This window comes from Corylus avellana, chromosome 6 (genome assembly GCF_965113065.1).
Source record: "Corylus avellana chromosome 6, dhCorAvel1.hap1.2, whole genome shotgun sequence".
In the NCBI taxonomy this organism is placed as follows: Eukaryota; Viridiplantae; Streptophyta; class Magnoliopsida; order Fagales; family Betulaceae; genus Corylus; species Corylus avellana.
Genome location: NC_142495.1, coordinates 18,625,200 through 18,769,378, shown reverse-complemented (window position 1 = coordinate 18,769,378; position 144,179 = coordinate 18,625,200). Strand labels below are relative to the sequence as shown.

At 37.5% G+C, this 144,179-nt stretch overlaps 8 protein-coding genes, 1 long non-coding RNA gene, 1 other non-coding gene and 2 pseudogenes across 12 annotated transcripts; 8 read left to right on the top strand and 4 right to left on the bottom strand.

Annotated features, from left to right (window-relative positions):
• Positions 1–9,625: 9,625 nt before the first annotated feature.
• On the bottom strand, positions 9,626–23,301 carry LOC148584983 (protein FAR1-RELATED SEQUENCE 5-like; annotated as a pseudogene).
• On the bottom strand, positions 20,841–21,945 carry LOC148584984 (uncharacterized; annotated as a pseudogene).
• Positions 23,302–27,859: 4,558 nt separating the features above from the next.
• On the top strand, positions 27,860–55,499 carry LOC132188463 (RAD3-like DNA-binding helicase protein). 3 transcript variants are annotated; one of them, XM_059602917.2, is made up of 26 exons: positions 27,860–27,913; positions 28,455–28,649; positions 29,556–29,781; positions 30,985–31,241; positions 31,541–31,689; positions 32,475–32,556; positions 32,777–32,924; positions 33,347–33,503; positions 33,796–34,079; positions 34,220–34,265; positions 34,573–34,714; positions 34,790–34,944; positions 36,286–36,377; positions 36,459–36,557; positions 36,661–36,729; positions 40,714–40,800; positions 43,009–43,068; positions 43,176–43,291; positions 44,547–44,604; positions 44,676–44,781; positions 52,764–52,816; positions 52,911–53,534; positions 54,046–54,191; positions 54,604–54,700; positions 54,784–54,864; positions 54,946–55,499. In XM_059602917.2, the coding sequence occupies exons 3-25, from the start codon at positions 29,680–29,682 to the stop codon at positions 54,808–54,810; spliced, it is 3,156 nt and encodes a 1,051-aa protein (XP_059458900.2). In that variant the 5' UTR covers positions 27,860–27,913; positions 28,455–28,649; positions 29,556–29,679; the 3' UTR covers positions 54,811–54,864; positions 54,946–55,499. The 3 variants fall into 3 exon arrangements, with proteins under 3 accessions (XP_059458900.2, XP_088373241.1, XP_088373242.1); XM_088517115.1 differs by having other exon boundaries at positions 54,604–54,864; XM_088517116.1 differs by lacking the exon at positions 28,455–28,649 and having other exon boundaries at positions 27,861–27,913; positions 54,604–54,864.
• Positions 55,500–66,356: 10,857 nt separating this feature from the next.
• On the top strand, positions 66,357–70,883 carry LOC148584982 (uncharacterized). Its single transcript, XM_088517624.1, has 3 exons — positions 66,357–67,062; positions 67,487–68,433; positions 70,428–70,883. The coding sequence occupies exons 1-3, from the start codon at positions 66,357–66,359 to the stop codon at positions 70,881–70,883; spliced, it is 2,109 nt and encodes a 702-aa protein (XP_088373750.1).
• Positions 70,884–89,402: 18,519 nt separating this feature from the next.
• On the top strand, positions 89,403–89,933 carry LOC148584981 (uncharacterized). Its single transcript, XM_088517623.1, has one exon. It carries the CDS (start codon positions 89,403–89,405, stop codon positions 89,931–89,933), a length of 531 nt encoding a protein of 176 aa, XP_088373749.1.
• Positions 89,934–90,095: 162 nt separating this feature from the next.
• Positions 90,096–91,947, top strand: LOC148584980 (uncharacterized). The gene is made up of 3 exons (XM_088517622.1): positions 90,096–90,287; positions 90,527–90,991; positions 91,201–91,947. Exons 1-3 carry the CDS (start codon positions 90,096–90,098, stop codon positions 91,945–91,947), a joined length of 1,404 nt encoding a protein of 467 aa, XP_088373748.1.
• Positions 91,948–92,253: 306 nt separating this feature from the next.
• Positions 92,254–92,796, top strand: LOC148584979 (uncharacterized). Its single transcript, XM_088517620.1, has one exon. The coding sequence runs from the start codon at positions 92,254–92,256 to the stop codon at positions 92,794–92,796; it is 543 nt and encodes a 180-aa protein (XP_088373746.1).
• A 12,131-nt stretch (positions 92,797–104,927) lies between these two features.
• LOC132187466 (uncharacterized) lies at positions 104,928–107,996 on the bottom strand. The gene is made up of 2 exons (XM_059601785.2): positions 107,807–107,996; positions 104,928–105,637 (listed from the first exon to the last, which is right to left on the bottom strand). Exons 1-2 carry the CDS (start codon positions 107,952–107,954, stop codon positions 105,045–105,047), a joined length of 741 nt encoding a protein of 246 aa, XP_059457768.2. The 5' UTR covers positions 107,955–107,996; the 3' UTR covers positions 104,928–105,044.
• Positions 107,997–108,217: 221 nt separating this feature from the next.
• Positions 108,218–108,301, bottom strand: TRNAL-CAA (transfer RNA leucine (anticodon CAA)). The gene has a single exon. It is a non-coding gene; the product is annotated as a tRNA-Leu (tRNA).
• Positions 108,302–110,596: 2,295 nt separating this feature from the next.
• On the top strand, positions 110,597–111,478 carry OFP14 (ovate family protein 14). The gene has a single exon (XM_059602382.2). It carries the CDS (start codon positions 110,597–110,599, stop codon positions 111,476–111,478), a length of 882 nt encoding a protein of 293 aa, XP_059458365.2.
• A 4,184-nt stretch (positions 111,479–115,662) lies between these two features.
• LOC148584978 (protein FAR1-RELATED SEQUENCE 5-like) lies at positions 115,663–121,004 on the top strand. The gene is made up of 4 exons (XM_088517619.1): positions 115,663–115,963; positions 116,316–116,800; positions 120,712–120,783; positions 120,882–121,004. Exons 1-4 carry the CDS (start codon positions 115,663–115,665, stop codon positions 121,002–121,004), a joined length of 981 nt encoding a protein of 326 aa, XP_088373745.1.
• A 17,182-nt stretch (positions 121,005–138,186) lies between these two features.
• On the top strand, positions 138,187–139,796 carry LOC132188589 (uncharacterized). The gene is made up of 4 exons (XR_009440897.2): positions 138,187–139,075; positions 139,182–139,332; positions 139,424–139,489; positions 139,604–139,796. It is a non-coding gene; the product is annotated as an uncharacterized LOC132188589 (long non-coding RNA).
• The last annotated feature ends 4,383 nt before the right edge of the window (positions 139,797–144,179 follow it).

The window sequence follows — 144,179 nt, the reverse complement described above, 5'->3', positions numbered from 1 at the left end:
TCTTGCCTCATTAAGTAGTGAGTGTTTGCGTCAAAAAGTGAAATTTTTGGATTGATTAATAAAATGGCTAGCTTAGCTTCGTAGCCTTTTTGACTCGAGTTAATAAGTCCTTAGGGGTGTCTTTACACCTAATGCCCTAAAGCCATTTGGTTTGGGAGACATTGGCCTAACACTCGATACATGGGTCAACTAGAAAGCTTAAAAGAGCTAAGCATTGCAAAGCCTACAAAAAAAAAAAAAAAAAATTATGCCTTGGTTGTTTCATTTGATATGAAGCCCAATAAATTCTGAGATGTTGATTCATTCATATTGGAATTATTTTGAAGCCTCATGATTATGTGTTAGTTCACTTTGCACTAATTGAAATTTGTGTATCTCAATCTGCCATTTGTAAGTGATTTGACTTGTAAATTCTTTGGAATTTTGAAGATGGGGTTTATAATTTTAAGCTTGCTAATGAACGCGAACGATTATTTTTGTAATGCTTTATCCTTTTGAATGACATAATGATGACAATGTTTGTGGGTATCATTCCTAGAAAACCCTCACGAAACTTCACTCGTCCTCTAGGGAATGCCTAGGGGTTTAAAAAGCTTGTTGCATATGCTAAATGCAATCGTACATCCCACGAAAGATGGATTTATCTTTTTGTTTTTTAGTTTATATTATGTTTTGTATTGCTAAGGGACTAGCAATATGTAAGTTTGAGGGTGTGATAAGCGCTGAATGTTGCACATTCAAGCCCCTTAATTTGCATATGTTAATTCTTTAGCGTTGTTATTTGTTTGATTTTGTTTTATTTTTGTGTTTTCAGGTTATAAATAAAGATGCAATTAATTCCATTGATTTTGGGCTTAAAAGCACACTTTGAGATGATTAAGCGTAGCCAATCATAACAAAGGACTTATATGTTGTGGTTAAGTTTAATCAAATAAAGGAAGGGATTAATTCGGAATTTCTCAAATTAGAGTCAAAATCGGATTGGATTCAAATTTGGATTCTACATATGTCTTGGTATTTTGGCCATAACTTTCAGCTCAAATATCAGATTGAGGTGATTCAAGCGGCACTGGAAAGCTAACTCAAATTTCTACAAATCATTGGTAAATATAATTTTTGTAATTCGGAGCGCCGCAATGCCAAAATCGCCCCGTAAGATAGGAACGCAATTCTGGGCGAATCCTATTCCGATTTGGACTTAAGTTTTCCTTATCCTAATTGGACTTGGACTTAAATCTCCAAAATTTATAGGATTACTAGGGCTTCTAGGACTCTCCTAAGCCCTATAAATAGGCCTCTATGCATTGAGAAAAAAGGACACCGCTTCCTAGAGCTAGAAATCAGAAATTTGTCTTTGGAGCTTAGAAGAACATGAGCAGCTAAACCCCTTCGTGGGGTGTTGATGTAACCCTATCCAAGCACAATGGTTTGATTGTATTTAATTTCTAGATTTTCAATTTATGCATGTTGATTGTATAACTATGAGAATTGCTATATTTTGATTATGTTCTTAATTATTAAATGCAATTGTTCTTAAATTCTAAAATCAATATTTGTGAAATTCTTCTCTTGTCTTAGAAAGTATTTTACTTTTATTGATCTCAAATCATTATTATTTTCTGTGATTATGAGAATGATGGTTATACAATGGGTTTAATTGACATATGATCAATAGGATTTGATAGGCCATGCCTAGAGAAGACGAATTGTACTACATCCTAGTTTAGTGTAATTTAGGTAGACAATTCGTGCCAACCGAAGATGGGTTACACTTATTCATTGATTATATGTATCCTATTAAAGAATTTGATAATTTATACCTAGGGAAGACGAGTCGTGCCGCATTTTAGTGGTTAGGTGGACGATCCGTGCCAACCGAAGATAGATTATGCTTATTATTTGATAAGGTAGTTTCTTGTTTATTTATAACATGCATATAATGAATTTCTGAGATTAATTATGATTAGCCATTGTTGTGCGGATTGAGGTGAAGTCAATACCCTACACTCTCTCTTATTTTAAATCTCTTTTATTTTCATGCACTTTAAGTTTTAAAGAAAATCAAATCAATTCTCTTTTTAATTAAGTTAATCTTGATCTTTCAAATTTGATAATAAAACCCTTGCAGTCCTTGAGGTTCGACACCCTCAATATAGCCCTATCCTACATGATTCGTACTATTGCGAGTGGTTATTTTTATTATTGATATTTTTTGACACAAAAATACCACATCAAGGTAGATTACTCTGGTTTGAAAGTATTTGATTGTCCAACCTATGTGCACATACCTAGTGAAGAATGATTGAAGCTTGATCCAAGGTCTAAATAATGTGTCTTTCTTGGATACAAGAAATAGAGGAAAGGGGTTAAAGATTACAAGTTTTGGGATCCGAAGGCAAACAAGGCGGTGATTAGTAGAGACGTGGTATTTGATAAAAATTTCATGTTGAAGAGTACTCAGGTTAAAGAGCAACAAGTGCCAAAAAGCAGTAGCAGTGATAAGCAGGTGGTACAGGTGGAATTAAAGACTCTTGTATAGGAGAACACTTTTTAGGGTACAAAGACCTCTACTTCAGGAGTTAAAGAGCATCACACTATAGCCACTGACATGCCTAGACACACTATCAGGCCACCAACCAGGTACGGTTTTGAAAATATGATTTCTTATGCTCTTATCATCAACAGCGGAGATCCTACTGCTTTTCAAGAAGCTGTCAATAGCCAAGAGATGAGCAAATGGGTGGGTGCTATGGCGGAAGAGATGGAGTCTCTGCATAAAAACCAGACATGGGATTTGGTGGAGCTTCGAGAGAGGAAGAGGGTGATAGGGTGTAAATGGGTGTTCAAGAAAAAGGAAGCTGTATCAGAAAAAGGGGAGGAAAAGTTCAAGGCTCGCCTAATAGCAAAGGGTTACTCACAGTACAAAGGGATTGATTATGAGGAAATATTTTCCCCAGTGGTCAGGCATACTTCCATTAGAGCGGTATTGGCATTGGTAGCACATTATGACATGGCATTGGAGCAGATGGATGTGAAGACGACTTTTCTCCATGGTGATTTGGAAGAGCAGATTTACATGGAGCAGCCAGAAGGGTTTAGTCAACTTGGACAAGAGCATTTGGTCTGTAAATTGAAGAAGTTACTTTATGGGCTGAAGTAGTCTTCAAGGTAGTGGTATAAGCGGTTTGACTCCTATATGATCAGAATTAGCTACAGGAGATGTGAATATGATTGTTGTGTTTATGTGAGGAGCCTTGATGATGGCTCATTTATTTTTCTGTTACTGTATGTGGATGATATGCTTATTGCAACTAAGAGTATAGCGGAAGTCAACAAATTGAAGGTTTTGTTGAGTAGAGAATTTGACATAAAGGATTTGGGCATAGCCAAGAAGATTCTTGAGATGGAGATTCGCAGGGACAGGGATGCCAAGAGATTGTGGCTATCTCAAGCCGACTATGTGAATAAGGTGTTGGAGGTTTAGAGCATGGAGAATGCGAAATTGGTGAGTACACATTTGGTGAATCATTTCTGTTTGTCTACCTTACAGTGTCCAAAGACAGTTAAAGAAACTGAAGACATGTTTAAGGTCCCATATGCAAGTGCAGTGGGGTGTCTGATGTATGTTATGATATGTACCAGGCCAAATTTGGCTCATGCAGTCAATATGGTGAGCAAGTACATGGAGAATTCAAGGAGATAGCACTAGGATGTAGTCAAATGGATTTTCAGATACTTGAAAGGTACTAGAGAGTATGGCATCACTTTTGTCAAACAGAAAAATGATTTGTCAGTCGTCGGGTATGTAGATGCAGATTATATAGGATTATATAATGGATTTGGATGACAGGAGGTCGACCACAGGTTATATGTTCACTCTTGCAGGAAGGCCCATATGTTGGAGGTTTATGATCCAGTCCATGGTTGCGATGTCCACGACTGAGGCGGAGTACATGGTCGCGGCTGAGGCTACAAAGGAAGCTTTGTGGCTTACAAGGTTAGTCAGGGAGCTGGGTACTCAACAAGGTGGAGTTCCATTGCATTGTGACAGCCAGAGTGCCATTTATTTGGCAAAGAACCAAGTGTATCAGGCGAGAACCAAGCACATCGATGTGAGGTTTCACAAGATCAGGGAATTGGTTGCTACAGGTGAATTGTTACTTGAAAAGATTCTCACTTCTAAAAATGCAGCGAACATGTTGATGAAGCCTGTTACCATAGACAAGTTCAAGCATTGCTTGGACTTGACAAATGTCTCCAGGTGCTAGAAAGAAGAGGAAAGGAGGTGGCATTCCCAAATCTATTAGTTCCAGATGGAGGCCCAATACTTGATTATCTTCAAAGAGGTGAATACTCACCAAGGTGGAAATTGTTGGAACAAATGGCTCATATTCTACTACTGACTCATTGGGTATAAGTTTATGTGGGTCTAGGGACAAATAAGTTGTGAGGGGGAATTTTGAGGTTTTCCAAAATACTTAGAATTAGGTTTTTCCTATAAATATGTTATGTTGTAACCCTAAATCATTGAATAGTAAAATATAGCCACACTCTCTCCTGTGAACGTAGGCACATTGTCGAACCACGTAAATGTGTGTCTCGACTCTCTCTCTTTTTGATTCCATATTATTCAGCATTGTTGTGCACGGTAACAACAAAATCTATAAATCATCTTTCATCTCTCTCATCATTCTCAATCCTATGTGGTTGTGACATTTTGGGGACCAAAACCACATAAGATTGAGGAGGATAAAAGGAGAATAGGGAAATGACATGTAGACTTACTCTACAGATAGCATAGCCTGTTTTAGGCTATACATTTAAGGAAAATCAAGTATTATACATGGTTTTAGAAAACAATAACGGTTATATTTGTTAAAAAAAATTTATATATATATATTTAAGAATTAATCAACAATATAAAACAGTTTTCACTTATTAAAATATTTTTTTTTTCAATTAAAAAAAATTCTTCCAAAATACGTTAACAAACATACATGTTACGTTCTTTTGTCTCCATAATTTATGTTACATAAGAGAACTATGTATTATCAGTATTTGCAAGTAAATACATGTCACTTATTTTTACTTCCATTTTTGCATTCTTAATCTTACAATTTTTTAACCGACTTTTAAAATTGTTATTAAATTGACATGGCATGTTATAAGAATTGGAACAAATCTTTATTGAATTTTGATCCTAAAAGCCGCATCAAATAATGCAAAATTAAGAAGTTTAATAAAGTGACATATGTCTCTTACCATGTGAGAAACACTTTTTTTTAATAACATTAATAAAAAAAAACATGTGTTTCTCACATGCTTTAAGAATACATATCATTTTATTAGACTGGTTTGTATGAATGTCCAAATAAAAATATGTGTAGCATTACTCAAATGACAGGAATTTTCTCCAAGCCAGTTTGGAGGAAATATCCTCTAACCCATGTAAAATAGTGACAAGTGTCTATAAATATTTAAAATACACATTAAATTATTCTTAACCTCATTAATAGCAGTTTACTAACTTAAACTAAATTTAATGTTTATTTTAAATGTTTATAGACACTTAACACTATTTTATATGAATTTGAGGATATTTCCTCCAGATTGGTTTGGAGGAAATTTATGTCCTTACTCAAATATGGACAGAAATTTCCTACAAACTAGTTTGGAGGAAATAACCTTCAACCCATATAAAATAGTGCCAAGTATCTAAGCATTTATTGTGCACATTAAAGTTTGAAGGTTATTAATAGCAGTTGATATAACTAAGGTTAACTTTTTTTTTTTTTTTCTCTCTCTCTCTCTCTCTTGGTTAAACATTAGACTAACGGTTTTTTAAGAAAAGTTAGAACTAATGTTAAATAAGGAAGACCTAATGTCTACTTAGAAACAAAAAGTTTAACTAGAAGACCTAACGTCAGCTTAGGAAAAAAAAAAGAGGCCCATGGTTGTTCTTTTTTCTTTCTTTCTCTTTTTTCTTAAAATTGATATGTTTTTGAGTTGGAGACCAAGTATGAAGTATGTGTAGTAAAGAGATCTAAAAAAGGCCCCTACTTGTTCTTTTTTCCTTCTTTCTTTCTACATTCTCTGTTTGGGGCCTTGATTTCCTTGGTTTTGTTTTTTGCAGATTTTGCTGCAGTAGGTTTTGATGCTAAGTTTGGTGTTCTGTAGCTCGTTTGGGGTTGCTTGTTTTATGCCTTTGTGAGGTTTTGTTTTAGCCTCTTGATAGGCTTGTAATATGAGCTTTTGTACTCTTTTGAGTTTTGGTTTATAAAGCTTCGTATTCATAAAAAATAAGAAAAAAAAAAAAAAAAACGAAGAAGTGACTTTTTTCTTCTTAATATGGTCTATACCAAAATGAGTAGGTTGGCGATTGGGTAAGAGTTAAAGCTTCAGTACCCTCTCCAAAATATGGGTGGGAAGATGTCACAAAGACCAGTATATGAATAATTCATAGCTTGGAGGAGAATGGATATGGGTATTGCATTATGTTGACTTTCTCTTGCTCCATGACAGACATAGAGAAGGTGTCATCTTTTGTAGTGGGACAAGAGATTCAAGTAATGCCATCTATCAATGAGTCGTTACTTGGATGGTCAAATGAAGCTCCATCTACCTTGGGATAGATATTCAAACGGATTCTAATCCTATCATGAATCAAATAGATAGAGATAAAAAAATGTATAATTGATTTACTCTATCTCAAATACATAGCCAACTACAACACTTAGAAGTAGTAGTTATCAAACTCTATTTGTAATACACTTTCTTCTTATACTTCTCAAATATCCCTCTTAATTGTTGAGCTTGTTAAACCTTTGATAACCATAGCTTAGCTAATCAAACTTGGTAGACCAAGAATGTCATTTTCTGTCTTGCAAACTTTTTTTTATTGCACCAAAAATTTGTTTAAAGCACAACTCGAGCAAATTGCATTTGTGCTACATGAGAATATGACTTGAAACACTTTTGGCCGAATCTGTAGCTAAAGACAAACTGACTTATTAAGATGGTCCAAAGTACATTGTTGCCAATAATGAGAGTAAGAAATTGAATTTTTTTAATACAAAAACAAATAACACCGCTCAAAAAATGGGAAAATGACAATCTTGCATTGCATATCATACATTTTTAGTGGTCTATAGGTGCCTTTGGTCACTTGCAACAAATCCAATATAATTTCTCTTTATGTTTCATCATATCTATTTAAGGATTCCTTTTGGCACTTCTTGAGGCTCCCTTTGGATCTTGCAGATATAAGGAAGCAAAAAAAAAAAAAAAAACTAAATCATGCTGCAAAAATAAATCTTTGAATCATCATTTAACTGTCATATAAAATACAAAAAATTCATGAAACTCAATACTAAAGTAATCCAATAATATTGTAAATTATCCATTAATACCTGATCAGTCAAGTTATCCAACAATTGAAAGTCTTGTTTGACATTACCATCCTCTAGTTGAAGAAAATTTATATACATAGCTGAATCCTATATATAATAGTATGTAATTATTAACATGAACCAAAATACATTAATGGAGTCATAAATTGATTTTTGTATTTTAAGACAAGGTAACATATCTTGATACTTGATGTGTGCCAAATATTGCATATTTGGACCTCTTAATTTACTTGTGTTAATCATTTAGCTGTGTTATTATCTGATGTTCTGTGTTAGTTTTGTGTTTTTAATATTTTGTAGGTCATTGAAGAAAAACTACTTTTCGGAAGAAAACATACTTTAAGAAGACCTAGATGATGTCATTAAGTTTAACCAAATTTAAGAAATGGTTAAATCTGATTAAAGATCAGATTGGATTAAAGTTCAGATGGGATAAAATTTAGGATTGGATTCAAATTCAGATTCTGCACACGTCTCAGTATTTTGACCATAATTTTCTGCTCAAATATTGGATTGAAGTAATTCAAGAGGCATTCGAAAGCTAACTCAAAATACTACAGTTCATTATGAAATATGACTTTCCTAATTCGACGGTTACTATGCCAAAATTTTCCCGCAATAAAAGGACACAAATTTGGACTAATCCTATTCCGATTTCAGACTTCTATTTTGACCGGGAGACAGACTCCGAATTATCTAGGTTTACTCGGGCTTCTAGGACTTCTCTAAGCCTATAAATAAACTTCTTTGCATTCAAGAAAAGATATAGAATTCTAGATACTAGTTTTGGGATACAATTTTGGATACAAAATGTAATCCACAGCTTTTCTTTTAGTGTAGTTTTTCTTTAGTTTAGGTTTTATTTTTATGTGGAGCTAAACCTTCAACTAAGGTTGAAGATGAAGCGTCACTTATGATTAGCAACTTTGTTTCATGTATGTAATATTTCCTAATTTAATGGTTTAATTACTCTATTGTTTTACTTCTAATCAATTGGATTGAATAATTCTTGGATATATTTTGTAATTCAAGGATGCACTTGATGATTTAAGATTATTCAATACAATTGATTGCTTGGTTTTCTTTGTTAAAAATTGAATTTCCCCTGTGATTTATTCTCTGGATACAATTGATATTTTGATAAAGATTAGATATTTTCTTGTGATTTAGGGATACAGTTAATGATTTGATCGAATATTGGATTTCTTTTGTGATTCGGGTTATGAATGGATACATGCGATCTTTTGATTAATTCTTTGAAGCAATAGCAAAACAAACTTAAGATTTATATGTGAGAACTTTGGGGAATATTATAGATCATGAAATTATGTTGTTATAAATTTGTGAGTGCGGATTCCGAAACCTTAGTACTTCGTCATAAGATTTCAATCACTTTAAATTGCTTATGTTTTTACTTTTTCATTCAAACAAAAAAAATTCTCTCAAAAATTTGGAACTAGATTAGGGTTTAATTAATTTAGATTTAAAATTTCTTTCAAAAATACAATTTCATGTGGGTTCGACCTCGCAATTGCAATCCATTATATTGCAAATGATTCGTGCACTTGCGAGTATTAAAATTTGCACAACAATACTAAATTGCTAGAATTATACCTAAGTGATGTTATCCAAAAATTGAAATTCTTGTTCGACATTACTATGCTCTTGTTCGATGAAATTTATGTCCCTAAAGGAATCTTGTAGACGACACTATGTAATTATTGACATGAGCTAAAATACATTAATGGGGTCATAAATTAATTATTCTATTTTAAAACAAGGTAACATATCTTAATAGTCCATTGCTAGAATTATACCTGAGTGATGTTATCCAAAAATTAGAGTTCTTGTCGGACATTACCATGCCCTTGTTGGAGGAAATTTATGTCTACAAAAGAATCCTGTATATAACATTAAGTAATTATTAACATGAGTTAAATACCTTTTTGGAGTTATAAATTATTGTATTTTAAAACAAAGTAAAATATCTTACTTTAATTAAATATTCAAGTGATTGGGCTTGTCTTGTACCACGAGCCTACTGGTGCAAGTCACTAACACAACTAGAAGCCAATGTTGTTACGGTTTGAGATTGAACACTTTTTCGCTTTTCTAGTGCACCTTTCAACCTTCTTTTTGGATGTCCAATTGTAGATTTTGTTTTAATCCCATGTATGTCTTGCGAAGTTATATCTTCATTGGGCTCAAACATATTATCAGTCACCTTGGACCACTAAATGACCCCCCACACCACTAAAATGACATCTTTTTCTCATTTCTTGCACTTATTTCAATATATTTTTAGAGCATCTATCAACATATTCATAAATCATCTTAATCTTTGCTGAAAGTGTGGAAATTTCACGAAAGTTGTGACACAAGTGGGAGTAGCACTTTCTTATTAACTCTTGAGAATTATCTTTAATATCAGTGCCATGATAGTCCTTGATAACACCAACATTTGCATCTTTTGTCCATCTTTTCAATAGATAATGGGTTGGAAGCCTTTTGATTTTTTGATTTTTTGATTTTTTTTTTTTTGTCAAGAACTTTCAAAGCATGGGTGCATAGGATTCCTTCAAAGTTAAACTTCATTCAATTACATTGGACAGTAGTTGTTGAGACCTCAAATTTAACCAAGTGTTCTTGAGTTCTTTGCCTATATTTAACTTTGTACTCCGTGATAGTAGCATATTTACTAGCCTTAGAAATAGTACAATCCCCCATTTTCATGTATTCATTCTGGAACATTTGAAACATTTCTGGGGTGTACAACTTTACAATATGTCTCAACATCTCTACATCAACTTTTAAAACATGCATTCTTTGACTCATCTTGAACTTTGCTTGTAGTTCCTAATGTCGCTTATCATGCAATACTCTAGAGTAATGTTCCAAAAACTGCAAAAGATTATGTTGCGGTTTCAAATACCCTTTCAAAACATTGTTCATGGACTCACTGCGTTGGGTAGTTTTCATATCAGTAGTAAAACATATGTCAACCATATACCATAGCCCCTTTCTCTTTTACATCAAATATTCCATCCAACCATTTATTGTTAGTAAGACTATACTTCTTAAGCATATTATCCCATGCACGTAGCCATTCTTCTTCATCTTCATAATTATATACTCAATTACCAAAATCATTTGTAAATTGCTTTGATGAGTGAAATGCATGACTCAGATTCTTGGCAGCATTTTGATAAATATGCCATACACATAAACGATGATGTGAGTTGGGAAATACCTCGCTTATTGCTTTGGCCATTGCAGTAGATTGATCTATAAGTACAGTTGTTGACTACTTCCCTAACATTGCACTTAGAAAAGTTTTAAATACCCACTAAAAAAGTTTTAAATAACCACTTGAATGAATCTATAGTTTCATCATAAAGTAATGCCGCACCAAATATAACTGTTTGTTTATGGTGATTAAATCCAATAAATGGTGCAAAAGGCTGGTCCAACGCATTTGTACGGTAAGTAGTGTCAAAGCATATCACATCACCGAAGTGTCCATAATCAACCATTTATTTAGCATCTGCCCAAAAAATGTTCATGATAAGATCATCATCATCAAGTTCTATTGAATAAAAATAAGATGGATCTTCTAATTGCTTATTATGAAAATACTCCATCACAACACGACCATCTACTTTCTTCAAAGATGTTCTCTTCTTAGACTATACATAATTTCTATAGTCAACATCCAAAAAACCAAGATTTTCACGACTACCAGCTTGCATGCTCAACAAATCTATAGATTGTTTGATTGATATTCCAAATTTCTCAACATCATCTGCAATAGCTTTTTGAGCAGGTGTAATTTGTTGTAATTTGTCTTGTTGATCTTTGTTGATGCAGTTTCCGGCACGGTGAATCCAAGGGGATCTGAATCTTTGAGATGTACCTCTCGTGAGTAATCTTTTTTGTAAGTCGTGTGCCAAATCTGCAAAATGAAGCACACGTTAAGAGGTTGCGCCGAGTGTTGGCCGGTGGTTCCTCCTCCGATGCTTAAGTTAGTATGTGTATAAGTTTAGCATGCCAATTCGTGGTCCTTCATACCTTCGAAATGAGGCCTTTTATAGTTGAGCATGTGGAAGTGGCTATGATGGCCAGGCGGAAGATTCAGGATCTAGTCATAACGGCATGAAGGGTTAATGCTTGCGCTCCTTCTCTTTATGACTGATAGGAGGCCGTTACGTAAGTTGATCCGAGGATTGCCTATACTTGCGAGGCAGCTTTAAGAGCAGGATGATGACCGTCCCGACTATTTTGCTAAGCGCGGGTTGCCTATGTATACAGACGTTAAGTGTGGGAGGTTCATAGTGATCCTATGCTTAGGTTTTGGCTACCCGGGAGCACATGGGACGACGTCGTATTCACTATTTTGCATCGGGTGCCTTGGGTGGGCCCATTTGGCAGGCTTTCTTAGGCACATTGGCCCTTGGCTCATGGGTTTGGGATGACCCGTGGGCTTCAGGCGCCGGGCTTATGTTTAACAGTTAACCCCCGAATTCCTTCTACCGAGACTTCGGGAGGAGAGAATTTAAACCTTTGATCTTCTGTTGGTTGGACCATTCAAGTGTCTTTCCATGCCTGATTCCTTGTAGCCGTTTTTCTTGGCGTTTTAACCGTTTATGGAACCTGACATTCGCATGTCCCGGATATTCCGAGATTTGTTGCATTCTTTACGGTTTTCAAATCTTTTGTCCTTATTCACGTAAATGCACCGTTGCTTGTCCACGTGTTCCACTAGATGTGATTCAAAAGCTGACGAAACGAATTCCGATGTGCGAATCAGTGCTTATGGTTGCATTTTTCGAAGGGAGAGTTGGCTCGAGTCTCTTTAGTTCAAGTGTGACTGCAGGCTCAATCATGATGTTCTTGAATTAAATGCCTTGCACCTTGTCCGAGTTTTCCTCCCTATAAAGGTTTCGCCACCAATCTTTGTCATTCAAGCCTTCTAGATTTCCCTCTGTTTCCCAAATCTTAGAACCTTTGATTTTTCTAGTTGTCATGTTTTCTCAGAAGCTTCCAATTCAAGTTGACGAAATCACCGATGAGCAACCATCGGAGATTCCCTTGGTTCATCATTTGGGTAGCTCTTCAGCCAGGGTGCATCCGATTGGCGAAGGGTCTCCTTCATCTTTGCGTTTAGATTTTGTGCACCAGCAAAGATCCTACTTCTTGGTGGAGGATGAGAGGGTGCTTCGTCATAACTATGATATACCCTCATCAGTTTCGCTGCATTTTTCGGACGGCTCAACTGGAATGGTCGGAGGTCCCGGGCAAATCTGTGTTCATGAATGTATGTTCATTGCGGGAGTTCGTCTGCCCTTCTCTCCTTTAGTGAGAGAAATATTGTCCTTCTTGGGGGTAGCTCCTGCACAACTTATGCCGAACAGCTGGCTCTATTTCATGGCAACCCTTCTGTTGTGGCCTTCTGTGTTCCCGAGAAAGACCTTGTCGATCCCCGAATTTTTTAATATATTTGGGCCCCATTTTTATCCTACTTTCGAGACGGTCACCTTTATGGTTCGCGAGAAGAACCAGTTTATCGAGCTCGGGAAAACTTTCTCCAACAATAAGTAGTGGGCGGAGCAGGTTTTTTTTACATATTCGGGGCTTGGGAGGTGTCGGCATCCGAGGTTTTACCCGTTCAACATTCTGTTCCCCGGGAGTGGAGAATTTTTCGAGAAAGCTGTAAGTGTTTTTAGTTCTTCCTCTTTTTCCTTTATCCTTCCTCATACGTTCTTACTTCCCTTTCTACCACAGGGAAATAGTGTCCTGTATTGAGCTCGGAGCAGCAAGGCTAGGTTAACCACATCTTGGAGTTCTCTTAGCTCCCTGAGAATGCAGATCAGATGCTTTTTGGTAGCATTGTTAATGATTCTGCTCATCGGAAGTGTTTGGGGTACCAGATTTCGAAGGGTAAAGTTGTCTGGGATTGTCAGGGGAACCATAACAGATCCAACCCAGTTGGTGACAAGGCGGTTTCGAAGTCGCCTGCTCGAGCTTTGAGCAAAAATAGTTGAGCGCACAAGAATGTCTCCTCTTTGGGGAAGCCGTTTGCGAATATGACATCTACTTTGAAGGAATCGCGTCCAACCTCCAAGCTGTCGGGTTCCCATGGTCAGGGCTAGGTTTCATCGGATCCCGAGCTTGCGACAAACCCGCCAATATTGAAAAGGAAGGTTGATAGGGGTAAGGCACCCCTGGAACCGCTTTCGAAGAAAAGATGGGTGGGACCTCCTGGATGTATTGTCCTCCATTCAGTCTGATTCTGTGCTGATAACTTTGGTCCTCCCCGTGGTTCGAGCAAGGCGTTCGAGCCTATTCCTACATTGGAGGTTGCTCCCCTCCATATAGTGCCTTTGGAAGTGCGACCTCAAGAATTGGTGGAACCAGTGGCCACTCATCATGAGGCTCGTACTACTTCCCCTTCCGAGGATAAGCCGGTTGACCCACCGATCGGGCCTTCCGATCAGCCTCCTGTATACCGAGGGCAGCCGATCAAGGGACATTCTGGGAGGAGTTCTCCGATTATTAGGTCTTTTTCCTCGGGTTTGGTAGGAAATCCTTTGTCGGCAGTTACCAGGTTGCTTCCAACAAATTATACTAGGGGGAGGGAGCTTACTCCAGAGATGTTCGTGGACAAGTTGTTCCATTGTCACTATGCGGTAAGTTTTTTTTTTTTTTTTTTTTTTTTTTAAATGTCTTTACTGTTTCCGACACGATTTCTCTTCCTGTAGAGCTCTACTCTTATTGCGAGTTAGTACAAGGAGTTTCAAGAGGGTCAGCGAGAGTACGCTGACAAAAGGGTTGAGTTGTGGGTCTTAGTTCAAAAGCTAAGCCAGAAGCAAGGGGCCTCTAGCTCTCAAGACCCCAGTTCCGAGGTGGAGAATCTCCGTCGTCTGCTAGCAAGGAAGGAGGACGAGCTTTTAGAGACCCAACATGGGCTTAGTGAATCGAAGTTGGCTAACGCTCATCTTCAGATGCGCTTTGCTGTTGCCAAGCAGGATGGTTGGAGCTGGCGACCCGGGTTACGGAGGTAGAGTCTACTGCTGCCAGTTGGTTGCAGAGAATGCGAAGATCACTGAGGAGCTTTTCTGAGGTTTGGGTTTCCGAGGAGGGTTTTCAAAAACTTTTCGAGACGCTTGAGGCTCAAATATCTCAATTGGAATATGCTTATGAGAAGCTTATAAATGAGGTGGAGGCGTCTCGATCCAGGTGCGATCGATTTTGCCAAGGGTACCGCTATTGGAAAGCTAAAGCGGTTCGTTATCTTGTGGATTTGTATTTGTTCCTTGGCTCTGGGACCTGTTGTGGGCCCGCGGATTCCATTGGAGTTTTAAGAATCATCAGTACCTCACTATCCGCATAGATCATTTTGGCATCGACCCTGCTACAGTGGAGTCGAATTTCATAGAGGTGTCAGCCGCCACTGTTGACGAAATGGTTGACGCAGGCCGGGAGGTTATTCTTGATGCCCCGGAAGTTAATGTGCATGGGTTCCGCCCGGAAGCGAATCTACCCCCTGAGCCTTTTGGTCCCGAGATTCTTATAGATGACGATACCGATGAATCCCATACTTACACACTTTGTTTTGTATAAGGATTTTTGTTTCTATTTTTTAAACTGCTGTTGGTCTTCTTAGCATTTTTTGTTGGACATTTTTTGCATGCTTTGAATGCATGTCTGGATTTCTTTTGATCTTCTGATTCCATGTACCCTTTAATGCCTTTGTTGTTTCATTTGGTGGTCGGGTCCTACCCCCCATGGCTGAGAATTGGAATTTATTGCTATTCTCAGTCATTAAATATTCCACTAATCTGTTGGTATCCGTCGTTTCAGGTTTCGAAGCTCATCATTACTATAGGCACGGTCTCCGATGGCGAGACACATGGTGTGTCACTGTTTGAGTTTCCTAGGCGACTCTACGTGGGATGTCTCCTCGCATTTAAAGGTGACCTTTCGTTTTTTCAAGGTTTATGCACTATAAATATCCCATAGGGTTGAAAGAATTCTTCATTTGATTGACAGTGCTTTTTTTTACTTCTTTCTTCATGGCTTCTGTTCACTCATCTGGGAGTTTGGCTGAGACAGTCATCGGTTGCTTCTGCCTCCCCTTTGCTTCCTGGAGGCGTGTCGTCTTCATCCCGCCCATCGACTGAACAGCCTATTTCTCGCGCTCCTGATGATTTCGTGGCAGATATTGCCGAACTACACTTACTGTTGGAGGCACGGGAGCAGTGTTTGGTGGATCGTTCCAACCAGTTGGCTAAGTTGACGGCCGACATCGAAGTGAAAGATTAACAGATAGCCTGGAAAGACAGGCAACTAGAGTCACGAGATCAACAGATTACATATCTTGAGGCTTTTCTCGTTAATATTCACGAGAAAAGATGGGAAAAAGCCTACAGTCTTTATTCTGCCACCCAACTATTTTTGAAGGAGGAGGAGAAGTGCTGGAGACTTCGCAGGAAATACCGACTCTGGAAGGCTAGGGCTCTTGAGAAAGACGGCTCACATAATGAGGGTCACCGTCAGTAACCTTTGATATGAACGGCAATTGCCCTTCTAGGGCTTTAATTTTTTTGTTCATCATATTCCTGGGCGATTGCTCAAATGTGATTTGTACAACGTCGCTTTGGATGTAGAGTACCAGATCAAGCCCAGATGTGATACCTTTGGCATAGTCAGATAAACAAATGAAATTTCATGTAATTTCATCTGTTGTAACTTGACATTTCATGTAATTGATCTGACTTGATCCGTTGTAACTGAATCTTCTTGTGATGTAAAGTTTTAAATGAAATGGTTGTCTTTGACTCCTTTGTTGTGCTATGTCTTCTGGCCTTATTTGTTTGTTTTGTCGTGCTTGAAAATTTCATGTTTGATGAATCCTTGGTAGGAGGCCCAGTTGGGTTGAGGGCTTACCCCCCGGTTCCTAGAAATGGGAGATTTTTTTTTTTGTTGAAGGTTTACTCCCTAGTTCCCGAGATGAGAGATTTGTTTTGCTGAGGGTTTACTCCCTAGTTACCGAGATAGGAGATTTTTTTGCTGAGGGTTTACTCCCTAGCTCCCAAGATGGGAGATTTTTTTTTTTTTTTTTAAACGGTTCTCTCTCTTGTTTCGACGCGAGGAGATTTTTGTTAAGGGTTCTCTCCCTTGTTCCGAGGCGACTGCAAGATAGGGAATGTATTATCGTGCCCAATGGTCCTTTTGACCAAGGGTTCTCCGACGCTCAAATGAGTCGCCATAAATTGATTTTTATAAATAATTTAGAATTACAAAGAAAAAATGAGTGTAATGGAAAAAAAAAATGAAAAGAATATGGAAAATTACTGATAATATCTTTTTAGGTGCTCAGCATTCCAAGGTCTTGGTAGTGGCTTTCCTTCTACATCCTGTAGATGATAGGCTCCTTGTCTATGGCTTCGAACAACTTTGTATGGCCCCTCCTAGGTTGGTCGGAGTTTTCTTGCTGCTGGATCCCGGGTGGCTATGCTGACCTTTCGAAGGACCCAGTCCCCAATCTTGAACTGTCTCGGTTGAACTTTTTTATTGAAGTATCTGGCTGTCCTTTGTTGATAGGCTACCATCATTGTCTGAGCATCATCCCTGTTTTCCTGGAGCAAATTCAGGCTTAGCTTTATTCCTTCTTCGTTCATCTTGGGGTTGTAATGCTTTACTCGAAAACTGATTTATCCGATTTCGACTGGGATTACTGCCTCAGATCTGAATGCCAATGAGAAAGGGGTTTCTCCGGTTGGTGTTCAGAAGGTTGTTTGATATGACCACAGCACCTTTGGAAGAATTTCTACCCATGCTCCTTTCTTGTCCTCGAGTTTCATCTTCAGAGTTTTCATTAAAGTCTTATTTGTTGCTTCTACCTGACCGTTGGCCTGAGGATGCCTGGGAGATGAGAAATAATTTTTGATATGGAGCTCGGCACACGAACTTCGGAAAGGTTTGCAATCGAATTGCTTTCCATTGTTGATTACAAAAGTATGTGGGATACCGTACCAACATATGATTGCTTTCCAGAGGAAGTTCATTATATTTCCAGTGGTTATTGAAGCCAATGCTTCTGCTTCTGCTTCTGCCCACTTAGTGAAGTAGTCAATAGCAACCACGACAAACCGATATCCTCCTTTTTACGTTGGAAGTAGGCCCACCAGGTCAACCCCCCATTGCCTAAAGGGCATGGGGCCTAAACATGGCTTAATTCTTCAGGTGGAGTGGCCACCATCCTGTCAAAGCGTTGGCATTTGTCACAATGCCTTATAACTTCATGGGAGTCCCGGTTCATTCCTAGCCAATAATATCTTGCTCTGATGGCTTTATGGGCGAGCATTCTTCCTCCCGAGTGGCTGCCGCATACCCCCTCATGAATTTCTTTGAGTACGTATGCGGCCTCATCTTTGGATAAGCATTTGAGTAGAGGGAGGGTGTAACCCCTTCGATACATAACGCCATCGACTAACGTGTATCGTGCTGCTTGGATGCGAATCTTCCGAGCTAGTTTATTGTTGGATGGCAGCTTGCCTTCCTTGAGGAATTGTAGGATGTCGCGGCCCCAACCTAGAGATTGGTCTTTCCTCTTGATGCATGCCACTTGGCTTGTCTGGCTAATTGAAGGTTCGGCTAGTTCCTGGATCGGGTGACCAACCATTATGATTTCTTCTTCGGTTGCGGAGCCCATACTCTAGGACGTCTACTTGCGAGTTTTCTTCTCTAGGAACCTTCATAAATATTATCTTGTCGAAAAATTCCATGATCTCTTTCACCTTCGCCAGATATTTCTTCATTTTACTTCCCCGAGCCTCATATTCGCCCCGAACGTGTCCAACCACTACTTGGGAGTCACTTTTGACCTCCAACTTTTTGACTCCCATTTTTCTTGCCATGTTCATGCCGTGGATTATGGCCTCATATTCAGCCTCGTTGGTGGTGGTGTTGAACTTCAATTGTACGGCTGCTTCACATTTTTTACCGTTGGGTCCTTCAAGCACAACTCTGATCCCGTTGCATTTTCGAGTTGAGGACACGTCTACAGAGGCTACCCACGTCTCTTCCGAATGGGCTTCTTCTTCCCCGGGGGTGTCATAAAATTCGGCCAAGAAATTGGCCAACGCTAGTCCTTTTAGAGACGTTCTCGGATGGAATTCTATATTGAATTCTCCAATTTCTATGGCCCAATTGACTAATCTCCCTGACAATTGTGGCTTTTGCAGGATTTTTTGTAAAGGATACTTGGTCAATACCTTGATTGTATGCGCCTAAAAGTATAGCCTCAATCTCCGGGCGGTTGTGACCAAGGCGAATGCTAACTTCTCGATCCATAGGTATCGTTCTTCGGCACCGTGCAGGGCTTTGCTGACAAAATAGACAGGCTTCTGTACCCCTTGTTCTTCTTGGATTAGGACTGAGCTTATAGCTTATGGCGACACCGCCAAATACAGGTATAGAGCTTCCCCTTCGACCGGTTGGCTCAGTAGTGGTGGGTTGACCAAGTATTCTTTCAATTCCTGGAAAGCTTTGTCGCATTATGGACTCTAGGAGAAGGCTTTTTTCACGACTTTGAAGAAGGGAAGACACTTGTTGGTCGAGTGAGAGACGAACCAATTTAGTGCTGCTATCCGGCCCGTCAGTTGCTAATGCTACTTTGTGCTTTAGGGTGCTTGCATATCCAGAATTGCCTTAATTTTCTCAGGGTTGGCTTCAATTCCTCTTCGGGAGACGATGAATCCGGGAAACTTGCCTGAGGCTACTCCGAATGCACACTTGGATGGATTGAGCTTCATCCCATAATCCCTTAACGTATCGAACGCCTCGGCTAGGTCTGCTACGTGATTGACCGCATGTATGCTTTTCACCAGCATATCGTCTATATATACCTCTATGTTTCGCCCAATCTGCTTTCGAAACATCTTGTTGACTAATCATTGGTATGTAGCTCCAGCATTTTTCAATCCGAACGGCATGACTCGGTAGCAATACAGATCTGTGTCGGTCATGAAAGCCGTTTTCTCTTGGTCGAACTCATGCATGGAAATCTGGTTGTACCAGGGGAATGCATCCATAAAGCTTAACAGTTCATGTCCCGAAGTTGAGTCCAAAAGTTAGTCGATTCAAAGCAAGGGATAGTTGTCTTTGGGACATGCTTTGTTGAGATCTATGAAATCAACACACATTCTCCATTTTCCGTTCGACTTCTTTACCAGTACCACATTTTCCAACCAAGTGGTGTATTGAATTTCCTTGATGAATCCGGCATCTTGCAATTTCTCAACTTCTTCCGCGACTGCTTTACTTTTTTCAGCTGAGTATCCCCTTCGCTTCTGCTGTACCGGTTTGAAACTGGGGTCGGCATTTAGCTTGTGTACCATGACAGAGGGTGCTATTCCAGGCATGTCGTCATGGCTCTAGGCGAATGCATCGCAGTTATTGGTGATGCATTCGCCGACCGAATTTTGATAACTCTGTCAGGTTCGCCGACCAAAATTCCTCAAGATCTTCGACCGGTTCACTGCCCTTTAATTGCTATCTTTCCTCCTTGCTGACGTTCCTCGGGGCTGGGGCTTTCGGACATTCCTTCATAGAAATGTTATAGCATTGTCAGGCTGCCTGTTGATCACCCCTGATTTCCCCGACTCCGTGCTCTGTTGGGAACTTCACCTTGAGATGTGGGGTTGAGGTGATGGCTCTTAGTTCGTTGAGAGCCATCCTCCCGATAATGGCATTGTAGGCTAAAGGTCAGTCGACCAACAAGAAACGTACCATTATAGTTGCCTGCCTCGGATACAACCCGGCTGTGACCGGTAACTGAATCGATCCCACATGCTGTACTTGTTCCCCTATGAATCCCATCAAGAGGCAGTTCGTTGGGATGATTTTTTCCTGTCCCAGATGCAGTTTTTTCAATGTAGACCAGTACAGGATGTCTGCCGAGCTTCCATTGTCTACTAGGATGCGATGGACGCTATCATTTGCCACCGTTAGGGTGATAGCCAAGTCGTCTATGTGTGGGTGTGAGATACCCAAATAGTCCGCATCCGAAAACCCAATTATCTTTTCGCTTCTTCAGGATTGTTTCATGGCCCTCCTGATGGTGTAGATCTCATGAAAGCCTTCCAGTTGTCGGGCATAAGCCTTCCTTGCTCTCCCCGATTCTCTTCCCTCGGTGAATCCCCCAATTATGGTGCACATCTCCGGGAGGTTAGCTTGAGGTTGGGGCTCACGGGTTGGGCGCGCTAGCCTTCCTCGGTACTCTTCTTGCCTTATTCTCTCCTCCCGAGGATACCTGTCCTAGTTTCGACGGTTAGAACTACTGCTTCAATACCGTTCTTGTGGATGCTGATTCCTGGGAGGATGATACTGAATTTCTCGGACGTAGTTCTCTCGAGGTGGAGCCGCCCTCTATTGTTCTCCCAAAAATCGTACAAGCTTACCATTTTGGATAAACTTCTCACTGAGGTGCCTCAAGGCAATGCAGCCTCTGTGTAGTGCCCGTTGACCTCTTGGAATTCACAGTATTGGTCTAAGGTCTGATTTTGCGGGGCCCCGGGAGGCCTTCGGTGTTCCGGATCCTTTTTAATTTCCATCAGGACCTCGGAAATGTTGGTGTTAGGTGGAGTGAAGTTATGATTGCTAAACTTCTTTTTGAAATGTTTTGGGGCTTCAAACCGCAATTGATCTTTCCTCTTCTTCTCTTGCTGCGTTTTAGGAGTCTTCCGAGTTGACCTCATTGCCTTCAAGGTCTCTGCTTCATTAATAAACTCCTCTACTTTGTCCAGTAGCTCCTGGAGGGTGTTTGGTTGGTTCCTTGCAATCTTCCTTGCCACGGGCTCATCGGGTGAGATTCCGTTATAGACGGCGGAGAAGATTACACCATCTATCGGATCTTCCACCTTCAATTTTTCGGTGTTAAACCGAATCATGAATTCCTTTAAACGCTCCCCCTCGCGTTAGTGTAGCGTCAATAAGTACCCGGATGGTTTCTTCCTTTCTCTGGATCCCAAAAAATGGATGAGAAAAATTTGAGCTAGGTCCTCGAAGGTTGCCACGGAATTTAGAGCTAAGATTCGGAACCATTCGCTGGCGTTTCCTAAGAAAGTAGTCGGGAAGGCTTTGCATGCTATTTCGTCGGGGATAGCATGTAGCGTCAGATGCATCCGATAGTTCTCCAAATGCTCGGTTGGATCTCTAACCCCAGTATAGCTCGGAATTTGTGGTGCTTTGAACTTGTGGGGGAGCGGATGATCAATCACCTGCTTGGTGAACGGTGTCTCTGTCCTAGCGAAGAGTCTACTCACCACTGTAATTTTGTACTTCTCTTTCTTCTCTATGACTTTCAGCTTAGTTTTAAGCTCTGCCAATGCTTTATCCACCTCCCCTTGTGGAGCCGTGATTGGTAGCGATTCCGCTGCTTTGCGGGAGTTTTTAGCTTTGCAGGTATGACTGCGTGGGGGAGGACGGCTCTAGCCCTTATGGCTCTGACAATCGGAGTGGAGGTTCTGGTCATCAGAGTGATGATCGTGGTTTCTTAGTCCATCTGACTCTTCAGCCTGATTGACTTGGGATGGAGACGAAAGTCGGAGCCACAGCTCCTCATTTTGCTTGATCAGGAGCGCCATTTGTGCTTCTAGTAAAGCAATACGTTCTTTGTCGTCGGCATTCTGATGTGCCGGTGGAGGCCTCTGATTATCTTGCACCAGTTGTTCTTCAATGAGAGCTCGGCTTCTTGACCTGGTGTTCACCATTGCTGTGGATATTTTGTTTTTGTAAGAACGAACAGTCGTTCCCACAGACGGCACCAAACTGTTGATACAGTTTCTGGCATGGTGAATCCAAGGGGATCTGAATATTCGAACTATACCTCTCATGAGCAATCTTTCTGTAAGTCGTGTGGCAAATCTGCAAAACGAAGCACATGTTAAGAGGTTGCGCCGAGTGTTGGCCGGTGGTTCCTCCTCCAATGCTTAAGTTAGTATGTGTATAAGTTTAGTATGCCAATTCGTGGTCCTTCATACCTTCGGAATGAGGCCTTTTATAGTTGAGCATGCGGAGGTGGTTATGATGGCCGGGCGGAAGATCCGGGATCTGGTTATAACGGCAGGAAGGGTTAATGCTTGTGCTCCTTCTCTTTATGACTGATAGGAGGCCATTACGTACATTGATCCGAGGATTGCCTGTACCTGCGAGGCAGCTTTAAGAGCAGGATGATAATCGTCCCGACTATTTTGCCAGGCGCAGGTTGCCTATGTATCTGGACATTAAGTGCAGGAGGTTTATAGTGATCCTATGCTTGGGTTTTGGCTGCCCTGGAGCGCATGGGACGACGTTGTATTCACTGTTTTGCATCAGGCGCCTTTGGTGGGCCCATTTGGATGTACCCGGCTTTCTTAGGCTCATAGGCCCTTGGCTCGTGGGTTTGGGATAACCCATGGGCTTCAGGCGCCGGGTTTATGTGTAACAATCTTAACATGTTTTTCATTGGGGAAGATGCAAATTCATGATTATGTTGCTCATGAATGAAACAACTTCTAGCATACCATTAGTTTGAATTTGACAAGTCATTTATGCTAAACACCTTACACGTCAAAATTGCATGATGAAAATGTATTTCTTCTTGTTGTTTGTCAATAATTCGTTTACCCTCTTTCAAGTAGCAAAATGTCCTCCTTTTAACAAGTCCTGATTTTGTTCGCTTCACAAATTGTTTCCTTACACTAAAGCCTATTTGATGAGCATATTCTTTGTGAAACTCATATGCACTATCATCACAATTAAATTTCATACCAAGTTTTGGTACTTCAGTAAATCTCATGTTTTGTCTACATGGAGTGTTTGATTTACTTTGGCTTTCATGAGTTGACATTTTTCCATTTGATTTATTGTCCAATACACATCTCTCACCAATATCCAACATCTACAATAATGTTTATATGGCATTCAATTTTCGGTACAAATATTTGTAATGAAAGTAAGTGTGTGTGTATATATATATATATATATATATATATATATATATATAAAGGAATAACAAAGTTGCATTCTAAGGACCCACACGTGACACATTGAAAGTACTAAGTGGAATAATTTAAGTGGGATGTAGGAAGTCAACATCCATTAAAAATAGAAGTGATGAAAAAACAAGAAAAATCGAAGTGAAAAAAAAAAAATACAACAAACATTAGATAACTCTCTGTTAATGGGATAACTGAATAGAGATCAAAATTAATCAAATTATTATCCAAAAGACGAAGACTCAATTGTTAAAATATCAAGAAGAGTACCTTAATATGATAGCAATTTTCACGTATGTGCCAAAAAATCCCAATCACATATGTCTTCTTCTCCTAAATCAACAGTCTTCCAGCCGCATGTGCATAGAACTTGAGAAACAGAGAATGGAAAAAGAAAGAAAGAAAAAAGAACAAGCAGGGGCCTTTTTTCAGATCTTTTTACTAGACATACTTCATACTTGGTCTTCAACACAAAAACATATCAATTTTAAGAAAAAATAGAAAGAAAAAAAAACAAGCAGGGGCTTTTTTTTTTCTTTTTTTTTCTAAGCCGATGTTATGTCTTCTAGTTAAACTTTAGTTCTAACCTTTTTTTTTTTTTTTTTTTTTTTCTACGTATACGTTAGGTCTTCCTTATTTAACGTTAGTTCTAAATTTTCTTAAAAAACCGTTAGTCTAACGTTTAAACAAGAGAAAAAAAAAAGAAAAAAAAAAAAAGAAAGAAGAAGTTAACCTTAGTTATATCAATTACTATCAATGACTCTCAAACTTTAATGTACACAATAAATGCTTAAACACTCGACATCATTTTATATGGGATGAAGGTTATTTCCTCCAGACCGGTTTGAAAGAAATTTATGTCCCTCAAATATTATACATACGAGTAAATCTATAAATCATCCCTCATCTCTTTGTCATCCTTTCTCAATCCTATGTGGTTGTGGTCCCCATAACATCACAGCCACATAGGATTGAGGAGGATAAAAGGGGATGACGTATAGACTTATTCTATATATAGTATACCTTGTTTTGGGCTATACATTTAAGGAAAATCAAGTATTATACATAGCTTTAGAAAACAATAACCGTTATATTTGTTAAAAAATTTGTTTATGTTGTTTTTAAAGAATTAATCAACAATACCAAACACAAAATATTTTAAAAAATATAAAACAGTTTTCACTTTTATTTTATATTAAAATAATTTTTTAAATTAATAATAATAAAAAAAAAAACGACTTCTAAAATACACTAACAAACATACTTGTTACATTCTTTTGTCTCGACAATTTATGTTACAGAAGAGATGAGTCACTATGTATCATCAGTATTTGTAAATAAATAATACAATTATATAGAATATTAGAAAGTGTAGGTCTTGGATATCAGTATTTGCAAATAACTTCACAAAACTCGAATGTACAAATATCAAAACAAATCCAATATAATAACATGAAACTTTCAAACACATGAATTCTACAAAATCTGTAAATCTACCATAAAAATAAAAACAACCTATATTACATAGTGTAAAGAATAAGCGAAAGTATAAAAATATGCTTTCAATCATCTCAGAAAATTAACAAGTCAATTACAAGAAATATAACACTTTCTCAACTACTTTGTTAAAAAGAAAATGCTGCAAAAACATAAATTACAGTACATCTTTTTGTATCGAAATTGAATATGGTAATGTTGTTTCCAGCACCTTAACTCCTAAGCCTCCAATATATTCTTCTCTCAATAGTGAAGCATGCTACTAAAGCAATACCCACATGCCCACAATCTAAATGGCTCCACACTCACATGAGAAAGAAAGGGAGAGAGGGAGCTAATTGATGTTATTTTTACACACATACTTGGTGTAGCAAGTTGTTCTACAAGCAATGTCAATTTCTCCCATGCTTTCAAAACAGTTTTCACATGGTGTTTCCACATACCATTTAGCATGTGACTGTTGGTATTTAGTAGGGGTGTCAAAAATTATTGGGAAACCGGAACCGGAACCAGGAAACCGGGGACCCGATTCCGGTTCCGATTTGAAAAATCCAAAAACTTGGTACCCCGGTTCCGGTACTCGGTTTTTGGTACCCGGTTTTTACCGGGAAACCGAGAACCGGGTTTCCATTTTATATATATATATATATATATATATATATATATATATATATATATATATATATATTTTGACATGTCCGCACAAGAGGGGAGAGAGAATTCGAACTAGTGACCTCCACTTCATTAATCCAATGGTTGATTTTTATTGCCACATCACCATAGTTGTATGGTAGTAGTGTGACAGTCTACTAAATAACACTTTTCGTATAGACAGAGAAGGGGGAAGAGTCTTCTGAGAAACTGGAGTTGAGAGAGAGAGCCTCTAGAGAAATAGAATGTTGGGATTTGAAAATTTGAAAATTTGAAAGTGACGGGTTTAGCTTTGTTGTTAGTGTGGAACGACCATAATGAGTTCCCTAGCAATTCAAACAACATCAAGGACGACTTAACGTGCAATTGGACAGTGGATTGTGAGAAATAACGATTTTTTATTTTTTATTTTATTTTTTATTTTTTTTTATAAAAAAATACATTTTACCTCCCGAAGTATCCATGCATTTGTGTTTTGATGCCTAATGTTTACAAATAGACGAAAGACCCCCACAATGTATCTGACATTGGCAAAAGAACTAGTAGTCCATCAAATCCGTATATTTGGACGGAAACTAAGTCACGTGCGTGGCACAGGAGTTGAGACATTTTTCAACAAAAACTTTTGAAAATGCCTCCGAGGGTGTAAACATAAACATAAACATACCAAAAAAAAAAAAAAAAAAAAACTTAAAACAAAAAGTTTATGTTCAAAATAAAAAATAAAAATGAACAATAAAAAAAAAAAAACAAAAACTAAACCTAAATTAAACTAAAAACAAAAAGTATATATACAAAATAAAAAGGGTAAAGTCCACATATACCTCTCAAATTACCACCCAATTGACAATGTCCCCCCCAAACTTTTTACCACCCAATTGACAATGTCCCCCCCCAAACTTTTAATTGTGGCAATGTCTCTCCAAACTACCAAAACATTGTCAATGTTTCCCCTAAGGCTTGCAAAAAGATAAAAATGCCCTTATATATATATAAGACAAAAATACTCCTATAAATTAAAATAATAATAATTTTTAATTTTTTAAAAAATGAATTTTAATTTAAAAAAGAAAGTGTTTTTTTTTTTATGAAAATTTTATTTTTTAACTGAATTTTTTTTTAATTTTTTTAAAACAGAAATCTTTATTTAAAAAAATTATAATTAAAAAACCGAAAATTGTCAATTTTTATAAAAAAGAAATCGAAAATTTGTAATTTTTTTCTTATAAAAATGATTTTTTTTTTTAATTTTAAATTTTGCCACCCTTTGGATTTTATTTTATTTTATTTTTTAGTTTTAGTATTTTTGTTTTTATTTTACTAAGGGTAGTTTCGTTATTGCGGAGATATTGACAATATTTTGGTAGTTTGGGGAAACATTGTGGCAATTGAAAATTTAAGGGAGACATTGTCAATTAGGTGGTAGTTTGAGAGAGTATGTGGACTTTCTCCAAATAAAAAATAATTAAAAAAAAAAACTAAACCTAAAACTTACACACAAAAAAAAAAAAGAAAAAAAAATTGTTGAGGGTGGTTCGGCCCTCTCAATTTGGACATGGGGTGGCTTGGCTACCCTCATTCTGTCGGTATGAGGTACCGAACCACTCATTTATCCCTTGGCCATAGGTGGTCGAGCTACCAACATTCTGTTGGTCTAGGGGCGGTTTGGCCAAAGAGGATGGCTTGGTCATCGCCATTTATTATTATTATTATTTTTTATTTTGTATATAAACTTTTGTTTTAAGTTTTAGGTTTAGATTATTTTAGTTTCTCTCTCTTTTTTTTTTTTTTTTTTTTTTTTTTTTTTAATTTTTTGATTTTTTCTTTTAATTTTAATTGTTTAATTTTAATTTTAATTATAATTTTTGTTTTTTTTTTATATAAACCTTTGTCTTAAATGTTTTTTCTAGTAATTGGGTGTTAACAGCTTTATTTTTTCTCACATTTCAATTCGTATGATAGATGATATCTATGTTATCAATAAAAATAAAATTATTATCTCTATCATCATTTCGTCAAAAAAACTAATGGATCGTCACTTAGCTTAATCAAACAATGACACGTGTATTACGTTCAAATAAAAAAATAAATAATTTTTTTTAAACAATGACAGGTGTACTACGTTCAAATAAAAAAATAAATAATTTTTTTTAAACAATGACACGTGTCTACGTTTAAATAAATAATTTTTTTTTTTTTTTTTAAAATTAAAAATAAATAAAACTTAAAATAAAAATAAAAATTGTGTTAAGCCACTCCACTACAAGCCTCCAACGAAGTTGTCTTCTCCGTCACTCTCTATCTCATTCGATCAAGGTAACCTTCTCTTCACTCTCTTTTTTTTGTTAAATGTATTTCGTTGGACCAGAGAGTACCCTCCCCTGTTTCCCCTCTGTTTCCCCTTCTTCCAAATCCATCCCCTTTCCATTTCGTTTCCTTCACCAGACGAGACCGAGAGAGAAATCTCTGAGATTTGGTACTTTGTTGTCTGTGTGTGGTACGACTGGATTTGGGTTTTCTCTCTGGGTCATTGTCTTAGAATTAAGCATGAGCAGAAGTGGGAGCTTTGGCTCCGGGCAAAGTTCCTTTGGCTACCTCTTTGGCTCCAATGAGAAACCAAGCTCTGCTCCTCCCCCAAGAACAGTCAACCCTCCTCCAGTGAAAGAAAAAAGTTTCAAACAACTACCACCGACCTTGACGCTGGTTGAGCCACCCCAATGGCCAAAATGGGGTGACGGCTACCCCATTGAACCCTAATTTTTTGTTTTTAATAAAATTTTTAGTTTATTTTTTTAATTATTTTTAATGATTTTTAATTTTTTCTGAATTTTATTTTTAATTTTTTAATTTTTATTAGAACATAAGACGCTTGTCGTTTGATTGGGTTGACGGGGCGATCTGGTAGAACATGAAGGGAACATAAGACACTTGTCAATTCGTATCAATCAGGAAGGGGACATGTAACTTTCTGTCCAACCTGTCCGGACACACCAATGACCAGTTCGGACACGCATGAAATTAAGAATTATTGGTGATTCATGCTTGGACACCAGTATGCAAATTAGTTTCTCATAAATCTTATAAGTATTCTTTCACTTTCATTACCCCAATAATTCACTTGATTAATATAATTTTGCGTTAGCCATTTTAAATAGGCCGAAGTTAGGCCCAAAACACCAAAATACATTAATATGTAATGCGGTTTTGAGTTTCAATAACTGGTAACCGTCTAAGGTGGTGTAGTTATAATTATTAAAATTTATTAACCGTCTAAGATGGTGGTTGCAGTAAAAGACACTAATCACTAAGAGCATTCCCAATGGAAGAGCCAAATGTTACTTTTATCTAGAATAGCTCTTCAAATGTTCAAAAAACCTCCCACATTGGATGAGCCAAAAATATATGTAAAATAGATATTTGATTAAAAGAGCTAAAAAAAAAGTTAAATGTAGCAGCACTTTTTAAGGGAGCTATTTTATTTTTTAGTGTTTCTCTCTCCTGCTTTATCTTTTTCTCAAATCTTTTCCCACATTTTTTTTAGAAATATAGCTAATCGGATGTGTAGACACTTAAAAATTGTTTAGCTAAATTAGATAAAAGTGAATTTTGAAGAGCCATTTTACATAAAAATATGGCTCTTCCATTGGGAATGCTCTAACTGTAATCGATTATATATCTTCCCCAACTTTATTTTATTTTTTTTAATACCCATGTAACTCTTTTAAAACCAAATTGTTACCTCCAAAATTTGTATATTTTTTTAGTTTTACTATCAAACCTAAAATTTTAATTCTGTGCCTTTGTATATTTATTTGTTTCTCATCAAAATTTCACTAAAAATGCATATTTTATTTGCATTAACATTGCACAGAGAGTCGACTAACTTTTTTTTTTTTTTTTTTCCTATTCAATTGACGTGTTCTATTTTTGCCTTTCCTCTGTACCACAAATCTGGCAGGAAAACACATACTCTATTTACAAGTTCTGAGCTACTCATGGTCTAGGATTTGCGTCCAAACCCAACGCCTCATTTTCTCGAGAAAATTTCTTGATTTTGTCGGAGTCGAAGAGAAAGTTAAGAAATGCCGGCGTACAACATCAGGGGCATCAATGTAGACTTCCCATTCGAGGCCTACGATTGCCAGCTCGTTTACATGGAAAAAGTCATTCAATCTCTCCAAGAAGTAAGCCTTCCAAAACGTGATCATTTTGACCCAAAATATCTGTTTACAATCTGTGTTTTGTAATAGCAATTTGGAAGGATTTTTTAAATGCAGGATTGTTTACCGAAGAAGAAACTGAAATTTCTTATTTTTAAGCTAGGGAAGACTCGCTTTGTGCTTTCTCACATACAAGTTGGCATTTTTATATAATGTGGTTGTGATTAAGAAGCTTGAAAGCATATATTTGGACTAAATTGGTATTAATTGGTTAGGAGGTGGTTGTTTGGTGTGTGTGTATATATATATATATACACACATGTATAATAGATAATTTGTTGGTAAGTTACACACACACTGGTGGGATATGAAACCACATCGTCACCCTCCACCTTACTACGAAGGGAGGAAGTACCATTTGAGCTGGTGTTGCTTGGTGTATTGATAGAACGATATTGCTCTATTTGGTGCATTTGATACATATTTTGGGATAGGATATGAGGCATTTGAATTTAGATTTCGTATACTCTGGAAATTCCTGAATCTACTTGTCGTCGAACAACTGGGTTTAACTATCCCAATGGTTTCCTGAATCTTCTCTGGAAATGTCTGGTGTTTTATCACTCTATGAGCTGGATAGTTTCACTCACAGCATATGCTTATTGACCATCTATTCCTACATTGTGAGGTTGCAAATGAGGTGTGGAGTGTTTTGTTTCAACTCTTTGGAGTGAGTTGGGCTATGCCGCGAAAGGTGAGTGATATCTTCGAAATTTGGAAGGGTCAATTGGGTAATAGGCATGCTTTGCGTATGTGGAGGCTCGTCCCATTATGTGTGATGTGGTGTTTATGGCGTGAATGGAATGCACGCAGCTTTGAGGATAAGGAGAGCGGCATGATTGAGTTGAGGAAGTTGGCGTTACATACTTTGTTTTCTTGGAGCGGGACTTGGTTGAACTCGTATGAGTCCACATTTTCTGATTTCTTAGAGCTTTGTAAATATTTTTCTAGTTAATAGGGGTTACCTTTTATACCTCTTGTATACATGGGTTGCGCCCCTCTGTACGTTTTGATCATATACTTATTACTTATAAAAAAATATATATATATGAATTTTGTCAAGACTAATAATACAGCATTGTCATCATTTCTTGTCATTGTTGATGTTAACATCGCTTTTTACTTGCCGAACATCCAATGTGCTTGTACACAATTATGATGTGGCAGAGATGCAATGCACTGTTGGAGAGCCCTACTGGAACTGGGAAAACATTGTGTCTTCTCTGTGCCACGCTGGCTTGGAGGAAGAGCTTGGGAGGTTTCTCGACTGGTACGAGTGTAAGGAGCAGTCAAAATGAAGGGAGTGAATCAGATGTTTCACTGTCACAGTCTGTGCGTTCTAATCTTCCCACCATAATTTATACTTCGCGCACTCACAGCCAGATCCGGCAAGTAATTCAAGAATTAAAGAGAACCAGTTACAGGTCAGTGTTGATTTACGGGTTGACCTCTTTTTCAGTAAAGATTTTGGATTTTGGAAAGACCACAGATGTTTTTCCTCTAGACCTATTGCTTGCATTCTGTGACACCTGTTGATGATTAATAAATCATCCTTTCAAGGTTAGAGCTTGTGTTATTACTGGTTTAGGTGATTTTCAACATTTGTTACCTGAACTTGCTAATATCTGATTTATGGAGGCCCAAAATGGTAGTATTAGGATATCAATAGCAATTGTGCATTCATTATGACGTGCGTTTACTGGCTAATATTTGATATATGCAGGCCAAAAATGGTGGTATTAGGATCTCGAGAGCAGTTGTGCATTCATGATGAAGTGAGTTTACTTCGTGGAAAAGCACAAACAAATGCCTGCCATTTGCTGTGCAGAAAGCGTGAAAAGCGTAATTGTGTTCATTATTCTCGTGTTGCAGGTAATTCTGTTTTACCCTTGAGCATGTATTTGTCCACGTGTCCATAAAGACTAAAGTAAGGGAATTTAACAGCGAGGTCTATTACCTCAACAATGAGAGATATATAAAACTAAGTCATATCATGTAGGGGGAAAGAAGAAAAAAGAGAGTCCTGCTCCTAAAATTATGGGTTACTTGGCAAGTTGTACTTTTAAAGAAAAATTATTCATTGGAAATATGGCCAATAACGTTTGGGTTATCTTACATCCTTATATTGCATACTATATCTCCATAGTTCAAATTTAGTGTTCAGTCCCAATCGGGTTTGTTGACTAACAAGATGTTTCATCTTGAGAAGATCTAGTAATTTTGTGAGTAAAATGTAAAAAAGATATGTTGTATTTACACATATAATGCACCACAAGGCCTCATCTTAGGAAGATCTAGTAAGTTCATCCATAAACAATTTACTGAGATTAATACTTAATGCTGGTTGTCGATGTTACCTAATTGAAAATTTGCTTGTGATTCTTCCTCTAGTTTTGAAACTAATTACCACTCCATTATTTGTATTTCTGATGACATCAGTATACATGGGTGGAACTCATTTGTTTTTTAAACGCACCAAATTATCTCTTAAGGTATCATATAATAGGTTTTTACTGATGTTTTTGTCCAACTAATATGAGTCTTGCTGAACATTTGTCCAACTAATCTCTATTTGTTGATTATCTTTCTTTTTGATGTTTTGATGCAATAAGCATTTCAAACAAATCTAACTTCCATGCTCCATACCTCTATTGTAGACTACATGAAGAAAAATCCTCATCTAGGAGATGAGCCTATTGACATCGAGGATTTGGTCAATGTCGGAAGAAGATTTGGACCGTAGGTTCTTTTAGTAGTGTTCGTTCTGTCCACTAAAATGTTAATACACATTTTACTTTCTAAATACTTTTTTCTTTTTTATTGAAGAAATTATCATAGTTGGTTATAAGAACTTAGTTATGGGTTCAAGATTCATTGGGTGTGGGTGTAACTTTCTAATAAAATAATGTCAATTATATGGATTTTGCCCCCCTATTTAGTTGCTACTTCTTTCTTGTAGGTGTCCTTATTATGTATCAAGAGAGCTCCACAAGACTGCTGATATATTATTTGCACCTTATAACTATCTTATTGACCGGGGATATAGAAAATTTTTAAGCCTTGATTGGAACAACAGCATACTCATATTTGATGAAGCTCACAATTTGGTAAGAGGAGCGGATTGACGGTTGTGACAAAGGAAATTCTAGTTCGCTGTTGAACTTTGAAATTATATATGATGGTTTTTGAATGTTCTCTCTTCTGTCCATACACTCTTAAAATCTTATTGGTTCTTGAAAACAAAAATTTTGTTGATATTTTTTTTGGTAAGTAAATTGTATATATCAAAAAAAGTACAATGTGCCTCTAAGTACACAAGAAAGTATACATAGGTAGCCCAATTTAAACCCAAAGACAAAACCCAAGAATACCCAACCCAAAAAACCCAACTAATAACCACAACCAAATGGTAAACAAAAGAAAGAACCCAAAAAACCCAAAGACTGAAGCCCACAATTCATGCAGAGTTAGTAACTTACAGCATGTATTAGATGAGATTAGCTGCCTAAGTAATATAAATATAATGCAGGAAAGCTTATGCGCAGATGCAGCCTCTTTTGACTTGCCTTCTTGGCTTCTAAATGCTTGCATTTCTGAAGCAAAAAATTGTATTGAACTTTCTACGGCAAGGAGGGAAGAAGCAAATGACAAATCACGGAATCCAGATAGTTTTGCTATCCTTAGAGGTAAACTTGATTTATAGATATTCATCAAGTAATCAATATTCCTCAACATTTCTTTTTGATCAATAGTATCATAGTGCATATTGTCACTATTATGGTAATATTATCGAGACAACTTGGCCGATCTAATAATCCTGTTTGTACTTGGTAGTGAGGGTTTCATTGTTTTATGCAGTTTAAGCTAGGCTTGCATTATAATTTTTTTTTCAGTCATTTTGCTGGATGCTCTGGTGTTCATCTTTATTGTACTTTACATAGTCATGTTTCTTTTGTGCTAATAATACATATCTTGCAGCTCTTCTTTTGAAGCTTGAGAAACAGATTGCTGAAGTCCCTATCCAGACCAAGGAACTGGGATTTACTAGGCCTGGGCCTTACATATATGAATTACTTGCTGATCTAAATATCACCCATGAAACTGCCTCTAAGCTCATTAATATAATTGATGATGCTGCTGTGCTTCTTGAGGAAGATAGCCAGCACAAGGCGGCTCGCACTGTTTGCAGGCTGGAAAGCATTCGTGACATTCTTAATATAATTTTCAGAGATAAGGGCAATGCTCATGCAAACTTCTATCGTGTAAGTGAATTGTAGGAATACAGTAAGAGCTCGATTGCAAATCTTGTTTGGCTTGTTGCTTTGAAGTGGGTGTTGTTTCTGTATCTTATCTTTATTGTGTTAACTAGGTATCTGAATTGAAACTTTTTGGTTCATTTTAGGTTCATGTGCAGGAAGTTGAAGCAAGTGCTGCAGATGGCTTAAAAGGTAATCTGGAGATATTTGCTTATGTTTTGGGATAGATCTTGTTTTATTTCTTGTATAATATTATATCTTTTTCCATCATGATCCGATCTTTTCTTTTTTGGCTTTGGGATCCATAATATCTTATTTGCACGGTCAAATTTTTAAATTTAATATTCCCAGGTGTCATTTAAAATTTACAGATGAGTAGGTGAAACATATGTCCAATAGTGGTGATTGGACATATCCCGTGCTCTGGAAAAGGAAAAAAAGAACATATATCATCCTATTATAGTGTAATTTACACATCTTATATATTTTGATTCTGCAGGTAAGGTATCGAGGACACTCAGCTGGTGGTGTTTCAACCCTGGAATAGCCCTGGAAGCGTTCCCCAGGTTGGGTGTGGGCTCAGTTATATTGACATCTGGCACATTATCTCCCATGGCTTCATTTGCACAGGAACTGAAATTGTAAGTGACTGTTTTACCAATTAGGTCATGTCATGACTTTCACAGTTTCTAAATAGAGATTGTTATTCTACTCAGAGAATTTCCTGTTCGGTTGGAAAATCCTCATGTCATCAACCCAAGTCAGATATGGGCTGGAGTTGTACCAACTGGTCCTTCTGGTTACTCTTTCAATTCCTCTTACCGGACCCGTGAATGTATAGAATACAAGCAAGAGCTTGGAAATGCTATTGGTATGAAACATAACCACTGCTAGTGCTGATTTTGATAAGGTTAAAGATATTTTTGTTGTTATGATTCTTTCTTTGAATCCCCTCTTGCTGTCAAAATAGCATTTCTTGGTTTACAGTTCAATCTTGTTATTTCAATGAAGGGCAATTTTAGAATTCATAGTCATTGACTAAGAGGTGGGATTTTACATTCATCGAACACATCTTGTGGTATGTATGTTAATAGCTATTGGAATGTTGATCACTTCCAGTTGTTGTATGAATAATTTATTGGCAGTGTAGTGAGGTTTTAGTACTTGGTGCTTGCTATAACTTGAAGAGGAAGGTTGTGGACAGTTGGATACACGAGCTAGGTTAATCTTCTGGCTTGCTCGATTAAGCAGAGTGAGAGACAGAGGTGAAAAGAGAATGCGAAGAAGTTGGGGATTTGGAGAAAGTAGAATAGAACACGCAAAGAATTTCATGTTCCTATATTCTGGAGGGTGACATAATTTTCTTCCCTAAAAATGCAACTGGTCCAATTGAGAAAAAACAAGATTGAATTCCAAAAGATTCTTATGTTGTGGACTAGTTTTGATCTGTGGCCTAATTGGCAACCTTTGAGGTTGTTTTAGTTACTAATAAGTCTGTCTTGAATGTTTCTTTTAATTAGAAAGTTGCTGGTTCAGTTTTAAATGAATTTTATAATTGCTTTTAAGTTTTGTAGTCCTTTTTTATTTTGTTTTCGTAGTTTCCTATTTGGTGTAGAAGTTCTTTTAATTACTTATATATGTGTTTTAGGTGACAATCTTCCTGGGGAAATGATTAGCATTAGCCTAAAGAAAGGCCTTTATGTAATCTGTCAAAATTCACAGTATGATTGAATAACATTCCAGCAGCTTTCTCAAAACTTTGAGGGTGTGATTGCCTTCTCTCTCCTAGGTGTTATTGCTCGGGAAACCTTGGTGTGATTGTCTACGGTTAATTTTTATTCTTATTCAATTTTTCAATCTCTGTTTCAAATACCGAACAGCACACAAATTTCATCATGATTCAACCTTTCCCAACCAAACTATTCCTAAAATCCTTTAACATCAAATCCCATCGAAGAAACCATCAAGAACCTATCAGGATATTTAATCTACTGCTGAGTTTCGTGAAGTCATGCATCATATTTAGTATTAGAACCTATTACAACTTCTGTCGTGCACAGGTGATTTATTGTAAAAAACTCAAGGCGTTGTACTGAATTTTAAACTGAAGTATCTTCCTTTTTCAGAATATGAAGGGTGTCCAAATAGTGGCCTGATAATTGTTGTTAGTCTATTGAGTGAAAGTTGTAATTCTTGAACTTTTGTGTTCCAGTCAACTTTGCTCGAATTGTACCTGATGGGCTGCTTGTGTTTTTTCCATCTTACTACATTTTGGACCAATGCATCGGGTGCTGGAAGAATATGGTAGGGGCTTCGAACACAATTAGTGAAGGCGTGAAACTGTTTGCTTCTATCTCCTGACAATGTATGTTCAATTTTTTGTAGAGCCATGCAAATTCAACAACTATATGGGAAAGAATCTGCAAACATAAGAAACCTGTGGTAGAACCTAGACAATCTTCACTGTTTGCTACGTCAATTGAGGTAACTAACATGACCTATATATTGGCTTAGCTTTGTCCCAGCTTTATACGTGGACTCCTCTTTTCAGTCCTAAGGTAATCCATCTGCTTTGGTTTTTGGGCAGGACTATATGGCTACACTGAAGGACACCTCAGCTTCTGGTGCAGTATTTTTTGCTGTTTGTCGGGGTAAGGTATGTCTTTATCCCAGTTTTTAAGAAAAAAACTTCTGTTATATTCTAGCAGACTTTTGAAACTTTATGTTGACCGGTAAGATTCAAAGAGATTTGCTTTGTATGTATATATTTTTTAATAAGTAATTCAATCTCATTAGAAAGCTGGAGGGGTGCAACCCCAAGTACACAAAATATACAAGAGAGACCCTCTATTAGGGAGAAAAAGAAGAAAAATCCAAAAATTAAAAAAAAAAAACTAGAAAAGTGCTGACTATTATATGATGCTATCCAAGTATAAAGAGATTTGAACAAAGCGGTCTTAAGATCCCACCGAAGTCTCACAATGTTCAATGCTCATTGCGTTTCTCTCTCTTCAAATGGTCCATGTTATACACAGAGGTACAAGACTAATAAAATGTTACGGTGTCCCTCCTGACCTCTCCAACTAATCAACAATTCTATCACCCTTCTAGCCATGACCCACTCTACACCAAATAGATAGAAAATCGAAATCCATAAATTTCTTGCCACTTCATAGTGAAGCATAAGATGATCATAGACTCCTCACTCCTCTTAGGGCCCGTTTAGGAGTGCGATTTCAATAAGTGCGATTTTAAAAATTGCGTTTATAAAATCGTTACTTTTTAAAATCGCACAGGCGTTTGGTAAAACATGCTAAAAAATACTTTTTTTATTAATTGAGTGTTTGGATAACATTAGCATATAATTGCGGTTTCATGACCAAATTACCAATAAGGACATTTCTTTATAATAGTAAAATAACTAATATTGTCTATAAGCCTCCATTTTTAACACCTATGCAAACAAAACTATGACTTATAATTTGACATTAACTTTGAGTTTTCTGCTTAGGCAATTATATATTGCTATATTACTTGTTTCTATATGTGCACTGCACAATAAAAAAAATTAAAATAAAAAAAAAATCACAAATTATCACTGTTTATTACCCATTATATATATATAATCACAAACTGTTACAGTGCAATACCCATTAAAAAATAAAAATAAAAATCCATCACAAATTGTTAATGTACAGTACCTTTAAAAAAAAAAAAGCCATAAAAATCGTCACTGTGCACATCACTATGTAGTGAACAGTGATCTGAGAAAAATCATCATCTTGGTCACTGTACAGTATTTTTTTTTAAAAAGAAAAAGCCTCACACGGTTACTGTACACGCACTATCACATTACTATGCGGGTACAGTGATTTATCACTGCATACTATGATAGATTGCAGATCACTATGCATGCACGGTAATCTAAATAAAATTTTGAAAAAAAAAAAAATCACAATTTTACTCTGTAGAAATGGTCGAAGAACATAAACACACACACACACACACACACACATATATATATATATATATATATATATATAAAGGCACAGTAATCATACAAACCATATAAAATAACACAAAACACCAAACAATGGAAAGTTTTACAAAAGCAAATGAGTTATATTGAGAGAAAAAAAATATTAAGGTGAAATTATTACTTGGTAAAGGGGCGGAGAGATGGACAACAGCAACGCACACTGCTACATGACGGAGAAAGGATGAACGAAACAGAGAGGATAAAGAAAAAAAAAAAAAAAAGAGAAAAGAAGGGTTTTAATATATTTTAGGTGGGTATTCTTGGTATTTTTTTCATTCTTGCTCAAAAAAAGGTAACTATTGCGCCAAATATCTTTTAATAGAAATCGTGATTTTGTTTTAAATTCGCACTTTTTCAAATAAGCACCATCTAATCAGCTTATGAAAATCGCAGATTTTTTTGCGATTTTAAAATTTGCGTTTTTAAAATCGCAATCTCAAACATCCTAAAATTGCGATTTGGTTTAAAATCACAGATTATTTTTTTAAAAACGCACCCTTACACATATAACACCAATCCACCACGATGGCGTTTCTCTTCCTTAGAGAATCTAAAGTCAAGACCTTCCCTAGTGCCACCATCCATACAAAGAACGCCACTCTCGAACGAACCTTAACTCTCCAAATGCTCTTCCAAGGAAATAGGAAATTAGCAGGAAAGGACAGCACATGATAAAGGAACCTTACTTCATACTTCTGTCTTTTGGAAGGGATCCAACATATTTTATCCTCACCAACTTAATTCAATCTAATAAGAGTACAAAATATCAACGTAATAAGTAACCAAATCCACCTCCCAATCATGCATTTGGTTTGGAAAATGATATATTCCATTGAATATTTTCGTTAATGAACTACGTATGATCCGCCACCCATTGCGCAATATGAAACAATTCCGGAAAAGTTTCCTTTAGGGGTTGATCCCCACACCACAAAGCATGCCAAAACCTAATCTTGGACTCATCTCCCACCCTGTATCTTACAAAACTCGAGAAAACTCTCCACCCCTCCCTAATATGGTTCCACACTACCACTCCAAAAGGCCCCACCTTGTGTCTTATGTCCCCATCAAAGCCTTTTCAAATTTATGGTATTGCTTGTGCATAGGATGCTTCAGTAGCGGCTTACTTGGGGTTTTCTAGTTGCTCCAATTATTACAACGTAAGCTTTATTAGAGTGGCTCATAATTGGGAGGTAGATGTCTTTGCCTTGTTCTTTAAATTGTTGTATTCAGTTAGAGTGAGACGGGATAGTGAAGACAAGCTTTGGTGGTTCCCCCTCCAAAAGAAGGTTGCTCGTTGTTAGCTCCTTCTTTAGTGTCCTTTCTTGTAATGATGGCAATCCTTTTTCTTGGAAGAGTATTTGGCAGACTAAAGTTATTTTGAGAGTGACCTTTTTGGCTTGGTCGGCGGCCTTAGGGAAGATCCTTATCATGGACAACCTTAAGAAGAGGGATATCATTGCGTTCATAGATGCTGTTTGTGCAAGAGGAGTGGGGAGTCCATGGACCATCTTCTCCTCAATTGTGAGGTTGCTAGTACCTTATGGAATGCCTTTTTCTGTCGGTCTGGGGTGTCTTGGGTGATGACTAGTAGAGTAGTTGACTTACTTGCATGTTGGTGGACTAGTGGTAGCACTAGGAGTGCTATTGTATGGAAGATGGTACTTTCTAGACTTTTGTGGTGTCTTTGGAGGAAAAGAAATGAACTGAAGTTTTGAGGACCACGAGAACACATTGGCAGAGCTTTAATCTTTTTATTTATTTATTTTTTTAATTTTTTAATTTTTTAATTTTTTATCTTTGGACAGCTGCGTTTGTACCTCCTTTGGCATTTAGTTTTCATGATTTCCTTTTTCGTTTTCTCATTCTAGGTAGGTGTTTCTTCTATATACTCCCTGTGTACCTGAGTAATTTTTTTTCGCTTTTAATGATATTTCAATTACTTAGGATAAATCAACATTGTAAAATACAAATTTTGTATTAGTTGGAAATGCTGGTTTAAGAGATTTGTCATGTTGTATACACAAGGAAGTGCTGTTGCATCGTGTTCCACTGTAACAGTCATCAGATCAACTATTGTATTAGTTGGAAATGCTGGTTTAAGAGATTTGTCATGTTGTACACACAAGGAAGTGCTGTTGCATTGTGTTCCACTCTAACAGTCATCAGCGAGTTGATCTAATGAGTCCTGTATTTCGACCATCTGCCACCTTGAACATTTTGTAAAAAGGCTCTTATATTTGAAAAACTTCATCTTGAAATGTGTTATTAAGTGGATTTCTTTGGTCATAAGGTTTTGCTTACATGCTTGCTGAGTGTCCTGATATTGTGAACTGCACTGCTAGTAATTATAAATCCTGGGGGGTTGACAATCTAGCAAGTAGTTTTAATGCTTAATTGCAGCAGTTTTCCCAAATAATTTAGCATTTCCAATGTTGTAAAATAAATTATATCAATTTTTTGTTGGCTTATAGTTCTTCTCTTGATGCAGATTTTCTGTTTGGATGCCTAATAACGCTCTTAAATTGTGAAGTTTATATTTCTACTCTCTGTCTTCTTTAGGTTCTAGCCTATCGTGGTTGATTGTTATTCTTTTTTCAGGTGAGTGAAGGATTAGATTTTGCTGACCATGCTGGAAGGGCCGTAATCGTAACTGGTATGCCATTTGCAACAACGACTGATCCTAAGGTTTGATTTTCTTTTTGACATTTTTGTTTTCTTGAGACTTTGTTTGTCCTTGTAATTTTGTATATCCTGCAAGTTCTTAGCTATTTCAAGCCTTAAAGAACTTGCAGTGGGAACCCTATCAATTGTGCAAGGCACTATAAATCTTAATTTTGCAGATTTGACTTGATATAATGTTGATCATATGTGACTAGTTGAATTATTAGAGAGGGCTGCTGCTAGCATTTCGATCACAATTTGTGGACATAAAGCTAGTTTTTAATGGTTATAGAGATATATAAGGTGCTTAACTGTACCTGAACCTACCATTCATTTGTGATGGTAACATTAGTAGAACAATTGATGTTTAAAACTTTAGATAGATATCTTCTGCTCAAGTGGTTGGCTGCACCGATATATTTTTGATTTGAGTTACCTGAGCCTTTATCTTTTAATTATTTTAAAAAATATTTATCGTTCATTTTTATGTAGCTATGATTAATTTGACAAGCAAGAGAATTTCTTTCTTTCGTTTTCTTTTTTACATGGAAATCCATACTCGATGGATATCCAACAACATATATCTACATATTTATCCAAGTAGATTCATAGATTTGCATATTAATTTTATGATAGGTTCCATCTTTATCTAATCAATTTCACAACATTTCAATTTATTATTTTTAGGGAAATTTTAAATATAATCCCTGGATCTTCATGTGATTTCAATTGTATGCATAAATTTCTAATCTCATTAAATAATGGAGTTTGCCTGATTTTCCAATTGATCATTCTGTCACTTTTACGTCTAAATTTTTAATAGAATTATAATGGCGTGAACACAAAACCATGTTAGAGGTGCCATCTCACTGCGACTTGGCTAACCTACTTACATCAGATTTATTAGAAACTTAATTTTTTTTTATTATGTCCATTAAAAAGAAAAAAATGACAAAAATGGACCAAAAGGAAAAGAAGAAGAAGAGATCATTGGGGGTGGAGGTCATGGAAAGTGTATCTGCAATCCACCCTCATGGAGTGGGTGGATGTAATGTAGATGGGCTTTGCGACCCAGCCGCTTGCAGAATGGGTGGCGAAGAGACACCCACCTCCACCACTCAATAAAACAAAAAATAAGAAAAGATGGGGTTGAGGTCGTGGAGATGGCCTCACAACCTTCACTACCTTCGCATCATGGAGGCAACCTTTGCAATGTCCAACCCTGTTAGAAGGGGTAGAAGGATATGGGCACCTTTCCTCCACCCATTTTGCTATGGGTTGGTCCACAAATCTAACGACTCAGGAATAACGTTAGCCATATTTGGGCTATCACTTCAAAATGATTAGTTAAGTTACAATTGGAGCTTTATAAAATCACTTATAAAGTCTAGTATCTCTTAATAAGGAACCAATGTAGGAGTTGGTACTCATGAATACCTTTAGAATCCACCCACCCAATGTGGGCAATTCACCCACCCAATGTGGAGTAACTTTTTGGTATATCACAACAGAGGTTGCCTCCATGATATCCACCCCATTTGCAAAAGGACGGAAAGGGTGGGTACCTCCCCTCCACCCTCTCCAGGTCACAGCAACCCCTCTACAACCTCCACCCCAACTATCTTTTTCTTCATCTTTTTCATTTTTTCCCCTTTTTGTGTTTTCTTCTTCTTCTTTTAAATTTGTAATAAAAAAAAAATAAAGTTTTCCAAATTTGACATGGTTGGTTGGTCACCTTGGAGTGAGGTGGCTTTAACATGATTATTTGCATACATGCCAAATTTCCATGGAAAAATTTAGACGGAAAGTGATAGAAGGATTAATTTGAAATTGGGCAAACCTCATGTGGTTAATTGATGAAATTAGAACCCATGCATCAAATTGAAATCGTGTGAAACATCAGGAATTAAAATTATAAAATTTCTTTATGTTTATTGTTTGGAGACATCTTTAGGTTTTTGCTTTCTCGTGTACTTAATTTCTTTAAGGAAATATCCTTAGTTGCTGGCCATGAAAGTTGGTTCCCATGTTTGCTCTAATGTACTAGTGTTTCCCACAGAAGATGCTTAGTGTGCCCTTGTGCTGGAACCAGGAATATGTTCAGCATATTGCACAAACATATGTCTCGATTGGGTCTTGTTTTTGGATGTGTTTCCTTAAATAGTTCTGGCATTAAATCTTATGCATATTTTCATATATTAATTTGCTCACCTGATATGAGAAATAAACCAGGTTCGTCTAAAACGTGAGTACTTGGATCAAGAGGGGCGATCCCAAAGCAAAGTGTGTAAGGTAATTTCATTATTGCTTGACATGGGATGTCACTTTAAAGTAATATATGCATTTCCAAATTGATTTTGACAACTTTCTTACCAATTTTATTGGACTATAATTTTCAGGTTCTAACAGGAGAAGATTGGTATAATCAACAAGCATTACGAGCTGTGAATCAAGCTGTTGGACGTGTAATCCGTCATCGCCATGATTATGGAGCGATTATTTTCTGTGATGAAAGGTTTTTCTCTCTGTTTGTTCTGCCACTTTAGTCAGAATTTCACCAAAATGTCCAAGCATGTTGAGTTGGAAAGAAAAAATATGTTGAGATGATAATTTTCTTTCTTGTTTGTCTCGATTTGTTCCAGTTCTTATTGAAGCATTAACATTGTCTTATTTCTCTTTGTTTATATTATCTTCGGTGTACATAATATCATCAAATCACGAGCTTAGCAGATGTTTTAGAATTAATGATGTGGTCAATGTAATATGAACTTTTCCTGGTCATCAGCCATTTTTTAATTGTTTTAGAATGTAATAACTTCTTCATTGCCCCTTCCTCTGGCAGAAAGAAATTGAAAAGAAAAAACAAAGAAAGATAGAACTTTTAAACTATCGTTCCAATTCTTGGGTTTTGACATTTAACTACTGTTTTTCCCCCAAAACCCTTGTATGGCAGATTCTAAAATCACCAAATTTTATAAATTTTTTTGAGCTGATTTTCCTGTATGATTCTCAACTAATTTGAAGTTTAAAATCTCAGTTGGAGTATAATAAAAAGGAAAAAATGTTTCAGGGGTCTCTATGACTTTATCAAATCACTCCCTCATGTTTAAATTTGTTGATTTACTCCCTTATGTTTCAATTGTTATCAAATAAATCATTTTGTCTACCTTCCGTTAAATTTCTAATGGTGCTGCCACATCATACCCAATCAGTAGGCCACACTTGTCCCATTTAATAAAAAAATTAAAATAATAAATGGGACCTCTAAAGCATTGTTAGAAATTTAATGGAAGATAGATGAAAGGATTTGTTTGATAACAATTAAAACCTTGGTGAATAAATCAACAAAATTAAAACCTTAGTGAGTGATTTGATAGAAAGTCATACCTTAGGGACCTCTGAAGCATTTTTCCCTAATAAAAGAGCCATATCAGATATTTTGGGTTTGATATATTCTAATTTTCTCAATAGTGTTTTCTTTTGTTTTTTTTGTTGATATATTTCCACTTGGTTTTAAAAATTGTAATTCTTAAATGGTTTGCTTGTTAATATGTTCATTGTTCACCATTGTTTACGGTTATTGACGTGTCACATGGTTATCAAAATTCATCTTGGACTTTGCCTTGCAACCAGAAACTAAACCTCTTTTACTACATTTCTTTATTATTTTTTTTCTCTCTCATTGATATAAGCATGTTCATATTTACCCTTGACAAGTATTAGTGTATTTTTTGTTAATTATGTTTTATTTTCTGATGAGTTATCAACAGGTTTGCACAGCCATATCGTCAGTCCCAAATATCGCTATGGATACAGCCTCACGTCAAGGTAATTTTTCCTTTTAAAATAACATTTCTGTTCTTTGAAGCTTTAGTACCAACTCATTTCTGCTCTTGCAGTGTTACTCCAAATTCGGGGATGTAGTTTTTACATTGACCCGGTTTTTTCGGGATGGAGGAGCTAGGGTTTCTACAGATCTGAGGCCTGTACAAACTGAAAACAGGGGTATCTTCCAGCATAAGAACATTACCAATTTCATTTTTCTTATCATTTTTATATCTCTCTGTTTAATTCCACTAGAATTGTCTGGAAATTACGTATTCTGGTCCTAATGTTTACTTTTCTTTGAGATCTGAAACTCTTATGGAGGCAATATGGGTCACATCGTTCCACAAATGTTTCTAGAATGGGGCACTTTCTACACACACACACACACACACACACACACACATCTGTATATATATGCTGTTAAACTCCACTTTGCTAGCAGTACAGTAAAGAAGAGAAGTAATACAAAACCCTGAATAGAATGTAAATGATAAGTTACACATTTCTAATTGGAAAATAGCAAAGAGACTCAACCTTTGTCTCTCTTGTCTCCACCACCATCTTCACATTCCTCCCACCATTTCCATTCTGTCCTCTTCCTTTTGTCTTTTTTGGTGGTTTTATTACCTTTGGACTCTGGGTTTCCTTTGGTTCTAGGATTGGTTTGGCCATGGTGTTTTGGGAGTTTGTAGTTGAAGTTGTTGCGGGGTGGTTGATGCTTGCTTGCTTGCCACCCAGAGATTGCTAGTGTATTGAAGGCATCATGGGAAGATTCTTCTTTGTTGAATCAAAATCTTTTGAGTTTATTATCGACTTAGGGGGCAAATCACTTTGTATATGTGTTATCGAGGGGGGAAGGGCTAACTTCAGTCGGTTAAGAGGTGTTTTTTTTTGGTTTCTATTGATGGTGGATTAGGTGGCTCAGCTGGACAACAATGTGGGGTTTATTCGAAAAATTAGAGACTCACAAAGTCATTCCTACTAGAGAAGCTGCAATTCTTATGGTATCTATATGTCCATTGAGGAGTTTAGTGGCGGCGGGGTGTCATTCTCCCACCCAAAGGTAAGTAGAAGTGGGGATGGTGTGGCTTTGTAGAGATGCTGCGTTTTCTGCTGTCACCATTCATCACCGTGAACCATGATTGGGAGGAGGCGGCTTTAGCCTCCCTTCTCTCGCTCTTGTATTCACTCTCGTTGCGGGGGGAAGGGGAGGATCATATGTGGTGGATTCCCTCTAGAAAAGGGAAGTTTGAGGTTCGCTCCTTTTACAGGAAGATTGTTCTTAAAGAGCCCAACCATTTCCCTTGGAAAAGTATTTGGCGCACTAAGGTTCCTTCGAGAGTGACATTTTTTGCTTGGTCGGCTGTCCTTGGGAAATCCCTTACTTTAGACAATGTTAGGAAGAGGGGCATCGTGGTGATTAATCGATGTTGTATGTGTGAATCGGAAGGGGAGTCTGTGGATCATCTCTTTCTTCACTGTGGGGTTGCGCGCTTTTTGTGGAATGCTATCTTCTCTCGGTTCAACATGTGCTGGATTATGCCTAGAAGCGTCAAGGAGATGTTAGCTAGTTGGTGGTCAGGTGGTAAATCCCGAAGCGCGGTGGTGTGGAAGATGGTTTCCCTGTGTCTCATGTGGTGCTTATGGAAGGAAAGGAATGCTAGATGTTTTGAGGATTTGTCGAAAAACCTTGAGGACATTGTACATTTCTTTTTGTATACGCTCTATATGTGGACTGCAGGATGGCTTGCTCCCATAGAGATCAATTTCCCTGATTTTCTTTTTATGTTCTCTTCTTCTTTCTCTTCTACTTAGTCGCTCTCTTGTATACTTCTTGTGTACTTGGGTTGCGCTCTTTAATGCATCATTACTTATCAAAAAAATGTTCCTCTGGCTGCTGCTCCACATCTTGGCACAACTCGGTGCTTTCGTGGGCCGATCGTTCGTTCATGTAGTCTCTCAAGTAAGAGTTATGGCCAACTCAGAATCACACAGTACACTCAAGGTCCCTATGCTTTGTTCAGCTCATCTCCATCTCCCATTACGGTAGCAAAATCGTATAGAGGAGACGTAGTTGTCCTTCCTAACGAATGTAAAGGTACAACATGAGGTGGGTGCACTCTTTTTCCCTTCGTCGAAGATACAAAATTCCAACAAAGTTAGCTGTGTTAGCATTCGTTGAACAAACTAAAAGTTGGTATTTGTAAACTCCCGAGTATTTGCATGGACGAGAGGGGATATAGACACTTGGACCTTGTTTGGTAAACAACATGAACTCTACAAGGCATTGTTCATGTTTGATGAGGAAAAAAATGAGTGTAATAATTAGTATAGAAAAGTGAAAAAATAGTATTGAAAAGTGAAAAAGTTTTGTTTTGTAGTGATTTTTTTTTAATTTAAATAGTTGTAAAAAGTAAATGATGTGATATAAAAAGTGAGAATGTTTTGATGTTGATTTTTTTGAAAAATGAGATGAATAGTGTGGTGGTGTTTGGTGTTGTTTGCCAAACACCACCTTGGAATGGGGGAAATCCTATGAGGTCCAAATCTAGATGCCAAGATTGAACTCGTCGAAAGCCCTTGTGCAGATTGGGCTTGGCTGTGCTATAGGCCCAATGGATATTTTTAGTCCATGCCAGCAAGGGATAGTAATTTCAGGCCCCCTAACTGCTGTGGTCCAGATCTTATAGGTCATATCCTTCGGTCTTCTTCCCAGGCACAATCTATTTATGGGCTTCTCTTGTTTGCTTTCTGAAGACCCAAGTTCCTACGGGTTTGAACCCGTTTTTGGTAATGGGCATATGGCCTGAGCTGCATTTCCCTTGGGAAAGTATTTGGAAGGTTAAGGCCCCTTCTCGCATTGCTTTCTTTTTGTGGACAGCAGCAAAGGGTAGAATCTTCACTCTGGATAACCTTAGAAGGCGGGGTTTCTCTCTAGCTAACTGGTGTTGCCTATGCAAAAGAATGAGGAAACTATTAATCACCTTCTCATCCGTTGCGAGTATACTATTGATCTCTGGCACTTGGTTCTTAACATATTCGGGTTTTCTTGGGTAATGCCTAGTAACATCCTAGAGCTACTTCATTGCTGGAAATTTCAAGGGCGAGGACACCCCAAAGAGGCAATTTGGAAAGTTATTTATGCTCTTTTAAGGTAAAGCATTTGGAGAGAAAGGAATCGGTGCCTTTGAGTAGAGCGAGTCCAATGTGCTTTCTCAAAAATCATCTTTTTTGAGATCTCTTTTGGGTTGGGTTATTGTACATATTCCTATTTTTGACTCGGTGAATCTAGTAGATCTGATTTGTCTTTTAGTTTGTTGTAGTCTTTAGGGTATTTAGCTCTCTTGTATACTTTTCGTGTATGAGGGCTTTGCCATTTTTTTTTCAATAATATTATTATCATTCATTTAAAAAAGAAGAAGTTAAACTCCACTTAAAACATAAATATCAATAACGGGTCCAATGGCTGTGTGTGGAAATTTTTTGTCTTTTGGCTATTCTGTAGTTATAAAGTACAGCTATTTGATCGGTAGGTGAATTGAAAAGAAGCTTAGCAAAGGAAAAAAAAGAAAAGAAAGATTCTAAATGTAATAAGGTGGACTGCTTGCATTTGACAGACAAGTACAAGCTCTCCAATAGTTGGGCCAACCTCATATTTTCTTTTGGGAAATGATATATAAAGTCCTTAGGTAAACGTGCTTTTATTAAAAACTCCCTGGGTATTTTTTTTTGAAAATTTAGTCATTGGGTCACTCGAAACTACTAGAAAACTTCCTACCGTCAATTTTTGTTAACTTCCGTTAGTCCACTCAAAACTCACCTTTTTATCTAATTAAAATATTATTTTTTTATTAATTTAATTTAAAAAATTAAATCTTAAAAAAAAAAATAAAAAAAAAATTTGAAGGGTGGCCAGGGGTGGTGGTGCCACCCCTGGCCACCCCCCCCAACTCCTATGGGGTGGCCGTAAGCCACCCCAGGGGTGGTTCGCCCACCCCTGGGGTGGCTTGTGGCCACCCCTAGGTGGTTTGGGTGGCTCGCAGGCCACCCCAAACCACCCATGGGGTGGCTCGTGGGCCACCCCAAACCCCCAAGGAGGTGGGTCGCGGCCACCTCCTTGGGGGTTTGGGGTAGCCCGCAGGCCACCCCTCCAACCATGGGGTGGCCGCGAGCCACCCTTGGCCACCCTTCAATTTTTTTTTTTTTTTTTTTTTAGATTTAATTTTTTAAATTAAATTAATAAAAAAATAATATTTTAATCAGTTAAAACGGTGAGTTTTGAGTGGACTAACGGAAGTTAACAAAAATTGACGGTAGTGAGTTTTCTAGTAGTTTCGAGTGACCTAGGGACTAAATTTTTTTTTAAAAATACCCATGGAGTTTTTAATAAAAGCGCGTTTACCTAAGGATTTTATATATGATTTCCCTTTTCTTTTCCCACATTGCCATCATATATGATGACCATTCCTGGTACCCTTTGGCCATATTTCGGTTTATATGCATTCATTTTGTCACGAGGTTCATCTTTGTAGGCTCACCCTTGTTTCATACTCGTAGGCTAGAATCCAACTTTTGCTACAAAATTAGTACTGGATGTGGGCATCAAAGGAGCCCCAGTTGATGATATACAATCTTCTGGAGCTTCATCCACCCATAGTGGGCTCTCTCCCCCTCCCCCTCATCACTCACTCTCTATTGGTTCCCTTTTTGTTCTTGACTTTGGTTGTAAGATCCATAAAATCAAGTCATGCTTTAGGCTTGTTATGAAGCTAGTTTTCATAACTATATATTTTGTCATGCCCTGTTAGCCTAAAGCCTCATCGGTCTCTGGGCTTTGGATCCCAGCGCTCTGGGGTGGTTTTGGGTCTTCCTTGGCTAGTCTAAGAAGCTTCTGGGTGTCTTTTGGTGGTTCTTGGGATAGCTGCTCCCCTTTTCTGGTGGTTTTGGGCTAGCCACTCCTTTCTGGTGGCTTTTGGGGTGGTTTTTGGCTAAGTGCTCCTCCGGCAAAGATGTGAGTGACACATGGAGGTGCAAGGGTGTATGGATCGGCGCTTCTTTGTTGAGGCGAAGTCTTTCCTGTTTTCGATGAAGGAGGATGAGGAGTTGGTGCGGTTGGAAGAGAGGAGGAAGGGCTTCGCTGGTGTGGTGATTTTGGGTCTTCAATGTGCTATTTGGTTGGTTGCAACAGTTGAGTCTGTGCTACGCAACATTGGGTTGAAGGAGTTTGTCAAATCCTTCTAAGAGGGCCAACAAGTCTTGATCGCTTGCCGTGGTGGGAATAGGGCCGGTTGCCTCCTGGAGCTGGCGGTGTATGCTGAGGGGGGCCGACAAGGGCTCATTTTATTGTCGGAGGGACGCAAAGGGAGAGGTTGGGTAAGTTTGCATGGGAGCTGAGTAAGGTGGTGTTCTTTCTAGAAGCCACAGTTGCTCCCTCCTTGTCCCTGCCCCCTGTTGTTTTTGTGATAGGGAAGAAGGTGGGTTCAAATTTCTCGTCGTACGCAGCGGCGCTATGTGCGGAGGGTAGCTCACCAGATGCAGTAGGTTCTAAAGTTGGGTTCTTTGGTCCGCTGGGTATAGAGTAGCATTTGGATGGAAATTTGTGGGGCAATTTTTTTGATTCTTGAGGGACGGTGGAGTGTGCAGTTGGTGTTTCGGGAATTGGGTCTGAGCTCTCTGATCTAGGATTGATGTTGCTCTGTTTTGACGTTGAAGCAGAAGGTGCTGGAGGTCTTGTGGGAAAGGAGAAGTTATCTCCTCTTTGGGTGAGAAGAGTGAAGAATGAAGTGGAGTGGGCCGTCTAGCTATTTCTAGTTGGGCTCTTGGATTTGAGCTTCTTGCATTTTGGGCTTTCCCATAAGATCTGTTTTGGTAGGCCCAATCGGTGCTGTTTTTGGTCCGAGCCCAAGAATAAGCTTCTTTTTAAACCCTAACCTAAGCCGGGTTTAGGCTCGGGTATTAAGCCCAATTCCGAAGTGGATGTGGTTTCGGATCTTGGATCGCATGGTTCGGCTCTCGTTCAAGATGCAGACTAAGAATTTCTTCCCAATTCTGGCAATTTGCCCTCAATGCAGCCTAAGAGCTCTTCACAGAGTGCTTCACCGGAGTTGGTCCCTGGTCAAACGGAAGCTCCCTAGGCATGGAAGGAAGGCCCGTCAGTGTTTTCCGATGACTCCTTAGGGGTGGCAGCGTTGGGTGAAAGACTTTGCCTCTCGCTTCCCGTGATGTTGGAGTCTAGGGCGCCTCTGTATCCGTCGGTTTCCAAGTCGGTGTTGAGGTATTCTTGGAAGTTGAACGAGAATTTGATACCGCTGTCTCTCCTTCTTTGTTGGGTCTTCATTCTTTGCCGTTGGTTGAGGTCGTGGCATCTCCGCCTGCTCGGGATGCAGTCAGAAAGCCTTCGGTAAGCCTTCTTCAATGTGGGTTCCTTCTTCCGGCGCCTCTAGCTAGTGGTGCTTGGCTTGTGATTACATCGGGAGTGGGTGGATCTCCTTTCTCTTCAGTCCAATCTATGGGTGTGAAGTTGCCGGGTTTAGACCCCACGCCGAGGTTTGAGGTCTCCACGGCCCAGTATGTGGGTGAGAAGTTGATGGGTTTTGGTCCCCCGCCTAGGCTTATGCCGGACTTACCTTGGAGTTTGTCTTCTTCCTTTAAAGTCGGAGAATCTTTGAGGGGAGGTGATTTTGAAGGGGCTGTTGGTTCTCCCGGGGCAGTGTTTGATGCTAGGCTGTCTTCAAGCTGTGGGGATCTCCTATGAGGGGAACGAGAAGGACCTTTTGGATTTCTTGGCTCAAGTGGATGAGGGTCAGCGTCTTGAGGTCCCAGTTTCCACACCTAAGCTTAAAGGGAGAAGCGAGCTGAAGAACTTAAGAGTGCTCTATCAACTTTTGACACTAGGAGTCATGGTTCTAGTTGGGACAAAAGCAAGAGGGTTCTTGCTGTGATGTAATGTTGTCTAGGCTTGTGGGCTGGTTTCTGTTGGGGTGTTTGGGGTTTCTGTTGTTGGGTCTATGCTGGTGTTTTGTGTTGTTTTTCTTTGTTTTTCCTGTTTTTTGTGTCCTTTTTGTATACTTCCTGCTTAGGGGCGCCTTCGTGTTTTTTATTTTTATTTTTATTTTTTATAAAATTTCTCTGGTTACTTATTAAAAAAAAAAAAAACTATATATTTCTATAAGTTAAGAAAAAAAAAGTTTGTAGTTGGAGGATCTCCAGCTACCAAATCACCAGGTGACATTTCATATTTCTTTTCATTCAGGCTGAACTCATCTTGCATGTTACAGTTATGAAATGGAAATTGAAAAATGCTTCTGTTGCATACTGACATACTTGTAGTGTACTTTAATTAACAATTCCAAGCTTGTCTTCTTACATTGGTTTGACTAGATGTTTGCCATGCTGATGACATATTAAAATTGTTTTTCTCAAAACATTTGGGTAATGGAAAGGCTGTAATATAGATGATGATGCACTGTTTCCTTTAATAGATCTATGTCTCTTTGAGAACAGTTAAGTTGCTATAAGATGTGAATAATTATCAAAATCATGGGGATGGTTTTTCAGTTTATATTGTCTCTCAAGGTTAATTTTGACATAATGCTAGAAAGCAACATGTATTGGGATTGAAGGCCAAAAATTAGCAGTGTTCATGGTTGAGTCAAATGCTACATGGTTGAACATTCAAGTTCCATTCAAGTCAAATGCTACATGATTGAAGGCCAAAAATTAGCAGTGTTCATGGTTGAACATTCAAGTTCCATCTCTTAATTGATTCTGAGGAAGACTTCTTGTTATATTGTCTGCTTAAATGCTTCTCAAATTAATTGGAAGCTGAGTGAACTTAGACGGAGATGACTTCATTTTAGAGCTAACAAGTGTCGCTTCACAAATGATCATGTTGCACTTACTGGAATGGAGAAACCAGGTGCCTATGACATAAAGCCTCATAATGTTTACTTAGATCATGACATAACTTCAATCTGGGACCTTAAGATTGGAAGATGTCTGTTACAATACAATTGCTGTTTTGTTTAATTTTGAATTAAACCCTACTGTTGTGTGCCCTTTTCTATCTCCCATACATATTATTAAAGCAGCTGTTTTCTATGTTTTGTAATAGTACAGTCTATTTATTCAAGCAGCTAATGCTAAATGTCCTTACACAGGAGAAATAGAAGAGACACAACTGGAGCAGCCTCTGGAGAAATTTCTTCCCCAGGTAAATCATTGACTTTTATCTGTGAAGATTTTACAAACTTACTATTTATTTTTGGTGATGATAATAACTGTTTGTTGGTGATTTGGATTTTCAGATGACACCAATGCGTCAAGATTCCTCTGTAAAGGCATTGTCTTCCATACTCGACATTAAAAGAGGCAATGCTTCAGGCCAAGTGGGGGAAGTCCTCCCCGCTAATCGCTCATCTCTTACACCCTTTAAGAACCAGTCTTTAGTTTTGAAGCATTTGAATGATCCTATCGGCAATGTGAAAAAATTGCTGATGCCTGGAAGGAAAAATATGCAATATCAAGATCCCGAAATAATTGATTTGACTGGTTATTCTTTACTGGATGAACAACTCAGCAAAGACGAAGAATTGATAGCTCCTTGTTCTGCCAGGAAGCGTAAATTATTAAGCACAGAAAATGTTGCAATGCAAAAAATTGAAGTTTCTCATGAACACTCATCTGATAGAAAGACGTTTGAAATAAATGGCCCTTCTTTCTGTATCAATCCTGCAAAACCTGAGAGTTCACAAACTTCTGGTACTATAATTGCACAAAACGCTCAAGTTGGTTCACCATTGTTGCACAAAGAAGACGGGACTTCTCAAAAGAGGGAAGTTGATTTTCTCAGGCAGAAGAACAAAGGTTTTGATTCCATTCCTGTGCTTAGTGGTAATGAGGAAACCAGAGGTTCTAATTTTCTGATTCAGGTGAAGTGTAGTAAATGCAAATGATTTAGTTCTACTAATGTTTGCTTTAACTTTATATGAGGAATTTGTAGCAAGGAAATTGGAAATGAGGCTGCCATCAAGCACAAATATAAGCTGTTCCACTTTTTAACCACAAAAAATAATAATAATAATAATAATAAAAAAAAAGAACACTGGCATGCTTATGGGTGACTTATGTTTCTATCATTGTTACATGCCTTTTTACGATATGTTTTATAAGCCATTATCAAATGCCAGTTTGTTTGTATAACACTTCTGGAATATTCCCTCCCTGATTTATAAATTGGACCTCCTAGAATGGCATTTTTTTTTCCAAGAGGAGGTGGTTTTCCTGGACTTTTGCATTGGTCACTCGTGTTTCATTGTGCTTTTTCTTGAAACAAAAGAACAGGAGCAAATTTTTATTGATTTTTTTTTTTAATTTTTAATTTTTATAAATGTAATGAAGAAATTGGATGAGGATATATATTTTTTAATATTTTGCCTACAGGTTAAAGAGAAGCTTACTGCTGAAGAATATAAAAATTTTGTCGAGTTTATGAAGGCTCTGAAGTCTAAAACAATGAAGATAAGTCAAGTGTTACAATCCATTGTGGGTCTATTCTCTGGACCGGAGAGGCTTCCTCTTCTTAAAAGGTATTTATTACTATTTAACAGTAATACTTTAGGGGACAAATGCATACGTGTCTCTGCAATGAAACTTTTGACTTGAAGGTGGAGGGCCCTTGATAAGATAGTATATTTTTCTACTGATGCTTATGGTTGCTATTATCAATGGCTTATATTGGGTACCTCGGATACGGATGGTAATAAAACTCTGCTGAGCCATGTTTTTGATACCTAAGAACAGATACATTATTTGCTCTTTCACCTGTGTACTATGATTTCAAAATGTTGCAGATGTATGCTGCACCTTTTGTTTGTCGCCTTGTTGCAGTATTAGCTGTTTGAAATGTCCTAATTTTATCTTCTTTAGGCATTTTATCTTTATACTAAATAATTTTAGTATATTTGATATAAGTATCTCACCCTCTGTCATTGTGAACAGGTTCAAGGATTATATCCCAGCAAAATATCATTCTCTGTATGAGCAGTATCTTGAAACAAATGATGGCACACTTCGACATTCAAAATATGGAACTCCAGTGAGTTTTATATTTTGTTTCGGCCAGGTTTTAAACTTGACATTCTTCAATCTCAGAGTACTAATATGATATATTCGGTGCAGCTTAAGATAATCAGAGAAGCTTTATAACTCGATTGTAATTTTGGATGGGAAAGCACAGAGATCCGTTTGATGAAGTTGAATGTGAGTACTTTGTAGTTGTGGAACTCTGAATCTTAAGCAAAAAGTGCAGTTAATAATTTCATTGTGAATTTTGCTTTGTAGTGTTGTCAGTCTTACCTGGAGTTGGGGGGAAGAAGAGGATACTTACTTCAACATGATGGTATTGTGGAATACTCTTAATGCTGCATATAAGCAACTTTTTTCTTGCTTTCTCATGGGTGAGGCCATTCCGATGCTTCCCATATATGGTTTTGGACAAAAAATTTGCAGCTAGAATGCAACTGGCCCATGCTAAGAATTACACCTAACAAGCTTTCCATGGTGGGAAGATTCATGTAAAGACAGCCTCAATTATTGCTTCCAGGTTTTCAAAGTATTTCATGGTGGAAGGGCGTTTGGGTTGCCATGCATCAGAAGAAAGGAATCACTTGCTGTTCTGCTGATGTTTAAAGACTGGAAATGCCCTCTGTCACGTGCTTAAGTTAAGAGGTGTTTGTAACCATCTCTTTACAAAGGGAAAATAATATCTGGTCCAATTCCAAGCCTTGATTAATGATTATATTTTCATGTAAAGAAATTGCAACTTTTTTATTATCAATTTATTAATCCATCTGGTTTCTTTAATGGATTAGCTACTCCTCACTTTTTGCACTGCCGACATTGGGGGATAATCTTTCTCTCTCTCTCTCTCTCTCTCTTCAACATGGTTTTCTCCATTAGCCTCCGATTTGTGCTTTCGAGTTGGCTCAGTTTGGATGTGCTGCATCAGCACAAAATTCTATTGGAGGAATAGGATGAGAGTTGGGAGATCTAGGCTACTTGACGTTGTTCTTGGGGGGTACAGCTGAGGGTTTGGAGTTTTGCTGGCCGGAGGTGCGAGCATGGCCATCTTGATCGCTCCTGGACCGTGTATTTGGGATGAGCTATTTGTCTCGAGAAACTACAATAACACGATTTGTTGGAACTTAGAAGTCCAGTCGTTTGGATATAAGTGTTGCAGTTGAATTCCAAGATCCATGAGACACATCTAGTATATATATATATTCAACTCACATCTTTCTTTCTATTTCATATATAACTCTTAGAGGGATGTTGAGTTCATAATTTTGGACAATAAACATGTTAATTTACCAAACAATATTGATGCTAAATTATCGATATGAAGAGAAGTATTGGGAAATCAAAAATATGAATGATTTTTAATTGTGAAAATGAGTAAATTAGCATGTCTGATTGACGGCGGTGTTTGAACGGTGACTATGACCAAGGCAAGGTTAACTTTTTCAAACTATCAAGAGAAACCTTAGCACGGACCACCATGATTAAAATATCATTTTCAAGACTTCAGGGACCCACCATTCGAACGGGGTTCAAGCGGAGCTGAGGCCGGACAACACTAACCTCTTAGTATAATATGAGCGTTCGAACGGGCTGCAGTCGGACAACACTAACCTCCTAACCGTTCAAACGGTATTGCGAATGGAGCTTCAAATAGGCAGCACTGACCTTCATTTTGGAACCGAATTGAGCTGACAAAAATACTAACAAACTTCCCATTTTGCAGGTCGGTGACAACTCAGCAGCGTCCAAAGACAACCAAAATATAAGATAGACATGATGTACGGTTATTGTCGATCCAATATTTTCTCTCTTTTTGTCACAAATTGACAAAAGGATTCCTATTTCCTAAAACACTCACAAACACATCAACCATATGGAGAACAGGAACGCTAAAAAAAAATCACAAACACAAAAATACCTCATGATCAAATGCATGAAGAATAAAAAGCAAGATCATGGATATAAACAAAACTCCTCCTCATTGCATGACTCAATATCAACAAGAAACTTGAAATGAAAAAGGTTTCTCCCCCTAAAAAGTTAAGTAAACACACATAATACACACATCAATTACTCATGTTTTTAATCAACGAATATCCCAAAATATCTCCAAATATTTAAAATATACATGAGACTTGAAATGACAAGAACATCATCTTGTTTAAAGCAAACAATGAAAAATGTTCAATTCTACCCATGCTTGAGTGTAGTGTGTGTAAGCCATCCATCGAGTATAATTAACTAAGAATAACAATCTAGACTCCCAATTACACCTAGAGGAGGGGTGAATAGGTGTATATCACAAATAATGCATAATTGGAATTAACCACATGAAATCAGTCAATCCCAAAAATATGTAAAGCAATAAAGCATTTGATACAAGATATTTTTTGTTATGAAGTGAAAACTTGAAGAACCTCTTAAAGGAAAAACCACTCTGGGGCAGCGGACTCAGGAAATCGTTTACTATAAAAGGAAGAGGAAATACAAGTTGCTCATAATTACAAAACCTTTGTAGTTGACACGAACTCGTCTAGACAAGTGACCTTTCTTGCCCAGCTACCGCGGTGGAACCTCTAGTACACCTCTTATCGATTTTCCTTGCCAAAACCTCTAACAATCTGCCAGTTACCTTCACCGTTTACAAACACAAGTTGCTGAAATGAATTTATAGCACAACTCTAGGAGAGTATAGAGACTAAGCTCACAACATAAAACTTCTTCTAGCACACAAGGAAAACTTCACTCAAACACTTAGGATTTTTCTCTAAAAAACGTGCTTCTACCCTCTGTTTTCATTGATCAAAATGATTAGCATGAGTGCTCTATTTATAGGCACAAATGAGGTGTCTTTTTCATCTTCAATAAATGTTGTTTTTGACTGGCCGTCCGGACGGATTCCTGTCGTGCTATGGCATGGCGACACGTGGACAACATCTTGAAATTTTTGCAAACATTTAATGTGCGGCGCTGACCAAAGACCTTAGGTCGTCCGAATGAGCTTGACTTCCGTCCGGACGAACTATCATTTAATTCCACCGCCTTGCGTATCTCCCAGAAGCATTTAATGTGTCAGACAGATTTTCAACATTGTTGACCTTAGTCTGTCCATACGGGCATTGTCTCCGTTCGGATGGCCTAGCAATAAATGCTGCAAAGCCGTGTCTCCTAGAGAGCATTTAAGTTGTCAGGTAATTTTTCAACATCATAGCTTCCTCCGGACTTCTCGGCCAGACGACCTTCTCCTGTAACTGTAGCAAAGTGTCTTGGGACATATGTGGCTTAGTTAATTATTTTCAGTTCTAGGCATCAAGCAATTTATATTTAAACTATATAAATTAAAAGAATAAATATATTCTAAGTTCATGCATTAAAGAAACAATAATTTTAATATAGAATAATTTAAATCACAAGAGAAATAAAATTATGATGTAAGAACATATTAAATAAACATGGCCTAATGGTCTTTGAAAGTGGCTTTATACCTAGAAAATCCAAGTTCCGAGCCCATAACCCTTCCCTTTTATTTTTATTTTTATTTTTAATTAGGATGGATTATTGGGTTGGGCTAAGGTTTCTGTATTGGGTTGGCCGATCAGGTCAGCCCACTTAATAATCCACTTTTTTAATAAAAAAAAAAACCGGATGGGCAACTTGAAATGGGTTCGGCTTCTGAGTCAGCCCACTTAATGACCCAGTGTTTTTTTCTTAACTGGATCGGGCTTGGGTTAAATAAACACATACCCAGTGGACCAAAACATTAGCCCCGATTTCTATATGGGTTGAAATCCTACCACTTAATAATCAATTTTTTTTTTTTTTTTTTTTTTTTTTTTTTTTAAAAAAAAAAACGGGATGGGCAACTTGAAATGGGTTCAGCTTCTGAGTCAGCCCACGTAATGACCCAGTTTTTTTTTTTCTTAACTAGATCGGGCTTGGGTTAAATAAACACATAACCCGTGGCCCAAAACATTAGACCCGATTTCTATATGGGTTGAAATCCTACCCGATTTAGGGTATTTTGGGGCCGCTATGTTCACTCCACTTTCTTTTTTTTTTTTTTTTTTTTAAAAAGTGCAAAACGGCATGATAACAACTGTCATTGCAATAAAATCTAAAATTGAAACAATACAACCAGAGCAACTAAAAATACATCAACACAATTTCCAATGTCCACATAAAATCGGTATCCAAATACCATTAAAAACCAACCTAAAGCAAATAACAAGAACTCCACAACATAAAAGACCACAATAACAATTCCAACATATTAATTGTAAAATCCAAGGGGCTCCAGAAAGTCTCCAAGTATCCGCAAGACAAGACCACCATTCATTTACTAACATAAAGAGACACCTTAGCTATTCCTCATGAACTAGCACCAAAGTCTCCAAATCCTTCAACGGTGTCTAGCTAGAAGGATCCTGATTTGCTATATTATCTGAAAATTGTTAGTAAGGTTTAATGAGTCAACTCAGTAATAGAATTGGTTAATGTAAGTGTGAGATCAAGCGATGTATATCTTACTCCTTATACAAGATTTTAAAAACACAATTCAATAAATGAATTAAAAGTAAGAATAAAAATGTAATGCTCATCAGTAAAACTTGTGTCAACATAATAATATATCAAGTGATTAAATAAGTATAACATGTGAAGTTTACTTTGTAATTTCAAAACAATTACGTAACACTTTTCTATACATTACTTACAATTCACTATGAGCAATAATGTTTCATCATCATATCCAAAAACATAAAAACTCACCTCACGCCTTGTCATTCTCTTCGGTCATTTGATTTAGGACAATGGTCTTCGAATCAGACCGATAATAATAATGCCCTACGAATAAGGCCAAATAAATTCCCTTCGAATCAAGACATTGGTCTTCAAATCAGACCAATAAAATAATGTCATTCAAGTCAAAGCATTAATTGGCCTTCGAATCGGCCCTAATATCACTCGCACTTACCTTGGAGTGTTTCAAAACATAATTAAAAGTGCTCACAACTATTTGTCTAATACTATCACTATTCAAAGTATATAAACTGAACACGTAACTACTAAAATTTACAACTTCATGTCAAGGAACTAGAAGAGAAAGCCCACAGTTTAATTTTATTGTCTCTTTCGGATGGAGTTTTGAGAGAAGTCGCCGATGAAGAAACTGCCGCTGGACTTTGAAAAAAGTTAGAAAGTTTGTACATGAAAAAGTCTCTCACCAACCGTTTACTTCTGAAGCAACAGTTATATACCCTCTGGATGCAGGAAGGTATGCCTCTTTGTGATCACCTTGATAAATTTAATCAAATTCTTATGGATTTAAAAAATATTGATATTAAAGTTGATGAGGATCAAGCCTTGATTTTGCTATGTTCACTACCTGAGTTCTTTGATAATTTCATTAATTCAATGTTGTACGGTAGCGATACCATCTTCTTAGTTGATGTTAAATCTGCTTTGAATTCTATGGAGTTGAGGACAAGGTTGAATGGGAAAGGTAGTGACAATCAGGCTGAGGGTTTATTTGTTAGGGGTCGTTCGAAAAATTCCTCTAATTTTAGAGGTCGATCCAGTGAGAGAGACTTAGATAGAAGAAGCCAATCGCAATCTAACTCAAATAACAGAGTTAAGTGTTACTATTGCAAAAAGTATGGCCATTATAAATCCGACTGTCCAAAGTTGAGAAATAAAGAGGAAGTTGATAAGGTAAGTTCCTCTTATGTGGCTGGTGTTGTCAAAGAAAATTATGAGGATGTAGAATTTGCTCTTGCAGTTTCTGTTTCGGATGATCATTTTTATGACAAGTGGGTCCTTGATATTGCATGTACTTTTCAGTCATGATGGGAAACAATGTTGCTTGCAAGATTGTTGGTATTGGTGCAGTCATAATAAGAATGCATGATGGGGCTGTCAGGATTTTGAAGAATGTTCGACAAGTACCAGATTTCAAGAAAAATCTTATTTCTTTGGGCACTTTGGACTCCCTTGGATACAAGTATTCTGGTGAAGGTGGAGTCATCAAGGTTAGTAAAGGCTCATTGGTTGTGATGAAAGGTAACAAGATTGATGGTCTCTAGTTTCTTCAGGGCAGTACGGTTACATATTCAGCTGATGTGTCTTCTCCAAATAATTTCAGACTATCAGCAGTGTTAGCAAAGCAGAGTGAGGAAGATGAGCGTTTCATGTCGCATGTACCTTACTCTAGTGTGTTTGGGAGCATCATGTATGTTATGGTGCGCATTTGTCCAAATGTTTCACATGGAGTCAGTGTTATTATTCCTGGTAAGGTTTACTGGCCGGTAGTGAAATGGATACTTCGTTATCTACAAGGTGCTACAGATGTGGGTTTAGTCTTTGACAGAGACAATAGTATTGGTTCTAGTGTCATTGGGTATATCGATTCAGATTATTCTGATGATCTGGTTGTGACACGAAGATATATCACATTTGAGAAAATTGCCTCTAAGGAAAATCCAGTGGATATGTTGAAGCCAGTTCTGGTTCTCAAGTTCAAGAGTTGCTTGGACTTGATTGTTGTCTGTAGCTTGTGATTGCCCGTGTGGGTGTTGGAGGAGACGTCATGAGGAGATTTGCATTGAGGACTTGATGGAATTCAAGTAAAGGTGGAGTTTGTTGTGTGGTGACTTGAATTATTAAGTCTTAAGTGGGACCCAACAATATTAAAAGAGGAGTTTTTGGCTCACGTGGTATTATGTCTCCCAATTGCCTTTGGATTTGGTTTGCCTCACATAGCACTTGGTCTTATTACTTTTCCAACTTGGACTTTGAGTCTTTGTAATAAACTGACTTTGTGACCTATAAAAGAAGAGCATTGCCACATAGCCACAGTGAGAGGGAGAGAAACTTAGTAGCCACACATCTTATTAGGGTTTCTCACTTTGTTGTGCTTTATGGCACTTAGAGAATTAAGAGTGTTTTCTTTGTCAATTTTTTTTTCTCTCTTTTGTGTGAGAGTGAGATTTGGGTGTATTGGAGATTTTGGTTTTGAGTGGTTTTTCTCCCTACTCCTTTGTACTCCATCTTTTGTTAGTGAATTTCTACCAGGTTGTCTTCGCCAGTAGATGTAGATTTGTTAAGCTGAACTACTTAAATCTTGGTGTCGTGTATGATTGATCTATTTTTTATTCTACTATTTTCTACTTATTTGGGATCATGTTATTTAATTCTGTGCACAATAATAAATTTAAATAATGAAACATGGTGAGAAGGTACGTACCAGAACAAAAGAAGAAATTAAGAATCATAGATAAATATAGTCATTCCACTTGTTGCTGCAGGCCATCCAATGATATATCATCATTGTATGAAATAGCAACCAAATGTCTTTTCATAACAACAGAATAAAATTGATGTATATATAAACAAATCAAAATGATCACTTACTCCAAGTGATCATGAACAAATGGCACAAATCTATCCAACAACGTATGGAACAATCATACCTACTCGCATCCTCCTCAATAGTGAAGTCCCCAGCAAATGCTCTCCTAAATCGAATACATTTTTTCTGATCATCATTTGTCTCACCATAAGACAGACCTTGCACACATATGAAACATAAAGAAATGCAACGTGGGACAATGAGTAACATAAAGAGATCCAACCGATTAATGTTTGTTTAGGCTTTATTTGTTTCGGCATAAAATAATTTTTAGAAAATGTGTTTCGTATTTTTGAGTATTTGGTGCGATAGAAAATAATAGTCATTAGAAAATATTTTTAGTTTAACTGAAAAAACCTCTCTAATTTTTGGAAATTAGTTTCTATTTTTGAAAACCGTAAATCATTTTTCAAGTTTGAGCATCTCATTCTCAAATTAACAAATCTAGCTAGGACGTCGTCGAGACCAGCCGAAACTTGGTCGCGACATGCCAAAAATTGGTTAGAACGCCACCGAGACTCAGTCAGGACTCAATTAGGACACGGCCAGGACCTAGTCGAGATATTTTCGTAATTTATGACTGAATGAAAAAATATATATAAAAAAAATTGTAATTTTCGTACACGCCGAACACCGAAAAATATTTTCAAGAAAATCATTTTTTACATCGAAACAAATGGAACCTTAGTATTTATCTCGTTGTATACTCCCCTAAGATGAGTATATAATAAAAGGTGATAGCTGTTTGTAATGCCTCAACGAGGACTTTGTCAATACCTCTATTTATAACAATTATAAAATATACACTTGGCTTCGAAATACAAAAGACAAACGTATACAACGTATCTCACTACAAAAAATTAATTTTTGCTGACTTACATTTTCTGACGTGTCAGTCCTCCTGACGGGTCGGTTTTAACGTGTCTCAGGCGTTAAAAATATGGGTGTCAGAAACGGAAAATTTCTGAGGTGTTAAATTTAATACGTCAGAATTTTCTGACGTGTCAGATGTAACACGTCAAAAATTTTTGACGTGTCAAAATTGGCACGTCAGAAAAATTTTCTAACACATCAAAATTTGTTTCTGACGTGTCAAATTTTGACACGTCAGTAAATGTTTTTAATTGAAAAAAAAAATCCAGAAAAATTTAAAAAAAAGAAAAATTATTATTTTTTTAATAATTTTAAATTTCCTGACGTGTCAAAATATTTTTTTAAATTCTGGTACGTTTCTTCTCCCCCAGCTCTCTACCTGATCTCTTCCTTCCTCCACTTTCACTCTCTCTCTCTTCTTTCCTCCATTTTCAAAAACCCAACCCAAAAAATCTTCAAAAAAATCAAAAACCCAAATAAAAAAATAAACCATATCCTTCTTCGATCTTCTTCTCTTCAAATCAAAAATCAAAAATCTCTCAACTCAAATCAAAATAAACCAAATCAGAGCTCCTTCAAATAAAAAATCTCTCTTCTTCGATCTTCTTCTCTTCTCCTTTTTTTTTGTTGCTTCTCTTCTTCGATCTTCTCTTCTCCTTTTTTATTTTTTTATTTTTTCTTTTGGTTCTCTTCTTCGATCTTTTTTTTTTTTTTTTTTTTCTTCTACTTTCTCTTCTTCGATCTTCCCTTCTCCTTTTGTTTTTCTTCTTCTTGATATGCTTTTCTTCTACCTCTGCTGCCGTGCAGAGAGATTGAGAGAGAAGAGGGAGATTGAGAGAGGGAAAGAAGATTTGGAATTAAATAAGAAAAGTAGATCTGGGGAAACAATAAATAATAAAAGAGAGAAAGAAGAGGGAAAATTAAGTTGAATGTCCCGCTATTTTTTTTCCTGAAGTGCTAGTTTTAGCATGTCAGAAACATATATATATATAAACAAAACAAAACAGTTTTTTGACGTGTTAGTTTTAGCACGTCAGAAAAAGGTTTTTTTTTTTTTTTTTTTTTTTTTTTTTTTTTTTTTTCTATATCACTGCATGGAGAATAATAAATCAAAGAGCAGTTACTTAATAGAGATCTGAAAAGATTTTGTGTCTTATTTTCATTTAAAATCCTTCCTAACAAAAAACAAAAATTAGATGAAATATATATAATATAAATAAACCTGATATAACAAAATAAATAAAAATAAATAAATAAATAAAAACTGTTTTCTGACGTGCTAGTTTTAGCACGTAAAAAAATAGTTTCCTTTTTTTTGTTTTTTTTTATAATTTCTATATTACTTCATGGACAATAACAAATCAAAAAAAAAAAAAAAAATTATTGACGTGTCAAAATCACAGGTCAATATTTCCTGACGTGTCTAATTTTAGCACGTCAATAAATATTTAAATATTAAATTTTTTAAATAAAATTTAAAAAAACTAAATTGAATTCAAATTTATTGACGTATCAAATATTGACACGTCAATAAATCCTAACGTGTTAGATTCAACATGTCAATAAATATTGACGTGCCACTTTTGGCACGTCAAAAAAAAATTTGTTGACGTGCCACTTTGGGCACGTCAATAATTACTGACGTGGAAAAATTTTGTTACTGTTTGGCATGTTAGAAAACATTAGTTTTTTTTTTTTTTTTTTTTTTTTTTTTTTTTTTTGTATTGAGTTAAATCGCAAGTTGGCTGTCAAGGATGAGAAAAGCCCTGCTGGAGAGCTTATCGACAATACCGACTTGCCCTTTACTGATCGAGTGTTGGGTTTTGCCTTACTTGACAACTTTAAAATGCCTTGTGTCAAGGAGTTTGATGGGAATGGCGACCCTTCTGAGCATATGGAAAGTATCCGCACACATTTTTCCCTTCATAGGTTTCCAGATGAAATCGCCTGCAGAATCTTTCCCCTCACTTTGGAAGGAGTAGCCAAGGATTGGTTCGCCAGATTGTCCGCCAAATCGGTGGATAATTTCAAAGAACTCGGGTGCCTCTTCTTAAGCCAATTCCTGGCAACCTGAAAAAGGAAGAAGCATTCAGCCTGTTTACTATCCCTTCGATAGGGAAAAGAAGAGAGCCTGAAGGATTTCATGCTTAGGTTTAATAAAGAGAAGCTGTTGGTGGAGAACCCAGGTGATCAAATGGTGTTATCCACCCTATGGCACGGAGTCAGGCCAAATGGGCCTTTGATGGCCGAAGTGCCAAAAAGTTTGACAGAGATAACCCTTCGCCAATCTATAAGTAAGATAGAGGAGTACATTACTTAGGAGAAAATGATTAAGGGTTTAATGAAAGGTTAGGAGGAAGAAGACTGAGACAAGGAGGACGCCAAGAAGGAACTACCAGCAGCATCCACTCCAAAAGAAGGGAAATTCCAAAAGAAAGTAGTGAAGAAGACTATACCATCCTTTCCAAAGATAGAACCCCGACGACGTGAAGATCGTAGGTTCACACCTTTGAATGCCGGGGTCAATGAAGTATTCATGGAGATCAGAAGGGACCCAGCTTTCAGGTGGCCGAGTAAGTTGCGGGGTGATCTGAGGAAGCGAGACCGGACGAAGTTCTGTGAGTACCATAACGATCACGCACATTTGACGGAAGATTGTATAACCCTGCAACAGGAAATCGAAACTTTCATCAGAAATGGAAGACTTGTGAGATTCCTTGCTGGAGAAAGGAATCGAGATGCGGTTCACCAACAGCCCCTCTTGTAAGATGCAAACCGAGACACAAGGGGATGAGAGCCGAGACATGATCAAGATGATGGTCCGAGAGAGGATCCGAGAGCCCCTCAGGATCAAGGAGTGGTAGGAGAAATCCACACTATTTTTGAAGGAATAGTTGGTGGAGGACAATCCAACTCGGCAAGAAAGGCTTATGCAAGGAAGACACAGGCCGAGGAAGTCTTTACAGTGCAGAGACCTTCTAAGGTTGCAAGGAAGGATTCAATGGTCCTTTCTCTGTCTGAGGAAGATGCTAGGGGGTAATGTAGCCACATGACAATCCACTAGTAGTTACAGTGACTGTGGCCAACCATATGATCCATCAAATTTTGGTGGATAATGGAAGTTCGGCCGATGTCCTGTATTGGCCGGTATTTAAGCAAATGGGTATTGACCGCGATAGGATCAAACCATTTAGTTCTCCCCTAGTCGGATTCGCATGGGAGTAAGTCCAGGCAATTGGCCTTCTCTCACTCCCTGTAACCATAGGGATGGCACCGAAGCAGAAGACTGTAATGGTATTTCCTGGTTATCGACCGACCAAGTGCCTACAACGCCATCATCGGTTGACCCGCATTGAATAAGTTGAAGGCCGTGACTTCAACGTACCACTTGATGATGAAGTTCCCAACAAAAGAAGGAGTTGGAGAAGTAAAGGGGGATCAAACTCAGGTGAGAAGATGTTACAATACGTCTCTCAAGAAGGTCTCAGATCCGACTCCTATTGTAATTGGTATAGTAGGTGATAAAAGCAAAAATAAGCCAAAGGGAGAACCAGCCGAGCCACTGGAGGATGTGGTAGTTGACGAAGGCAAGATTTTGAAGATTAGGACACAGATTAGTCCCAGGATCCGAGACGATCTCATCACCTTCCTTCGAAGGAACTTGGAAGTTTTTGCATGGACCCGTGAGGATCTGCCAGGAATTGATCCTGAAGACATTCTCCACAAACTCAATGTAGATCCGAGTGTGAAGCCAGTGAAGCAAAAGAGAAGAAAGTTCGCTCTTGAATGGAATATGGATATAGCTGAAGAAGTAGAGAAGCTTCTCAAGGCTTGTTTCATTAAAGAAGTTTATTATCCCGATTGGTTGGCCAATGTAGTTTTGGTTAAAAAATCCAATGGGAAGTGGAGGATGTGCGTGGATTTTACCGACCTCAACAAGGCTTGTCCAAAAGACAGCTTTCCATTACCCCTCATAGATGCATTGGTGGACTCAACGGCTGGGTATGGCTTACTCAGCTTCATGGACGCTTTCTCTGGTTACAACCAGATATACATGCATCCAGAAGATTGTGAGAAAACTGCATTCATAACTGACCGAGGCATGTATTGTTACAAAGTCATGCCCTTCGGTTTGAAGAATGTGGGGGAACATACCAAAAGCTGGTTAACAAAATGTCCCGAGACCAGATCAGGCAGAATATGGAGGTATACATTGATGACATGCTGGTCAAGAGTGTGCTGCCGCAGAGCCATACCCTCGATTTGCAAGAAACGTTTGCAACCTTGAAGAAGTTTGGATGAAGTTGAATCCCTCAAAATGTGCATTCGGAGTCTCGTCAGGGAAATTCCTCGGTTATATGGTGTCAAGCTGAGGAATAGAAGCTAACCCTGAGAAGATACAAGTTGTCTTAGATATGTAGTCTCCAAGAAACTTGAAACAGCTCTAGCAATTGACTGGAAGGATAGCGGCACTAAATCGGTTCATTTCGCAGTCAACCAATAAGTGCCTTCCATTTTTTAAAGTCTTGCAAAAGGCTTTTGAGTGGACCGATGAATGTGAAGGGGCATTTGGACATTTAAAGAAGTATCTGATGAGCTCACCTTTGCTAAGTCAGACAATGCTTAGAGAAATATTGTATCTGTACTTAGCCGTGTCTCCAACGGTTGTTAGCGCTGCATTAATCCGAGAAGAAGAAGGAATTCAAAAGCCTGTGTACTACATTAGCAGAGCTTTGAGAGGCGCTGAAGAAAGATACCCTCAGATGGAGAAGCTGGCTTTCGCCTTGATTATAGCATCCAGAAAACTCCGACCTTACTCTCAAGCTCATACTATTAGGGTGTTGACTGAGTACCCTTTGAAGAAAGTATTAAGAAAGCTAGATCTGTCGGAAAGATTATCCAAATGGGCAATTGAGCTTGGAGAGTTCGACATTGAGTTTCACCCTCGAAATTCTCTTAAAGGTCAAGCGCTAGCTGATTTTCTGGCAGAATTCACTAATTTGCCAGACATCACCTGTTGGCCAAATGATGAGATGTGGGTAATTTATGTGGATGGATCATCTACAAAAAAGCACGGTGAAGCTGGAATAGTGATGACTACTCCTAATGGGGAAGAATTATGTAGTTCTTTGAAGTTGAAGTTTAAAACCACAAACAACGAGGCCGAGTATGAGGCAGTCCTGGCAGGACTCGGTTTAGCTCGTGAAATGGGAGCTAGATTTGTGGAAATGCAAAGTGACTCCCAAGTCGTCGTCGAACATATCCAAGGTGAATTTGAAGCCAAGGGAGAAAGGATGAAGCTATATTTATCAAAAGTGCAAGAGATGCAGAGCTTATTTAAAAAGTTCAGTATTGTAAAAATTTCGAAGCCAGAGAATGAGAGAGCAGACCAATTGGCCCGAATAGCGTCAACGGCAAGTGGAGAAATTGAAGACGAGACCCCTATCCAAATTCTTCTAGAGTCATCTGATGTACAAATTTAATTGTACTCGAAAGCACACGAGTCGTGTGCAATATAGCGTGTGTGCAAGTGCGAGGTCGATCCACAGGGAATTGTGTTTGTGAAATTTAATTTCTATCTAAATCAATTATATCTTAACCTAGTTCCGAATGATTTTGATTTTGAAAATAAACAAACATAAACTAAATAAAATAAAAATAATCAAAAGATAAATGACTAAGGTTTTAGAATTCACCTCACCAAATCAAAGTATACATTCTCATGTTTTCATTCATGCATCCGACAAATAATTAAACCCTATATATGTTCTATTGTTTTTTTATAAACCAATTGAATCATTCGATGAATCCATTTCTATTACAAATCACAACGAATATCCAATTGAGATCAAATCATCCACTGTATCCGTAAATCACAATGGATATAAGTCTCAATCAAATCATTCGATATATCCATTGGATGAAACACAATGAATATCCAACGTTTTTGCGATTTATAAACAATAATCAATCACAATTTTGTCATACAATTGAATTGAAGCAAACATACATTACATTAAACGACGGATTTGTACGAACAAAACATAAAAATATAAAACTAATCAATGGCGAGGCTTCATCTTCAACCTTAGTTGAACATTTAGCCTCTCATGACAAAAGAAATCATAAAGAAACTAAATTACTTCATTAAAATTGAAAGCTTACAGAAGAATTCGAGTTCCAACCTATAAAAACCCAGAAAACACGAAAAACGACCAAGAATGGCGCCCCCGGCGCGTGTCCGTCTGTGTACAATGAAAAAGAATGATATTTATAAGCTAATTTTAGGGTTTCAGCACTGCCAGGTCGGCTGAGTGTGCTCGATCGCACTCTAGGTGTGCTCGATCGCACTCGTGCAACTTCCTGTTGCACAGGGCGCGAGTTCGCTCAAGCGCACTTCCAGTCAGAATTAGCCCACTCTTGTGAAACATGAATTTTTATATCTTTGAGTTAGCTTTCCAATGACACCAAGATCACCTCAATCCGAGCTATACACCTCTAGATATGGCCTTTTTAATGGGACTCATCAGGTGCGAATCATCGCTCGATCCCAATTTGCTGCCAATGCTCCATGAAGTGTCTTAAGCCCCAGAATTAATGGAATGAGTTGCAAATATCACCTTAAAGCCGCATTTCTCTCTGAACAACCTACAAATCACTAAAACACCAAAACTAACCAAAAACATCAGAAATTAACACTGCTAAGAGCTTAATAAACATAAGTTAAGGGGCCCAAATATAAAATATTTGGCACTCATCCATTACCGAGACTGTGTCGGTCTCGACAACCGAGACCATACCTGATTGACAACTGAAAATCGTGGAATACCTAGAAAAAGGAGTCCTTCCTCCAGATCGAAAGTTGGCTATCCGGTTGAAGATAAGAGCCTAAAGGTTTACAATGGTGAATGGAACCCTTTAAAAGAGGGGTTTCATGTTACTACTCCTCAAATGTGTTTCAAAGGAAGAAGGAAATTATATCCTTAGAGAAATCCATGAAGGGATTTGCGGAGGCCATTCTGGAGCTAGAATAATGGTGCATAAAGTAGTTCGAGCGGGTTTTTATTGGCCCAACGTGAATCGGGACTCGGCGGAATTGGTCAGAAATTGTGACAAGTGCTAGCGATTCCCTAATATCACTCATCAACCTCTTGAAGATCTGAGTGCGATCTCTTCACCTTGGCCCTTCTCACAATGGGCGGTAGATATAGTGGGACCATTGCCTTGGAGCAAGGGAGGTGTACGGTTTGCAGTTGTTGCTGTGGATTATTTCACCAAATGGGCAGAGGTTGAAGCCTTAGTGAATATCACAGCCAAGGCAACAGAACGGTTTTTATGGAAGAACATCATATGCCGGTACAACATTCCTCATGCATTTATCACAGATAATGGCAAGCAGTTTGACTATCACTCATTCCGAGACTGGTGTGCTAAGCTCCGGATAAGGAACTATTACTCATCTTAGGGGCACCCTCAGGCTAACTGGCAAGTAGAGGCCACCAACAAAACGATCTTCAAAATCTTGAAAAAGAAGCTGGATGATCAAAAAGGAGATTGGGCGGAAGACCTTCCAGAAGTTTTGTGGGCGTACTGGACAACGAAAAGAATTCCAGCCGAGGAGAAACCATACGCTTTGGCATTCGGAATTGAGGCAATCATTCCAGTTGAGGTAGGCTTAGCCAGCTATCGTGTAGAGACCTTCCAATCCGAGTCCAATAACGAGGGTTTACAGCTACACCTGGACTTGCTACAAGAGAAACGGGATCTAGCCCAAGTGACTATGGCAGCATATCAGGCAAGAGTGACTCGGTATTTCAATAGGAAGGTCAAGCCTCGGAGCTTCAAAGTCGGAGATATGGTCATACGAAAAGTCACGCTGGCAACCAAGGAGCCAGTTGAGGGAAAGCTGGCTTCTAATTGAGAAGGACCATACAAGGTGATTGAGTGCAAAAGAGCAGGAGCATACCACTTGGAAGATTCCAAAGGTAAGGCTCTTCCGAGGCCTTGGAACGCTGAGCATCTTGAAAAGTATTATGTCTAAGAATGCTGTAATATGTGATTTCTTTGTCGTTTCATTATTCTCATTTCAATGAATAAAAGTATCTCGAAGTTAAACAGCATACAAAGTTCATAAGTACAAGTTAAAAGGTTCAATGAGTCTCATAAAATACAGCTGAAAAGGCTCTCCCGAGCCCTAAAGAAATGCAACCGCAAGAAGCTCTCTCTTAACATAACATAACCCAGAATCAGAAAACCTAAGGAACTCCCCTAGACCTAACTCGGGGTAGCATAACTATGGGTAAGTTTGAGGTTGTATCAGAAAACCTAAGGAACTCTCCGAGACCCGACTCGGAGTAGTATAACTGCGGTTAAGTCTAAGGTTAAATCGGTAAAACTAAGAAACTCCCCGATACCTAACTCTGAGAAGCACAATTAAAGCGTTACTATTGTTAAGTCTAAAACGTAGAAGCCTTCCCAAGACCAAACTCGGAGAAACATAATTATGGGTTCCTTCAAATTACCTTAACCAACAGGCAAACATCAAAAAAGTTATTATTCCGAGACCTATACGTACGAAGAAGCTCATTTCATTAAAAAAGTTGAGATAAACATAAAGAATCTTTAAAAGGTTTTACATCATTTTTCCTTAGGGGCAAAAGTAGGATCAACTTCGTGGGCCTCAGTAGATGCGGACTCGGTGGTATCGGCCTCGACAGATTGTGCATTATCCGGGGCAGACTCGGTACCTTGGCGTTGCGGATCCAAGAAGGGGTCATATAAAATTTCTATTATCCCTACTACATCAGGCATTTGTTCTTGGCCCAAGTTTACGAGCTGCGCCATAGCTGCATCTGAACAAGGGATGTCCTCGATCTTCACCCCAAGATTTTTTCTTCGGGTCGAGTCCTTAGCCCATGCGTGTAATGTCTCGAAGCCTAGGATAAGCTCATCGGCCTAGGCAGAGTGTCGAACCCAAGAGGCAAAGGATAGCTCGCGTAGGTAATTGGTAGCTCGGGTTTTGGCCTCCTTCAGCTGAGCCCTCACCTGGACGTGCTTGCCTTTGAAGAATTTGAGTTTCTCCTAGGCAACGACCTTGGTTTCATTCGCCTTCACCACCAAGGCCCTCTGATCTGAGACCTCACTCTGTGCCAATTTCAGTTGATCCGAGACCCCTGTGTACGCTTCTTCCAGTTGATTCAGGTCTTCTTTTATGATAGAATTGTCTTCCTGTAGCCAGTTTACTTCAGCTTAGAGACCTTCAATCTCAGACAACAGCTCTGTGACCTTTGACTCAGCCCTTGCTCGAGCAGCAGCCGCCTTGAAAGTCTCGGCTTGCATTATTGACTGCTGTTGACCCGAGAGAAGTAGCTCTTTATCTTGATTGGCTACCGTCTCTTTCAGCCTCGCATTCTTAGCTTCTAGATCAGCGACCCTCTCTTCGAGACTGCTTGTCTTGGTGGCCGAATCCTTGGCCACCATCTGGAAGTAACAATATAGGATCAGCGACTTCAAGATGCTCTGCAACAAGAATTTGATTAGCATATGTGTATGTAAAGAGAAACAAGGGGAAAGATATTATACTTGCAAAAAGTTGAAAGAAAATCATCTGCTCAATCATGCTTTGAGCAGATGTGTCATGCTTCATCGTAAGGTTCTCGTGTGGAATCAAATCCACTAGCGCTAAGAAAGGGTTGCCTTTCAGGTCACCACTGAACTTTGCCAGGGGCCCGCCGATAGTCCAATCCACCTCTTGAGGACTTACTGGTGAGACAAAAGAAGACGAGGTCGTGGCAGCAGAGGCTCTCTCGGCAGCCGAGACCTTCTTGGCAACAGCAGCCTTCTTGGCACGCATGGGTTTCAACGGCCGGACCTTTGCTGGTTTTGAAGCACGGGCTTTCGGTTCCTTCTCGGCAATAGGGGTGCAGGTCAAGCTTCCTCGGCAACTACAGTAGGCCCCTCAGTCCTTTCACGCATCATCCCTACAGAACTATCGGAATGCACTTCCAACTCAATCTCATCCAAGATGTGTTGGATATTTGAGCCTAGAGGTTGGAGTGATATGGACCCGATGGGAATTGCAGTCTCGGCCACAGCTCTAGCCGAGGCCAAAGGAGTAGCATTTAATGGCCGCACCGGGACGGGCTCGTTTGCATGGAAGGCCTCAACCTCTCATATGGGTCTCACCATAGGTCCAAGACCAGTCTTTCGCCTGGTAGCCAAGAAGCTGGCAAATTGATCTTGTACCTTTGCTTCTGCCGCTTTTACCAGCCTCCTCTTTTTCAGTTGAGGGGCTTCGGGCTCTTCAGGCTCTTCGGGCTCATCTACTAGGCACAAAGCCCTGGCTACCCGAGGAGGAGTGTTAAGTTTTTTAGCCCTAGCATCCATTTTCAAGGGCCCCGTAGTTCGAAATTGAGGAGCCACAGGTGAGACTATTTCCCCACTTATTTTCAAAGCCCCACCTGTACGAAGTGTGAAGTTCTTTTGTTTCGGTAGCTCGATTACTTTGGCTTTGCCTTTATCAAGCCTGGGCTTCCTCGTGGTAGCTCCTTGAGTGTTAGCTGTTGGAGGATCCGAGACAATGAGCGTAGGGTCCCGGATGATCATGGAAGCAAGCCTCCTTTTTGCTCCGCCAACGCCTCCCTAAGTGACGAGGCCTCTCCCTTCCGAGGCCGTACAAATTAACACAGAATAGTTCAGCAGACTCTCGTGTTTCCGAGTCCATGCCAAAATGTCGTTGATGTGGTATTTTTGTGACCAAAAAATATCAATTATAAAAATAACCACTTGCAATAGGACGAATCTTTGTAGGATAGGGCTATAGAGAGGGTGTCGAACCTCAAGGACTGCAGGAGTTTTATTATCAAAATTCGAAAGATTAAAATCAACTTAATTAAAAGGAGATTTGATTTGATTTGCTTTAAATCTAAAGTACATGAAAATAAAAGAGATTTAAAATAAGAGAGAGAGTGTAGGGTATTGACTTCACCTCTATCCGCACAACAATGGTTAATCATAATTAATCCCAGAAATTCATTCTATGCATGTTATAAATAAACAAGAAACTACCTTATTAAAGAATAAGCATAATATATCTTCGGTTGTCATAGATCGTCCACCTAACCACTAAGATGCGGTACGACCCGTCTTCCCTATGTATAAATTATCAAATTCTTTAACAGGATACATATAGTCAATGAATAAGTGTAACCCATCTTCGGTTGGCACCGATTGTCTACCTAAATTACACTAAACTAGGGTGTAGTACAATCCGTCTTCCCTAGGCATGGCCTATCAAATCTTATTGATCATATGTCAATTAAACCCATTGTATAACCATCATTCTCATAATCACAGAAAACAAGAATGATTTGAGATCAATAAAAGTAAAATACTTTCTAAGACAAGAGAAGAATTTCACAAATATTGATTTTCGAATTTAAGAACAATTGCATTTAATATGAAGAACAGAAATCAATTGTAGCAAACCTCATAGTTATACAATCAACATGCATAAATTGAAAATCTAGAAATTAAATACAATAAAACCATTGTGTTTGGATAGGGTTACATCAACACCCCACAAAAGGGTTTAGCCGCTCATGATCTTCTAAGCTCCAAAGACAATTTTCTGATTTCTAGCTCTAAGAAGCGATGTGTCTTTTCTCAATGCTTAGAGGCTTATTTATAGGGATTAGGAGAACCCTAAAAGCCCTAGGAATCCCAGAAAAATCATATTTCAGTCTCCCAGTCGGATTGAGAGACCTAAAAAAACTTTCCTTCTCAATTTCTTAGTTTGTTTTGCCTCTGGCGCCCATGTGCTCTCGAGCGCACTGTAGCTACAGTAATCGCTATAGTAAATTGCTACAGTACCCCCTGCTACAGTGTCCGCTACAGTAACTGATACAGTACTTGAATTGCATTTTGAGCCCAAAAACAATGATTTTCTTGTATCTTTATTAAACACCTGAAAACACAAAAACAAAACAAAATCAAACAAATAACAACACTAAGGAATTAACATATGCAAATTATGGGGCTTAAATGTGCAACATTTGGCGCTTATCAGTCGTCCACACGGCTCTGCTCATCTTCTGTGAGGATGGGCTCTTTGGATGCATTCCCTGCAGGAACACAGGTTTTCCGAGGTTCTCTCGGGCCTTGGGCGACTTCGGTAGGGTAAAACTCCCACTGACCTGTAGCAAAAAAGTATTTGGTTTTCCATGCATGGTTGTTGGAATATTTGCTATCTACATGAATGAATTTTCCCCGTCGTGATTGGAAGTTATATAAGCCCTCGCGCTTCGGGTTCTTTTGGAGCCGGTATACCCATAAAAACTCTTGGGCAGAGAGATAATGCCCCGGTCCAAGCGCCATAGGCCAAAGCAACATGCAGGCATAGATAACCCTCCATGCGTTGGGCATAATCTGATGCAGAGCCAGGTTCAAATAGCTCAGCAATTCTTGCATTGCCGATGGGAAGGGCAGTCAGAAACCAACGCGAAACATCGTCTCATAGAAACAAACTTCGTGCGCATCAAAACGCACTATAGCGCCGACCTGTTCGTCGTCGAACCGCAACTTTACAGATTTGGGAATAAAACACTCCTCCCGGATTCTGGCTTCATCGGCCCTGGTTAAGGATGGCCACTAGCAAGCTGGATAAGTATTGCCACCGAGGCCATCGGAGCCTGATCCCTCGTCGCTAGATTTGATGATATAAGGAAAAAGAAGAAGAAGAAAGAAAGCTCTCGGAGAGAAAATAGAAAACTAGAGCTCTGACCAGGAAATAAGGGAAGTAGGTCCGAAAAGGGAAGTCTACCGCCTTTTAAAAACTAGCCTCGACAATACGTGCATTAAATGCACCGAGAGGAGCACGCCTTGGCAGGTGACGCGCAGAGGTACTCGAGTACCTAGTTTAATGAACCGACAGCGTCTCAGGAATACCAATCGATGCCACTCAAAATTTGAAATTCAAAAGTTTTTCCCGCTGAGATCTGAAAATTGAACCACCCAAAATTTGAAACTCAAATTTCAAAAGTTTTTCCCACCTCAGCAGTCCGAGATGGAACTCAGAAGATCACAAGTTGTCTTGAATGTCTCCACATGGGGGACAGCCTTGGAAGATAGACCTATTTCTGTAGACATGAAATTTCCTTGATTCTAAAAACATGGAAATTAGGGGGTAACTGTTGCGTCATAGATCAAATCATTCAATATTCGGTAATCCTCGGGCCCAGCTTGATGATGAAAAGGCCCAGGCCCAATAAGGATTTGGGCAAGTAGACCGAGACCCATGTGAGCTGAGACCTTAAAGACCGAGACCCATGTGATCTGAGCCTTACATGTCCGAGACCATAAAGGTCCGAGACCCCCTTAGCCGAGACCATAAAGTCCGAGACTAACTCAAGACATACGGGTCTCGGTAAAGGGAATAACTCAGATATCTTGGAAGATACTACTGTTAATAGATAAGTGATCTTGTTTATTCAAAAGCTACCATATCTATTTACAGTCCAGATCATCTATATATCAATCAAGATACACCAGTTAACATCTAAGATCATGAAGGCGATCGAGTTCCACTCGGACGCTCTAACTTAGCATGGCCCAAAAGCTATAATGCTTATCCCTTGATCTTGGGCCACTGAGATCACGAAATAGCTAACAAACATGATCCTTCATTTGAATGTTTGCACAGCAAATATCAAGGGGTATGATTCCTGAACGTGTGGGAAATCAAACTCTCACCTTGGCTATGAATACAAGTCATGTTATCAATGCAAATGTAATCGTAACTCTTGCTATCTAAGCTTTGTGGTTATTGCTAATATCTTTTTCCTCTTTCCCATTCTGTCTTTGGCATCGGAGTGTTCCCACCGGCTCACCCCCGGTCTCTTCGATCCTTCTTTCTTCTTCGTTGTGAAGTCAAATCACTCATGTGTTGATCAACTCGGACTCGGCAGGCGTGCCACGTCATCATCAGGAAAACTGTGCATCAACAAAAAGCACTCCAGCCCATTGGACTATGGGAATATTTTTGCAACAAAAAAGATCCGCAATATCTTTCGAGGATATACAAAAAAGGTATTGAGAAGACTATTAGTTTTGCTAAATAAATCATTTTATATATATATATATATATATATATATATATATATATATATATATATATATATATATATATATATATATCAGAGTCATAAGAGTTGTTGATCCCTGTTTCCATTTTCTGCGATCTTCTGCTTTCTTTGCTTTCATATCTCTTTTCTCAGTTATAAACCAACGACCCCGTTAGGTAACCTCGGTTGACCTCTAAGTCCCGTCTTAAGCCTGAGTTTGGCGTCTTAGGGCATGGTGAAGGGTTAGTTTTAGCCAAGGGTATGTGTTGTGAGTTCTTGGAGAAGAGCCCATGATTAAAAGAAAGTTTTAGATTTTAGCTTTTGAAAATGTGGAGATCCAGTTGTTTCGTTAGCTCTAGGTCGTCTTCGTTACCACCAGATGTTGTTAATTCTGAACATTTCTCTGTTGAAGATAATAATTCTTTTAGTTTTGATAAATGGAATATTCCTAAACTTTCTCCAAATGAAGTTTACACTACCTCTTGGACTAAATCTATTTTTAGAGCTGAATACTCTATTAAAACTGTTGAACAAACATTTGCTATTTCTAGCAACAATGAAAAATTTCAATTGTTTAATAAAAAATTTGTCAATGATTCTCTTGCTAAAAGATATAAATTTCTGCATGTTGGATCTGTTCAAGTTGCTGTTATACCTTTGACTAAATTAGGCATTAATGCTTCTGTTTTATTATGTCTTTATGATGCTCGATTTGTTGATTTTCAGACTAGTATTCTTGGTATGATTCAATCTTCTTTGTTTAATTGTCCTATTCATTTTGATACTTTCCCTAATTTAACTCTTGCTTTGAATGACATTCATATTCTTAAAGCACTAACTCTGATTGTTTTAACTTCTGGTTATAACATGGAAGAAGGAAGCAGACCTCTTGCTATCATCTACTGTATTTACTATAAATTGTTAAAAACCAATCTAAATCCTCAGGCTATTATTAAGAATTCTGGTAGCTCTACTGTTTTGATCCAAAGCTCTACTCAGGATGCTAATATATGAACTCCTAGAATGATTTGATGGGATGAAATTAATCTTCCCAACGATTGGCTCTTGGAAAACGTATTTAAGCCTGCCAGAGTAGTAAATGATACCAGTAATCTTGATTATATCCAACAATATTTAGATGGATCTGTAAAAATTAGTTTTTCTGACTTGAATCTTACTAACAGAATTGAAAGACCACTTTTAACCAATGAAAGGAGAAATTCTTTTGCTGGCTCAACCACTTCAGAAGGTCTACGATAAAGAGACCAAGATATTCGACCAAGATATTGATAAATTTCTTGCTCAACGTGATTTAAAATTAAAAGGTGTTTCTAATAATTCTCAAGTTTCTTCTGCTTTTTACACTGCCAAGCAAACTCCTCCAACTACTCAAGCTGATGAAGATGGAGGATCACTATCTCCATCCGCTTCAGATTTTAATGCTCCTCTCCCTCCTCCTCACCAGTTAAATGTTCTTCATGCCCCTGTCAAAGATTTCTTTTCTCAAATTGATTGGCCTGCATTACAAAAGGATTTTTCCTCAAAAGAAAACCAAGCTTTATGACATTCTTACCGCTCTAATTTTTCTGAAAAAGAAAGATCCATTATCAAAGTCCATTGGACTGAAAAAATGATTGAAGAACAAAAACATATTCTATTTTTTGATTTCCTTCAAAAACATTACCTCAGCAATAATGTTTTAAATGTTGTTAAAAAATCTTTTGTTAAAGAAGATAAAACCCTTATTAAAGCTTCTCATCCTCCTCTTGAAAACTTATTAATTAAAACTTATGGAACTGACACAACTGTTAAAGCTTCCCCTTTTAAAGCTCCGGATTCTGCCACTATTCATAGTGAAACCAAAAAAATAATTGAACAAAACAATTTCGTAAACCAATCTCTTCATATTATTGGCCAACAATTGGATCGGATTGAAGACAAAATTGATTTTCCTATTACTTCTAGTTGTAAAATTGAAAAACCCATCATTTTTCTTCATGATGAAAATATCTTGGATTGAAAACCACTAATCAAAAAAATGTTGACAGAATTGACAAAATGTTAAAAGATCTAAAAGCTAATAAAGCTTCTGGATCTGGACAAGCTTGTGTTGTCCAAAAAAGCTCTAAAACATATGATTCAAATGACTTTGAACTTTCTCAGTATTCTTCTGATTTCAACATTAACATGATTGAAAATTTTGATCCTGACCAAAGACTCCAAAGAATTTTTGATAAATAAAAGCCTATTAATGTTACAAAAAGCTGGTATTCGAGACCCACTCCTCCTGATTTACAGTTTGAAGAAAGATTTTTTCAATCTCAGTTTTTTGTTTCTGCTGATAAACTCTATGAATGGAGCATTGACGGTTTGTCTGAACAAGAAATATTGAATAAAATGAATCACATGTGTATGGTTGCTAATGCTTATGTTACTAATCACAATTTAAGCCAATCAGAAATTGTTGATTTGCTTTCTAGTGGTTTCTTTGAAATTCTTCGCAATTGGTGGGATAAACACCTTACTGAAGAATCTCGAGAAAAAATTAGAAAAGCTGTCAAAAAAGATGAAGATGGCTTACCTATATTTGATGAGCAACATGGCACTGGTGAACCCGATTGTGTTAACACTTTAATTTATACCATCATTAAGCATTTTATTGGAACCCCTTCTAACATCACTTCTTGCATTTCTGATTTTCTGAATAATCTTCGTTGTCCTACTACGTCTGATTATAGATGGTATCAAGATGTTTTTCTTTCTAGAGTTATGGTTAGATCTGATAGTCAAAAACCTTATTGGAAAAAAAAATTTATTGATGGATTACCTTCATTATTTGTTCACAAAGTTAAAGATGAACTCATTAACTCTAACACTAGACTAATTGAATATGAAAACTTAACTTATGGAGATTTGTTGTCTATTGTTAAAAAACTTGGCATAAAAATGTGCATTGACCAAAAAATGATAAGACAACAGTTGAAGAATAAAAAGAAAGCTAAATATGAAATGAGTAATTTTTGTGAACAATTTGGGTTACCTCCTATGGCTCCCTCCAGGAGAAATAGAAAGAAACTTGATAAAGTTTTCAAGAAAAAACCTGCTCTATATTACAATAGCTACAAGAAAAGAAAATTTAATAAACCAATTAAAAAATATCCTGCAGCTAATAAATCCAAAAAGAATAACTCAAAATTTGATAAATATTTTTCCAAAGGAAAATGCTTTAATTGTGGAAAATCAGGACATTTTGCTGACAAGTGCCCTGAACCACCCAAAAAATTGAAAAAAAGAAATTAATACTTTAAAAATTGACGACAATGAAAAAGCAAATCTTTTTAGAATCTTACAATCAATAAGTTCTTCTGATTGTGAATTTTTGACTACTTCAAGTGATTCTGATTATCATTCTACTAGTGAATTTTCTGATAATGATTTCAAAATTGGTTGCAATGATTCCTGCTGCAAAAATGTGAAAACTTGCAATGTTATTTCAAAAACTGAAGAACAAGAAAATTTGCTAATTACTTTAATTTCAAAAATTGAAAATCCTGAATTAAAAGAAGACTACATTAAAAAACTCAAGAATACCATGGTTAAAAATGCTAATAAACCCAACAATACAAAAATCTCTCTTGATGAAACTTTAGAACGATTTTCTAAACAAAAAACCAAAGAAATTACTATCTCAGATTTGCAGCATGAGATTAGTAACATCAAGAAAGACATTGCAGATTTGAAAAATGACCTTTTTACTGTTAAAACTGATAATAATGATTTAAAACAACAACTGTTAATTCTGAAAATCCAAAATTGTTTTCAAGATCACAATTCTGATAATGAAAATGATAAGCAATCTGAGCATTATGATGAAGCGGAATCTAGCTATAAAGTGATTTCCAATGAAATAAACAATGACACCAAGATTATCAGTCTTATTAACAAAATTGTTCCATCCAAATGGTATTCTAAAGTTCATATTGTCATTGCTCCTGATTATGCATTTGATACTATTGCTTTGATTGATTCTGGCGTTAATTTGAATTGTATTCAAGAAGGTATAGTTCCCAGCAAATATTTTGAAAAATCCACTGAAAGATTGAACTCTGCCAGTGGAACCCGTTTGCAAATCAAATATGAATTAAATAGTATACATGTTTGCTAGGAAAATGTCTGTTTTGATACTCCTGCCGTTCTTGTTAAAAATATGACTGAAAAGGTTATTCTTGGTCTTCCTTTCATTTGCATGCTTTATCCTTTTTCTGTCGATGAAACTGGTGTTTCAACTATTAAAATGGGTGTTGGAGTAAAATTTTATTTTGCTAACAAATTTGAAATTGATATTTGCCAATTTAATATTATCACTGCCAAAACTAAACATTTAAATTCTCTAAAACAATAAGTTAAATACAAAAAAATTGCTAAACAACTTTCTGATAAATTATTGCAAACTAAAATTGTCTCTTTTAATACTCGTATCATTGATTTATTTGTTATGATCTTCCTAATGCTTTTTGGCATAGGAAAAAACACATTGTTTCTTTACCTTACATTAAAAATTTTTTTGAAAAGAAAATCCCCACTAAAGCTAGGCCCATCCAAATGAATGCTGAATCCTTAGATTTTTGTCAAAAAGAGATTGTTGACCTACTTGCTAAAGGAATTATTCGGAAGAGTAAATCTCCTTGGTCTTGTGCTACCTTTTATGTTTTGAAAAATGCCGAAGTTGAGAGGGGAACCCCTAGGCTTGTAATCAACTACAAACCACTCAATGATGTTTTAGAATGGATCAGATACCCCATTCCTAATAGAAAGGATTTAGTTAGTCGCATCAGTGAGGCTATAGTTTTCTCTAAGTTCGATATGAAGTCTGGGTTTTGGTAAATCCAAATTGATGACAAAGATAGGTATAAGACTACTTTTACCACCCCATTTGGACATTATGAATGGAATGTTATGCCTTTTGGTCTAAAAAATGCTCCAAGTGAATTCCAAAATATCATGAATGACATTTTCAATCCCTTCAGTCACTTTACTATTGTCTACATTGATGATGTTTTGATTTATTCTAAATCTATTGATGAACACTGGAAACATTTGAATTCGTTTCTAGAAACAGTCAAACACAATGGACTTGTTGTTTCTGCTAAAAAAATCAAGCTTTTCCAAACCAAAATTAGATTCCTTGGTTTTGATATTTCTGAAGGTCGAATAAGACTCATTGATAGAGCCATTCAATTTGCCGATAAATTCCTGATGTCATCATTGATAAAAATCAGCTCCAAAGGTTCCTAGGTTCTTTAAATTATATTGCAGATTTCTACAAAGATCTCAGAAAACACTGCAAACCTTTGTTCGATTGTTTATTAAACAATCCTCCTCCTTGGACTGACATACATACTTCCCTTGTCAGAGAAATTAAAACCCATGTCAAAGCTTTACCCTGTCTAGGAATTCCTTCAGACAATGCTTTCAAAATTGTTGAAACTGATGCTTCTGAAATCGGCTTTGGAGGTATTCTGAAACAAATTGTTTCTCCAGGATCTCCCGAACAAATTGTTCGATTCCATTCTAGATCTTGGAATAAAGCTCAAACCAACTATAGTACTATTAAGAAAGAAATTCTTTCTGTAGTTTTATGCATTACTAAATTTCAGTCTGATTTACTAAATCAAAAGTTTTTATTACGCATTGATTGTAAATCTGCCAAATACATATTGCAAAAAGATGTTGAAAATATTGCATCAAAACAAATTTTTGCTAGATGGCAAGCCCTTTTAAGTGTTTTTGATTTTGACATTGAATACATTAAAGGTTCCAATAATTCAATCCCAGATTTTCTCACTCGTGAATTTTTGCAGTGCCAGAATGGCCAGCAAAAAGGACAAGGAGAAGATTGAATCCAAGCCTTTGGCCTTTATGCTAGAGACTCCTATTGCCCCTCCAGCTACGAACTCAGCCATTGCATTAACCAATCGTTTCTCTGCTTTCAATCCCGGTTCACCGGCCACTTATTCCAGTGCTCTTATTTCAGACTATGACTCTTTTGTTGTTGCTTCCCAAAGGACTGTGGCTCCTTTCATTAAATATGACAAATCCTCAGCTTATGTCATTCTTCCTCATTCTGAATATTTGTTCCACATTGAATTAAATAGACCCCACTTAAAATTTCCTGCTCAAATTGCTACTTCCTACTTTCCCCCAAATTTTCATTGGGTCCTTGAGCATCCTCAGAAAACTCTTTCTTACTATACTAATATCTTACTTCAAACAAATTCTGTCCATTTCAAACCAATTTTCTGCAAAACTAATCCCCAAGAACTCATTTACCACAGTGTCTATTTTGACAAAATGATTTCTGAAAAAGAATGGGGAGAGCATCCCTCTCAGCTCAGGAAATTAGATAATTTTTCAATTCCTTTTTGTTATTATGATTACGTCAATGCCTTCAATAAATTCTTCCTTTTTCAAAATTCCAAATTTGACCACTCCTGGTTCTTGAGCTTTGATAAAGAATTTGAAGGCATTCGCCCTCTCTGGTTCTCCAATTGGTGGAAAAAATTCGGTCTTATTCCTGATATTCTCCCATTAAAAATTGTTGAAGCTTTTAAATCATTCAAAAATCTTTACCACACTGATGAATATGGGGCCAAATTTCCCCACACTCTCCATTTTGCCAAGAAATTCAAAGTACCCTGGATCATTAAGTGGCAGTATGTTATTCTTGATGACAAATTGGAACGACATTGGTATTGTAAATGGTGGGATAATTACCCACAAACTGATCAATTGATTGAGAATGTTAAGGCATTATCCCAATTACCAAAAACCCAAGCTCCTCTTACTCCTAAACCATTAACCATTGGCAAACCTGCCCAGCTGATAACCCTCAGCATTTTCCTTTCTCCTCCCAAGGAGACCACTGCCCCTACTACTTCTTCCAGTTCTTCTAAGAAAAAGTCATCTTCGAATAAAAAAGAGAAGAAGGAAATTTTAAAAGCACTACTCAATTCTCTTGATGAAAGCTCCAGTTCTGATGATGACAAAAATGATAAGAAATCTGATGCATCCTCTGAAGCAACTTTTAATCCCATAAGAGATTATTTTGGAAATTCTGGTTTTCCAGGAGACAGTGAAAATTATTACCCTGGACTTGCAGACTTATAGTTCATTTGCCCTCCGTGGCACTATTGACAGATCATCATTTTCCCTTTGTGGCACCATTAACAGATCATCATTTGCTCTCTTTGGCACCATTGACAGCTCATTTGCCCTCTGTGGCACTATTGATAGATCATTTGCCCTCCGTGGCACCATTGACAGCCCATTTGCCCTCCGTGGCACCATTTATTAAAATTCTATTTAATTTCCACTAAAACACTTGTCGACACTACAGTACCTGCTACCGTGCTTGCCGACACTACAGTATGCTATAGGATCTGCCGACACTACAATATTTACTTTTACTGTTTTATTTTCTGATGTAATTTTACTGCTGGACTCTGTCTATAAAAGGACAAGTCCCCTTCATTGTAAGGCAGAAGCTTTCAGCCCAAACACCTGAAATCACTCTTGCCTGCTGCTTTCAACTTGTATTCCTTTCCGTTTTTAACTTGTAACTTCACTACTTCCAATTTACATTTTCAATCTGTAAGTTCTCTTGTTAATCATTAATCAAATCTGTTGATATCCTTTCATTATCTATTTGTTCCATTACTCTTTTATATGCTCCAATTTCGTGCTTACTCTGGAAAATCTTGCATCATGTTTATTTTAACTGCATATACCTCCTACATGGATGGTTCTACCTCCTACATGGAAGGTTTTACTGCTTCATTGCATTAATATTGTTTCCATTGTTTTACTTCTTCATTTTCCCTCTCTTGGTATCAGAGCCAGAATCAATCTCTTTTCCCCCTCTTGATCCGTCTTTATTTTCCCCCTCTTGGTATATATATATATATATATATATATATATATATCGTTTTGAAATATATCCATTTGCAAAACGAGCAAGCAATAAGGGAAGAAAAAGAAACGACGATGTTCATTGAAAGCAACGTTTCTTTGTCTTGTGTTCCACCTCGAAAAGAAACACACAACTCAACTTGGAGTACTGAGTCAGGTTCACTTGGAAAATGTGTCCAAAAAGTAAAATGCAACATTTTATATTGAGTCGAGCTTTGAATGGACGGTAATCTTTAGAGGAGACGAGACCATTGGTTGGGTTTTATTTAGGAGAAATGCTATAGTGCAATAAAAAGATTATTTTTCGCTCATAAAAGTCTTAGGTGATAAGAGGATATAGACCCATCAGTGGATAGGGCCACAATAACTATAGATGGGGCATGTAGCCTCTTGCCACCTAAGACTTTCATAGGCAAAAAATAGTCTTTTTATTCCACTATAGCATATCTCTTTATTTAGCTCCACCGACATTCCATGTTTCCAACAGAAAGCCCTCTCATCTAGGGCAGACAAAATATCAAACCCCCAAACACGATTGGGGTCCACGGCACACGTTAGCACCAAACACAAGACGATAAAGAGAAATCAAGAATATTTGTGAAAAATGGTAAGGGGCAAGTGGTTCTTGGAGAGACTTACTGATGTGTTCTTTTTGTGTGCAAAAATAATCAATAATTAAATTATCACTCGCAATAAAATGAATCCTTATAGGATAGGGCAATACAGAGGGTGTCAAACCTCAAGGACCACACTGGGTTGTTATCAAGTTCTTCAGAATTAAAAATAACTTAATTAAAAGATGATTGTTTATTTTTGGATTTATAAAGTAAATGCATAAAATAAAGAAAAGGGGAGACTTCACTTTGGCCTTCTGAACTTCCACGCAATTTGACAAATGTTGAGTGCCAAATATTGCATATTTGGGCCATTTAATTTATACTTGTTAAGCCTTTAGCTTTATTATTGTCTGATGTTTTATGTTAGTTTTGGTGTTTTAGTGTTTTGCAGGTTATTAAGAGAAAACTGCAGTCTTAATGTGAAAGATGCAAGGAATTTAAGAAAAGAACCCAAGCACTGCGCCGCAAGAGACCTGATGCACAAGTGCAATCGAGCCTACCTAGTGTGCGATCGAGTGCACTCGTCTGGCCTGGCAGTGTTGAAACCCTAATTAAAATTATAAATATCACCATTTTCATTGTAAAACGTACAGAGGCGCGCCAGGGGTGCCGTTCTTTGTCGTTTCGTGTTTTTTGAGCATTTTGTCACTTTGAACTCGAATTCTTTTGTAAGTATTTGATTTTAATGAAGTTAATTAGTTTCTTTATGATTCTTTTTGTCATGAGAGGCTAATTCTTCAACTAAGGTTGAAGATGAAGCCTCTCCATTGATTTGTTTTATATTTCTCATGTGGTTCATACAATTCCGACCTTTAATGTAGTGTATGTTCATTTCAATTCAATTATGTGAGAAAATTGTGATTGATTGTTATTTATAAATTGTGAAAACATTGATATTCATTGTGTTTTATCCAACAGATACATTGAATCTTTTGATTGAAATTGGATATCACTGTTTTTGGTTATTCAAACGGATACATTAGACGTCTTGGTCTCAATTGGATATTCGTTGTGATTTGTAATAATGATGGATTCAATGAATGTTTCAATATGTTAATTTTATAAAAACAATAGAACATGCATAGGGTTTAATTGCTTGTTGGATGTATGAACAAAATATGAGAATGTGTGCTTTGATTTGGTGAGGTGAATTTTGAAACCTTAGTCTTTTATCTTTTGATTACATTTCAGTTTTTAGTTTAGTTTATATTTTTGGCATGACACAATTCGAAATTCGGAACTAGGTTAAAATAGAATTAGTTTAGATAGAAATTAATTTTCACAAGACAATTCCCTATGAATTCGACCTTGTACTTGCAAAAGCTATATTGCAAACTGTTACAAATAAACCTGGCGATTGAAGCCCACGGGTCATCCCAAACCCACGGGCCAAGGGCCCATGAGCCTAAGAAAGCTCGGTACATCCAAATGGGCCCACCCAAGGTGCCCGATGCAAAGCAATGAATACGACAACATCCCATGCACTCCCGGGCAGCCAAAACCCAAGCATAGGATCACTGTGAGCCTCTCGCACTTAACTTTCGGATACATAGGCAATCCGTGCCTAGCAGGATAGTCGGGACGCTTACGATCCAGCTCTTAAAGCCGCCTCGCCGGTACAGACAATCCTTGGATCAACATATGTAACGGCCTCCTACTAGTCATAAAGAGAAGGAGCGCAAGCATTAACCCTTCCTACCATTATGACCAGATCCCGGATCTTCCGCTTGGCCATCATAACCACCTCCGCATGCTCAACTATAAAAGGCCTCATTCCGAAGGTATGAAGGACCAAAAATTTGCATAGTAGACTTATACACATACTAACTTAAGCATCGGAGGAGGAATCGCCAGCCAACACCTAGCGCAACCTCTTAACGTGTGTTTTGTTTTGCAAATTTGCCACAAGACTTATAGAAAGATTACTCACGAGAGGCATAGCTCGAGGACTCAGATCCCCTTGGATTCACCATGCAGGAAACTGCATCAACAGTTTGGCGCCGTCTGTGGAAACGACTTTTCCTTCCTATAAAAACAAATATCCGCAACAATGGTGAACACCAGGTCAAGAAGCCAAGCTCCCACTGAGGAACAGCTGGTGCAAGATAATCAGAGGCCTCCACCAGTGCATCAGAATGCCGGCCACAAAGAGTGCATTGCTTCACTCGAAACACAAATTGTACTCCTGATCAAGCAAAATGAAGAGCTGCGGCTCCGACTTCCGTCTCCATCCTAAGTCAATCGGGAGAGTCAGATGGATTAAGAAACCACGATCATCACTCTGATGACCAGAACCTCCACTCCGATGGTCACAGCCATAAGGGTGAGAGCCGCCCTCCCCCACACAGCCATACTCACAAAGTTAAAAACTCCCGCAAAACAGCGAAATCGCTACCAATCACGACTCCACAAGGGTAGGTGGATAAAGCATTGGCAGAGCTTAAAACTAAGCTGGAAGCCATGGAGAAGAAAGAGAAGTACAAGACTGCAATGGTGAGCAGACCCTTCGCTAGGACAGAAACACCCTTCACCGAGCAGGTGATTGATCATCCGCTCCCCCACAAGTTCAAAGCACCGCAAATTTCGAGCTATACTAGAGTTGGAGATCCAACCAAGCATTTAGAGAAGTATCAGATGCATCTGATGCTACATGCTATTCCCAACGAAATAGCATGCAGAGCCTTCTAGACTACACTCTTGGGAAACGCCAGGGAGTGGTTCCGAAGCTTAGCCCCCAATTCCGTGGCAACCTTCGAGGACCTAGCTTGGATTTTTCTCACCCATTTCTTGGGTTCTAGAGAAAGGAAAAAACCATCCGGGTACTTATTGACACTACACCAACGTGAGGGGGAGAGTTTAAAGGAATTCTTGAGTTGGTTTAGCACCAAAAAATTGAAGGTGAAAGATTTGATAGATGGTGTAATCTTCTTCGTCGTCTACAATGGAATCTCGCCCGACGAGCCCGTGGAGAGGAAAATCACAAGGAAGCAACCAAACACCCTCCAGGAGCTACTGGACAAAGTAGAGGAGTTTATTAATGAAGCAAAGACCGTGAAGGCAATGAGGTCAGCCTGGAAGACTCTTAAGAAGTAGGAGGAGAAGAAGAGGAAAGATCAACCGGGGTTTGACGCCCCAAAACATTTCAAAAAGAAGTTTAGCTATCACAACTTCACTCCACTCAACGCCAACATATCCGAGGTCTTGATGAAAATTAAAAAGGATCCAAAATATCCCAGGCCTCCCGGGGCCCCACAGAATTAGACCTTAGACTAATATTTCAAGTTCCACAAGGTCAATGGGCACTACACAAAGGGCTGCATCGCCTTCCGGCACCTCATTGAGAAGTTTATCCAAAATAGTAAACTTGTATGATTTTTGGGAGAACAACGGAGAGTGGCTCCACCTTGGGAGAGCTACGTTCTAGAGATACAGTATCATCCTCCCAAGAATCAGCATCCACAGGAGCGGTATCAAAGTAGTAGTTCTAACCATCAAAACTAGGACAGGTATCCTCGGGAGGAGAGAATAAGGCGAGAAGAGAACCAGGGAAGGCCAGCGCACCCAACCCGCGAGCCTCAACATCAAGCTAATCTCCTAAAAATTTGCACCATAATTGGGGGATTCGCCGGGGGAGAAGAATCGGGGAGAGCAAGGAAGGCTTACACCCTACAACTGGAAAGCTTTCACGAGATCTACACCGTCGGGAGGCCCATGAAGCAACCCTGAAGAAACGAGATGGTGATCGGATTTTCAGATGTGGATTATCTAGGTGTCTGGCACCCACATACGGACGCTTTGGTTATCACCCTAACGATGGCAAATCATAACATCCATCACATCCTGGGGGACAATGGAAGCTCGACAGACATCCAGTATTGGTCTGCATTCAAAAAGTTGAATTTGGGACAAGAGAAAATCATCCCAACCAACTGCCCCCTAATGGGATTCACGAGGGAGAAAGTACAGCCAATCGGATCAATTGGGCTACCGGTAACAGCCGGGTTGTATCCAAGGCAGGCGACTATAATGGTATGTTTCTTGTTGGTCGATCGACCTTCAGCCTACAATGACATTATTGGAAGGACGACTCTCAATGAAGTAGGAGCTATCACCTCAACCGCACATCTCAAGGTGAAGTTCCCGACAGAACACAGCATCGGGGAAATTAGGGGTGATCAACAGGCAGCCCGGCAATGTTACAACATTTCTATGAAGGAATGTCCGGAAGCCCTAGCCCTGGGGAACATCAGTAAGGAGGAAATATAGCAATTAAAGGGTGGTGAACCTGTCGAAGATCTCGAGGAAATCTTGGTCTGCAAACCTGACAGAGTTATCAAAATTGGGTCTCAACTAGACCCAATTACCGAAAAAGAACTCAAGTCATTCCTCCACAGTAACTACGATGTATTCGCCTAGAGCCATGACGACATGCCTGGAATAGCGCCCTCGGTCGTGGTACACAAGCTAAACCCTAACCCTAGTTTCAAACTGATACAACAGAAGAGAAGGGGGTACTCGACTGAAAAAAGTAGAGCGGCCACTGAAGAAGTCGAGAAATTGCGGGAAGCCGGATTCATCAAGGAAATCCAGAACACTACTTGGTTGGCGAATGTGGTACTGGTAAAGAAGTCGAACGAAAAAATGGAGGATGTGCGTTGATTTCATAGAGCTCAACAAAGCATGTCCCAAAGACAATTATCCTTTGTCTGGAATTGCCTAGCTTGTGGACTCAACTTCGGGACATGAGCTGCTAAGCTTTATGGATGTGTTCTCTATATTGCTATCGAGTCATGCCGTTCGGATTGAAAAATGCTGGAGCTACATACCAACGGCTAGTTAATAAAATGTTTTGAAAGCAGATTGGGCGAAACATGGAAGTGTATGTAGATGATATGCTAGTGAAAAGCATACGGGCGGTCAATGACGTAGCTGACCTAGCCGAGGTGTTCGATACGCTAAGGCACTATGGGATGAAGCTCAATCCATCTAAGTGCGCATTTGGAGTAGCCTTGGGCAAGTTTCTCGGATTCATTGTCGCTCGAAGAGGAATTGAAGCCAACCCCAAGAAAATCAAGGCGATCCTGGAAATGCCAACGCCTAAAAGCACAAAGCAGCTGCAACAACTGACAGGCAAAATAGTGGCACTGAATCGGTTCGTCTGTCACTCAACCGACAAGTGTCTTCCCTTCTTCGAAATCCTTAAGAAAGCTTTCTCCTGGAGTCCGGAGTGCGACAAAGCTTTCCAGGAATTGAAAGAATACCTAGTCAACCCACCGCTATTAAGCCAACTGGTCGAAGGGGAAGCTCTATACCTGTATTTGGCGGTGTTGCCATAAACTATAAGCTCGGCCCTAATACGGGAAAAGCAAGGAGTATAGAAGCCTGTCTATTTCGTCAATAAAGCCCGTGGATCCCGTGGATTGAGAAGTTAGCATTCGCCTTGGTCACATCCACCTGGAGATTGAGACCATACTTTCAAGCCCATACAATCAAGGTATTGACTGAGTATCCCTGACGAAAAATCCTGCAAAAGCTAGGTTTGTCAGGGAGATTAGTCAATTGGGTCATAGAACTCGGAGAATTCGATATAGAATTCCATCCGAGAACGTCCTTAAAAGGACAGGCGTTGGCGGATTTCTTGGCCGAATTTTATGACATCTCCGAGGAAGAAGAAGCCAATCTAGAAGAGACATGGGTGGCATCTATAGATGGGTCCTCAACTCGGAAATGCAGCGGAATCAGAGTTGTGCTCGAAGGACCCAACGGTAAAAAATGTGAAGCAGTCGTACAGTTGAAGTTTAGCGCCACCAACAATGAGGCTGAATATGAGGCCATGATCCTCGGTATGAACATGGCAAGGGAAATGGGAGTCAAGAGGTTGGAGGTCAAAAGTGACTCCCAAGTAGTGGTTGGACACGTTCGGGGCGAATATGAGGCTCGGGGAAGCAAAATGAAGAAATATCTGGCGAAGGTGAAGAAGATCATGGAATCTTTCGATGAGATAATATTTACAAAGGTTCCTAGAGAAGAAAACTCGCAAGCAGACGCCCTAGCTCGTATGGACTTCGCAACTGAAGAAGAAATCATAACGGTTGGTCACCCAATCCAGGAACTAGCCGAACCTTCAATTAGCCAAACAAGCCAAGTGGCATGCATTGAGGGGAAAAAGCAATGTCCAGATTGGGGCCGTGACATCCTACAATTCCTCAGGAAGGCAAGCTGCCATCCGATAATAAACTGGCTCGGAAGATTCGCATCCAAGCAGCACGATACACGCTAGTCGATGGCTTGCTGTATCGAAGGGGTTACACCCTCCTTCTACTCAAATGCCTATCCAAAGATAAGGCCATGTACGTACTCAAAGAAATTCATGAGGGGGTGTGCGGCAGCCACTCGGTTGGGAGAATGCTTGCCCATAAAGCCATCCAAGCAGGATATTATTGGCTGGGAATGAATCGAAACTCCCATGAAGTTATAAAGCATTGTGACAAATGTCAACGCTTTGACAGAATGTTGGCCAATCTACTAGAAGAATTAAGCCCAGTTTCGGCCCCATGGCCCTTTGCGCAAATGGGGGGTCGATTTAATGGGCCCACTTCCAATGGGAAAAGGAGGATGTCGGTTCTTCGTGGTTGCCATTGACTACTTCACTAAGTGGGCAGAGGCAGAGGCATTGGCTACTATAACCACTGAAAATATAAGGAACTTCCTCTGGAAAGCGATCATATGTCGATACGGTATTCCGCATGCTTTTGTAACCGACAATGGAAAGCAATTCGATTGTGAACCTTTCCGAAGTTGGTGTGCCAAGCTCCATATCAGAAATTATTTCTCATCTCCTGGGCATCCTCAGGCCAACCGTCAGGTAGAAGCAACAAATAAGACTCTTATGAAAACTTTGAAGAAAAACCTCGAGGACAAGAAAGGAGCGTGGGTAAAGATTCTTCCAAAGGTGCTATGGTCATATCGAACAACAATCCGGACGCCAGCCGGAGAAACTCCCTTCTCTTTGGCATTTGGATCCGAAGTAGTCATCCCAGTCAAAATCGGCTCGATCAACTTCCGAGTAAAGCATTACAACCCTGAGATGAATGAAAAAGGAATAAAGCTAAGCCTGGATTTGCTTTAGGAAAAAAGGGATGATGCTCAGACAATGATGGCAGCCTATCAACAAAAGACAGCCAGATACTTGAACAAAAAAGTCCAACCGAGACAGTTTAAGATTGGGGACTAGGTCCTTTGGAAGGTTAGCATAGCCACCCGAGATCCAGCAGCAAGAAAGCTCGAACCAACATGGGAAGGACCATACAAAGTCGTTCGAAGCCATAGACAAGGAGCCTATTATCTATAGGATGCAGAAGGAAAGCCACTACCAACACCTTGGAATGCCGAGCACCTAAAAAAGATATTATCAGTAATTTTCCATTACATTCATTTTTCTTTATAATTCTGATTGTTTATAAAAATCAATTTATGACAACTCATTTGAGCGTCAGAGAACCCTTGGTCAAAACGACCATTGGGCCCGATAATGCATTCCTTGTCTTGCAGTCATCTCAGAAAAGGGAGAGAACCCTTAACAAAAAATCTCTTCATCTCGGAAAAGGGAGACAAGCCTTAACAAAAAAATATCTTCATCTTGGAACTAGGGAGTAAACCCTCAGCAAAAAAAATCTCCCATCACGGGAACTAGGGAGTAAACCCTCAGCAAAAAAAATCTCCCATCACGGGAACTAGGGAGTAAACCCTCAGCAAAAAAAATCTCCACTTTAAGAATCGGGGAGTAAACCTATAACCTGACTGAGCCCTCAACCAAGGAGACTGAAGTTTTCAAGCACGACAAAACAAACAAACAAGGCCAAAAAGACACAACACAGCATAGCAAAGGAGTCAAAGGTAACCATTTCATTTAAAGCTTCACATCGCAAGAAGATTCTATTACAACAGATCAAGTCAGATCAATTACATGAAATGTCAAGTTACAACAGACCCTTGGCTCGATCTGGTACTCTACGTCCAAAGTGACGTTGTACAAATCACATTTGAGAAATCGCCCATGAATATGATGAAGAAAAAAATTAAAGCCCTAGAAGGGCCATTGCCGTTTATCTTGAAGGATACCGACGGCGACCTACATCAGATGAACCATCTTTCTCAAGGGCCCTAGCCTTCCAAAGCCAGTATTTCCAACGAAGTCTCCGGTACTTCTCTCCCTCCTTCAAAAATAGCCGGGTGGCAAAATAAAACTCAGAGGCTTTCTCCCATCTTTTCTCGTGAATACTAACGATATAAGCCTAGAGATCCATAATCTGTCGATCTTGTGACTCTAGCTGTTGGTCTCTCCAAGCTATCTGATAATCCTTCACTTCAATGTCGGCCATCAACTCTGCCAGCTGGTTGCAACGATCCACCAAGCACTGTTCCCGTGCCTCCAACAATAACCGTAGTTCGGCAATTTCTGCCTTGAAATCGACGGGAGCATGAGAATGAGCCCGTTCAGTCGATGGGTGGGACGAAGATGACACGCCTCCAAGAAAAAAAGGGGAGGCAAAAGCAGCCGATGACTCTGTCTTCGCCAAACTCCTAGATGAGTGAGAGAAGCCATGAAGAAAGAAGTTGAAGAAAAAAAAAGCATAGTCAATCGAATGAAGAATTCTTTCAACCCTAAGGGGTATTTATAGTGCACAAACCCTTGGAAAATGAAAGGTATATATATATACACCAAGAAGACCAACAACAGTTCAAATAAGGAGCAAAAATCCTTATAAAACAAAACAAAATGTTCAAGTATGGGATTCATCGGTATCATCATCTATAAGAATCTCGGGACCAAAAGGCTTAGAGGGTAAATTCGCTTCCGGGCGGAACCCATGCACATTAACTTCCGGGGCATCAGGAATCAACTCCCGGCCTGCGTCGACCATCTCGTCAACAACAGTAGTTGGTACCTCTAAAAAATTCGACTCCACTGTGGCAGGGTCGAAGCCAAAATGATCTCTTCGGACGGTGAGGTACTGGTGATTCTCAAAAGCCCAATGGAACTCGTGGGCACACAATAGGTCCCGAAGCCAAGGAACAAATGACAACTCCGCAAGATAACGAACCGCTTTAGCTTTCCAATAGTGATACCCTTGGCAAAATCAATCACACCTGGATCAGGATGCCTCAAAATCATTTACAAGCTTCTCACGAGCATCTTCCGACTGAGATATTTGAGCCTCAAGCATCTCAGAAAGTTTTCGAAAACCCTCCTTGGAAACCCGAACCTCAGAAAGCTCCTCAGCGATCTTCACATTCTCTGCAACCAACCGGGCAGCAGTAGACTTTGCCTCTGTAACCAAGTTGGCCAGCTCCCGGCCATCCCACTCGGTAACAGCAAGGGGCGTCTGAAGATGAGCGTTAGCCAACTTCGATTCACTGAGCCCAAGTTGGGTTGCTAAAAGCTTGTCCTCCTGCCTTGCCAACAGATGATGGAGATTCTCCACCTCGGAACTGGGGTCTTGAGAGTTAGAGGCCCCTTGCTTCTAGCTTAGCTTCTGAACTAAGCCCCGCAACTTAACTCTTTCATCAGCGTACTCTTGCTGACCCTCCTGAAACATCTTGTACCAACTCACGATAAGAGTGGAGCTCTACAAGAAGAGAAATCCCGTTAGAAATAGTAAAGGCATTTAAAAAAAAAAAAAAAAAAAAGGAAAAAGAAGAAGATAAAAGATAAAAGAGAAAAGAGAAAACTTACCGCATAGTGACAATGGACCAGCTTGTCCACGAACATCTATAGAGTAAGCCGACCCTCCCCCCAGGTATAGTCTGCTGGAAGCAACCTAGCAACTGCCAACAAAGGGTTTCCTACCAAACCCGAGGCCAAAGACCTAATAATTGGAGAACTCCTCCCGGAATGCCCCCTGATTGGCTGCCCTCGGTATACTGGAGGCTGATCGGAACGCTCAACCGGCGGGTCAACCGGCCTATCCTTGGAAGGAGAGGTAGAATGAGGCTCATGACGAGTGGCCACTGGTTCCCCCGATTCCTGAGGTCGCACTTCCAAAGGCACTATGTGGAGGGGAGCAGCCTCCATCACAGAAATAGGCTCTAACACCTCGCTCGAACCACTGGGAGGACCAAAGGTTATTGGCACAGAATCAGACTGAATGGAGGACAATACATCCAAGAGGTTCCGTGACTTGTCCGCCCGTCCTTTCTTCGAAAGCGGTTCCAGGGGTGCCTTATCCCGATCAACCTTCCTTTTCAATACCGATGGGTTTGTCATAGACGCAGGAGCAGACAAAACCTGGCCTTAACCATGGGAACTAGACGGGTTGGAAGCTGGGCGCAATTCCTTCGAACCAGATGTCACATTTACAGACGGCTTGCCCAAAGAGGAGACATTCTTGTGCGCTCGACTCTTCTTGCTCAGAGCCCGAGCATGCGATTTTCAAACCACCTTGTCACTAGTTAGGTGAGATCTCTTAGGATTCCCTTGACGATCCCAGAAAACTTTATCCTTCAAAATTTGGTGCCCCTAGCACTCCCGAAGAGCGGAGTCATTAACAATGCTACCAAAAAGCATCCGATCTGCATTCTCGGGGAGCTAAGAAAACTCCAAGATGTGGTTAGCCCAGCCTTGCTGTTCCGGGCTCAATACAGGACACTCTTTCCTTACAACAGAAAGGGAAGTAAGAATGTATGAGGAAGGATAGAGGAAAAAGAGGAAGAACTGAAAACACTTACAGGTTTTTTGAAAGATTCCACACTCTTGGGGAACATAATGTTGAATGGGTAAAACCTCAGACGCCAACGCCTCCCAAGTCCCGGATATGTAAAAAAACTGCTCCGCCCACTACTTGTTGTTGGAGAAATTTTTCTCGAGCTCAATAAATTGGTTCTTCTCTCGAACCATAAAGGTGACCGTCTCGGAAGTGGGGTAAAAATGGGGCCCAAATATAGTAAAAAATTTGGGGATCGATAAGGTCTTCCCCGAGAACACAGAAGGTGACAACAGAAGGGTGGCCATGAAATAGCGCCAGCCGTTTGGCATAAGTTGTGCAGGAGCTACCCCTAAGAAGGACAACATTTCTGTCACTACAAGAGAGAAGGGCAGACGAACTCCCACCTTGAACATACGTTCATGAACGCTGATTTCCCCTGGACATCCAACCATTCTAGTTGAGCCGTTCGAAAAATGCAGCAAAACAGATGAGGGTATGTCATAGTTATGACGAAGCACCCTCTCATCCTCCACCGAGAAATAGGATCTTTGCCGACAAGCAAAATCTAAATGCGAAGATGAAGGAGACCCTTCGCCAATCAGATGCACCCTAGCTGAAGAGCTGCCCAAATGGCGAACCAAAGGAATCTCTGATGATTGCTCATCGACAATTTCGTCAACCTGAATTGGAAGATTCTGAGAAGACATGACAACTGGAAAAATCAAATGCTCTAAGATTTGGGAAACAGAGGGAAATCTAGAAGGCTTGAATGACAAAGATCGATGGCGAAACCTTTATAGGGAAGAAAACTCGGACAAGGTGAAAGGCATTTAATGCAAGAACATCATGAGCCTGCAGTCACGCTTGAACTGAAGAGACTCGAGCCAACTCTCCCTTCGAAAAATGCAACAATAAGCACCGATTCACACATCGGAATTCGTTTCGTCAGCTTTTGAATCATGTCTAGTGGAACACGTGGACAAGCAACGGTGCATTTACATGAATAAGGACAAAAGATTTGAAAACCATAAAGATTGCAACAAATCTCGGAATATCCGAGATGTGTGAATGTTAGGTTCCATAAATGGTTAAGATGCTAAGAAAAATGGCTACAAGGAACCAAGCATGGAAAGACACTTGAACGGTCCACCCTTCGAATAAAGAACACAAACAGAAGATCAAGGGTTTGAATTCTCTCCTCCCAAAGTCTCGGCAAAAGGAATTCATGAGGTAACTGTTACACATAAACCCGACAGTTGAAAGCCACGGGCCAAGGGCCCATGAGCTTAAGAAAGCCTGGTACATCCAAATGGGCCCACCCAAGGCGTCCGATGCAAAGCAATGAATACGACGTCGTCCCACGCGCTCCTGGGCAGCCAAAACCCTAGCATAGGATCACTGTGAACTTCCCGCACTTAACGTCCGGATACATAAGCAACCTGCGCCTAGCAGGATAGTCGGGATGGTTACGATCCAACTCTTAAAGCCGCCTCGCAGATATAGGCGATCCTCGGATCAACATACGTAACAGCCTTCTACCAGTCATAAAAAGAAGGAGCGCAAGCATTAACCCTTCTTGCCGTTACAACCAGATCCCGGATCTTCCGCCCGGCCATCACAACCACGTCTTCATGTTGTTGTCTCAATTACCCACCTAATTTAATAGGCAAATAACTAGATGTTTTATCCGCAAGTGCACGAGGTCAACATAGTAGTATAGTGTGGAAATACAGGGTCATTCCCACAAGGACTGTTGAATCTTGTCTAAAATAATTTCCCAAAGTGAAATAAAACAAAAGATTGGATTTAAATTGATAATGACGAAAAGGTAGAGCTTTGATATCCACCACTAATTATATTTGGCTAATATATCACTATGTCAATGTTTTGATCAAGTTATGTTTATCTAATGTTTGTCAACGTAAGGGCATGGGTGTATACTCCTTAAGCTATAGATTTCCCTAAGCAACGAGTTAGGCATGGGTGTATACTCTAACTCTTTTCTTTCCTAAAGAACTTAGCATGGTATATACTAAGTTGTTCTTTGGAAAAGAATATGTTCTATGGAAATCAACAAACACATGAGGCCTAGGGCATGGTGTATACTACCGGTTCCCCATGTTGATTAACCCAAGAACCCGATGTGGATTACACATGTTGATCAGGCACACACATATGAGAAATTTATGAAACTAGGTATTAATCAAGTTAGATATCATAACAAGATCATCACAAGGGTGCCAATAATGAATATTAACAAAACATAACTAGGGTTTCAATCTAGCCCTACTAATTAAATTAGTTACACATAGAGTTGATATTAAACATCTTTATAAAGTAAAAGAAAAAGGAAAAGGAAAAGAATAAACCCGAAACTTGAACTTGAAGAGCTCCAATTCTTCTCCTTCAAAAGCCTTTTTTTTTTGTTTTTTTTTACTATAGAGGCTTAAGGGTCTATTTATAGGCTTCAGAAGTCCTTGACAAACTAGTAAACCTAGGAATTTCGTAGGGTTTCAAAACCTTTTACAAGTGGGAGTTGGAAAACCCTAATATGGAAATATTAGTATCATGGCCGCACTTGATGTGTCTCCTATGCACGGGTGCGATCGATCATAACCCGTGTGCGCTCGATCGCAGGTCTGTGATTGAGCCTCTTCTGTTATGCACTCAATCGCTCATGGCCTGATTTGTGCTTTGTCTTCTCTGGTACTGCGCTTGATCGCAGGGAACCTGTGATCGATCGTAGTGTCAGGGGCTCCCATTTTTCCCTTCTTCTCTCTTTGAGCCCAAATCTTTCAGATTTACTTCATTTTCTTCCAAAAGCTTACAAAAGTGTGAAAAACATAAAAATGAATTAAAATGACCTAATTAACTAAAACCAAAGGATTAAAACATGCAAGTTAAGGGCTAAAAATATGAATATTTTAGCACTTAACACATGCTCAACTATAAAAGGCCTCACTCTGAAGGTATGAAGGACCAAAAATTCGCATACTAGACTTATACACATACTGACTTAAGCATCGGAGGAGGAATCGCCGGCCAACACTTGGCTCAACCTCTTAACGTGTGCTTTCTTTTGCAGATTTGCCACAAGACTTACAGAAAGATTACTCACGAGAGGCGTAGCTCGAGGACTTAGATCCCCTTGGATTCACTGTACCAGAAACTACATCAACACAAACAAATCATGAACTTGCGAGTAACATTAAAACTCACAACAACAAATCCCCCAAACTTTCAAATCTTTCACTTTGAACCCCTGAACATTCAATTTCTATCACTTTGGACCTTCTGTTAGTTTTTAATGTTAAACTCAAATGGAATGAATTTTTATGCCCATTATACCCTCACCCACGACACCATTTTGGGCATTATAACTATCTTCTTCTTTTCTTTTAAAAAAAAAACAAAAAAAAAAAAAAAAACAAAAGAAAAAGAAAAATCGGGTGCTCCAGCCACCCCCATGACCGGTAGTTTTGGGCCCCAAAACTACAGCACCCACCCCCACCTAAAACAACACTGTTTTGGGCATTAAAATTATCTTTTAAAAAAAAAAAAAATCGAGGTGGCTCCGGCTAGCCCCCAAAAGGCCAAAAAAAAAAAAAAAGAATGGGTTTCGGGCTTTTGGGGGTGTCCGGACCCCCTCAAGGGCCTGGGGGTGGTTTTGGCCACCCCCTATGGTCGTTATGGGGGTGGTTCGACCACGTCCATGGCCAAGGGGGTGGTCCGGCCACCCCCAAAAGGCCAAAAAAGAGGGGAAAAAAAAAAAGGAATGGGTTTTCAGCTTTTGGGGGTGGCCGGACCACCCCCAAGGGCTTAAGGGTGGTTTCGGCTACCCCCATACCCGCCATATGGGGGTGGCTGAAACCACCCGCAGGCCATTGGAGGTGGTCCAACCATCCCCAAAAGCTCAAAACCCATTCCTTTTTTTTTTTTTTGGACTTTTGGGGGTGGCCGGATCACCCCCTTGGCCATGTGGGTGGTTCGACCACCCTCAGACCAGCCATGGAGGTGGCTCCAGCCACCCCCTTGGCCAAAATGGGGTGGTTCGGCCACCCCATTTTGGCCAAAGGGTGGTTGGAACCACCCCGATTTTTCTTTTTTTCTTTTAACAAAAAAAAAATAATAATAAAATAGATGCAGAAAACGGTGTCATTTTGGGTGTTTTCGGAATTTCAAGTGGACTAGGTGGGGGTATAATTGGCATAAAAAGTCAAACCGTTTGAGTTTAACGTTGAAAATTAACAGTGGGGTCCAAAGTGATAGAAATTAAAAGTTTAGGTGTCCAAAGTGAGAGATTTGAAAGTTTCGGGGGTTTTGTCAAATTGCCTGGAAGTTCAGGGGCCAAACTAAAGTTTCTCCTAAAGAAAAAGTAGATTGTGATTAGAGAGAGAATATGGGGTTGATTTGACCACTAACCGCATAACAATGGTCAATCATAAATTAATAAGAGAAATTCATACTATACATGATATAGGGCTTGTCTCACTCGAGTAGTTAAGAAAATACCATCATTAAGAAATAAGTATAATCTATCTTCGATTGGCACAAACCTTCTGCCTAACTTCTAGATGAGGTACAGTCCGTCTTTTCTAAGTATGGACTATCAAATATCTTAATAAGTTACACACAATCAATAGATAAGCATAATTCATCTTAGGTTAGTATGAATAGTCTACCTAAATTACACTAAACTAGGGTATAGACATATTCGCCTTCCCTAGGCATGGCCTATCAAATTCTATTGATCATATGTTAATTAAAACCATTGTATAATAATTATTCATATAATCACAAAAAATATGAAGGATTGAGTTTAATCAATATAAAAAGCTTTCTAAGGCAAGAGAATAATTTCATAATGATTGAATATAAACATTAAGATTAATTCTCACAGTTATACAACCATCATGCATATAAAAAATTTCAAATTAAAATACAATTAAACCATTGCTACTTGGAGAGGGCTTCACTAACACCCTATTACGAATTTAGTTGCTCATGCTGATGTTGGGATGGCCTCCTGCCATGTTCATCTTCTCTTCAAGCCTCCAAGAAAATATTTTATGTCTAAAACTAAGCACTCCTTCCTTCAAGGCTTAAATGCCAATTTATAGGGTGTAAAACAAACCCTAGAAGCTCTAAGAATCCTAAAAAACCCGTAATTCAGTCTCACAGTCGGATTGGAAAACCTAAAAAAGCTTTCCTTATCAATTTTAGCATCTTCCAGACTTTTCAGCACGAGTGTGCTCGAGCCTACTTGTGGTGCCCTCGAGCCCACTTACGCACGTGGGCTGATGCTGATGTTGGGATGGCCTCCTGCCATGTTCATCTTCTCTTCAAGCCTCCAAGAAAATATTTTATGTCTAAAACTAAGCACTCCTTCCTTCAAGGCTTAAATGCCAATTTATAGGGTGTAAAACAAACCCTAGAAGCTCTAAGAATCCTAAAAAACCCGTAATTCAGTCTCACAGTCGGATTGGAAAACCTAAAAAAGCTTTCCTTATCAATTTTAGCATCTTCCAGACTTTTCAGCACGAGTGTGCTCGAGCCTACTTGTGGTGCCCTCGAGCCCACTTACGCACGTGGGCTGATGTGCGCTCTTATATTGCAGGATAATTTTGGCATAGCAAACATCCAAATTAGGAAAATCTTTTCACAATGATTTGTAGTATTTTGAGTTAGCTTTCTAATACTTATAGTTTTACCTCAATCCGATACTCGAGCGGAAAGTTATGGTCAAAATACTGAGACATGTGCAGCATCCAAATTTGAATCCAATCCGATTTTAACTCCAATTAGAGAAATTCCGATTTAATCATTTTCTTGATTTGATTAAACTTAACCACATATATAGCTCATCCATTATGATTAGTTAGGCTTAACAACATCTTTTAAGTCTTCTCAAAGTGTGCTTTAAGCCCAAAATCAATGGAATTTCTTATATTGTCCCTAGGAACCCGAAAACATGAAAACAACACAAAATCAAAAAGATAACAACGCTAAGAAATTAACATTATGCTAGTTAAGGGGCTTGTATTCTCTGTAGGCTGTGCGATACTTAGATCCCTTGAGCTTTCTAATTGACCCATGTATTGAGTGTTAAGCCAATGACTTTCAAACCAAATGGTTTTCGGGCATTAGGGTGTAACGACACCCCTAAAGACTTACTAACTTGAGTCAAAAAGGCTACGAAGCTAAGTTAGACATATTATCAATCAAACCAAACTTCTCATTTTTTGACGCGAACACTCACTACTTAATGAGGTAAGAAGTCTGGTTACTCAGTGAAAAACTCAAAATGATCAATATTATTCTTTTTTTTTTTTTTTTTTTTAATTTTAATTTTATATGTATGCCAAGGTTATTCATCCAATAAGTCACCCAACTATATTCAAGATATTGAAAACAAATATAATTGGTCTCAAATTTCATGCCTCACAAACATGTTCCAGTGTGCTCATGGTAAATCAAATTGAACAAGAAGCATCTCATGTTGCAAAAGTAAGTAGCAAGACTCAAATTTCCTAGTTAGATGATCATGTGTTCACAACTTTAAGCTCACCAATGAAATTCAAATCAAAATCAAAGTTCAACCATATGCTTAAGAATAACATAACAAAAACATTTGACAATGTATTGTTCTTCCATACCCCCAAACTTGAATCACACATTGTCCCCAATGTGTGTGTATGGATACGATATAAGAGTCTTGGATCCAATTGTTATTTTGTGACCGGTGTAGCCTTAATTGGTGGGTCACTACAGGATGTACATCATTAGTAGAGTGGGACACTCGAGGTCGGACTCAGTCAAGCTGCTAGTATTATGGACGATAGTGTAAAATGGTCAGGGCACGAGCGTTATTTTATAGGTCTCTCAGGACAGCACCAACCTTATTGAGAAGGGGTAATATCTCGGGTAGACCATAAGTTGAACTATCATTGATTTACATGATTATAACATCTACTATAACTACATGGAATTCATAAATAGCTGTCATTCCAAACTGCTGCATAATTTATCAAACGGAGTTCAACATTAAATGGCATAAGTACTATATGCATTTTTACTCACTAAGTTTTTAAACTTACCCTTGTATTTTTTTTCCCTCTCCATTATGTATAAATTGCACAGTTTAGCTATCTTAGCAAAACATGATTTCGGACAACCAATTGGTGGTGGCGAAGGATCTGATATGGGTCATCTTTGAGGACTTAGACCCGATATGGCTCAAGTCCATGTAGGACGACGAAGGATCGATCCGGACAGAGATGATAGAGATTGTTATCATGTTAGCTTTACTTAGGCTTAGGCCCTGATGTTATCCAAAACAATTACTTATGGTTTGTAATATTTGGTGATCGGTCTTTGACTAATACATTTGACGATCTATCTATATTATGATGCTCTATTACTACTTTGGTTATTGTGATTGTGGTTTGTAGTTATTGCTATATTTATCTTGTGGTTAAAAATCTTTCACTATAGTCTCTTTTAGGTTATGATCCATGAGTCTTCTTCTATGAAGGATAAGGTTGGGAGGCAAACCATAGAGTCAATTACCAGTTAATTGATTTCCACGGGGTGTTACATGCATACCATTCCTAGTAATAGCTATTCCTATAGAAATAACTATTTATTTATGAACTATCAAGGGTGGTGGTTCAATAGCCCAAGGAAATTCCCAAGTGGTCAGGACATGTATTATGACTTGGGTTTGAATCTCCGCATTGGAGAATCTCCTCATATGCCTGATTAGTATTAGCCACCTTTGATTCCCATTGATGCCTTTGTAGGGCTTGGTCAGGTTATAACTTAGTTAGACTTTAAGGAGTCTGCAGTTCCCACAATTTAGGCCCCTCCTATACGGTCCCAGCGAATAGGTATTACTGTGGTCTCACCCATGTAGAATAGTCATAATTAGTCTTCTCGGCCTATCCTTTTTTAATTAGAAAAAAAAAAAAAAGAACACACACACACATCATTTAATTTAATTTATTTTTTTAAATCCATATATATATATATTTTAAAAAAAGTAAAGCATAATGAAAACAATAGAACCTGAGGATGGTCACACCACCTCCGGAGCCCCTCATGGTGGACCCATCTATAAGATCATTTGAGTTGGCTATAAGGCTTTATCTGTGCCATGCACTTTCCTCTATTTTCCAACTAGTAAAGGGACCTACCATGCCATACATGTCCATCGCCTCCACAATCCACCATACCAGATAACATCTCATGCATTTGCTGCCGCTAAAAACACTCAGACACCCTATGCCTCGCCACAATATGATGTTCTCATGCCATTTTCTCATTTTTAGAAGCTCTCATAAGAATAGCCATTATGAGAAATAGAACCCACTTTGTTTGTTTGATCAAATACATATGTTATCTGCAGCAAAAGGAGCCAAAAAAAAAAAAAAAAAAAAAAAAAAAAGTGTACTACACTCACGTTTAGAGGCTTATTCTTCCCTCTTCCTATGGAAATATTATTTCTGCCAAAGAAATTCATTCTTGATACTGCAAAAAAATTTAAGGCAAGATCTACAACAGATAAAACATGAATCATTTTAACTCTGGCATGAAACTAAAAAACAAAAGAATTTCTCAACTTCTACAATGAGTACACATAAGTTTAATGATCATCAATGCAGCCAAAAACCTACAGCAGAGAGAGCCCACATATGACAACAACTGCATAAACACTGCAGTCTATGAAAATGGCACGGACAATCTGGTACACCACCAAGCCTCTCTCCAAAATCTTCTCTGCTGTTTCCCAATTATGTCCATCTTCCCGTGGAACCTCTCTTTCTTCCTCTGCCTCATCAGAGTCTCTTCGCCTCTCAAGGTACAACCGTGCAAGCACAATTGTTACATCAGTTAGCAAGAGTATGTAAAGAGGCCTTGAGGCTACAACACTCTCAGACTTCACTATGTTCCTCCCAAATAATGGATAATCAACATAAGATAAAACTACCAAGAACGCTATTATGAGAGCAGAAATCACACGTGTGCTCTCAGAAGCTATAATGCAGGAATTTATTCCTCTAGAAGTAAAAAGCTTAGGCTGCTGCATACGAGGTTTTGGGAGTGGTTCACTATCAGTTGAGGTCCTTTCAACTACTGATGCTCCTAGGGATGGTTGTATTTTGTTCAATTGAGGCTCTCCTTGGCATCCAATGCCAAAAGTATTTCCCCTGGAAACTTCATCATTACCTTCATGTTTCAGCAATGTAGAATCAGAGGTGTCATCTGCAAAATCAGTGAAATCCATGAGAAGTATTACTGAAATATGTATGCAATTCACAAGTTGAAGTAATAATGGCACATATCTTGTCCTGCTGAGGTGAAAATGTTTTCAAGCTTCTCCCAAAACATAATTTTGGGCTTTTTTTAGAGCAAAAGAGTACCAAACGGACCTATTTTGTTTTGGAATAACTTTTTATGTACTAAAATCATTTTTAATCACTTTAACGCAATTCCAAACACACTCTTAGGCCATTAAGGTTACACCAAGAAGTTGTCTGAGTGGTGGTAAACATGCAGACCTGCAATAATGTTCACCACAAGACTAGTCATAAATCCGTACACTAAAACCCATCTGTTGCAACAACTTAGGAGATATCTCAATCTCACCAAGATGTGGACTGGAAAAATGTAGGAACTAAGGACTCAAACATCTAAAGCTCAAGCCACTCAAGCTACTCAAGCTTTACCATTTAATGCAACAAGTACACATTACACAGCAGAACATGGGAAAGCTAGGACTGGAGTTAGAAGAATCTAATCTTTCTCATATACTTGAGAATGATCTTTTTGGATGAAAAATTCAAACACATACCAAAAACATTTTGGAGGGTTCCTAACTATGACCTAAAATTAATCAATTTGAACCTGTTCTTTCTAATGGGTGCGCTACACGAATGGAACGTATGATGCAGGAAAATTGGCAAATACTAAATTGTCAGATGCTGAATTGATGGCCCTGCAATATCTTGATAATGAAGATCAGCGTAGGAAAGGAAAGAATCAACTTGAATAGTTGGGTATTTGAGGCAATATCACGCAGTGTGCAGTAAAATGGACAAAAATTTTGCTACCATTATCAGAATTGCGCATTGAACCCAATCCGAAAAGCTATTTTCACTATACATGTTGTGGCCACCAGCTAAGCTAGGTGAGGGCCATTTTTGGGCTCAAAATCTACTGTTTTCTCCTCTAAATCATTGGTTTCAAGTTAATTTTTTCCATTTTAAGAAAAAAAAACTTCTCGTTTTAGTAGGGATTTTATTACTGAATTTCACCTCTTTTTTTTTTTTTTTTTTTTTCTTGAATTACCTTACAACTTCAATCCTTAGTTTCAAATCATTACTAGCCTATTGATAAGAACCCAATTATTTCTATTGATGAAAATCATAAAATAGAAATAGAAATGGATAAAGCGATCGATTTGAGAGGATCAAACCTCCAATTGATTACTTTGAGGGGATTGAGCTCCAATTACCTTCAATGAATGTCTCCATTAACTGTACTTCGAACCAATTATGAGTTTGATCAGATAGCTACTAAAAACAATTTATGTATTCCTAAACTATTGATGTTTGCCGAAAGTTTGCTTGCTCACTATCTATATTTTCATATGTTGAATGATCAAATCGAACAAGGAGCCTTTCCATAAATTCCTTCCAGGTTGGCTCTCCACAACACACTACTGCCAACTAATCAAACCATTGTATTGCCTTCCCTACAAGATTATCAGCAGTTATCTCCACCATTTTTTTTTTCTTTTTTTAATGTTTCTGACATATGATGAAATTAAAAGTAATGTTCTGCTCATGATACCCATCCCAACGCGTGGGAACTCCACTTTTACACGTGAAACTCAGTATGCATGCTCTCCTCATGATAATACTTAATTCGTAGGGAATAGCTTATTGTAAAAATGGAATCAAAATATGATGATACGGCTTATTAAGAAAAATTTAGGATTTCCTAACACATACCATATCCGAACTTTTCCACCAAAGTTGATTTCTAAATGATGTGTCATCATAAATAAGAAATATTATTTTGAAAAATGAGTCGCAATCTCATACGACAATCACATATCACTTAGAAACCAACTTTTTTAAGAAAAAATTGTTAGAAAGTTTAGCATTTCTCGTATGAATAAATCAACAAAATGGGGTGATTTCAATCTTCATATCACAAGAGAAGGTTAAACCCAGAAAGTCAACAAAGGAAAGGCGTACGACGTGTCATTTCTTATGAATCAAGCAACGACTACGGAAACATATAATTGCGTGAAAAATTAACTCAACCCATATAAAGAAAATTGTAATAATAAAAATATGAATAAATGGGAAAGAAAAACAATGAGCAGGGTGTACATATTATTTAATTAGATGAGCATATATGTACCGTCGATGTGATCATGGAGAGATGAGGATGAGGATGGTGATGATGATGCAGGGAGATTTTTTATTCGGCCGGTGATGAGACCCATGCGATCCGACTCTCTCTCGGCGATTCTCCTTCTCCTTTCTTCTCTGCCATTGTTCGATACCATTATCTCTCTCTCTTTCTCTCTCTCTCTCTCTGTGTTTAGATATTTCTGATGGAAAAGCCGAGCTTTTCAATTAGACGAAGCCGTGTTTATAGGCGTAGGATCAAGTTCTTTTCTCTCATCATACGATGCCGTTTAACTGGAGGTATCTGGTGATTTTGGGGATTTGCAAGTTTTCTTCCCACATAAAAAACGAACAAGTTGTTTGCTATTAGACGACGTCGTTTTTAACAGGTAAAGTAAAAAGGCTTTTGAAAACATATAAATGTCAGAAGTGGGATTTGAACCCACGCTCTCTCACGAGAACCAGAACTTGAGTCTGGCGCCTTAGACCACTCGGCCATCCTGACTTGCTTGCATTAATGGTTTCATAATATTTTATAATAATATCATTCACTAAATTACCCACCAGATAAAAATCTGGAAAAAAAATTAAAAACTTGTCTCTCCAGCGTGGTTTTAAAAGTGCAGCACGGCTTGATTAAAAGCTTGTTTGGAATTGCGTTTAAAAAATAGAACTTTTAAGTCAAAAAGAGCTTTTGGGTAAAAATTTCACTTTTAAGCTTTTGCCAACAGTGTTTTTTGATCCTTTTTAGGTTTTTTAGTCCCTTAAAAATGCTTTTAATTTTTTTACCAAACGAATACTTTTTTCTTTAAATTGACTTTTTAAATGTTTAAAAAAAGTATTTTTAAGCATTTCAAACGCAATCTTAAATATGTCATAAAAGTTAAAGGTAGACCATATGAATACCTGGCTTCATCAACTTGGCCTACCATTAATGAAATCATATAGGCCACCCGTACCCAACCTGGTCTAGGCCGTCCGGACCACACTTGATTTGGGTAGGTTGGACCCAGTTTGATTAGGCCGACTCGATCTAGCCCAATTGGAAAAGACAAGTGCACGGGGCACAAAGAAAAGTCTTGTCCACTGTATCTCAAACCTTGCCGACTAGAATACTGACATTTCGACATTCTCCAAGAATGATGAATGTATGTTGGATTGGGGGCCACGTATCAAACATTGTTAGCTATGAATCAGTCCATCAACCAAAAAAGTGTGGAGAAATACTCCATAGAAGTGAAGGGAATCGGGCTTTTTAGAAATATATTCAAATTTAGCCGAACACTTCACTTTTTCAATTTACTTTCCTTCTCCAAAGAGGATTTGACTTAATTTTTTTTTTTTTAGTGATGTGATTTTAAATACCATAAAAAGTTTTAATTTTCAGATGAGATGGTCAAAGGTCCTATTCAACAAATGGTATCCAAGTCAGGGTCATAAGTTCACGTTGATGGAGGGTTGTTAAAGTACAACAATGTCGCTCTGCTCACGTGAACGACTCTTAGAACATGCTTTGTGGAATGCGATTTCGAATGCTATAAAAGGCTTTAATTTTTGTTATTAAAGTAAATTTTGATAATTTTTGATAATTTACTGGAGATATTGACATATTGACAATGTTATGATAGTTTAAAGAAAGCATGTGTAGTTTTTCCTACTGTTTAAAAGATCAAGCAAACACTTTTTTTTTTTTTCCCTTTTCTTTTCTTTTCTTTTAGCTGTTTAGTGGGCATTGTTGTGAACACACGATCTTCTTCTTCCTCATCATATATCTCATGTTGATTATTTTTTCTTTTTCTCTCTTTTTTTTTTTTTTAGAATTTTTTTATTATGGGTATTATTGTCATTGTGGAGGACATTAATAATTTTTAGCAATTTATGAAGAAAATTAACATATTGACATTAACAATAAGATGGTAATCAATTTGAATAGGATGTGTATTTCTTTTTTTCTTGGCTTTTTCTTTTGCTTTTAGTCATTGATGTAATTAAGGTGATGCTTTTAACAATTTGTTGATGGGGAGAAGATGAGTAGGCGTTGGCAACGTGCATGGCTGCGGGTATACTTGTGAATAATATTGTTCACGGTATATGTGATAGTACAAAGACAAATTGGTGTTATATATTGGAAGGAAAATTAATAAAATAGATAAATTAAAGAGAGAATTATACAAAAGAAGAAAGAATAAGATGATTTATATTATATAGGGCAAATATTGACCGAATGCCCAAAGGGTTAAAAATACAAGACAAAATTCTTTAATTAATGAATTTATTATTATTTTTTTAATTGACCAACGAAATCATATAATCTACATAATTTTCTTTATTCAAATGATTCCATCATAGAACTTTCTCTATTTGAGCAAAACAAAAAAAAAAAAAATCAATTTAATATTTGTGATGCATCGATCAGTTGGTCCATCGAGTCAACACTTTAGTCGGAAATCTTTCTTATTACTTTTTTCCCCCATATATATATATATATATATATATATATATATATAGCAGACATCCTTTTTTATGCCTTTCATCTTGGAAAAAAAAAAACTAAAAAACTAAAAGCATTAGCCTTACGTACGTTTTAACTACTCTGACAATTAATTATGCCGTTATTTGATCAGCATTAGACTAATAAAAACTCCATTAATTAATGTTTGTTAATAAACTCTTGACAAGTAAATATCCTTTAATTAATTAGTAGGTTCCTGCGTTTCGTGTATTTTATATATAAATGATCCCATTTCCATCCTTTTTCACTCAATCCCATTGCAATAATAAATCAATACCCACAACGAAAATGCCTAAGAAGCTTCAAAAATCTCTTCAGGAGTACCTCACCAAGATCAAAAAACCCACCCCACGCATCCAATTCCCCTCTAATAATTCCTTCTCATCCTCCAAAAATTGGATCCTCTCTGGGTGCAAGCACCCTAAGACTCTCTCCTTCGCCATGGACCACAACCAAGACAAGGCCCGAAAAAATGATGATGCCGACAGCAAAAAGGGCGGCGGTGAGGTGACGTTATCCGACGTCGACCGCTTCCTCTTTGAGAATTTCAAGTCGCTGTATATAGAGGAGGATGAAGATAATTACAATGAAAAGAAGGGCAAAGCAAATACTACTTATGAAGGGGAAAACCCTAGTAGTGGTGGTGGAGTTTTGGTTGGATCGCCTCGGTTCACCGATCTGCCACCCGATCTTTGCGGGTCACACCGGTTTTTCATCTCCCCCAGCGTGTCGAGCTCACTTATTGAGGAATCCCGGACAAGTGTCATGTCCGAGGATCCGGGCTCAAGCTCAATATCGACTACTATAACCCTAAATGATTCCACCACCTCAACAACAACAACTAATGACCATGCAAAGGATCGTGTCACGCTTCCCGATGACTGCATCGCTGTTCTAGTGTATTCTCCGACCCCGTACGAAGATTTCCGGCAGTCCATGCAAGAGATGGTTGAAGCCCGATTGAGAAATCACCATGGAAAGGTTGATTGGAGTTTCATGGAGGAGCTTTTGTTTTCTTACCTAAACCTCAATGAGAAGAAGTCGTACAAGTACATTCTAAGTGCTTTCGCTGATTTGATCGTCGTTTTGCGTCAGGATTCGTCGGAGAAGGTTCCGGCAAGATCACGGAATGTTGAAAGAGAGAGGAGGATGAAAAGGAGAGAGAAGTAACGTAGGTAGGAATTTTGTCATAGATTTAATAAAAGAACCATGAATAAGAAAAATGTGTAGGGTTTTAGACCTTTTTTTTTGGTTCTATATATATTTCGCTTAGCCCTCACATGCAATGTGCTTCGATTATATGTATTAAAAGTGCTTTTCAAGAAATTAAACACTTTGTTTATGATTTGGGTTTTGTCTTCTTGTGTTGTTTGGTGGGATTTCATTGATTTTCATGGCGAAGGCTTGTCTGTTGCATGTTACCACTGTTTTTACTTGGAATTTTCTATTCAATATTTTCTACAGGAAATATATAATCTATACTGGGAAGAACATGGATAAAAAAAATATATGATGTTGCGAGTAATGGACATCAACTGTATTGATCAACTAAGCCAATTAGTTATTGTGGCCTCCAATGCTTTGGTGTTTGAGGTTGGTAAAATGTTGATTAATTTTTTTTATTTTTTATTATTATTAATTTAAAATTTTAAGATAAATAGTGATTTAATATGATGTTAGAGCAAATCTAGAAGTTAATGAATTCGAGTCTTGTCTCTCTTTTTGGCTTGTACTCAAACATATGAGAATAAACGCTTGATAATTTAGGTACGTTTGAAAATAGTGTTGTTTTTTATTATAAATTTATCTTTTTTATTAGCTTAACTTTTAGGGTTTAGTGGTAATTTAATAGAGGTAAGATATAAATATATCATTTTTCCAGAATGTACATCAAAGCGGAGCATATGGCTACTGTAGTCTGATCAAAATGGATATTAATTTTTACAATAAATCTGTTCTCAAAATGTATATAGCTTTTTTAACGCATTCGATCTCTACTTATATATTATTGTTTTTTTCTTATTATTATTTTGGGAAAAGTGTACATAATCTCTTCAAACTACCACCAAATTGAGAATGTTCGCCTCAAACTTGTAATTAAGAATTTGAGATAATGTCCATCCTAATTAATGACAAAAATACTCGTAATAAATAAAAATTCAAAAAAATAAAAATAAAATAAAACTAAAACTAAAAAAATTAGAGTCATTTTTGTCTCTACTTGCTCCAACTTTTACCTTCGAGTTTGGAGATCTCTGCCAAAGGCTCAGCCACCTCCAAATTCATGATGTATGGCTTGGAATCTCTCCTTTCCTAGATCTCTAGCAATTATACCAATCCTCATCTTATTTTGCTTATCTAAAGTAGCATCCTAGTTAACTTTTGCAAAGCCCCTAATTGTTTACCAATTGAGACGGATGACATAATTCACCCTAATGTATCAAAAGAGTTTATGCAGAACCAATTTTTTTTTGTCAAAACTACCATTATTCATACCTCACTAATTTTTTTTGTTTGTTTGTTTGTTTTGTTTTGTTTTGTTTTTTGTTTTTTGTTTTGTTTTGTTTTGTTTTGTTTTTGTTTTTGTTTTTGTTTTTTTTTTTTTTTTGTAGTGTCTACAAGAAATGCTTTGTAGATATGGTTTTCTAGGATTGAGGTCCCATACAATTCTATGGGCTTGCAATGCTTAAGGTCCAAATTGTTCATTCAGAATCAACGGTCTGAATTTCGCCATATAAGAGCATTCACAATAGGCTCTTCAAACAAAAGCTAAATTTGAGGAGAAAAATTCATTTTATCAAATTTAGAGAGCCACCTTCAAAAGGAACTAAATATCAAACTCTCAACATCTTTCTCTACTCTAGTTAAATATTATTTTTTTATTAGTTTTAAACCAACAACTTTAATTGTAATATTTCAAGTTGGTTGTAGACTAATTTCTCGTTTTGAGAGATTGAAATTTAAATAGAGCTAAAATTAATTAATTTCTCATGTTAACTATCATGAATTGTTTGATTTGCACTTTAATGAGCCACGAACCAAATGAAGTTGAATAAGCATTAATGAATCATTAGTTTAAAACTAATGGAGCAACTAATGCGGAACAGAATCTTTTTCAATTCATTTGAACTGAAGAGTATCCCGTTAGTTATATGTGAGGGGTATTTTTGTCTTGTTTACTTTTTGAATGGACAAAAAATATACTTCTAATATAACTAAATGGATATTCTCCAATGCAAATTAATGAACTGGAAAATATCCTAATTCAACTAATGCTAAGTGAGCATTAAAACTAAATGCATTTTCTGAATGCCAAAATTAAATGATATATTGAAGCATTAAAATTAAAGAATGGTGGAATTCATTAAGTAGTTGTTTAGTTGTTCTTTAGAATTTGAATGGTGTAGTTGATATTAGATTTAGTATCCAAGCCATATATAGGCATCATCTTAAAGGATCCGGCTTAATAGCACCTATATTATATATGCTGTTAAAAAAAGTAGTGGCTCAGATTTAAAGGCATTTTTACCAAGACAACGTCATTGTTTATGGCTGTAAAACATGAGAGCCAAATGTTTAAGTAAAAAGACACTTGACGCCGTAAGGAGAAGAGAAAGCGCCTCTCTTGCGCAACTGTTCATGTTCTTCCAAACCCATCTTAGTTTGGCATCTTCTTCTTCAAAAACATTTGCGTCTGACTTTAACCATAATACCCACTAGAGGTCTCATACGTACCACAATCCATCTTCCAATCCAGCACAAACCCATTATTTGTGGCTCCTCTAAACCCACCAGTCAAATTGCTAATATCAATCTCTGTCCTCATCACAATGGACTGGCCAATGGCCGGCTACCACTTTTTTCCTTGCAAATATTTGCCCATTCAATACCCATTGTTGTCTAAATGTTCATGTTCTTGTTCTTCCAAATTGATGCGAACCAGCTAATAACAAGACATTGAAAGGGATAGATCGACTCGTTCGAGGGAGCCGTAACCTCCAATGGGCCAATGGCTACTTTGAAGGAGTCTTGGCCTCCAAAACACAGTAAATTGTACTTTAAATTAATATTCAACTTATACTTTGTTATTGATAGTTCCCCTTTAAATAGAGAAACAATATACGTACTATCCATTACATAATATACCAATTAGGTATCGACTTGGATGACTCTAATAACGAAAGAATCTAACTATTTATTAGACTATAAAATCTACGGAGATATATTCTTTATTGGACTCTAACACAACACTAGACAATATCAAATAATTATAATCATATCACAAAACCATTTAGTTCAGCATCATCTTCTTCTTCAAAGGTGTTTACCCTTTTGAGATGGGTTTGTAGAATTTTCGTAAAATAGTGCTTTATTTTAATTTTAGTTTGTTTAGTTTGTTTTGGAAGAACAAGAACCAAGAGAAGTGCTTTCTCTTCTCCTTACGGCATCAAGTGCCTTTTTGCTTGAACCTTTGGCTCTCATGTTTGTTTAGTTTGTAATGATGACTTATTGTCTTAGCAAACGTGCTGTTAAATCTGAGCCATTAGTTTTTTTAAGAGCATAGGTCCTATAGTTTACAGGATCCCATCTTAAATGGGACTATCAGAAGCTTGAAATGATAGCCATCTCTAATCAATTTGAGATATTCATAGAATTCATTTAATGCTCTAAATTGCTTAATTTTAGGGGCAAGGCTTACATGCAGTCCTTCTAAACTACCGTAGATTACGGTAGTTTAGAAGGACCGTTGAGATCTTCCAAGGGGTGATTTTAACCCAAAACGGCAGTAGGTGCTTTTTTTTTAAAAAAAAAAAAATGAAGGCAGGAAGATGCCTTGTTAAGATCCCATCCAAATGTCATCTCTCTCTTCTCCAACGGTAGAAAAACACAAAAAAAATTTAATCAACGTTAGCCCTAGTAAAGACTCCAGAAGCCATGACCTTGGACCCATTGTTTCCAACTACAGAGGTAGTCAATGACTCTCCCAACAGATTAGTTTTTATTGTGTATAATTTTCATCATTTTAGAATTTTTTTTATAAGATGTATTTTATTATTATTATTATTATTTTAGAATCATTTTTTTTTCCTATGGAAGGGCTGTTTTTTTATTTTTTATTTTTTATTTTTATTTTTTTTTATCAAAGCTTCAGTATTTGGGTGAAAGATTCAGTTTTTCTTGGTTTTTTGGAACATGCATACAATGACTATAAGACTTGCAATGGATTTGTTTTTTGAGATATTTTGCAACGCACAATGACTATGGTTTGTGATTACAATGACCATAAAACATGCATACAATGACTATGAGACTCACAATGACTAGGGTTTGCGATTTATTTTTTGAATAGTTACATGGAAGAGACGAACAAGAACATTGATCAAAATGTGGTTACAGGTTATATGCCAAAGATAGGCATTGAGTTTGGTTCAGAACAAGAGGCATACGACTTTTATAGCGAGAATGGACGAGATTGTGGATTTAGTATTTGTAAAGATTGGTGTAATAAAAGAAAGGAAGACGGTCTAGTGACTTCAAGACAATTTGTATGCTGTAAACAAGGATTTAAAGTTGAATGGGAGAGAGATGGTCAAAAAACACATGAGCGAGCTGAAACAAGGACAGGTTGCCAAGCACATATGAAAATTCGACTTGGTAAGAAAAATAAAAAATATTATATACATAGTTTTGAGCTCAATCATAATCATGCTCTTCATGTTTCACAATGTGCTCACATGATGCCATCACAAAGGAAGATCTCACAAGCACACGCATTGAAAATTGATTTGGCTGAAGATAGTGGTATAAAACTAAAAAATTCGTATGAGCTTATGGGTAGGCAAGCCGGTGGAAGAGATGTTCTTGGTTACACCAAGCAAGATCAAAAGAATTACCTTCACATAACAACGAGAGTTAAAATATGGCGAGTTAGGAGGTTTACTTAAATACTTTGAAAAGAAAAAACGAGAGAATTTTTCATTTTATTATGCATTACAATTGGATGCAGAAGAACAGATAACAAATATTTTTTGGGAAGATGCGCAAATGATTATTGATTATAAGTTATTTGGTGAAGTAGTTTCTTTTGATACGACATATAGAACTAATAAGGAGTATCGACGGCATGCAATGTTTGTTGGGTTTAATCATCATAGAAAGGTTGTGATATTTGGGGCTACACTTTTATACGATGGAACTATAGAGTCCTTCCAGTGGTTGTTTGAAACTTTCTTTGAGTCAATGTCGGGGAGAAAGCCAAACACAATCTTTACCGATCAAGATCCTCCAATGGCAAAAGCTATATCATTGGTGATGCCTAATACTTACCATCGATTGTGTAGGTGGCATTTAATGCAAAATGCTTTGAAACATATTGGTCATTTGTTCAAAAATGAGAATGGGTTTAGAAGTGATCTCCATACATGTTTTAAAGTTTGGGAAGATGAAGAAGAGTTGCTCATTGCTTGGGATGCTATACTTCATAAGTACAATGTACGTAAAAATTCTTGGCTACAACATTTATTTGAAGTGAAAGAAAAATGGGCTAAAGCATATGTCAAGATGTCTTTTTCTGCATGAAAAAAGTTTACACAATTAAGTGAAAGTTTGAACTCTGGGTTGAAGAATTATTTACAGTCAGATTATGATATTGTAAAGTTTTTCACACATTTTGAAAGATTACTTAATGATAAGTGTTACAAGGAATTGTTGGTGGAGTATACCTTAAGAGAAAAGTTACCAAAAATTAAGATGTCATCACCTATGTTGGTTGAAGCAGCAAAGCTTTATACTTCTCGAACTTTTTTGAAGTTTCAAAAGCAAAACTAAGAGTTCCAAGGAGCTTATGTCAATGAGCATGTGGAAAGAAACTCATCTCATGAATATATAGTGTCCTGTTATGATAAGCCTCAGGATTGTAGAGCCATTTGTAATTCTTTAGAAAACAATGTTTCATGTAGTTGCAGAAAGTTTGAGAGATGTGGAATTTTGCGTGGCCATGCTTTAAAAATTCTTGATGTTGTGAATATCAAGGTACTTCTAGAGAAGTACATCCTGAAGAGGTGGACCAAAAATGCAAGGAATGAGATCGTGCAAGACTTCAATGGACATAAAATAATAATATACACTAATTTAGAAGTCACAAGTCGATATAGGTCTTTGTGCCCCATGCATGTCAAGGTTATTAGTCAAGCAACTGAATAGGAAGAAGCATACAATATAACAGTGAAAAACTATGCTAAGTTAAGCAAAAAGATTGAAGATGCAATGAGAATGAAGTCTGATCTTAGCCAAGTTGAAAATTCTGAAGAAAATTCATTAGATGAGATGGTAGTCACAAGTACTAAAGGCATAAAAAAGAAGTAAGGTTGTAAGGGAAGACATTGAATTAAAATTTTTACTGAAGTAGCTAAAAAAAAGAAGAAAAGTATCAACAATCTTCCCCCACAAGCAAATTAGTATATACATGTAATAGTCTTACAACTTTATATCATGTTTCACAACTATACACTTTACATTATGTTTCACATTTATACATGTTATGTACTTATTTAATATGAGTTTCATTTATTAATGAGTGTGTAACTAAAATGGGGTCAGTGTACAACTTCATCGATGCATAGAGCGAATAGTTCTAATCCTTTGTCATATTGTACATAGTCTCTTCAAACTACCACCAAATTGATAACGTTCGCCTCAAATTTGTAATTAAAAATTTGAGATAATGTCCATCCTAATGACGAAAATACTAGTAATAAATAAAAAGTCAAAATTCAAAAAAAGTAAAACTAAAACTAAAAAAATTTAGAGTCATTTTTGTCACTACTTGCTCCAACTTTTACCTTCGAGTTTTGAGATCCCTGCCAAAGGCTCAGCCACCACCAAATTCATGATGTATGGCTTGGAATCTCTCTCCTTTCCTAGATCTCTAGCAATTATACCAATCCTCATCTTATTTTGGTTATCTAAAGTAGCATCCTAGTTAACTTTTGTGAAGCCCCTAATTCTTTTACCATTTGAGACGGATGACATAATTCACCCTTATGTATCAAAGAGTTTATGCGGAACCAAATTTTTCTTCTCAAAACTACCATTATTCACACGTTACTAAATTGTTTTTGTTGTAAAATGAAAGAAAATAAAAAGACAAGATAAAATGATTGTAATATGTGAAACTAGTTCTTCAGAAACTATGTATGATTCTTCTCTATTATTGTGTGTTTTACATACTACTCAATACTCCTTTTTATAGACATGGAATCATAATGGGAGGTTGAGGAATATGAAAGGTGGAATATGAAAAGGGTAGTACATGAATCAAAAAGTTACACCAATGTATTACATGAATGTGTAAAATTTCAAGAGATGGAACTAAATCGTCATCCACTAAATGCATGAATACATTCATAACACTCCCCCTTGGCTGGCCATACACTAAGAATATGCCTCATTAAAACCTTGCCAATGAAAACCCAGTGGAAAAAAAACCTCCAGAGAAGGAAAAATAGTACAATATTCTTGTGTGCCTTCATATACTTTAGCACTGCCTCATTAAAACCTTGCAAAGGAAAACTTAGTGGGAAAAACCTTAGTGAAGGAAAAAGAGTACAATCAGCATAATCATTTTACTCCTCCTCATTAGCATGAAGAGCTTCAATTGTTTATGATGAAAGATCATTGAGTCGGAGCATTCCAATGTTATTCACCAACTTCTTAAATGTTGCAGTTGGTAATGTTTTAGTAAATAAATCTGGCAAATTATCACTTGATCGTATCTGCTGGACATCAATATCACCACTCTTCTGGAGCTCATGTGTATAAAAGAATTTCGGTGAAATGTGTTTGGTTTTATCACCTTTAATATACCCTCCTCTGATCTGTGTTATACAAGTAGCATTATCTTCATATAATATTGTTCGGCTATCTTTGATTGTGGATAAACCACATTTTTCTCGAATGTGTTGAATTACTGATCTTGACCGTGTGCATCCTCGACTTGCTTCATGAATTGCAATAATCTCTAAGTGATTGGAAGAAGTAGCAACAAGTGTTTGCTTGACAGATCTCCATGAAATAGTAGTACTTCAACATGTAAATAGATATCCTGTTTGAGATTTAACTTTATGCGGATCAGAAAGAAAACCCGCATCTACATATCCAACTAATTGTGAATTTGAACATCTTGAATAAAATAATCTCATGTCAATTCTTTCATGAAGATAACGTAGAACATGTTTGACCACATTCCAATGCCTTCGAGTTGGTGCTGAACTGTATCTTATTAGTAAATTAACTGAAAATGCTATATCAAGTCGTGTGCAATTTGCAAGATACAATAGAGCACCAATTGCACTATGATATGGTACTTTAGGACCAAGAATTTCTTCGTCATCTTCTCGATGGCGAAAATGGTATTTTTTCACATTAAGTGATCGAACAATCATTGGAGTGCTCAAAGGATGAGCTTTCTCCATGTAAAAGTGCTTCAGGATGTTTTCTGTGTATGTTAACTGATGAACAAGAATTCCATTTAGAAAATGTTCAATCTGTAAGCCAAGTCAAAATTTTGTCTTCCCAAGATCTTTCATCTCAAACTCATTTTTTAAATACGTGGTAGTTTTTATGAGTTCTTCTGGAGTTCCAACAAGATTTAAATCATCTACATAAACTGCAATGATAGCAAATCAAGATTCTAATTTCTTAATGAAAACCCATGGACAAAGTGGATTATTCTCAAATCCTTCTTTCACTAGATATTCACCGAGACGATTGTACCATATGCATCCGGATTGCTTTAACTCGTATAAAGATCTTTGTAGCTTGATAGAATAAATATTTCGGGATTTTGAATTATATGTTTCAGGCATTTTGTATCCTTTAGGGATTTTCATGCATATATCATTATCAAGTGATCCATATAAATATGCTATAACCACATCCATTAAACGCATATTCAAACTTTCTGTAACTATCAAGCTAATAAAAAATCTAAATGTAATTGCATCTACTACAGGGGAATATGTTTCTTTATAATCAATGCCAGGTTTCTGCATGAAACCTTGTGCAACAAGTCTTGCTTTGTATCTCACAATTTCATTTTTCTCATTACGTTTTCGTACAAATACCCACTTGTATCAATAGGCGATACATCTTCAAGTGTTTAGATTATAGGTCCAAATACTTCATGTTTTGCTAGTGAGTTCAATTCTATCTGAATTGCTTCCTTCTACATTGGCCAATCATTTCTAAGTGACATTCTTCGACGGTTTGTTGTTTAATATCATCATTACTTCTGGTAATGTTAAATGCAACTTTAAATGAAAATATGTTGTCGACAACAATTTTGTTTCTATCCAATATTTCTCCTATACTTACATAATTTATTGACATCTCATTATTTTCAGGTATCTGTTCCTCTTCAGGGGGTAACTCTTCAGGAGATTCCTCTTCAGGGGATTCATTTCCAAGAGAATTTTGTATAGAAAGTTTGAATTGATCAATTTTCATTGCTTGTTTTGTGGGTAAAGCCTCTTCGGGAGCGTCGATTTGATTTCCTTGTGCTTTTCCCTTTCAGGGAATCTTATCCTCTGCACCAATAGGTCTTCCACACTTCAGGCGTGCCTTAAACTCATTTGCTGTTGTATTAATTAATTGTCCTACAGGGACTTCTATGTTCGCTGGAGCAGCTGGAATGTGAGACTTAACTATTTTCTTGTTGTCAGTAAATGCATTTGGCATTTAATTTGCAATACTTTGCAAATGAATGATCATCTGAACTTCTAGTTCACATTGATTTGTACGAGGATCAAAATGAGACAGCGTCGAATTATTCCAAGTGATTTCTTGTCGTACTTTTGGCAACGACTTTTCTTTCCCTAATGATGGGAATTTGTTTTCATCAAACTGACAATCTTCAAAACGTGCTTTAAAAATATCATCAGTTAAAGGCTCAAGGTATCTAATGATAGAAGGAGAATCAAAACCAATATAAATTCCAAGTCTACGTTGAGGTCCCATCTTAGTGTGTTGAGGTGGTACAATTGGAATATATATAGCACAATCAAAAATATGAAAATGAAAAATATTTAGTAGTTGACCAAATGCAAGTTGCAAAGGGGAATATTTTTGGTAAGTTGTTGGTGTGATCCGAACTAATGATGCAGCATGTAATATTGCTGTCCCCAAGCAGAAACATGTAATTTTGTTTTCATAAGTAAAGGTCGAGCAATTAATTAAAGTCGTTTAATAAACGATTCAACTAAACCATTTTGAACATGAGTATGAGCAACGGGATGTTCACCATTAATTCTAATTGACATGCAATAGTCATAAAATGCTTGAGATGTAAATTCACCCGCATTATCCATCCGAATAGATTGAATTGGATAATCAGAAAATTGTGCTCATAATCTAATTATTTGAGCAAGAAGTCTAGCAAATGCAATATTATGAGTAGAAAGCAAGCAAACATGTGACCACCTAATTGATGCATCTATTAAAACCATAAAATATCTAAATGGCCCACATGGAAGATGAATCGGCCCACATATATTCCCTTGAATTCTTTGTAAAAAGGATGGAGATACAACAATTATCTTAGAAGATGATGGTTTGATAATAAGTTTACCTTGAGAACATGCAGTACAAGGATAATCACTTGGTAAAAGAATCTTCTGGTTCTTTAAGGGATGCCCATGAGAGTTCTCAATTATTCGACGCATCATAATTGTTCTCGGATGTCCAAGACAATCATGACAAAGCATAAACATCTTTGGATTAGAGCACTTCTGGTGCATCACAACATGTGATTCAATTGTTCTTATTGTTTTATAATACAACCCGGAAGAGAAAGCAGACAGTTTTTTCAATATGAGCTTCTAGCCAAAAATTATTGAAGTAATATAAGGATATTCGTCACTGCCCTCATTAGTGGTTTCAACATGATAACCATTTAGATGAATATCCTTAAAACTGATTAAATTTCTTCTAGATTTAGAAGAATACAAAGCATTGTCAATAAAAAATTTTGCTCCTTTTGGCAATATGATATTCGCTCTTCCAGAGCCTTCGATTAGGTTTGATGAACCTAATATTGTATTGACACTAGCTTTGTTTAATATCAAGTATTGAAAATATTTCTTATCTCTAAGAATTGTGTCTATTGTACAACTATCTGCTAGACACAAATCTTCACCAATCATCTTGAAATTAATCATTCCATCAATATGACCCATGCCTCCATATATAAACAAAATATATATTAAATTTCATTAATCAAAAAGAAAAAAACAAAATACAATTAAATTTGACAATGTAAACATAATGTAATTAAGACATAATGAAAACATATTAATTGTTGTAGACATATTCATCACCAATCAAAAGATCAGTTTTTGTGTTAGAGTCTACAAAGAAATCAGAAACATCAAGGTGACCATTACCCTCTTCATTTAAAGTATCAAGAAAAATTGTAGAATCTTTAGGATTATTGTGATTAGCAAAATTCATTTCAATCCCCTTTTCTTTTATGGAGCCTTGATATAGGTCTACCAGATGTTTAGGTGTACGACATGCATGCGACCAATGTCCTTTCATACCACACCTATATCATTTATCTTCATAGTTCTTTGTATGTTTATTTTGTAAACCTTTGTTTTCATTTTGTTTCTCCTTAGTGTGATTCCACTTCTGGTGGTATGAAGCATTTCTTTTGTAAGGATTATGTGTACGTTCCCCTTGACCTCTATAATTTTTTCTACCATGTCCACGGTTTCCTTTATTACCATGAAATGAGGTTCCATTTGCTTCAGAAAATGGTGTAGAACCCGTTAGACGAGATTGATGATTTTTCATTAAAAGCTCATTGTTTTGCTCAGCCACTAGAAGACAAGATATTAGTTCAGAATATCTTGTGAAATTGCGCTTTTGATATTGCTGATATAGGAGTACATTTGAGGCATGAAATGTGGTATATGTTTTTTCTAACATATCCATATCAGTGACTTTTTCTCCACATAATTTTAATTGTGAGCTGATTTTAAAGAGTTCAGAGTTATAATCACTGACATTCTTGAAATCTTGCAACCTCAGGTGCATCCAATCATAACGAGCTTTTGGGAGGATAACTGTCTTCTGGTGTTCGTACCTCTCCCTTAAATTATTCCACAAGGTCAAGGGATCCTTTACCATAAGGTACTCAATTTTTATATGCTTCAAGCATATAAAATTATAAGACATCGTATCCATAGCATTAGTACGATAACATTCTAATTCATATAAATCTCACATGGATCATAATATGCAAATGTTATAATATGATTCTTAAAACACTAAAAATTTCAAAGTATATGTTAGAATGTTAATTAACAAAATAGAAAATAAGATTACTAAATGTTAAAGAAACTTACAATGAATTGAGAATACCTCACGGATAGCTTTTGATGTTGAAGATAAAAAGAACACAACAATTAGCTAGAGCTTCGTGCTGATAACGTGTTGTAAAATCAAAGAAAATAACAAGACAAGATAAAAAGATTGCAATATGTGAAACTAGTTCTTTAGGAACTATGTATGATTGTTCTCTATTATTGTGTGTTTTACATACTACTCAATACTCCATTTTATAGACATGGAATTATAATGGGAAGTTGAGGAATATGAAAGGGGGAATATGAAAAGGGTAGTACATGAATCAAAATGCTACATCAATGTATTACATGAATGTTATAGGAATTCTAAAAGATGACATGAATGTGTAGAATTCCAAGAGATGGAACTAAATGGTCATCCACCAAATGCATAAATGCATTCATAACACCTTTTTTTTTTTTTTTTTTTTTTTTTTTTTTTTTTTTTTGTGTTGTCTACAAAAATGCTTTGTAGATATGGTTTTCTAGGATTGAGGTCCCATAGAATTCTATGGGCTTCCAATTCTTAAGATCCAAATTGTTCATTCAGAATCAACGGTCTGAATTTCACCATATAAGAGCATTCACAATAGGCTCCTCAAACAAAAGCTAAATTTGAGGAGAAAAATTCACTTTATCAAATTTAGAGAGCCACCTTCAAAAGGAACCAAATATCAAACTCTCCACATCTTTCTCTACTCTATTTAAATAATATCTATTTTTTTTATTAGTTTTAAACCAACAACTTTAACTGCAATATTTCAAGTTGGTTGTGGACCGATTTCTTGTTTTGAGAGATTCAAATTAAAATAGAGCTGAAATTAATTAATTTCTCATTTTAACTGTCATGAATTGTTTGATTTGCACTTTAATGAGCCATGAACCAAATGAAGTTGAGTAAGCATTAATGAATCATTAGTTTAAAACTAATGAACCAACCAATACGGAACAGGATCCTCTCCAATTCATTTGAACTGAAGAGTATTCCGTTAGTTATATGTGAAGGGTATTTTTGTCTTTTCACTTTTTGAATGGAAAAAAAATACACTTCCAATATAACTAAAGGATATTCTCCATGAAATTAATGAACTGGAGAAGATCCTAATTCAACGAATGCTAAGTGAGCATTAAAACTAAATGCATTTTCTGAATGCCAACATTAAATGATGTATTGAAGCATTAAAATTAAAGAATGGTGGAATTCATTAAGTAGTTGTTTAGTTGTTCTTTAGAATTTGAATGGTACAGTTGATATTAGATTTAGAACATGTTTAGGATTACATTTGAGAAATAGAACTTTTAAGTTAAAAAGTACTTTTAGGCAAAAGCTTCATTTTTAAGCTTTTGCCAAAAGTACATTTTGGCAATTTTTAGGTTTTTTGGACCCTTAAAAGCGCTAATCATTTTTTTTTACCAAATGAGTACATTTTTTTAAAAATGACTTTTTGAGTGTTAAACGCACTTTTAGGCCTCTCAAACACAATCTCAAATAGGCCCTTAGTATCCAAGCCATATATAGGCATCATCGTAAAGGATCCGGCTTAACAACACCTATATTATATATGCTATTAAAAAAAGTAGTGGCTCAAATTTAAAGACATTTTTACCAAGACAAAACATCATCATTTATGGCTGTAAAACATGAGAGCCAAATGTTTAAGTAAAAAGACACTTGACGCCGTAAGGAGAAGAGAAAGCGCCTCTCTTGCGCAACTGTTCCTATTCTTCCAAACCCATCATAGTTTGGCATCTTCTTCTTGAAAAACATTTGCCTTTGACTTTAATCACAATACCCACCAGAGGTCTCATACGTACTACAATCCTTAAGCAGCTTCCAATCCAACACAAACCCATTATTTATGGCTCTTCTAAACCCACCGGTCAAATTGCTAATATCGATCTCTGTCCTCATCACAATGGACTGGCCAATGGCCGGCCACCACTTGTTTCCTTGCAAATATTTGCCCATTCAATACCTGTCGTTGTCTAAATGTTCATGTTCTTGTTCTTTCAAATTGATGCGAACCAACTAATAACAAAACATTGAAAGGGATAGATCGGCTCGTTCGAGGGAGCCGTAACCTCCAATGGGCCAATGGCTACTTTGAGGGATTCTTGACCTCCAAAACACAGTAAATTGTACTTTAAATCAATATTTAACTCATACTTTGTTATTGATAGTTCCCCTTTAAATAGAGAAACAATATACATACTATTCATTACATAATAGACCAATTAGTTAGGGGTGGCAAAATGGGTACTTGACAAGACCTGATTATGACCCGTGGGTACCCATTACATGATTAGCTTATACACAGACACAACCCGTTTAGATAAATGAGTAATCGGGTCTGACACGATTATGACACGAAAATAGCCGGGTAACCCGACATGACCCGTTTTACCCGTTTAAAATAACCGGGTCTAATTGGGTAGACACGACCCGATTATCCTAAACTATAAAATTAAAAAAAAAAAAATTCAAAATTGTAATAATAATACTAATGCATCAATACAGTCAATGCAAACAATTGAGCTCCATCCCCTTGTTATCACAAGCACCAGGAATGCCTAAATCTTGCAAAAGAAACTTTCAATTTCAGTATATTTTTTACGATCAAGATTTTTGGCAGCCAACAAATGCGTTACAGCCCAAACCACCGAGGGAAAATTACAGTCCCTTTATTACATGAATAAACGTAACTAATGGCACTGAACTCAGAAGAGGAAGAAAAAAAGTGTGGATTTTTGTTTGCTTTTCTTTCTTTATTTTATTAGTCCAGGACTTATTTCCAAATCTTAACAGATTCACACTTCACAGTATGAATATATGATATGGTTGATACCCAAAATCAGAGTCCCCAAAATTAGAGTCCAAAGATAGAGACTAGAGAGAGTAAGTGACATACCGCCATACCAGAGACAGAGAGGCATGGCTGACGGCGACGATGACTCGGTAAGGATGGCGAGTCGGTGATGGTGAGGATGCATTGCCCTTGCTAACGCCTAACGGTGACGGCGAGGAGGGAGACCCGGGAGCAAGAGAGAGAGCCGAGACTAAGAGGTAGAGTCAGGAGACAGAGGGCGAGTGAGAGACCAAGACAAAGGGAGAGTCGAGAGACCAAAAACAGAGGGAGAGTGAGAGAACGAGTGAGAGAGTGGCAGACAGCAGACTAAATAGAGGCACATGACAGTGGTGACACGTCTGCTTTATCCTAAAAAAAAAAAGGTCTGGCGGGTCGAACCAACAGACCCGGATACTGTGCAGGTCAACCTGCCAAACACAAAATTACCGGGTCTTAATCGGGTAGACCCGATTACGACCTGAACCCGATAAGCCCAAACTCAATACCTGTGTTTTCGTGTCATATTTGTGTCGGGTTCGCGAGTCATGTCAAAATTGCCGGCCCTACAATTAGGTCTTGACTTGGACGACTCTAATAATGAAAGAATCTAACTATTTATTAGACTATAAAATCTACGGAGATATATTCTTTATTAGACTCTAAGACAACACTAGACAATATCAAATAATTATAATCATATCACAAAACCATTTAGTTGCTTACCCTTTCAAAATGGGTTTGTAGAATTTCGTAAAATAGTGCTTTATCTTAACTTTAGTTTGTTTAGTTTGTTTTGGAAGAACAAGAACCAAGAAAGGTGCTTTTTCTTCTCCTTACGGCGTCAAGTGCCTTTTTGCTTAAACGTTTGGCTCTCATGTTTGTTTGATTTGTAATGATGACTTATTGTCTTAGCGAAGGTGTTGTTAAATCTGAGCCACTTACTTTTTTAAGAGCATAGGTCCTATAGTTTACCGGATCCCATCTTAAATGGGACTATCAAAAGCTTGAAATGATAGCCATCTCTAATCAATTTGAGATATTCATAGAATTCATTTAATGCTCTAAATTGCTTAATTTTAGGGGCAAGGCTTACATGAGGTCCTTCTAAACTACCACAATCTGCGGTAGTTTAGAACGACCGCTGAGATCTTCCAAGGGATGATTTTAACCCAAAATGGTAGTAGGTGCTTTTTTTTTTTTTTTTTTTTTTTTTTTTTTTTTTTTAAATGATGGCAGGAAAATGCCCCATTATAATCCCATCCAAACGTCATCTCTCTCTTCTCCAAAGATAGGAAAAAAAAAAAAAAAATTTAATCAACGCCAGCCCTAGTAAAGACTCCAAAAGCCATGACCTTGGACCCTTTGTTTCCAACTACAGAAGTAGTCAATGACTCTCTCGACAGGTTAGTTTTTGTTGTGTATAATTTTCATCATTTTAGAATTTTTTGTATAAGATGTATTATTATTATTATTATTATTATTATTTTTTTTTTTTTTTTTACAAAAGATTTTCAATTTTATTGGTTTTTTTTTTTTTTTGGTCATATATAAGTTCTACGAAAGAATCATATATTTTTTTTCCTATGGAAGGGTTGTACTTTTTTTTTTTTTTTTTAACCAAAGCTTCAGTATTTAGGTGAAAGATTCAATTTTTATTGGTTTTTTTGAACATGCATACAATGACTATAAGACTCAGAATGGATTTGTTTTTTGAGATATTTTGCAACGCACAATGACTATGGTTTGTGATTACAATGACTATAAAATATGCATACAATGACTATAAGACTCACAATGACTAGGGTTTATGATTTATTTATTGAATAGTTACATGGAAGAGACAAACAAGAACATTGATCAAATGTGGTTACAGATTATATGCCAAAGGTAGGCATTGAGTTTGCTTTAGAACAAGAGGCATACGACTTTTATAATGAGTATGGACGAGATTGTGGATTTAGTATTCATAAAGAGTGGTGTAATAAAAGAAAGGTAGATGGTGTGGTGATTGCAAGACAATTTGTATGCTGTAAACAAGGATTTAAAGTTGAATGGGAGAGAGATGGTCAAAAAACACATGAGCGAGCTGAAACAAGGACAGATTGCCAAGCACATATGAAAATTCAACTTGGTAAGAAAAATGAAAAATACTATATACATAGTTTTGAGCTCAATCATAATCATGCTCTTCATATTTCACAATGTGCTTACATGATGCCATCACAAAGGAAGATCTCACAAGCACATGCATTGGAAATCGATTTGGCTGAAGATAGTGGTATACAATTGAAAGATTCATTTGAGCTTATGGGTAGGCAAGCCTGTGGAAAAGATGTTCTTGGTCACACCAAGCAAGATCAAAAGAATTGCCTTCACACAACAACGAGAGTTGAAATATAGTGAGTTAGGAGGTTTACTTAAATACTTTGAAAAGAAAAGGCGAGAGAATTTTTCATTTTATTATGCATTACAATTGAATGCAAATGAACAGATAACAAATATTTTTTGGGCAAATGCGCAAATGATTATTGACTATAAGTTATTTGGTGATGTAGTTTCTTTTGATATGACATATAGAACGAATAAGGAGTATCAACCACTTGCAATGTTTGTTGGGTTTAATCATCATAGAGAGGTTGTGATATTTGGGGCTGCACTTCTATACGATGAAACTATAGAGTCCTTCTGGTGGTTGTTTGAAACTTTCTTTGAGTCAATGTCGGGGAAAAAGCCAAATACAATCTTTACCGATTAAGATCCTGCAATGGCAAAAGCTATATCATTGGTGATGCCTAATACTTGCCATCGATTGTGTACGTGGCATTTAATGCAAAATGCTTTGAAACGTATTGGTCATTTGTTCAGAAATGAGAATGGGTTTAGAAGTGATCTCCACGCATGTTTTAAAGTTTGGGAAGATGAAGGGGAGTTGCTCATTGCTTGGGATGCTATACTTCATAAGTACAATGTACGTGAAAATTCTTGGCTACAACATTTATTTGAAGTGAAAGAGAAATGGGCTAAAGCATATGTCAAGATGCCTTTTTCTATAGGAATAAATTCTACACAATTAAGTGAAAGTTTGAACTTTGGGTTGAAGAATTATTTACAATCAGATTATGATATTGTAAAGTTCTTCATACATTTTGAACGATTACTTAATGATAAGCATTACAAGGAATTGTTGGCGGAGTATAACTTAAGACAAAAGTTACCAAAAATTAAGATGTCATCACCTATATTGGTAGAAGTAGCAAAGATTTAGACTTCTCGACCATTTTTGAAGTTTCAAAAGCAATATGAAGAGTTCCAACGAGCTTATGTCGAGGAGCATGTGGAAAGAAACTCATCTCATGAATATATAGTGTCATTTTATGAGAAGCCTCAGGATTGTAGAGTCATTTGGAATTCTTTAGAAAACAATGTTTCATGTAGTTACAAAAAGTTTGAGAGATGTGGAATTTTGTGTGGCCATGCTTTAAAAATTCTTGATGTTATGAATATCAAGGTACCTCCAGAGAAGTAAATCCTTAAGAGGTGGACCAAAAATGCAAGGAATGAGATCGTGCAAGACTTCAATGGACATGAAATAATAATATACACTAATTTAGAAGTCACAAATCGATATAAGTCTTTGTGCCCCATGTATGTCAAGCTTATTAGTCGAGCAACTGAATGTAAAGAAGCATACAATATAGCATTGGAAAACTATGCTGAGTTAAGCAAAAACATTGAAGATGCAATGAGAATGAAATCTAATCTTAGCCAAGTTGAAAATTCTGAAGAAAATCCATTAAATGAGATGGCAATCACAAATGCTAAAGGCATAAAAAAGAAGCAAGGTTGTAAGGGAAGAAGTCGAATTAAAAGTTATACTAAAGTAGCTAAAAAAAAGAAGAAAAGTATCAACAATCTTCCCCCACAAGCAAATCAGTATATACATGTAATAGTCTTACAACTTTATATCATGTTTCACATTATACACTTTATATTATGTTTTAGATTCATACATGTTATGTACTTATTTAATATGAATTTCATTTATTAATGAGTGTGTCACTAAAATAGGGCCAGTGTACAACTTCATCAATTCATAGAGTGGATAGTTCTAATCCTTTGTCATATTTTCATTCAGACTAGGTACCGATATTCACCTTTTTTTTCTTATGTCTTTCTTTCATTTCAATTGATTTTATTTGAATGTTTATTCAAGGCATATATAATGTTAGTGCTAATAACTATTGTAATTATTAATTCATTTGAAAAATTGCAGGATATTGCGAGTAGTTCAACTCTCCTTACAAGTTTGAACATCCATGACATGACTATGCTGAATTTTTTTTCCTAACCATTGGTTGGTGTTAAAGTAGAGCTATTTTTGTCGGTGTAGAGCTCTTTTTGTAATTTGTAATAGATTGCAACATGGGTAGAGCTTTTGAGGTTGGTGAATTTTTTTTCCTAACCATTAGTTGGTGTCAAGGTAGAGCTCTTTTTGTCAATGTAGTAGTTTTGAGGTTGGTTTATTTCTTTTTGTAATTTCAAGAATGGTCTGGTGTTAAGTTAGAGCTCATTTTGTCATTTTGTCAGTGTAATTTCAAGAATGGTCAGTACTAACTAGTTTCAATACTAAAACTACAACATTTATGTCTCTATAACAAAAATTACGACCATTTTATGTTTAGAGTTATTTTCCTTCTTAGTGCGAATTTTAGAGTGATGCACTAAAGTCATTCTTGTTTAACAATTATTAATCCAACTAGTGATATGCAACGGTAGGAGGTGCATCCTCATGCTTTGGGATTCCCAACATCACATAAAACGAAACTTGCAAGCAGAGAGTCTGCAACCTGAAATATTATTGAAGTGCACAAACTGTCTGGGCAAATTCATCTTTACAACCAAACTTGCTCTAGCTATATCTAAAAGAACCAGAAGTAGAATGAACAATTTGGCTAGAGCTGGTAAGTTTATGGACAATAAGACATATAATCAAAAGCATCATAACATTGATCTAAAAGATCTAGGCATAATTGACTTTGGAGGATCTAATACCCAATATCCAATATCGGCCTTCTTTAACATAACCGTAGTAGATTAAGCGTTTACAAGCTAAGTAATCCAAATATAGACACAAAGAAGACAATTCCTGTAGTAAGCGTTTAGAAACTTATTACAGAAAGCATGACTTAAAAGGTAGTCATACATGCCAATAACAATTCTAGAAAATTTATCATAATCCAGGGAATGTGCCAAATTACAATTAACATATTTATGGAATTAATTGTATTTCTTTACAACTCAAAATGACAATAGAAAAAAAATAAAATCACAACTATAAAATGGCCCAAAAACATAAAATTCGCAATGCACATCAATCTCGTAGGGTGCATCGCTGCCGTGATCATCAATCTCACCAGATGCATCGTTGCTCTTCTCGGCAGAGGCAGGGACTCCATTTTTGGGTAGAGTCGTTGCGCCACAAACCCTAAGCAATACCAAGTGTATCGATATTGGGTTTTTCTACATATAGCGACAACGGGATTGGAAGCATAAGAGAGGTCATCGTCGTTTTAGAGCTGTCGGCATCGATAAGCACCGAGAGGCTGGAGATTTTGTCAATTTTGGATTTTTCTACCCATAGCGCACCAGCCACCAGAGAACAGAGAGAACTCAAAGAAGTTTTGGAGAAGAGAGAGATGGGAGAGATGGGAGTTAACGGGGCATTTTCCTGCCGTCATTTTTTTATTTTTTTAAAAAAGCACCTACTATCGTTTTGGGTTAAAATCACCCCTTGGAAGATCTCAGCGGATTGCGGTAGTTTAGAAGGACCGCATGTAAGCCTTGCCCTAATTTTAGAATGTCAACTGATGCACATGTGAGCATTAATGGATGCTAGCATTAAATGAAGTATTGGAGCATTAAAACTAATAAAAGCAATTTAGAGAAAGAGAATAGAAACATCATTCAGTGATGCGCATGAAATGAAATACAACATTTAATGAAATACAACAGTATTTGTTGATTCAATTGAATATACACACCAGCTTCATCGTATATAACTTATTGCATTTAATTGAATGAACAACTGATTATGAGATATATTGAGAATACACATGGAATTGTTTATATAGGTCATCCTTATTCCATCTTGATTTCAATATAATTTTTTTTTTTTTTTGTCTAAAACCCCCATGTTTTTACTTTTCTTGGCGAATTTGTGATTCAAAGAGCCTTCACTTTCAATCTTTGTTTCCTCTCTGTAGATTACTCTCTTGTTCACAAAATGCTTCTTATTAATAAGCGCCGAATGTTGCACAATAAAGTCCCTTAACTCGCATATGTTAATTCCTTAGCGTTGTTATTTTTTTGATTTTGTGTTGTTTTCATGTTTTCAGCTTCTTAGGGAGAATACAAGAAATTCCATGGAACTTGGGCTTAAAACATGATTTTTTGAGATGTTGATGCCGGAGAAGTGGTATAGAGCCCACTTTTGATGGGACCAAACACAAATCAGCCCATGTGCGTAAGTGTGATCAAGTACACCATAAGTGGGATCAATTGGGAGACTAACTTACGAGTTTTCTAAGGATTCATATGGCTTCTAAGGTTTGTTTTGTTAGGATTATGCCCTGAATCCCAATAATTTTATATCTGTGTTGACATTCAAATGTTTGTAATGAATATAGATGTTATATTCATTGATTAAAATGAATTGAGCATATAGCATATAAAATGTCTTTTGCATGCTTATTACCAAGTTTATCATATTTGTTATGCATGTAAAAGGTCCTAGGATTACATTGAATATGGATATGGGTGTGAGTAACATGCTTATCATACAAGGTCATAGTTTATAATCCTTGTATCTTTAAAGTATAAAGCTTGCAATCAGTAAATGGAACTGGGCATTCCATTTTGAGTAAAACTGTTACACATCGAATCTTGGTGATCTACCTTGATCAAGCGAAACGGTGGCTTCGGGATTGATGTGTAGTGTGCTGAGAACCTAAGGCACTAAACAAACCAAGGAGTTTTCTTTTCATAAAAATATTGTACATTGAGAAAAGACAATAAACTCCTTAAATGCTATTTAGACTTTGATTCTAAATCTTGAGAAGTTTGTGAACTCAGATGTGAAGTGATAATTACTTTGATGTATCATAGAGTGAGACCTATTGTCGGTCAATAGAAACTCAATACGTTGGGTAATCACATCTAACATTGTGGGAACACCAACTTCAAGAGGGAATCCAAATCCTTTGTTAGTAAACAAAGAGATAAGAAATTTTCTCTTGAGATAGATTTTATGAATATAATTCTCAGAATCTTCGGCCGAAGCATTTTGGTTGGCATAAAAAAAATATATACATGTGTTTTTCACATGTATAAGAATAACATAAAATCAATAACTCAAGGATAAAGATGTAGAGAATTAAGTGGTAGTATCCTAAGCCTTAATTCTGCTACGGAATATTTCATGGAAGAATCATAAGTCAAAAGTCAAATGGATTAATTGTTTTAAATCAAAAATATTTATTGGAGTTCAGTCACATTCATTTAATGGAATTAATAGTGATTAGAATTTTGTTGCGTAATAAATGTTGGGGTGACACGATTACGGACATATTTAAGTCAATAATATTTTTCCATTTAGTTCCCTCACCAAGCTGATGTAATTTAACCATAAGGCTCTATTATTGATTGGGCTAAGTGTTTTATTTAATTAAAACATGGGTTAAAGAGATTAGATGTAATTGGGCTTAGGATAAAACCTAGAGGCCCAATGAGCATAAGTGGAAAAAAAAAAATAATAAGGCTAGAGCTTATTCGTTGGGCCTATGCATTAGAGACAAAGAGAAAGGGTTGGGGTAAAACCTAGGCCCATTCCTAGGCCATGAGAACGCATGGCCCAAGGAGATTGTCTCCTTTGGCCATATGGCCATGTGGTGTAGTGGAGGCTAGGGTTTTGGCCTTAGCCGTCCACCACTCTATAAGTGTCCAAGTTGGACTATGTCTTCTAATACAACTTGTCCCATATTGCTTAAATTTCATTCCCTGCCTCCCTGCTTTGCCTATAAATAGAGAGGAGCTTGGGCTCTCAAAACATTCAATCAAGTGTTCTTGATAATAGTTTTCAGAAACTCTCTGAAAACAATATTAGTTCTTTGTGTTAACTCACGAATAACAAAAGTTTAAGATTTGAAGAGCTAAGCAAGAGCTCACACTCTCTTGCTTATTATCAGACATTAGTGAGAAGATCTAGAGGTCTCTATATCCCCAACTTCTTTATGTTCTTGAAGAAAAGAAGAATTTGTTCTTTGTATTCTTGAAAAAAGAAGAATTTGTTCTTCGTGTTGTTCAAGAAAGAAGAAATTGTTCTTCGTGTTCGTGAAGAATAAAGAACATGTTCTTAGAGAAGCAAAAAGATTTTTGCCCAACGCCAAGAGTGGCCGTTGATATCCATGTAAGTGTTATTCGTTCTTGAAATTTAATTTTAAATAGCAATTGTTTTTCACATATTCTTCATAAAGGATCTTGGCATAGGAATTCGATTCCTTCCACTGCGCAAATACTTTGATTTGCAATTCTATTCCCAACTTGTTTTACACCATATAAATAGGCCTCTAAGCCTTGAAGAAGGGGTGCTTAGTTTTAGAGAAATAATTCACACAAATATCTTCTTGAAGGTATGAGGAGTTGAAGAGAAGATGAACATGACACGAGGTCATCCCAACACCAGCATAAGCAACTAAATTCATAATAGAGTGTTGATGTAGCCCTTTCTAAGTAACGATGGTTTAATCGTAATTTAATTTGGGATTTTCTATATGCATGATGGTTGTATAATTGTGATAATTGATCTTAATGTTTATATTCAATCATTATGAAATTCTTCTCTTGTCTTAAAAAGCTTTTTATATTAATTGAACTCAATCCTTCATATTTTTTGTGATTATATGAATATTTGTTATACAATGGTTTAATTGACATGTAATCAATAGGATTTGACAGGCCATGCATAGGAAAGTTGAATTTGTCTACACCCTAGTTTAATGCAATTTAGGTAGACAATTTGTATTAACCTAAGATGAGTTATGCTTATCCATTGACTGTGTGTAACTCATTAAGATATTTGATAGTCCAAACCTAGGAAAGTCAGATCGTACCTCATCTAGAGGTTAGGCAGACAGTCTGTGCCAACCGAACATGGATTATACTTATTTCTTAATTATGATATTTTCTTGATTACTCGAGTGAGACGAACCCCATATCATGCCTAATATGAATTTTCCATATTAACTTATGATTGACCATTAATGTTATGCAGTTAGTGGTGAAATCAACTCCCTATTCTTTCTCTTATCACAATTTACTTTTGCTTTACTTTTATGCATTTACTTTACAAAAACAAAACAAATCAATCCTCTTTCTATTGAGTTACATTTGATCTTGATAAGCTTAATAACAATGCATGTGCAGTCATTGAGGTTCGACACCCTCAATATAGCCTTATCCCACAAGGATTCGATCTATTGCGAGTGGTTATTTTTATTATTGATATTTTTGCACACAAAAAGACCACATCACTTATCACGTCAGACTATGATACAAAGTTGAAGATAATTGCAAAACTTGCTATGGAAGAAGAATGATTAGCATCACATGGTTGTTCTAAACAATGTTGCATGCTCATTTGGAGTTATCAGCTCATAAACATGTAAATAGGGCTGGCAATTTTGATACAACCCATGAACCCAACACGAAGTTTACGGGTTTTGGGTTTGATCTAAATGGGTTCGGGTCATAATCGGATCACCCGTTATGACCCTGTTATTTTTTGTGTCCGGTGGGTCAACCTGCGGTTTAAGTGGGCAACCCACCAAACCCGTTTTTTTTTTTTAAAAAAAAAACCCTAAACTAACCTAACCTAGTAACCCTAACGTAACTTGTATCCTAGCTTTCTCTCTTCACTCTCTCAACCACGCTGCTCTCTCCCTCACTTTCTCTCTCTCTCTGCACCTCTTTGTCCCTCTCTTCTCTTCACTGTTCACTCTCCCTCTCTCTTGCATCTCGGATTCTCTGCGCCTTTGTCTTCCTCTCTCTCGCAATATCTCGGATTCTCTACACTCCCTGTCTCCGGTATGTCTCTCTCTCTCTCTCTCTCTCTCTCTTTTGCTTTGATTTTCATTTTCATTTTCTGTAGTATTTATTTCATTTGAAATCATTGGCACTTGCTTACGTGTGGAACAAAAATGAAAAACAGAATTCATTTTTAAGTATTTTATTTCTCTTCTCTTTTTAAGTATGTTTTGTTTGGTTACTGATGAAGGGAAAGCGAAATTTAGGTAGTGAATGTTAGAATGCTCTGTTTGTTTGTTGGGAAAATGTATGAAATTTAAATTTTCATAGATTGGCCGTTTTGAAGTAGTGCTCTGTTTGGTGGGTATGGGAATGTGGGAAAGTAAGATGAAATAGAAATGGATTTGGAAATTGATACAATACTAAGTAGTTCTGAGTTTTTTCATCTTTTAGCATTGTTTGAACTGTATGTTTTCATTCATATTCATGCCGAAAGAGTGACGTCGTGAAATAGTAATGAAAATTGGACGAACAAGAGTGTAAAATCAAAAGATTTGAGTGACATGCAATTGACTAATGATATTATCTATAAGCTCTTATCAGTTTTATAGTATGGTTAAATTCCCTAATCCACGTACATTTTTAGGACTATTCTTTGAAAACTTTTTGAGGTTTTGCTTTTTCGTCTATGTGGATGGTGAATAAATGGTACCTTTGTAATTTTCTTCAAATATGTTCACCAGATTTTTGACAAGTAATTGTTATATAGTCATTCAATCTTATTAAACTAGTTGATAGCATATACTTTAACTAATGATTATGTGTGTAGATGAATAACAAAGTACTTGTTGAATATGCATTCGAGTCATTAGACAACGATGTGGTTGAAATAAATTCACTAGAAGATGTTTCTATTTCTATGGGAAATAAGAAAAAAGGGAAAGAAGTGTAGGAAGACCTCAATTGTTTGGAATTATTTTGATATCGCTCTTAATATTGATCCAGGGGACACGGAGGTATGGGCAAAATGTAAGGTGTGTGGTAATAAATATAAGGCTAAAAGTTCATATGGAATTAGAAATTTAAAGTGGCACATGGAAACTTGCGAGAGGAGCAACACTCCTGATATTGGGCAAATGCTCTTAACTGGAAGAGCAGGATCTCTGTCAATAAGTACCTCTAAATTTAATTCTAAAAGATATAGAGAATTGTTGGTTGCTTCGGTTATTAAGCATGATTTTCCTTTTTCATATGTTGAATATGATGGTTTAAGAGAAACACATCAGTACTTGCGCAGTGATGTACCATTTATCTCTAGAAATATTGCTAAGGTTGATTTGGTTAAAATGCGTCTGAGGGAGAAACAAAGAGTTAAATCTATGTTGAATGTTTGTGCTGGGAGGATTTGTTTAACATCTTATTTGTGGACTTCTTTGATAACTTATGGGTATATGTGCCTTATTGCAAATTTTACTAACAAAGATTATGTATTAACTAAAAGGGTGTTAAACTTTTCATTTATGCCCCCACCACATAATGGTATATCTTTGTCTAAAAAGATATATAATTTGCTAAGAGTGGGGGATTGAAAACAAGATTTTCACTATAACATTGGATAATGTTTCTTCCAATGATGTTTGTGTTGGGTTATTAAAACAAACATTAAACATTAAGAAAGCCCTTCTTTGTGAAGGTGAGTTCTTTCATCTGCGTTGTTGTGCCCATATTCTTAATTTGATAGTGCAAAATGGATTGAAAGAGATCAATGATGCTATTCAAAAGATTCGAGATAGTGTAAAGTATGTTAGAGGATCACAAGTGCTTTCTTCAGGCTGTAAATCAAATGTCATTAGATAGTAATAAGTGGTTAAAACAAGATGTGCCAACCAGATGGAATTCTACATATCTTATGCTTGAGAGTGCTATTCACTATCGGCGTACTATTAGTTATTTGGAGATGACTGATTCAAACTATAAGCATTGTCCTACTACACTTGAGTGGAAAAAGGTAAATAATATCAATAGTTTCTTAGCTTGCTTTTACCAAGCTACATGTACTTTTTCTGGTACCAAGTATCCCATTTCCAACTTATACTTTCTCGTAATTGCTATGATTTATGTAACCTTGAAGCAACACCTTGTGAGTGAAGATGAGCATAAGAGCTTAATGGCAACTCCAATGATCTCTAAATTTGAGAAATATTGGTCAAAATTCAGTTAAGTGTTGGCCATAGCAGTTATCTTAGATCCTCGTTACAAGCTTCACCTTGTAAATTACTACTATATGAAGATTTATGGAGTAGGATTCTGTAGAGTTTGTGAATGTTTGTGAGAAATTAGTGCAGCTTTTTATGGAGTATAGTGCTTCTTCTAGAACTTCAAGCTCCATAGTTGTTCAGCCCCAAGAACATCGCGCAGTGCTAGATTGGGAAAAGGTGAATAATATCATTAATTTCTTAGCTCGTTAGTAACTTAGAATATAATATATGTACTCTTAACCACTTTATTATTTGTGTTTATATTCTTTCTTTTTTCATGTAGGAATATTTAGCATTTGATGGAGTTGATATTAATTCACAAAAGAATCAATTGAAAATTTATTTGGAGGAACCTAGGTCTTTCGATAAGAATGCAACATTTGACATCCTTTCATTTTGGAAAGAAAATGAATTTCGCTATCCTGAAGTAGCTGGTATGGCTCGTGAAGTTTTGAGTATTCTTGTTTCTACTGTTACTTCAAAATTCACTTTTAGTATTGGTTGACGTGTGATTGATCAATATAGGAGCTCACTCAAGCCTGATATTGTTGAGGCATTAGTTTGCACAAAAGATTGGTTATGGAGAGCAAGGTAATAGTAGTTATTTGCATATTTAATTTCTTCATTTACTTGTATTATTTTTTTACTACACTATAATAACACTAATTCCTCTTATTTTTTTATATCGAACTCACACAAATGAAGTTGGATAGCAAAGAAGAGGATATTTTGACAATGGATGTCAATTCCTGTGACATTCTAAATTCATCTAAAGCACAATCTGATAATATTTCTTAAAATGAGCATATTTGTTGTGTTTCATATCTTTAATTGCATGTGATGAATCATGGATCCTTCAAGTGGACAAACCAGGCATACTGGCCCATGGGAACCTAATTTGTAATAAATCTAATGATGATGGAGTTTTGTTTCTTTTTTCTTTATTATTTTGTTTTTGATAGCTTTTATTATTATTATTATTATTATCTTTTTCTTTATTGCTATGATGGACTATGTAATATGTATGGAGTTGAAAATTTCTAATCTTTGTGAATGTTTTTATTGAATGACAATTTGTTAACAATTAAACCTATTACGTTTTTATCATATTGTAATATGTGAATTCTATTGAATTTCAATGGCATTGGTATTATAATTACATTATTTTTTCTATTTTTCATTCAAACGTGTCGGATCGTGTCAACCCGATATGACCTGGTTATTTTAAATAGGTTAAACAGGTCGTGTTGGGTTGCATGACTATTTTTCGTGTTTGAGAGTTCAACCCGTTTAGCTAAACAGGTCGTGTTCGTGTTTAGGTTAATTGGGTGACGGGTCATTACAGGTCATCATCGTGTCAACCTGCCAACTCGTTTTGCCAACCCTATTTAAATAAATCATACCACTATCTTGTGTTAGAAGAATGTATTCGGGTTTGAGGGTAGTTTGGTCATTGATGTATTCTTTAAGCTTATATAATAATATGTTTGAGGTAGGCTATGTAACATAGAACGAGCCTCCTCTTTTCTCAAAACCTTCTTCATGCAAACCTCTCAACATGGTATCAGAGCCTAGGGTTTATACCTTTTCCTGATATCTTGTTTTCCTCTTTCTTCCCAATTTTCTTTTTTTCTCTTTTATTTTGTTTCCCGTTTCTATTCTTTCCTCCTCTCCCATTCATCTTGCTACTAATCGAAGGCAATCGAATTACTCGGCTTCAAGCCCATGGTCGGAGATGGTGCCACGTTCACCATCACCAATGATGTGATCTCGCCGTCATCTCCATGGTTGGATTGGTCGTTGTTGACAGACGTGTGCTCATGACTACTGGGTCTTAAGTCGTCGTTGATGGTTGGTTGGTGTCATTGGTAGGTGCTGTCTGTGGTGATTGATATTCTTTGCAGTGGCTGGAGATAGTAGTTGGGTGTTTTTCGGCACGATCTGGGTCTCGCTAGCAAGGTTTGGTTGTCCCCGACAACTCTGTTTGTTGTAGTTGGGTGTTTCTCGACACAATCTGGGCGTCGCCGACTCGCCGACATGGTTTGGTTGTCGTCGGCAAGGTCTAGCCGTCTCCGGTGCTGTTTCGGCAGTTTTCATAGACGAAGCTGGGTATTTGGCTCCAGGTGCTTATTGTCGCATACTCGGGATAAGGATATCCCAACCTCAAACCGGGATAAGGCTGTCCGTGTTTTGGTTTCCCCTGGTCCAGTCTAGTTCAGACCTATTTTACCGTCGGTTCAGCGTGGTTCAGTCTGATTCAGGCCAGATTCAAGCCGGTTCAGGTCGTTTTTTGACAATGTCTCTCAGTTCCTTCCGGTTCACTAATGTTTAGACCTATTTTGCTCAAATTTAGTCCAGTTCGAGTTAGTTTTTGATGAATTTTCTCGATCCTGCCATGGTTTGAGTTGTTTTTAGTTGACATACGTCACTATCAGCAAGTTTTGCTTTGAGTTGGGGCTGTTTTGTGTGAGTTTTTTTGCCTATTTCTACTTCGTAATTCATTGGTTGGTGGGATCATGTAGTTGTTTGCATCTTGTTACCACATTATGGCTCTTCCTTCCGATTTAATTACTTCTGCTTCTATGGGTCCGGCTACTATGACACTTGTGAAACTTAATGAAAAAAATTATGTTTATTGGTGCGATCTGTGGAAGTACACTTCAGAGGGAAAGTTTTGTATTCTCACTTGGAATCCGAGCAACCTCCGGAAAATAGCTCCAAAAGCGTTTGGGACCAGGCCGACAATCAGATTATATCTCTTATGTTGAATAGTATTGAGCCTCACATTGGATCCTCATGTCTCTATCTTCCTACTATTAAAGTAATTTGGGATCATCTCCAGCATATGTACTCTGGTACTGGGAACATCACTCGGATTTATGAGGTGTGTCAACGATATTTTGGACTTGAGCAAGGTACTCAAACTGTAGATGAGTACTACAATCAAGTTGTGGCCATCTGTAAGGAAAGAGACATGTATCAACCGCTCTCCACTAACTTGAAGAAAATGGAAAAGCAACGTCAAGATGTGGATGTAGTTCAGTTTCTTCTCGACTTGAAACCTGAGTATGAGTCTGTTCATGCACAGATTTTAGGTGGTTTTGTCCTCCCATTGCTTCCTATGGTTTTTTCTCGGCTTTAGCGTGCTACTATTTTTTATCATGGTCCTTTGTTAAGCACGGAACATAATGGTGATCATGCTGCTTTTATTGCTGCCCGTGGTAGTTATGGTAGTTCCCGTGGGGGACGTGGCAGTTGAGGTGGTCGTGGTTTTCGTGGTGGACGTAATTTTCAGGGAGGTGGTCGCATTGGAGGTGGTGGGCCCCGCAAATGCACTCATTGTGGCCGTACTAATCATTCTGTGGAGTTTTGTTGGGACTTACATGGCACACCAACTAGGTTTGCCAATCAGGTTGCTTCTCATGAGGATTCTCTAGCCTCGATTGGACCACTTGTTTGTTCTAGCTCAACTCTTGAGAATGATCTCATCTCCATTCCAAAAGATGAGTATGCTGAGTTCTTAGCCCATAAGCGGGCTTCTTCCTCTTCCACTGCTACTCTTGCTCAGTCAGGTACTGCATCTCACTGTCTTTTATCCTCCACTAGCAACCCATGGGTTATCGATTCTGGCACCAATGAACATCTGACTGGTTCGTTTACTTCCCTCTCTGATTATCATCCTGTAGCATCACCTAGAAGTGTCACCCTAACTAATGGTTCCCTATCCAAAGTGGTCGGCTCAGGCACTACCCATCTAAGTCAACTGTTCAGTTAGTTTTTATCCTTCTTTGTGCATTTTTCAGGATCTCAAGACGAGGAGGATGATTGGTATTGGGCATGAAGTTGATGGCTTATATTATCTTGATCTAGTACCTAATCCTCCCTTTTGTGCATTGTAATCATCGGCCTCCGCTCTTCAGTGGCATTGTCGTCTTGGTCATCCTTCCCTTTCTATGTTGAAGCATCAGGTCCCAAGTCTTCATCATGAGTTGTCTGTGCCTTGCGAAGCTTGTCAGCTTCATAAGCATGATCGTGTCTCATTTCCGTCATGTGTTGTTAGTAGGGTTTCTAGTGCTTTTGAGTTAGTTCATTCTGATGTATGGGGTCCCATTAATATAGCAACTAATAAATTTGACTATCTTGTGACCTTTGTGGATGATTTTTCTCGTATGACATAGTTATTTTTAATGAAAAATCGTTCAGAGTTATTTTCTTTTTTCAAACTTTCCGCAGTATGATTAAGACTCAATTTGCTCAAAAAATCCGTATCTTGCATTCGGATAATGCTAAAGAATATACATCTCGTTCTTTTGCCTCTTATTTGTCTGATAAAGGCATTATCCATCAAACATCATGTGCGCACACTCCACAACAAAATGATGTGGCTAAATGCAAAAATCGTCATTTATTGGATGTCGCACGTTGTCTCTTAATTCATATGCATGTTTCCAAACAATTCTGGAGTGATGCTGTCCTCACTGCTTGTTATTTAATTAATAAGATGTCCTTTTCAGTCTTAGATGGTACCTCTCCTCATTCTCTCTTATATCCTTCTTCATCCCCGTTCTCCTTGCCATTGAAGGTTTTTGGGTGTGTCTGCTATGTTCATAATTTGGGTCCCGGATTTGATAAGCTTGACCTTCGTGCCACTAAATGTGTCTTCCTTGGGTATTCCACAACCCAAAAGGGATACCATTGCTATAGTCTGATTCTTTGACGCTACTTCACTAGTGCCGATGTCACATTTGTTGAGTCTCTCCCTTATTTTCCTGCTACTACCTCTTTGGGTGACTCTTCCCTTGAGACTGATGCCGAGTCTCTTCCGCTGCCTATTCCTCTTCTCTCTGCGCTAGACTCTCCTCCCCAATCCTACTGCCTCACCACCAGCCTACTCCACTCCAAGTTTATCAACGCCGGCTTCGACCATCAACTCCTGCACCACCATCATCATCCTTATCGTCTACATATCAGCTGCCTCCACATCCATCCGACCACTTGCCTATTGCCCTACGGAAAGGTAAACGTTCTTGCACTACCCAACACCGTATCAGTTAGTTCGTCTCCACTAGTTCTTTATCTCCTACACTTTCTTGTTTTATTTTCCATCTCTTTAGTGTTTCTATTCCTAAGACAGTGCAGGCTGCAATATCTGACTTCGGTTGGAGGCAAGTTATGGAATTGGAAATGAAGGCCTTACATCACAATGGGACATGGGAGCTTGTTCCCTTACCACCTAATAAGAAAACCGTTGGTTGCAAATGGGTCTACACAGTTAAGTTTC

What these genes read in the sequence shown, in the direction of transcription:
- LOC132188463 (XM_088517115.1), top strand. Translation starts at nt 29,680, where the DNA reads ATGCCGGCGTACAACATCAGGGGCATCAATGTAGACTTCCCATTCGAG. An exon ending in TCGGGTGCTGGAAGAATATG is followed by an intron (nt 36,378 to 36,458) that starts GTAGGGGCTTCG and finishes AATTTTTTGTAG; the next exon opens with AGCCATGCAAATTCAACAAC. An exon ending in AGGCTTCCTCTTCTTAAAAG is followed by an intron (nt 54,192 to 54,603) that starts GTATTTATTACT and finishes CATTGTGAACAG; the next exon opens with GTTCAAGGATTATATCCCAG.
- LOC148584982 (XM_088517624.1), top strand. Translation starts at nt 66,357, where the DNA reads ATGAAGTTCCCAACAAAAGAAGGAGTTGGAGAAGTAAAGGGGGATCAA. An exon ending in TGCATTCATAACTGACCGAG is followed by an intron (nt 67,063 to 67,486) that starts GCATGTATTGTT and finishes CATTTTTTAAAG; the next exon opens with TCTTGCAAAAGGCTTTTGAG. An exon ending in TTCTTCTAGAGTCATCTGAT is followed by an intron (nt 68,434 to 70,427) that starts GTACAAATTTAA and finishes TACTCATCTTAG; the next exon opens with GGGCACCCTCAGGCTAACTG.
- LOC148584981 (XM_088517623.1), top strand. Translation starts at nt 89,403, where the DNA reads ATGGTGATCGGATTTTCAGATGTGGATTATCTAGGTGTCTGGCACCCA.
- LOC148584980 (XM_088517622.1), top strand. Translation starts at nt 90,096, where the DNA reads ATGCCTGGAATAGCGCCCTCGGTCGTGGTACACAAGCTAAACCCTAAC. An exon ending in GGTTGGCGAATGTGGTACTG is followed by an intron (nt 90,288 to 90,526) that starts GTAAAGAAGTCG and finishes TTTTGAAAGCAG; the next exon opens with ATTGGGCGAAACATGGAAGT. An exon ending in CTCTATACCTGTATTTGGCG is followed by an intron (nt 90,992 to 91,200) that starts GTGTTGCCATAA and finishes ATCCTGCAAAAG; the next exon opens with CTAGGTTTGTCAGGGAGATT.
- LOC148584979 (XM_088517620.1), top strand. Translation starts at nt 92,254, where the DNA reads ATGGGCCCACTTCCAATGGGAAAAGGAGGATGTCGGTTCTTCGTGGTT.
- LOC132187466 (XM_059601785.2), bottom strand. Translation starts at nt 107,954, where the DNA reads ATGGTATCGAACAATGGCAGAGAAGAAAGGAGAAGGAGAATCGCCGAG. An exon ending in TCTCCATGATCACATCGACG is followed by an intron (nt 105,638 to 107,806) that starts GTACATATATGC and finishes CTGATTTTGCAG; the next exon opens with ATGACACCTCTGATTCTACA.
- OFP14 (XM_059602382.2), top strand. Translation starts at nt 110,597, where the DNA reads ATGCCTAAGAAGCTTCAAAAATCTCTTCAGGAGTACCTCACCAAGATC.
- LOC148584978 (XM_088517619.1), top strand. Translation starts at nt 115,663, where the DNA reads ATGGAAGAGACGAACAAGAACATTGATCAAAATGTGGTTACAGGTTAT. An exon ending in ACATATGAAAATTCGACTTG is followed by an intron (nt 115,964 to 116,315) that starts GTAAGAAAAATA and finishes AATTGGATGCAG; the next exon opens with AAGAACAGATAACAAATATT. An exon ending in TTCATTTCCAAGAGAATTTT is followed by an intron (nt 120,784 to 120,881) that starts GTATAGAAAGTT and finishes TTTCCCTTTCAG; the next exon opens with GGAATCTTATCCTCTGCACC.